At 40.6% G+C, this 143,599-nt stretch overlaps 9 protein-coding genes across 17 annotated transcripts; 6 read left to right on the plus strand and 3 right to left on the minus strand.

The window, feature by feature from the left end:
- Positions 1 to 24,971: 24,971 nt before the first annotated feature.
- On the plus strand, positions 24,972 to 29,578 carry LOC134862327 (kelch-like protein 38). Its single transcript, XM_063880185.1, has 5 exons — positions 24,972 to 25,185; positions 26,169 to 27,383; positions 27,593 to 27,734; positions 28,002 to 28,107; positions 28,290 to 29,578. Exons 2-5 carry the CDS (start codon positions 26,170 to 26,172, stop codon positions 28,577 to 28,579), a joined length of 1,752 nt encoding a protein of 583 aa, XP_063736255.1. The 5' UTR covers positions 24,972 to 25,185; position 26,169; the 3' UTR covers positions 28,580 to 29,578.
- A 4,456-nt stretch (positions 29,579 to 34,034) lies between these two features.
- Positions 34,035 to 40,691, plus strand: fbxo32 (F-box protein 32). Its single transcript, XM_063879340.1, has 9 exons — positions 34,035 to 34,289; positions 34,733 to 34,854; positions 35,147 to 35,196; positions 35,307 to 35,399; positions 37,644 to 37,737; positions 38,261 to 38,445; positions 38,555 to 38,737; positions 39,172 to 39,315; positions 39,430 to 40,691. The coding sequence occupies exons 1-9, from the start codon at positions 34,177 to 34,179 to the stop codon at positions 39,517 to 39,519; spliced, it is 1,074 nt and encodes a 357-aa protein (XP_063735410.1). The 5' UTR covers positions 34,035 to 34,176; the 3' UTR covers positions 39,520 to 40,691.
- A 333-nt stretch (positions 40,692 to 41,024) lies between these two features.
- Positions 41,025 to 44,285, minus strand: prelid3a (PRELI domain containing 3A). Of its 3 annotated transcripts, none has more exons than XM_063879342.1 (7): positions 43,916 to 44,285; positions 43,315 to 43,483; positions 43,103 to 43,192; positions 42,814 to 42,884; positions 42,582 to 42,684; positions 42,269 to 42,345; positions 41,929 to 42,150 (listed from the first exon to the last, which is right to left on the minus strand). In XM_063879342.1, the coding sequence occupies exons 1-6, from the start codon at positions 43,945 to 43,947 to the stop codon at positions 42,274 to 42,276; spliced, it is 537 nt and encodes a 178-aa protein (XP_063735412.1). In that variant the 5' UTR covers positions 43,948 to 44,285; the 3' UTR covers positions 41,929 to 42,150; positions 42,269 to 42,273. The 3 variants fall into 3 exon arrangements, 2 of the variants coding, with proteins under 2 accessions (XP_063735411.1, XP_063735412.1); XR_010165442.1 differs by having other exon boundaries at positions 41,989 to 42,150; positions 42,460 to 42,684; XM_063879341.1 differs by lacking the exon at positions 42,269 to 42,345 and having other exon boundaries at positions 41,025 to 42,150.
- Positions 44,286 to 47,394: 3,109 nt separating this feature from the next.
- Positions 47,395 to 52,914, plus strand: elovl4a (ELOVL fatty acid elongase 4a). 2 transcript variants are annotated; one of them, XM_063879948.1, is made up of 7 exons: positions 47,395 to 47,630; positions 48,590 to 48,672; positions 49,145 to 49,332; positions 49,427 to 49,507; positions 50,128 to 50,299; positions 50,811 to 50,938; positions 51,063 to 52,914. In XM_063879948.1, exons 2-7 carry the CDS (start codon positions 48,606 to 48,608, stop codon positions 51,381 to 51,383), a joined length of 957 nt encoding a protein of 318 aa, XP_063736018.1. In that variant the 5' UTR covers positions 47,395 to 47,630; positions 48,590 to 48,605; the 3' UTR covers positions 51,384 to 52,914. The 2 variants fall into 2 exon arrangements, with proteins under 2 accessions (XP_063736018.1, XP_063736019.1); XM_063879949.1 differs by having other exon boundaries at positions 47,398 to 47,635.
- A 6,345-nt stretch (positions 52,915 to 59,259) lies between these two features.
- On the plus strand, positions 59,260 to 79,816 carry LOC134862417 (microtubule cross-linking factor 3-like). Of its 6 annotated transcripts, XM_063880354.1 has the most exons (12): positions 59,260 to 59,958; positions 60,201 to 60,425; positions 60,536 to 60,694; positions 61,030 to 61,101; positions 61,443 to 61,762; positions 61,983 to 62,142; positions 62,502 to 62,571; positions 62,775 to 63,321; positions 63,433 to 63,562; positions 63,931 to 64,050; positions 67,306 to 67,473; positions 72,830 to 72,845. In XM_063880354.1, exons 1-10 carry the CDS (start codon positions 59,260 to 59,262, stop codon positions 64,003 to 64,005), a joined length of 2,457 nt encoding a protein of 818 aa, XP_063736424.1. In that variant the 3' UTR covers positions 64,006 to 64,050; positions 67,306 to 67,473; positions 72,830 to 72,845. The 6 variants fall into 6 exon arrangements, with proteins under 6 accessions (XP_063736424.1, XP_063736422.1, XP_063736421.1 ...); XM_063880350.1 differs by lacking the exons at positions 59,260 to 59,958; positions 60,201 to 60,425; positions 60,536 to 60,694; ... (5 more) ...; positions 63,433 to 63,562; positions 63,931 to 64,050 and adding exons at positions 66,001 to 67,043; positions 74,862 to 75,413; positions 75,670 to 75,749; ... (1 more) ...; positions 78,468 to 78,503; positions 78,584 to 78,775 and having other exon boundaries at positions 72,830 to 73,117; XM_063880352.1 differs by lacking the exons at positions 59,260 to 59,958; positions 60,201 to 60,425; positions 60,536 to 60,694; ... (4 more) ...; positions 62,775 to 63,321; positions 63,433 to 63,562 and adding exons at positions 74,862 to 75,413; positions 75,670 to 75,749; positions 75,870 to 77,637; positions 78,584 to 79,816 and having other exon boundaries at positions 63,917 to 64,050; positions 72,830 to 73,117.
- Positions 79,817 to 85,396: 5,580 nt separating this feature from the next.
- Positions 85,397 to 88,239, plus strand: echdc1 (enoyl CoA hydratase domain containing 1). The gene is made up of 7 exons (XM_063879592.1): positions 85,397 to 85,436; positions 86,080 to 86,145; positions 86,637 to 86,812; positions 86,942 to 87,084; positions 87,218 to 87,270; positions 87,398 to 87,478; positions 87,565 to 88,239. Exons 2-7 carry the CDS (start codon positions 86,081 to 86,083, stop codon positions 87,968 to 87,970), a joined length of 924 nt encoding a protein of 307 aa, XP_063735662.1. The 5' UTR covers positions 85,397 to 85,436; position 86,080; the 3' UTR covers positions 87,971 to 88,239.
- Positions 88,240 to 89,689: 1,450 nt separating this feature from the next.
- Positions 89,690 to 93,598, minus strand: LOC134861488 (E3 ubiquitin-protein ligase rnf146-like). Its single transcript, XM_063878724.1, has 3 exons — positions 93,404 to 93,598; positions 92,711 to 92,774; positions 89,690 to 92,370 (listed from the first exon to the last, which is right to left on the minus strand). The coding sequence occupies exon 3, from the start codon at positions 92,356 to 92,358 to the stop codon at positions 91,210 to 91,212; it is 1,149 nt and encodes a 382-aa protein (XP_063734794.1). The 5' UTR covers positions 92,359 to 92,370; positions 92,711 to 92,774; positions 93,404 to 93,598; the 3' UTR covers positions 89,690 to 91,209.
- Positions 93,593 to 95,154, plus strand: mdh2 (malate dehydrogenase 2, NAD (mitochondrial)). Its single transcript, XM_063878725.1, has one exon. The coding sequence runs from the start codon at positions 93,715 to 93,717 to the stop codon at positions 94,726 to 94,728; it is 1,014 nt and encodes a 337-aa protein (XP_063734795.1). The 5' UTR covers positions 93,593 to 93,714; the 3' UTR covers positions 94,729 to 95,154.
- A 639-nt stretch (positions 95,155 to 95,793) lies between these two features.
- Positions 95,794 to 109,986, minus strand: rspo3 (R-spondin 3). Its single transcript, XM_063878606.1, has 6 exons — positions 109,092 to 109,986; positions 104,393 to 104,587; positions 103,691 to 103,834; positions 103,342 to 103,488; positions 103,044 to 103,229; positions 95,794 to 96,833 (listed from the first exon to the last, which is right to left on the minus strand). Exons 1-6 carry the CDS (start codon positions 109,189 to 109,191, stop codon positions 96,622 to 96,624), a joined length of 984 nt encoding a protein of 327 aa, XP_063734676.1. The 5' UTR covers positions 109,192 to 109,986; the 3' UTR covers positions 95,794 to 96,621.
- Between the last annotated feature and the right edge of the window lie 33,613 nt (positions 109,987 to 143,599).

The following is a 143,599-nucleotide window of genomic DNA, read 5'->3' on the forward strand; positions in this document are numbered from 1 at the left end:
TATCAGCCTATTCACATAAAGAGGCTGCACCGGAAATTACAGCTGGCTCTGAGGTTGTTTTGAATTGAGACATCTTGTTTTTTTTCCCCTGCATTTCAGAGGAAGCTGATGACTCCCTCATAGCCAGTCAGTCGATCAGTTTCTCTGCCTGTTTGTTTTCCTCTGGTGATATTTGCATGGAGATAATACCGTACTTATTTTGCTGCAGTTAGAGTCCCAATGGACCCAAAGCAGGATCGTCATCAGGTACTAAATAAGAAAGCTGCCGGACACATTAGCATTTCATCAATTCTTCTGTGGTTTACCACAGTGATGGAATCTATGGTGTGTGTGTTTGTGATGCATATTTATGATAATCAGTCATATTTTTTTGCACCAATACAGTGTTAGGCTAAGCATTCAATGTTAAAGCAGCTGCCAGTAGGGTGGCTTAATATTAAATATTAACTCACATTTTTCATTTTGTGACAAAGCTGAAATGGAATTATACTTATGTCATATTAAGTTAAATTTGATTTTCTCTGAGCTATGAAAAGCTGATACACAATGAACACTCGGTTAAGAAAAAGCCTTCAATCTGTCAGCTGAGTTAATATCAATCTAAATATGGTTTTATTGTGCAGTTTTTTTCCTATGAAATCTGGAAAGAGTTGTGTTGTGTTACATAACAAAACATAAAGTGTGTTTCTTTGAGCTCGAACATACCCATTGGTTATTGTTGCAATGCTAAGCTTCTTTGTTAACTGTGGATCAGCAGAATGGTGTGAACTGACCAAACAAAACAGAGATCGACACACCATTACCAATGGTAAAAACTCCACAGGGTAGGTTTCATTTACCTTACACTGAAATTCTCACATTCAGTCCTATTGCCCAAGAAAGCTGAGCCAGTGCATCCATGATTAAACTTGTAATGACTCCAGAAAAGAGGCCAACTGTGTGATCTGTAACCAAACTAGATAAGATGTGACTGGTGAGAGTGTGAGGCAGCCCTTTTTACTATGACACAAAACGAGTGAAACCAGGGGAAACTTTGGGTTTTTGACATATTAGCTCATTCACGTCAGCCTTTTGGCCGGTGAGTCTGTCATGTTTCCTTCAGAGGATTGGAGGAAAGCCCACACCCTTCAGGCAAAACTGGCATCATTACAGAAGCTGGGGACGCGCCAGAGCTCAAATCAAACCCACCCCATGTTTACAAAATGTCATTATCTACAAAAAGTTCTTCCCACACACAAACATGTCTGAATTTATGAGTGTGCTTATGAGGAGATTCTATCTGACAGTACTAAAGGAAGTAGGAGTGTATTTTAAACGTGGCCTCGAGCCACTGCGAGATTGTTATCCATGTGGGACAAACACTGTGAAGCTCAAAGATGGATACTTTCAGGAAAATTGACAATTTCGGGTTACATGCTCAACTTTTTACTGTATGAACCACACCTCAGGGATTGTTTTGGATTGCTAGTTTTATGCCACTTTGGCTGCTCAAACAGCATCTATGCACAGCTAAGGTTTTTGCCAAAATCCTCTTGGAGCAGCAGATTTAAGAATTCCTGCTAGGAGAGAGAGTGTGTTTGTAAAATAAGATAATAAAACAGATTATTAAGATGACATCAGCCCTTCATAAGCAGCGCAATATTAAATGTTTAAATCCAAATTTGTCCTGCAATATTGTGGAGTCTGATGACCAGGCCATTTTCCAGTCATGGTAAAGGGACAGTTCTGTCCAAATTAATAAATTTCCCTCTAAATCTAAGCACTATATATCAATCTAGATTGCTTTGGCGTGAAATGCAGTGATTTGGAGATACCGGTCATAAAGAGGATATCCTTTTTCCTCAAATTAAATTAAACTACATCGCACTTGTGTTGTGGTTCTTACAATGTCAAAAAATACATAAAAAAATGTCCACAGCTCAACATGTTTCTTTCCAGAAATCTCTGACCGGTTACTAAAGATAATCCAGACTTTGTTGTGAGCCGTTTCTTGTAGTAAGTCATTTTTCAGATTTATTTTCTTGGCGCTTTAAGGAAATAAACTATTATATTGAAGAGGAGACCGACATCTCTACAGAAGATATTGATTGATTATCTTGATTGATAAATAGGACAGGAAAATGGAAAGATATGTATTTTTCATGTGGGTCTTAACTTTCCCTTTAATAGTTAACTTTAAAAAATATTAATATGTTCCCTCACCTACAAATACATCTGATATGAGCAGAGTGCTGCAGGCTTTTTGTTTGTCAGGCCACATTCACTGCCCACTCACCTGAATCATGTTTATGCTCTTGTTTGGAGAGACCCTTTCATTTCCTGTGAATTAGTGAGAGAATAGCCTAATGACACTCCAAAATTAACTACACTGCATTCGTTAACGGATATTAAACCAGAGTGCTGCATCTCAGAACCCTTTTTTTTTTTTTACCTTTTCACTCTAAAGCACCATCCCCCAACATTCGGTTAATCATTGAAATGGACTCCAACCGCTTTGACTTTGACTGAACTGCATGTACTGTTCGTTTCAGACTGTGATTCTTTCATGTCCCGGCGTGGGATGACCGTTTGTTTTTTCAGCCGCACAATAACAAAGTCCTTTCCCTTCCAGTTCCATGGATTGCTGGGTTTTCTCTCCTTCTTCAAAGCAACATTTCCCATAACCTAGTTTTACAGTTTGGGCTGCACCTGCTACTTTTTCAACTGCACAACAATTGAGTTTAGATTGTATGCTATACCACAAATACAGACGTGTGAGCAATGTTCCCTTCCTTCCTTTTTTTGCTTTCTTTCACTTTCCTTTACAAATGTGGTTCCATAGAACTGAGCAGTAGGCTGTGAAGGTAAAGCCTCTGTAAACAGCAGGAAAATTGCTGAATTTAGAAAAGATCAGTTTAAAGACATCATGATGGTTCAAAGGAAATAACAAGGAAACACGAATACCAATGTAGTGAGTCGGGGTGGGGGAAGATACAAGGCATCGTGTGTAAGGAAAGCTTCGTACGAAGATGTAAAAGTATCTTTGATTTGATCAGACTAGAGGAAAAAAAGTGTGAGTTCTCAGACAACGGGAGCTGATGAGGGGCTCATCAGAATGGAATCAGGCTCTATTCTAGTTTGAGCTGTCGTATCCGGTCAGCCAAGGCTGGTTTACATAAGCAGAGCCAGGCAACAAGGAAGGGCCCGAGGAGAGCTTCATATAAACTGACCCTGTTTCTGTGGATGGTGATGGATGAATGAGCCATTAAAAGTTAAAAAAAAAAGAGAGAGATGGGAGGCTCCAGAATGGTTGTTAAATCATACTCATACTTGAACAGAGACATGCCTGAGAATTGTTGCCTTCAAGCCCTCCGACCTGTTTGTCACTTCAATTATTTATAGCCGGCTGATTCAATAGTTATCTACATTAATCTTATCCTGGGACATCACTGAGTATCATGCCTCGCAATTTAAGTACAGTTATGACAATTATACCGTTGTATGTTTTCAAAATAAGCAAATCCCTTATTTTTCTAATTCAGTTTTGTTTTCTTTATTTGTTGTATTTCTGCTTCTTCTGTTTCTGACTACAAAGGACTACAGAGGATGTAGCTTGTGTTTTATTACAATCCTTGATATCAAGAGATTAGAGGAAACTTTTAGATTTGTTGTAACCAGGAGGGAATAAAAAAACGTCTTAAAAACTCCATTACGAGTAAGTACAAGTAAAAGGAATTATAAAATGTCACTTATGTAAAAGTACAGAAATATTAGTATAAGTACTCATTATGCAGATTTTTTGTTGTGTTGTATTATAATAGAATATTATAATATCCTGTTTTGATCACTTCAATCTGGAACAAAGTTTGGTAACTTTGTGTACTACTTATTAGATAAGTAGTATGTAAGAGTAATAAAAGTATACAATGTATTTGCCTTTAGGATGTTTTTGAGTAAAAGTATAAAGTGGCAGAATATGTGAGTACCGAAGTAATACAAGTATCTCAGGGTTATTCTGGAGTACAGCACTTGAGCAAATTTACTTTTTTTCTTCCCACCACTGCTTGTATCCCAGCATATATGTACACATTTTACAATTCCCAAATTGCTAATTCTTCACATTAGCTCCACATTGCTCAGTGTTGTGTGAGTGGGCTTCACCTGGAAGCTAGAGTACTAATCCCCTGTCTCACAGTCTCTTTTCTTTGGGCAATTACAGCCATACCCTCACGGCTGTCTTTTAACAACTTCCTCCCAGCGCTCTTACTCTTCTTAAATTAAAATTCCATGTTGCTGCCCTTTCTCTCAGTTTAATTGTAAGGGACAGGACTGGGTTTTTTCATGTCTTCATCTATATAAAGAAATCATGTAACTCATTATTTTATACCTTTCTTCCTTGCGGCTCTCTTTCCTTGTTATCTTCTTGCTTATATCTTGCTCTTGATATTTTGAGTAGTTTCAGTTGACTCACAATGACGTCCATGACTCAGAGTTTTTCACATCTGCTTTCATGGTAACTCTGCCTCATGCTTTCTAATGATTTGCAGATTATAGATGACCGCAGGTGGTAAAATAAGTGCTGTCCCTCCTGCATACCACACAGAAAAAGAAGCAGTGGAGCAAATGCTTAGGATACAAAACACTTGACCCACTACAGAGTCAGGGATCATCATCTGGAGCAGTGGTTTTCAAACTTTTTTTGGCCAAGGCACACCAAAGACCAAACCAAAATCTTAGTCTAAAAGAAGGCTTTTCCTGCAACGAATATGTTTTCCTTTACCTTTTACTTGATCCAGTCTGTTATTGTGTCTAACCATTTTTGCATTAGAAGTCTGTTTCTATAATCAAATGTCCACTGCATCCACAATGTCAGAATCAGCTAACCCTATTCAATTCCTTTAGGTAAGGCAAATCTTCCCTCTGTAAACTCCGACAACACTGCCACTCCTCTCACTAACTCTTATTTCACTCATTTAGACAATTCCCCTGTCTTCCTGCAACGCACATGACAGAATTAACAAACCTTTTCAAGCTAAAGCACATTTTATTTCTTTTTGACCAGCTAACAATATTATTTTCACGCTTTTCTAATACAAATGTGAGCAAAAACACTTTAAGTGGCTGCACAATGACGATGCACAATTGCCCAGTAAAACTGAGCCAGATGCTGCACTGTCGCTAAATATTGGACCTATTTCAAATATCGTTGTCCCCATTAGTCACATACACCCAATAACATGGGAATCCAAGGTGATGAATACACAAGTTTTGCTTGAACATGCATAGTCTTAAGCTTTCATCCTAACATGTGCTTTTGGTTTAAAGTAAAGGTTAGCACCCACTGATCCATTATTTTGTGAGAGTTACATGTGCCGTCAAAACGTCCATGATGTCATCGCTAATGCTGAATAGAAAAAAGGTCTGCTTGTTACACCAAGGCACATGTTCTGAGTTTAGTCAAGTGTGTGTTTTTGTGTACATGAAGTTTGAGCAAACCTTTGCTCTGTGCAAATGAAGATGTAGTGCTTAATACACTATATGTTTGTATGTGGAGGGTGTGTGTGGGGGGGGGGGGGGGGCTGTGATGCAAATGTTAAGTTATATATAATTAATTTCGTCATGATGTCATCACAAAACATCACTCTGTTTTCCAGTTCCATCCTCAGTCGATGATCCTCCCATCATCCTTTGTGGGTGTCTGCAATGTAAGCAGGTGTGCGCAGCAGCAACAGTGAACATCCTGCTGGCTTAATCAAAGACATGAAAATGGAAGTATTAGAGTGTGAGACACAGCAATAAGTTCCCTGTCTGTGTGTGCTCCTTCATACCTGTGTGTTTTCTGTGTTAATGTGTGTGTGTGTGTGTGTGTGTGTGTGTGTGTGTGTGTGTGTGTGTGTGTGTGTGTGTGTGTGTGTGTGTGTGTGTGTGTGTGTGTGTGTGTGTGTGTGTGTGTGTGTGTGTGTGTGTGTGTGTGTGTGTGTGTGTGTGTGTGTGTGTGTGTGAGAGAGAGATGTTGAAATAGTGGGTGGCAGAGTAGCAGAGGTCTGGCCCTGCAGGCTAGATGTTGGCTGCTGATAATGAGGCACTGTTGGAGCTAATGGAAGCAAAGCCAATTTAGACTCAGTCAGAGGCTGTGTGATATCACTACATTGAACAGGTCGATGAGAACTCGAAGACGAGCTGTTGTGCATCAGCATTTCAAGATTGGGAATGCGGTCTAGACAGCCCTTTGGAAAAAAATGATGTGATGGGAAAGAAGTAGCAACAGGAGTGGAATTTGAAATGAAATCAGAGTTACACTGATGTTTTAAAGGAGATTATTAGGTTCAAAGACCATGTCCACTCAAATAAAGATGCAGAGCCATTGTTTCGACAAATTCATACCCCACACACATTTGTAAACACCAAACTGAACTAAGCGTGTGTTCTGCATGTTGTTTTAAGTAGAATAGAGCAAGGCTCCTCTTCTGGAGATTTGTCACAGCACCGCATCTTCGCAGGGTAATTGCAGTATCCCAGAGATGGATCAGTCTCCCATGTGTACTGCAGTTTATTGCCTTATAATTATGAGACTAATTACGAAGATGTATTACAACCCCCCGTGTGTGTGTGTACACACAATTTGAGCACACTCAAACTCAAACGCACACATCAATCAGAAATACTGTAGCCGATGATTAAAATCTCAATGTGAAAACGGGAGGCGGTAATGAGATCAGCAGCGCTGTCTTCCCAAGCGTTTGCTGCAAAGCTAATGCTTCACTTTCAGGTCTGAGTTTGAGATTTATTGTCAACAAAGGTTTTCATTCCGTTTTTTACAAAGTGTGTTGATAACAAAGAAGCAATTAAGCTGTGTTCAAATTTCTACGCCTTGTTATTTCTTTTCATACAAAAGTTTTATAGAGAATTCGCCCACACCATCATCATCATTGCAATTACACCAAACTATATTATTGGTTTTGCAATGTTTCACTTATGAGAGTTTCTTCTTGGAAATTAAGTTCTAGCTAGGTCTTTTTTCTTCCATGCACCTATATTGTCAAGAGAACAGAAGCAAAAATAATTGCAACAAGGCTCTTCTGTGTAACATCAATCAGAATACAACAAGTGTAGTAGATTAAAACAACTTCACATACACGGCTTTTATATTATTTGTTCCTCAGGCATAATACAACAGGTTATACATTCTATGTTTGTTCAGAAGACATAGAAAGAACAGAGAGAGAGACACACACACACACACACACACACACACACACACACACACACACACACACACACACACACACACACACACACACACACACACACACACACACACACACACACACACACACACACACACACACACACACACACACACACACACACACACACACACACACACACACACACACACACACACTGTACAAACACAGACCCTTCCTGATCATCTCAAGGGATCTCTAAGGACAATGGTGGGATAGTGTATACAGGGACAAGGTGTGGCTCTCTGGCACAGCAGGACTTGAATGGTTTTATGTGTATGTGCACAGCGGGATGCCAAGAGTACAGTGGACCGAAGGTTTCAATTCCAAAACAACTTAGATGTACGTCATGTGGGCTTACTGAGTCCACACCCAAATAAGAATAAGTTGGGTATTTCTGTTTTATCCTGATAAAAATCCATGACCCTGTACTTCTATTTCTGATGCATCGACACATATGTGCAGACCAAAAGAGCTCTGCCATGTGTTTAATTTCATACTGCATCTTCTATCTCAAAACAGCCATCCTGTACCAACAGACTGATATACTGCTAAAAGAGCAAGCCAAGGCCCGACCGTGGACGCAAATTTCATTAAACTTTGACTGAAGCTCATCAAAGCGCATTCTGCCCCTTCAGCAAATCCATTTGTGCTCTTGATCTGTAGCAGCGGGCCAGTGATAAGTAGTTAACTCTTTCATGATAAAGACTCCATTAGTGCAATATACACAACTCCGGGAGCGAGGGAGGAGATGATAACTCCATATTACTAAACAACAGGGAGACTTATCTGCCTGTGCCTTCCTGTCCAGGATATCCCATTGGGGCGTCATATCAACATGGAAAAGGTATTTGTAGATTCACAGATTGTGATGATATTCTGCAAACTTTTAACTTCAGCGTTGCATTTTCCAAAAATCATTTTGACACAGAGTCTATCTCATCTTTGGCGTGTTGCCAAAAACAAAGGTTATCTCGGTGTCAAATCCCTGCCGAGGTTGTACAGACAGGCCAGTGGGACTGAGCCTATCCAGGACACGCTTTTGCTTATAAGAGAAAATTCTGCAATTTCCTTTTTATGAAACAAGACACAGCCGTGTGGCCCCTCAAATCACCCCGTACCTGGCATCTGAATGCAGAATTGAGTACCTACACGCATCCTGCCAGCACACCCACATGCACAGCACAATGAGTACTATCTTGTTTTTTTCAGTAGACTCACACAAAAAGGATACAAATATTTAAATACATGTTCGGCATTTTCAACACGACTTCCAGATGAATAATTCAGAGGGTGGTATGGAACCAAACGTACAGCAGTCAACGCCAGCCATCTCTGTCTGGTGTTGGAAGATCAACTCACGGGCAGTTTGCCTCTTTTGCCCGCCTCTCATTGACTTTTAATGTATGTACGTGGAATGTATGATCATTAGAAATCACAGTGGCAACACAGGGGGGTCGGGGCTGAATAAAAGGAAAATGGCCCCCCCTCCAAGCCCTCTGTCTCTCTCTATGTCCATTCATTAATGATATCTATAGCCCTTTAAGCCCTTCATGAGTGTTGGTGGAGTGTCGGGAAGCTCTCTAATCCTCTCGTTGCTCTTTATTCTGCCCATGAGGCTCATCCCCTCTGTGTCAGATCCTGAAACCTCGCTAATCCCCTGGTGGCATTGCACGCGGGGCCCCAGCTGTCTGCTCCCATGCTGCGCTGCCTCTCGCCCGGCTAATTTGTGCCCCTGCTTGGGATGCTATTGATGTCAACCTGCACCCAATAACTTTTTTCATCCCACTCCTTCCTTTCTATTTTACTTTCTCACCCTGCCTTCTCTCTCTCCCGGCTGATGATGAAACTCCCAGCTGGCACAGAGCGAACACTTTTGTTCCCTGTGTTGTATAGAAAGTCAATGTCCTTTCCCTCCATGCCCGCACATTACAAATCTGCCACAGAGCCCTTCCTCCCTTCCACCCAAAGCTGAATGGATGTGCAACGGAGGAGGTGGAGATAAATGCATCACAGAGGGCAATTCGGACTAAGCAGCCGAGAGCACACAGACGAAGCGTTTGAATGATGGCACATTAAGAATCCTCAAGTTCAATTAAGCGCGCTTAACAAAGCATCAGTATGCAGGCTTGCTCTCTCTGACTTATTTTAATGAGAGGAAGGAGGTGGGAAGGAGCAGAGAGGAAAGGGAAGGGCGGTCGGTGAGGGTGTGGGTAATGATTAGCACTGTTTTCTTTCTTCCTAAGCTCCTCTGTGCAGCTCAATGGGCTGCAGAGAGATTTTGGACTCCTTGTTGTCGCCCACCCAGCCTAATGCCACCCGCCTGGCACTCTGTGGGAATGACAGAGTGCAAATGCAGAGAAACAACGCAAATATAGATGATCACCAGTGGTGTGGAAAGTGTTTTCAGAACATAACGCAGAAAACACATCACAAAAAATGTCTGCTTTTAATTGTAATGAGTCTGAGGTCATTCTGTACGGTCCCCAGAATTCCTTTAGCCTTTAGCTCTTTTGGTGCAAAAATGATTGATCTTTAAATTCAACATTTATTTATATTGTTCTCAACGACACACCTGCAAAGTTAAGAGTAACCAAATCAGGCTAGGCAGCGTTAGTTATGGGAGCCCAATTGATCCCCTTGCTCACACCATGAACACAAAATGATGTCCACACACACAGACTCACAAAGTAAAAGTTGCACATCCTTTTATTTAATCCTGGATTGATTACTGCCACACACTTTTCTCAGGGATCAGCCAGGACTCCCTCCACCGTGTCCAGTTGGTACAAAATGCTGCAGCTCGACTCATTACCAGCACAAAGAGGCATGATCACATCACCCTTGTGTTTTTCTCCCTACACTGGCTCCCTGTTAAACATTCCAATTGATTTTAAAATGGTATTGCTCGCTTTTAAGACATTGGATGGCCTTGCTCCTAAGCACATCTCTGAATTATTGACATGGTATTTGTCTTCCCGACCATAAAGATCCACGGATGGAGCCTCGATGGTTACTCCCAGGTCACACTGAGACAAAGGGTTATCGCACTCTTGCTATTAGAGGCACCACACTATGGAACTCTCTGCCTATATGGTGAACTTAGAACTTAGCAACTTAGCTTCTTTGTGGAAGCTAAAGAAAAGCGCTATATAAATAAAGCTTATTATTAATTGTATTAATAATTAAATCCACTTATAGTTCTCACTGTCAAAATACATATTAAGGGAGTTTAAACTACTGATATCCTTTGGAAATATAGTGGAGTAGAAGAATAAAGTTAAATGAAGTAGAAATACCAATATTCAATAATTGTACTCTGCATTCTTGTCTATTTAGCGTTGCATATACTCGGGCTGTTGCGTTAAACATGAAAACCATGTTACATACTTTGTTCTTTGTTTGGATTGCCTCGGATGTGAATACTTAGAAGGTCCCTGTTAAATGCTAAACTGACTGTATTCATATAACACTTTATCCAACACTTTACAAGCCATCATCCACTCATTCATACACAACAATGTGCCACTTAGCTCAAGGAGTATAAACCACCACACACTGAATGAAAGAATATTGCATCAAGGATACCACTGTTTTTTAAAGTCAGCAAACAGCAATACCTTTGTTCAGATTTTTTCCATCTTTGGTGTTGGAGTAAACAAGTTTTATCTCATAAGCTTCCTCTCTGTCACGATCCTTGTTTTGTGTCTGTTTCCTGTTTTATTTTGAAATGTTTTCCCTCTGTTGTGTCATGTGTAGTTTTACTTCCTGTCTTTTGGTTTTCCTTGTGTCTGATTGTTTCATTGTTGTCACCTGTTGCCCTCTGTTTCTCCCTCCCCTCCTCAGCTGTGGCTTTTGTTGTGATTAGTGTCTTTGTATTTAGTCCTGCTTTCCCTTGTGTTCTTTGTCGTTCTTCATGTGTCAAGTCAGGTGTTTTTCAGGTCCTGGAGTTCCCAAACGTTGTATTTTTGGAATAAAGCTCGCCTTTGGTTTAGACCCATACCTGCCTCCCTTTGTTGCTGCACTTGGGTCCTATTTCCCCCACCCTTGACACTCTCAAAAGATTTACTTCTGTTAAGTGTAGATTGCACACAGAAAAAAGGTAAAACTGACTACAGGTCAGAGGCTGTTGTGCTTAAACACAACATGGCATTAAAAATCTAATATTTATTTTGAATACAAAGTGACATCTCAATTATTTGTGTTGCAAAGACAGGACTCTAGGGGCTTTGCTTTTAATTAACATGAGAAAAAGTTCGGAAAGGAGTTTGGAGAGTGTGAAAGAGGAGAGCAACAAAGACAGGGCTGACAGATGAATAAGGTTCACTGTAGAAAGGGCAGAATAGAAGCAAGAACATTCACAGTGAAACAGAGGAAAAGAAATACAGAGACAGAGAATTGGAGCTTCAAGTAGACATTCTTGGAGCAGGGATGTGGAGCTGCTCCCTATACCATCTCTTCTTGGCATGGCTTCATCGATGTGACATGCATTACCATTGCAAGCTCTTGTCCCTGGCCCCGGCGTCCCTTCCCTTAACTGTTGTCTCTCTCCTGCCACTCATGATCACCTCCCACTAACATGCCTAGCCAACACTCTCATCCCCGTCTCTGGACCCAGTGTCACAAAGAGAAATAAGAAAAAATAAGTCAGGGAGAATTTTCCAACAGTCACTCTCTCCCCAGGGATTTTTTCTCCACAGTTTCTCCACTCTTCAGTGAGGCTGCGGGATTATCTCCGAGGGCTGTCTGGCTATTCGAGGTCAGGACGAGTATTTACAGGTCTGGTACGCAGTTACAAAGCAGTGGGGGGGAAAAGAGACACAAATCATATAAGCTTGAGTGGTGTTTGCAAAGAGTGAAACCCTGGCACAGGTGTCAGACCCTATTATGCTGAAAAGACCAGAACTATAGGAGACAAAGAAGGACTCATCAAGTTCAATTCACAGTAGTGAAGTACATTTACAAACCGGTAATGTTCAAGCTATTTAAATGACACATGTATAGAGAAGAGCCTTTGTTTATTTGTATTTACGCTTTTCAGACACGCTACTAAATTCACCCTCTGCTTATGTACACGCCACAATGTATTCCTGTGCATAAAGAGATAAAACCACTCATGGTGTGCGTCTGTGAAACCAGCTCATTGAAGAGTAAATTGCCAAATTATGTCTCCAGTTCTCATTAAACCACGAGACTGTAATTTCAGCCATCACTCTATGACAGATTTCTTTGTTTTCTTTCTTGTCACTTTGTTGGAGGGAAATATACTCTAACCGCCTCCGAGTGGAAAATGGAACGCACTCTGTGTTTGTTGACAAGAGTTCGTAATTTCTATCAGGCGCCGTGCATCTGTTTTTGTTTGACAACCAAAAGCAGCAGTCCTTATGATCACAGTCAGGGAGGATGCAGACAGACAGACGGGCTGAGGGGAGGCGGATAGACTGACAATAGGAAAGAAAATGACTGGGGGATTGACAAAATCTGACACAGGAAAGTAGAATCCCTGTAAGAAAATAACACTTTCAATTCCAATCAAACTCTCAATAAACATGTGGTGCCTCGGCCAAACTGAACAGATTCCAATTTCAACCTACATAAAAAAAAGGCTGGACATGTGTCATTAGAACACTAACGCTTTGCATGTTAACAACGTGTATGGACATTTTTTTAATTGACAAAATGTTTTACTTTTATTTGTGTACATGCCGTTCATTTACATTTACGTTTCTCAAGAAGGTCCATGCCCGAAGAGCCTACTCCCCCCACCTCCACATATTGGGATATTGCTTAAGCTTTTTACTTTCTTTATTTTGCTACAAAAACATTCCTGAAACTCTGCTTTGTTCTGTTGTTCCAAATGCCATTGTTGACTCCTGAGTGAAGGTATTATACGAGCAGAGTTCACACAAAGTTTGCCAGAGAGATTACAGAGGACTCAGAAAGCTGCATTGCAAAAGGTTATACGCTAATTCCTCAAGCCCGATAAGTGTTATTGATGCCATGTAAGAGAGCAGTGTAGATGTGTTTGTTTATTTGCATACTACACACATGCTTGTGGTTCTCAGAATAAGTAAAAATGTACACTTATGGTATTTGGTCTCTCACAGACTCAACTTTCCACATTCCTACAACTTCCTCCTCCAGATCCTGCACTCACTGTATATCATTTCAGCAGATAAATAGCAAAATTTTGCAAGTAAAAAAAGTAATGAATATGTTTATTTTAAGCACTTACAATGTGTCTTGTAAATTGCTCATATGTAAATAGAGCCCTGGAGTAAAACAGTCTATTGTATTAAATATTTGACAAAGCAGCAAATAAGCCCAAAAATCCATAATACACTGTGCGTTTAAACACACCACTAATAACTGGGTTTAAGTGAGGCAACAAATATCATCTCTGGAATTACTTTCATTTATTTATGTGAAAGACAGAGACCTTTCAAACCAGAGCATTAATAACACACAAAGGTGTTGCACCATCACTGGGAGAAAAACCTCGGGGCAGGCTTATGCCCAGTATTTCAATGGAGATCTCCAGTGGGGAGCGATGGGTGATTAGCATCGCCCCCCCCTCCAGGCACTTTCATCCTGACCCGGCAGCACTGTGCACGTGGCGGAACGGTAGCCTGCGCTGTTGCCTGGACAACTGATCGCAGGATTACAGTTTGGAGAAGGGAGAGAGGGAGTTTGTTTGTATCACTCGTCTTCAATGCTGGCCCGCTGGTTTCTCATTTTGGCCGGCTAATGAAGACGGCTTTAGGCCCTTGACACAAAGACAATGTAATTAACTTGCTGGTAGGAAAGAAATGCTCTGTAGAGCACTGAAATTGGGAACCAGAGGCTTTTATTTAGATTGTTCTCTTACTAAACATTTGTGCAGTGGTGGAATGTTACAGATTACATTTATTAAAGTATTGAATCTAAGCACACACTTTCAATTTCAATTTCAGTTCCATGCTGCTTTATACTCTTACTCCACTACATTTTGGGGGCCAATATTTAATGTTCTCCTAGACTTCATTTATTTGGAGTTACTTTACATATTCAGCTTCTACCTGGGATGAACACGTTAATGCCCCAATAGTCATAATGGGTTCATTTAAAATACATTATTCTAAAAGATGCATATTGAGCACTTTTACTTTTGATATTTTGGCTATTTTTTTATGCCAATATTTTTGTACCTCTGCTTAAGTTAGATTTGGAATTTGAATTGTAACAGATCATGTTCAAAATTACTGCTTTTTCTTCATTTAAAGATCTGGGTATTTCCTACATGGCTGCATATACATGCTTTAGTTGGTGTCATACAGTCTTAAACACATACTGTATTGCTAAACAGCATATTGCATCAAGAATTCACTGTAGTTCCTTCTTTTCAGATCAGGCTGTTTTCCTCAGAGTCAAGCTTCTTAATATTTAAATGCAGTTAAACATCGGGCTACTGTTTGGGTGATTTCTCAAAATTAACATTTTACTGTATTCCGTACCTCTCCTCTCCTCTGAGTTTTGTGAATCAGATAGACAGAACAATGAGTTCAGCTAGAAATTACCGTCATACCAAATGTCATCTCAGTTTATAATAAATAGATTATAACTTTCCTATTTAAGTTATTATTCGGTCCTGGCCCTGTGCAGAATGGCTTGGAAAAGCTTACATCTGTTAATATAAGTGATACTTTTGATGCAAAATGAATAGCTAATCATGAGACTTGAAGTGCAATCTAGGATCCAAAGCTTTATTTTTTCTTCTTGCACTCATTATCAGCTGAAAAAACTGGAAAAAAATCCTTTCTAATTTGGCAACTTTAACTTTACAAAGAGTAGTCACGGCTCTGGCTATTTCGTGTTTGGCAACATTCTCCTCTGTTGCTCTGTCTTAAGGTTTGCCTTTAAGTAAAAACACATACAGTGCTCAGCGTAAATGAGTTAGCCCCCTTCGAAAAGTAACATTTTCAACAATATCTCAATAAACACAAAAACAATTTCCAAAATGTTGACAAGACCAAGTTTTATATAACATCTGTTTAACTTATAACATGAAAGTAAGGTTAATAATATAACTTAGATTACACATTTTTCACTTTTACTCAAATAAGGGCGATGAAAAGTACACCCCACTGAAAGTCTCTGGAGCAAAGTGTGTCTACAAATGTCTAATTTAACAATAATCAACCACAGGTGAGTCTAATTATTCATTACACAGGTGTCCAGCAGACAGTTGACTATAAAGGGTGTTACTTAAAGAAAACCCCTTCCCATTTCATGTTGTTACCAATGGCACCACATGGAAGAGAAAGAAAATAATTTATTCACCCCGCAAAGGTGAAGGCTACAAGAAGATCAGCAAAGCTTTACTTATCAGTCAGAATACTGCAGCAAAAGTGGTACAAAAACTTAAAAAAGATGGAACTGCAAGTATCTCACAGAGACGTCCAGGTCGTCCACGGAAGCTAACACCTCGACAGGAGCGTGTTCTGATGAGAAGGGTGGAAGAAAATCAGCATGCAAGTTCACTGCAGTTATCTAAGAGAGTATAAAGCCAAACTGGGGTGACTATTTCCCGGGACACAACACGGCGTACACTGCAGAGGAATGGCCTGCATGGGTGCCGTCCACGAAGGAAGCCTCTCCTAAAGCCCAGGCATGAAAAAGCCCGCCCAGTTTGCCAGGGCCCATGCTGACAAAGATGAAGACTACTGGGACTCTATACTCTGGAGCAGGGGTGGGCAAACTTTTTGGCTCAGGGGCCACATTGACTTTTAAAATTTGACAGACGGGCCGGATCAGCACAAGATGCATACATATCGAACATAAACAGAAAGATACACTTACCTTTTAGTGGGAACAGTGTTGTTGATCACCCATTTTTGCCAGTGCATCGAAGTTTGGTGTTAGTTTTGTTGTGGCAATTCTCAGAACAGATCTGAGGTGTTCATCACTCAACTGGGATCTGTGGGGTGCTTTGTTGGTCTTCAACACACTAAAAGTCTGTTCACACACATACGTAGAGCCAAACAACACCAGCATCGTCTGTGCCATCTTCTGGATGTTTGGAAATTTGGCTGCGCTTAATGAAACCTAAAACTCATCCAGTTTAAGAGAGTTGAACTTCTCCTTTGAGACAGTGTCACATTGGAGAACAATTATTATTTGTTTTTGTGGTCATTGAGATATTGTTTAAAATGTTACTTTTCAAAGGGGGTGTACTCATTTACGCTGAGCACTGTAGTTAGGTTGCTGTAACTGAAAATGTTATAAGACAGCAGAATGAGTGAAAGTATACTTGTCTGCCTCCCTCTGCATAACCTCTCCATCCAGTGAAAAGCCTCTTCTCCTCTCTGTTGGACTCTGTTTCTATGTACTGCAGGCCATTGGACAACAGGATATGGCACAGTCAAATCTAATGCCTTCAGGGGAAAGAAACGTTTCTACTGCTGCTGCATATTAAAGCAGAGCTATTTTCTCTGAGTGTGGCATGTCTTTATTCAATATCAGTAGCTCCACAGAGACACGTACAGCTTTAGGCTGGTGGTAAGAGTGAGCTGCAATCTGACTGACTGATCGTTTTTAATAATGCTCACCCCCCGTGCTCACATTTGTTCATATTTAACTTGGGAGATGTAGAGTGGACCAGTGCTGCTGTGTTTTTCTATTAACCTGAAAGAAGGACATTGGTCATTATTTGTGGCAACAAGGGGGAGGCCTTCCTCTTCCACTGGCTAAATGACCTCTCAATAACCCCACAGTACCAGAGTGTAGGATTGTTAGAGCACAACACTTACTGCATGCCTGTGTAAAATCTGTCTTTAGAAAATGTAAAACCCTATATTGCGCAGGTATGTCCATTTGAAATATTATAGCAGAAAAAAACAGTTTGCTTTACAGAGAAGTGATAGACCTAACTGTTTCTTGAAGTCTTATCATTTTTTGGAGGTGGCTCCATCATTTCTGACATTTTGATTGGGGGAAAGAGGGTTTAAGACTCAGGTGGACCTTTTGACAAGCATCTTCTTTAAATCATGCAGACACCATTAGGTTTGCTGAATATTTTTGCTTATACTAACTCTTATGTTAGCTACAGTATGGTGCCAAAGCGCCTTTAACTTTTATGATACAAGGAACAAACTTTTTGCTGAGTCAAGACTCCTCTGCTGATGGTTTTTAGCTCCCTGGATGTTAAACAACGTGTATTACTTGTTTTAAAATATTTAACATATTTGCACAGAAAGCTGGTCCGTCTGCCTTAAAGAAATGTGAAGAACTTTGACTTTTTTCTTTGTAGGCAATAAACAAAAAGAGATGACTCAAACTTGAATACATGCCACTCTCGTCCACCTGTCACCTACGTAGTATCGACATTGTTTACCACATAAAAATCTCCTCTAGCCCCGTGGATGTTGTGCCAACTCATTATTCAGGGAAGCATTGACCTTATCCTGCGTATGATTATTCTCTGGGTGTTCATCTTGATATTTTAAGTGAGCAGGTGTTTATCATTTTAAAGAAACCAAACATGGAATAACAGCTTAACAACAATGACACGCCAATTTCCTCTTTAAAAAGTGTTTCAATATTACTTCTCATAATTAAGCAAGGTATTCAAAACATTTCAAACCGGTTGTGTTCATTTCAAATGCTTCATTCAAAACTGCTTTGATTTCAGCTGAATGTGTTGCTTTTTGGAACCAATTTTTTAATTAAAATTACCTCGTATGCAGTGTATGGCACAATCCCAGAGAAGAATGCTTCACTTTTATAACCACATCTCACCAAGATCTTCCCCTAAATATAACTTAACTTTTTCTGTTTGCACATGATGTTTTTTCTTGTAAAATTTGCCTTAAAAAGACATTCATTTATTTTTATAAAATAGTTGCCCATAAAGTTGGAATCATTTTGTTTTCAGACACATTCCCTTTTGTTTTCCTATTTACACACACAATCATCACCAACAGTGTATATACCTTTTATAATAAGAGTTTCTTTGCTACAAATGTATTGGATTCAGGGGTGTTATTTTAGGTTACATCTTGTACAGGCTGTTCTTTAGGAAAAAAAAGGAGTAAAAGTATTTCTCCATTTGCCCTCATTTACACATAGGCGAAGAACTGTGACATTGTATAAGAGTTTAAAGTAGAAATCTCAACCCATAAACCTCTTATCTGTGATGCTGTACAAAACATTTGAACAATGTTTCTTCTGTTAGAAATGCATTAGCACAGTCTGGTCGGCTTTAGCGACTAAAAGGAATTGAACAGCAATGCTAACATGTTAGTTATGTAAGCATATCTCCATCAACAAGAGGCCTCTATCCCATGGGGTTCAAGGTTGGGGCTAACTGAACATGTTGATGGAAAAATAAAGCAATGTGTGAGTGTTATTGAAAATGAGCATTTAGCTGAGCGCAAAAAAAAGCCACCCAGATATTCAACATTATGTGCAAACCTTTGTTTACCTGTAATGTTTCCCTTCTTCGATTACACAGTAAAGGTCAGGAGGAAAAATACCCGAATGCAGGTGGGACAAAACTGTAAATGTAGGTCCAATGATACAGTTGACAATAAACAGAAAAGTAACTTGAGAGCAGTTCCTGAGGCCAAGGTTGCTCACACTGAGCATAAGAAATCCCTAACAGTGGTAAGAGGGTCTCTCTTTGAATGGTTTTTTCTTTTCTTATCAACACCATTTCTGCTGCTATCGGATGTAAAGAATGGTATTTGGATGGTGAAATCAAGCCAGCACATTAGCTTTAACAACATGCAGCCATTCCAGGAAAGAGATACGTCCAAAACAAATTTAGGGCTCGAGAGTGCTTTCACAAGGAGGAGGCATTATTCATTCAATGGAATGCTGAATCCAAATAGTCCTGTATCAGTGTTTAGATGATTAGCTCTTGATGGTCCTTTTACGTAAATCCATACACAGCCACGGAATGGGTCTGGTTTGACAAAACACTGCCATCTTAGACAAGGTCAGAACCATCATTATCAGAAAGCTGCATTATCTGCTACTAAAGCACATTCCAGTAATGCGGACACTGTTTAGAAATGTGTGGGAGGTGAATGAAGAAAGAGTTGGGAGTGCGGGAGGAGCGATCGGAGAGCATTGTAACAGGTTTCCAGGATGACATGGGGAGGCAGAGAAGAAGAGGAGGGTGCTGTGAATGCAACACAAATGATAACGTGGTGAAGCCAAGAAGAACTTGGATGATATGAAGGGGGGATAGTTCAGCATAATGAGTGATGAACAGTAAGATCAGAGCAGGTAGGCTTGAGCTGAACACTGCATTTAAAGGTTTTCTTTGAGCAAAATTGTAGTTCAATGAAATGAAATGAGGGGCCCTTGAGCAACGCCCCTCCATCCCCACACTGCTCAGTGGTCAGCTTACACATCACATTCAAATCAGTTATCATTTGTCATAGGGAGCATATTTTTGAGGTGGTATGGTCCTGCTCAGTATGCCATTATCATCTATTGGGAAGCTGTTTCACGCAGGAATGTTGAACATTTTAAGCAGCAACCTCTAGTGGCCAGAGTTATTATGACGGGGAATAAGAAGAAAGTCAGGTAAGAGTAAATGGTAGAGGTCAGGGTTGACCAATGTGTCAAACAAACTCATGTCTTTTAATCACAAGACACACATTTGTGTCCTTGGTGAAATCAAAGTCAACATCCTGACTTAATTAAAGTTACGTTTTTCAATTTATGCAGGTCTCTGGCCTCTTGGTTAATGTAAGTCCGATATTTAGCTGTGTTGTTGGTCTCCACCCAACTAAGGAAAGAACTCTGACTGTAGTGCTTCCCTATGGTCACCTGATAGTTGCTAAATTGCACCTATTAGACAAAAAGTAGTCCACATTGTGTTTAACATTTTTGTTGAAGATTGCCTGGATCAGCCTGGAAATGTTTTTACATTGTTTTTCTATCAACTATCTTTTCCATCAGAAATGTCTTACTTTCTTTTTAGTAAGGGGTGCTATTTGTTTGTGCTGCTCTACAAAAACCTTTTATTCAGCTTTCCAAATAGTATACTTGAGAAAGACTGGAAGAAAAGACTATGTTTATCTGCTGTTTGAAACACAAGGCCAGCACAATATAAAATATAAAATTTCACAAGGTAAGGTATATGATATTTTCCTTATAAAGTCGGAGGCAAGCCCCTATAGGATTGGTTGCAGCAGTTCCGATTGGTGGTCTGTTTAATGGCAGGCCATGCTTTTTCATGAATTATTCTTTTGTGTTATCATGGACTCACTGACCCTGGCTGAACCTTAAAACCCCTCATTTGCTCTGTTTTGAAACCTGACATTTCCTCGGCCTGTCCCTGCATCCACCACTCGCTCTGTGTCCACTTGTTTCTCTATCCATCTGCCTCATAGCCAGAAAACAGAGGGCAAAGACCATCATAGAGGCCTTCAAAGACATCTGAGCAATTTCAATTCCCAAAAGTGCTCTTCCCCTCTCAATATATATTCTCTTTTCCTCTGTATCCGTTTGCAGTGCTTTCCTCTCTCTGTGTTTGTCTTTTCATCTTCTCTGCCTTTGTATATTTTTGCTGTCTGTCTCTTTTCTGCTATATTTCTATCTTGCTCCCTTGTTCCCTTTACTCCATTTCATCGCTCGGTCTCTCTCTTCTGAACCTCTGGCACACACCTGGCTGGCTGCGGAGGGCTGACACTTTAAAGAAATTGGCTTTAGCTTCTGCTGCTAGTGGAATATTAATATCTGCTGCACACACACATGCTCACCCCTCCCTCCTACACATGTAGTAACATATAGCAAATGTAAAGGGCGAACACATATCTCCATCCCCACACTCACCCCCACAGTGTGAGGACTATTAGAGTAGACTTATTGGCTGTATTCTCCATGTGGCACAACAGGCTGAATGACCGCTATACCAACAAGAGAGGAACATTGGGAGAGCTACAGTTGAGGGTACAACGAATAAACACTAAGTGGTCCCTTTTCCACCTCTACGCTTTTTGTTTCTACAAAGCACCTTTTTTCTTTCTCGAAATAAAATGTCCTGCATGTGTTGGTTACATCAGAAGAATTTTAAGCAGCCAACTGTAAGCCTTTAAAGACCTCATCCTGCTTGGGCCTGTGTGAATGTACAGACACACATACAAACCGCCCTACACATCTCACTCTCTCTTTGTCTCTGTAGGCTACTTAAACCTCCCTCTCTCCCTCTCAGTCTTTGTTGATTTACTTGTAGACGTCTCTCCATCAAAGTCAGATGTATCTCAGCGCTGCCTGGCATGGATCTCTTGCACTTTGGAGTAATACCCAACGGCAGACTGACTTAAGAGGTTATGACATTATTCTCACTGTCTGTTTCAATTTTTTCTGCGTCAGAGTAAATAGCCATTTCAGATTTCACATAAGAAGTGCAATGTTTAGATGAGCAGATAAATAGCTTTGTTTTATTTCTGTGTATTTTGAGAAAATAGTATGTTTGGGCTCAGCTAAAAATAGCATTAGGAAACAAATTCTCATCTCAGCAGAGCACAGGTCTGTTGTGTTTACACACTGACTGCGAGCTTAGCCTTGAGAGCTTCTTAGAAGTCACAGGGGAAGTAAAATGCACTTCAATGCTCTGAAATTTGCATAATGTTTGCCTGACACCTAGTGGATACAATAATGTTTTTCTGAAAGGCGAATCAGCAAGACCCTTAAAATAAGATTGGCTCTTTTATAACCATTTTTTTCTCAAAATCAACAAAACCTCACGTTTCAGTTGCGATATGACATCAGAATGTTGTGTCTGTGCATTTCTATTCATAAGAAATCAAAGAACTTACAACGTACAAATGAATGTCAAAGAAAATCCACATTTATAAATAGCTGAGCTCTATAAGAAAAGGCCAGCAAGTTATAATCCCTAAGATTCTTATCATATCAAACCAATTTGTGATACTATTCATTGTTGTTATATGCACTGGATGCATTTACACTCAGTGTTCTCTGTAGTTTGCCTTGTGAGCAGCAGAGTTGGTGGCAGAGAGATTCCCAGGAAATGATGCATCCATACACTGGATGTAATTTGTAAAACAATGTCCAACGCATGCACACATTGCACATCATTGGTTCATATATTTCATGTAATGACATCATCTGAAAAACTAAACTTAATTGTGTTACCAGTTACTACAGGATCACAACTTTCAGGGCTTTACTCGACCCAATGGGGTCTTTAATGGCTACATTTTAAGCCTTTGTAAAGCCTAATATTGATCTTGTGCAATATATATCTGGCGGCCATACTTTTATTTTTGTGTATTTCGCAATTGTGTGATTCTTGTATACATATATATATATTTTTTTTAAGCTGTATTTCTTCTGTAACAATGCAAAATTCCCCTCTGTGGGACTATTAAAGGTATTCTGATTCTGATTCTGATTGTATACCTCAGATAACAGACTATTCCTATTGGCTCAGTGAGAATCTTTTCATGAAGTCGGTGGCACAGATCTAAGTGCTGGCTGTAGTCATTTTTGACTCTGCTGTGGAAGCGAGGCTTGTTTTGACTGAAAGTCTCAGCCAACTTAGTCAAGTGCAGAGTGGGTGCCCTCGGGGGCCAAGGCGATTTATTTAAACTGACAAGACAAATTGACAAACTACTATAGTTCAGAACAAACCAAGAAGAAAGGGAGCCAGGAAGAAGCATACAATTGAGTAATAGAAACAGGTACCTTCCTCATTTAAACAGAAAAGGCAGGTGGTTATTGTGCTGCCTTTTAATTATTCCCTGGTGGAATAGCATTAAGTAGCACTGATGCAAAAGGCTTCATTCACTTTCACAATAATGCAATAAAAAGGCCTTAATTGAACAAACAGAGATGAAAGGAAATTATTATTATTATAGAGATGAGTGCTCTCCTTTTCCCTGTGTTTTCTAGCCTATCATGGAACATTTAAAATGAATACTACTGACAAATTGTAAAAATATAAAAAGGGCTCCACATCCAAGACAAAATAAGTTAGAGAATATAAAAGACTGCCATTCATATGAAGTCAAGCACAGAACAGGAAGTAGACTCAATGTGAACTCACTGTCCATGTTGCTTTCAAATTGTCTTTTATTTGACCATGGAGAGCAGTCTGTCCTTACACACACACACACACACACACACACACACACACACACACACACACACACACACACACACACACACACACACACACACAAAACTAATCAGTGGGATCTAAATCCCCTGGGTATCGGCTCTATTATACCATGTGCTTATGAGAAGATAGTGATTTGGTGATATGAAGACACAGGCGGGCGGCAACAGTAACGTTGCTGCATGTAAATGCTCTGCTGCACACTGTGTGCCAGTGCCTTAACTTTTAATATAAGTTGTTGCCTAAAGGCAGACATTAATGAGTCCTTCCTGCCAAGGTGAAGGAACAGAGATAGCAGACAATGTGCTTAACTTTAAAGGATGCAATCAAGGCTTTGAATATGAGAGTGTGGGCTATAAAATGACACTGCTGTCCTCTGGGCAAACAAGTTAACTGTTTGACCTCCACTAAGCATATCGATGAGATAGTTTGAATGTCAATATCACGCATGAAGGGGTATACTACAGGAGGTCCTGATTGTAAGTAAGCAGAACAACTTACTACCTTACAATTTAGTCTGTTTAGTGTGTATCTAACCTTTAAACAAACCACTGACCACACAATTAACTGGCAGGGAGTAAATTAGAAAAGAAAGCAGGCTTTGCCAAACTAACATTTTTGGACTGAACACTAGATGGTGCTCTTTGTTTTCACGACTGCTGCTAACCTCTGTCACATTTGGAGATATTGTGACTTCACCTGTCTATGGCACACTTACAAAGTTCTCCTAAAAGTGAAATGTATTCCTCATGCATGCCATCCAACAGCCTGATAAGCTGTCCACATAGAAGTAATTTATGGTCTAAGCTGCTGATTTTGTGTTGTGCAATCCACATTAAAGTTTAGTGATCGTCAAAGCTAAGGGAGCTATTTATGTCTGATTTGCCAAGCTCTGTAAACAAGTCTGAGTAAAAGAAAAACATGTCACACTGTGATGACTGAAAATGCATTGTAAATTTGTGGTTTTTGTGTAGCATTGTTATGTGCCTGAAACAATCCACAGGCTTAGAATATTTTCCAGCTTAAACAAACTGGCAATGGTTTGCGCTCCATGAAAATGTGTTTAAAATAAAAATAATAATTCTGTTTCAGGATGCATGAAAAGAACCCAGAAAAGTACAAAGAAAGGACACACCAGCAGCTGTTGTTAATGTAAAGTACATTTCTTTATGCTCAAAGGATCAAAACTAAAATATGTTTTCTTATACATATTTACTGCACTCATGGAGACTTTTTTGTGATTCAGTGGTCATGGCCAGTAGGTGATGTGGTCGCTACGTCTATGTTTCTTCTGCAGTAACCTAATCCTGTTGTTGTATCTGTGAGTCTAACCAGCAGTGTCAGCAGCCAAAGAAAATTGTGTTATCCAGTCATCACTGTTTACTGCTTAAATTACTCGGCAAAAAGAGACATAGAGTATAGAGTGAATAAGAAAGCAAGAAAAAAATAGGAGAGATGTATTATAATAGAGGAAGAGGGAAGAAAAACTGAGATAAATAGAAAGAAGATTAGTGCGGGAGTCAGATATACTGAGTCTGGTCACATGTGAGTCTGCAACCGTGTTTTCCAAAGAGAGGCTCTATTTTTAGGAGAGGAATGTACACAGTGGCCTCGTGGAAAGGATCATAACAAACAACCGGTACGCACCACGCTCCTACAAAGAGACAACCCCCTTTGGATCATACAGACACACAGCAACAACACAAGAGCAAGAAGAAAAAAGTACAGGAAAATGTCAAGGCATCAGATTTTCTGCTGAGATCTTGCTTCGAAAACACAGGGGGACACCCAGAAAAACAAATAAAGACTGAAAAGGAACAGGTAAGAGATGTATTCCAGCAAGGATTCACTACCTGCCATGAATTTTGGATGTGTTTTCTGTGTTATATGATTTTGGCATTGCTCTGAATAAATGTTACGGAAATGAAACAAAGGTTTTTTATACTTAACTTGGAAGTGAAGGTACCATTTTAAAGTGTGTACAATCATCTGTTCAAAATGATAGTTTGAATTATGTTGCTAATAAATTGTGACTCTTTCATTTGAACATTTTGCATTCATTACATTTATAATGCATGTGACAATGCGGACACCTGGATTCAAATTCATCCAGTTTAAAAGCCAAAATAAAATAAAAACTTTTTGGAGGCCTCCTAGAATCATCACTCTTCCCATGACGATGAATGAAAAATCCTGCAACAGAAATAGGTTAGACAATTAGTCTCCAACAGAATCATGGCGACCTGTAGTCCCTATTTGCAAAAAGACTATTTTCTGAATGCAGCAGCAGTGAATTGTGCACATCTGCCCAAAGGCATTACACAACAACACATTATTGGTGTGTTTTCGGTAGAGTTTCCCATGGATATTTGCAGGCTAAATGTTGGCTCATTACACAGGCATGTATTCAATCCAATTACACTAGCCTTGCTCTTTGGTAATTTGTTTGTGGAACTACCTTCTGATTTTTTTTTTAGAGGGGGGGGATAGAATCATTGAACACAATGGTCAATTCTAAAATGTCTTACGAAGGACATTTGTATTGCTGCATTAAAATGTAATCCTAAACAAAATCTAATCCAGAAATTATAATTTTATACAACATTATAAAGTCATGCTACAGTTTATTCATCTGATGGTTGACAATCATTCTTAACAGCAAGCCATCAAATGGCTTCTCAGTGAATAAACATTTAACTAAAATTCTTGAATTAGAAATTGTATTAGCTAATGTGAGAAAAAGAAGGGAAAATAACCCTGAAAACCAACTGATTTGATAATAACAACATGTTTTTTCTCCATAGCATGGACCGACCAGGAGTCAAGGTCTTCCACTACAAAGACAAGGAGCAGTCGTCCAACCTGCTCCTCCAGCTCAACAGACTGAGGCAGGAGAACATCCTGACCGATGTGTCTCTGAGTTCAGATCATGTAGAGATCCCATGTCATCGTAACGTCCTGGCCTCCAGCAGCCCCTACTTCAGGGCCATGTTCTGCCACAACTTCAAAGAGAGAGAGCAGATCAAGATTGACTTGAAAGGCATCACGTCGACCATCCTGAGCAGTATCATTGACTATGTTTACACAGGACTCATTAGTATCAGCATCGATATTGTGCTGCCTCTCATGCAAGCAGCATCCATGCTACAATATGGCCACATTTTTGAGGCTTGCTCAAGCTTCCTTCAGGAGCAACTGAGCCCTGACAACTGTTTGAGCATGATAAGACTCTCTGAGATCTTGAATTGTAACAGTTTGAGAGACAAAGCAAAGGAGATGGCCATGAAGAACTTCTCAGATGTGTCAGTATCTGAGGATCTGTGTGAACTCTCTTTACCAGAGCTCATGGGATATCTTGAAGATGATGGCCTTTGTGCGGAGGAAGAGCAGGTATTTGAGACACTTGTTTCTTGGATCCATCATGATCCCTTATCAAGGCGTGGTGCCATCAGTGACCTTTTCAAGAAAGTTCGCCTTCGCCACATCCATCCCACATACCTCTTCCAATTCATAGCCAACGACCCCCTGATCCAGTCTTCTAGCCTCTGTACTGAGCTCATTGAATCTGTGAGACGCCTGATGTTTTCTGTCAGTTCAAAATGCATTGGGGACACAGACTTCAAACCTCTCTGGGTGGCGCCGAGGCGCTATTCCTACCACGACATGATGGTGGTGGTAGGAGGGAGGAAAAACAGTGAGCAGACCTCGAGGGAGGCACTCACCTTTGATGAGAAGAGTGAGAAATGGCAGTTCCTTGCCAAGCTGCCCATTCGCTTGTACAAAGCATCCTATGTCGCCCTCCACAGTGTCTTGTACGTTATTGGAGGTCTAACCACAGACACAAAGTACAGTCAAGCCAGTACATCCGTCTACACCCTCTCCCTCAAGACCAACCAGTGGCGGACGGTAGAGCCTATGCTGGAGCCGCGCTTTGCCCACCAGAGTGTCTCCTACCTCCACTTCATCTTTGTCCTGGGCGGCCTTGGACCTGACAGTCGACTGACAGGCAGTGTGGAGAGGTGAGGTGGACAATAATTTAGCGTTGTTCCGATACATGCATTACTAATTCTTCCAATACAGCCTAAAACGCTGGATCGGGTATCGGCACATATACAAGTCTATGCACCGATCCAATATCAATTGTTATTGCAAGTTCAGGTTTTGGGACATCTTAACCATAATTATGCTCTATCAAAAACCAAACTAAATGTCTCAATAATACTTTCAGGTACAACAGTATGTTCAACCAATGGGAGTCCATGGCACCCATGCCTGAGGCTGTGTTGTACCCTGCAGTGGCTGCGACTAACCAGAGGATCTACGTGTTTGGAGGGCAGGATGCGATGCAGAACCCCGTCAGAATCATACAGGTGAGAAACAATGCTCTTCATCTATCATCTATCTATCTATCTATCTATCTATCTATCTATCTATCTATCTATCTATCTATCTATCTATCTATCTATCTATCTATCTATCTATCTATCTATCTATCTATCTATCTATCTATCTATCTATCTATCTATCTATCTATCGATAAGTTTAAAGGGACAATTGTTTCAATTCGCAATCAATCCTTGCATTACATATTATATGTAAATATCTCCTTTCGTGCCTGCTCCTCCTCCCTCTCGTAGGTCTATCATATTGCCAGGAACATGTGGTCTAAGATGGAGAACAGGACAGTGAAGAATGTATCTGCTCCTGCTGCCATTGTGGATGATAAAATATACATCATTGGAGGTAAATCATAGCATTGATAAGGAAATCAGCTAGGAAATGAATCTAGGAAAAGACAATATTCATCTGCTGTAATTCATTAGTATTGATTTTTCTTCCTGATGAATCTGGTTGTAGAAATACTTCATGGCTTTGCCTGAGCCACCCGTGCCGCCCCTCTTCAATAAATCTCTCTCTTGCCACAGGATACACTAGGAGAATGATCGCCTATGACACCAAGGCCAACAAGTTCATCAAGTGTGCCAACCTGAAGGAGAGGAGGATGCACCACTCTGCCACCGTTCTAAGCAACAAAATCTACGTTGCCGGTGGACGCCACATCAACGGCCACGATGTCATCGAGGACTTGGACAATTTTGATTGCTATGACCCAAAGACAGACATTTGGACAGCTAAGGGCACGCTTCCATATAAACTGTTTGACCATGGCTCACTGACTCTGACGCATGTCTCACAGACATGGGCAAAATCGTAGCCGTAACTATTCATTTCAAAACAGTCATTTTTAACTGTCAATCATGCAGAAAAAATACCATTTTTAGATGCAGATCTGCACTATTCCTACTTTCATGAGTGATGGACTTATTCAAAAGTCCCTGAGCCTTTAAAACAAAGCATACCTCAAGTAATCAAAAATATATATCTCACATATATATACAAGTTTTTTTTAATGAATGAGTGATTTTTACACCTAGAAATGAACTTTTCTATGACCAAGCCTCAGCCTTTGAAAACAAGCTATCCTGCACCATCAACTTGTCTGGCTTCAGAAATGGGGAAATTGTTATTTCCAGCCTGCTCTAAATCATGAGATTTAACTTGACATGTTTAAATCCAGGGACTGTGTACTGTTGTGGTGCAAGTCAAATCCGTGCTCAGCTGTTAGGTCGGAACCTGCTGCTGGGTCAGATGGATGTTTAAATCACTATTTGTTGCTTCAATGATAAAATGATGGTTAAAATGTAGTGATGTCAATGTGTTTATAATTTAGCTGTAGACTGCAATTACAGAAATGACAATATTCTGTAGTGTTTGTTTTTTTATTACTGCTGTGGAGCCATTATCTTATAATATCATAATATATTTCAACATCATCATATGCATTATCTATTGTATGTTGAAGTAATAACTGAATATGCTAGATAAATCTGTCAAGATTCAAAGGCTTTATTGTCCTATGCATAGATGCTGCAGTGAAGTTATGGCAATTAAAATCTTAGGTTCAAAGCTCCCCAACAATGCAAAATAATATGAAGTATAAAACAAATGTAAAAATAGAAATTGTGCAAAAAGAACAGAGTAGAATAAATTAATGCAGATTATGTTGCAAGACCAATGTGCAAGTAATGCAGATGAAGAAAACTATATACTGTACATGTCAGAAAGTAATAGCAAAAATGAAATGTTATTTTATGTTTTTGTACTGCTTTTGTGGTTTTTATAGATTTTCACAATAATAAAGTAAATCCATACACTTGGCCTCTGTCCATCTTTCAGTGCAGTTTGTCTTCACACTGCTTAGTCAGTTGACAGCAAATGCAATCTGAGCAGCACATTTGTCCTGTGTGTGTCATCAGTTTGACCCCGCTCATACTCCTGTATACACAGGACCTTCACATGCCCAGGCAAGTTCCTGCCATCCACACAGAAGATAATATATTAAATGTATCATTTTACAAAGAACAGCTTTAAATATTAGAAGAATAAACATGTTGAAACAGGCTCCAAAAGTTCTACTGGAAATAAATGCCAGCAGTACCCCAAGATGTCTCTGTTGGCTAACTTCTTTATAAAATCATGGAGATTGACAAGAATTGGGGACAGATTCTGTTGCTATCCAGACAGAATATCACTGATGATTTAAGGTTTATGCATCCACAATTTGAAAGGCTGGGATTCAATGACAGTTCTACAAATGACATGGATAGAAATAAAGCTTTATTTAATGTTAATTGGAAACGATCCAGGTTATTCAGATCTCTTGTAAAGTAAGGATCAACAACAGCTAAAGCAATTTCATTCTTCTATTCATCAATGACTTTAGTAAGCAAAGTCAGCTGTTTCTTATGAAGTAAACATAACGTGAGCAAGAGGTATTACACAGGACTCTGTGTGCATTTCTTTGAAACAAGAAGCGGTCACTGACTTCAGTCACTCAGTGGTAGCGAATAGAGTCTATGGGACAGTGGGTGGAGAGGGTCAGAAAAGGTGGGGGACTGGAAAAACTATAGGTGTTCTGATGTTATTTTGAGAAACAAACAAGAGGGCGAGTGGTAGACCACGTGAGGCATGTGGGGCTTTCGGTTGACACGTAAGCTGGCGGATGAGAGAGGCTTCTAGAGAGAGCAAGAGAAACGGATGAGCAGGGTTTCACAACAGAGAATCTGGGACAGTGATGAAACTTATCTAGGAGAAGCAGCAACAGGTGTGTGTGTGTGTGTGTGTGTGTGTGTGTGTGTGTGTGTGTGTGTGTGTGTGTGTGTGTGTGTGTGTGTGTGTGTGTGTGTGTGTGTGTGTGTGTGTGTGTGTTTGTGTGTGTGTGTGTGTGTGTGTGTGTGTGTGTGTGTGTGTGTGTGTGTGTGTGTGTGTGTGTGTGTGTGTGTGTGTGTTTGAGTGTGTGTGTGTGTGTGTGTGTGTGTGTGTGTGAGAGTGTGTGGGTTTCTGATCAGGATTTGGAGGGTCGAGTAGGACAGCTGTTCTGTCTGTACACAACATCACAACAAAAACAGGGATCATGGACGGAGGACAGAGACATGATTAATTACTAACCTTTTATCATTCTAATTCCATGCCTAATGCATCCTGGTCTCAACTAGAGTTACTTCCTCGTGGTTGTATCCCTTGGCCTACCAGTCAAGTTGCAGTGAAGTTTATATGTCTAATCCAAATATCAACACTTCATCATTTTATATTATTAAACATTTGTGTGAAATTATCATAATTATTATATTAATTCTTGAGGTCTAGACATTAAGGTGTTATGTAACGTCACAATGAACTTGACCTTTTTCCCATGAAAATCTAATCAGTTCATCATTGATTCAAAGTGGATGTTTGTGTCATAGAGACATAAAGATATTTAAATAGAAGTGAACGCAAATCATATTTTTCTAAACTGTTCACCATGACAACACTTACATGATCATTTTTGGCATGTATGGTGTTTATCATGGACATCATCTTGCTTTTCACAACCAAACACAGTTCAGTTGAGTCTGATGGGAAGCCAAATGATACATCGTTTTGAAAACATGAATATCTATATTATGTTTTGTAGCAGATATACATCAGATGATCTGACATTTTATTTGATAAATATAAGTTTGGCCTGATTGAGGCTTTATACTCTGGAAAGCATGAATATATGTATACTACAAACTTTCATGGTGATTCTTCTTATAGTTGTTGATGTATTTCAGTCCACACCAAATCGACATTGCCATCCACAGACGCCACTCAAACTAACATGTCTGATTCATCATTGTTTGTGATTCACAGCATAAAATAAGCTGATACTTTTCAGAGCCCTAGGATAATAGCTTCCTTCTTAGTCACCAACTAACCACACGCTTGCAGGGATTTTCATTTTGTAGTTGACCTACTCCAGGGACTTACAGCACCATATATCACTGTATACCCTCTGCAGTTCACAAAATACTTATTTTATGGGTCTTGTAAATCCACTTTTGACACACAGCAGTGTGGCTTAGCATAGTTTTCCCCAAGGGAATGAAATGCATGCAATTTGTATTCATGATTAGTATATCTAGTCATAGTGTATATGCCCCCAGATCCTTTGACATATTCTAATGGCTCGTTTTGTTGACAGATACAAACATACAGAATGAGTTCAGAGCTGTGACCTTTTACATATATCAGAGTGTTGCATTTAATACTCAGATATGAAGCAACAGATGAACCTGTTGCATAGGCTTTAGCAACATAGGATCTGTAATCAACAGTTCAGTCATGTGTGAGTGAGATCAATAAAACTGAGACTGAATTAGACTTTTGCTTGAGAAGAACCACATTAAGTTATCAACAGAGCCTATGTCAGAAACGAGTTAATTTTGAAGCACTGAATGGAAGTTGTAACTATCAGTTATAAGCTTGAGTTTTAATAACACATCATTTGGCCATCATGATCAGATTACACACACGCCATGTGTCCCAACACAAGCACTGCTTGAGCTGAAACACTGGCCTGCTGGTTCTTGGAAGGAGTGCCTATTCGTTGTGCTGCCATCTACTGACATGTTTTGCAGATTGTATAGTGTGTCGTGAATTATTAGGACCCCCTCTCACTGCCTCAATGCCGACATGTAAACATACACTTGTTCACATACAAGGATTCAGATACACACACATGCACACCGACCAATGTGACTTTTTACTGAGAATGATTACATAAAATTGTTCTTGTGCTGCAGGAATTAAGGAAGGGAACTTAAGCCCTTTAAATAAGCTCTCACATGACATCAGTGATCAATCCAAGGTGTGTTTAAGGTAAGAAATAACCAGCATTTGTATGCCTTTGTTATCATTCTTACTGTATGCTGATGACAAATCCAATAACACAATTCTTGCTGATCCTTTCCAGAGCGTCATAACTGTTTCAATGTGTCATGTGTTTAATTAAGCTGATAAAAGTTGACCCAGTGGCCTCTTTAGGCTTAGTTACACATTATCTATAAAGCCTTCATCCAAAATAAACTAAATACCCTGACCCAGTCCTCACAGATCAGTTGGTGCTGATTTGGGATGATTAAAATACAATGGTAAACCCTTTGCTGACACATGCAACTTCATACTCTAGAGGAATTCTAAGGACATGTTGATCTATTTATAATAATAGCAGGATTGACTAAGAATCAAGGGGACTTTACAGCTGCGTAACTGGGAGGCTTCATATTTACAGTTACTTAAAGGAATAGTGATAAGCCTGGGCAAAACACTTCCTGAACCATAGTTACTTTTATCAACACCTGTGCATTAGCCATTATAACTGTAGTGAGTGTTGATATAATCCTGAGGTTTGCAAATGATATGTTATATCCATACAGTGCATGGTTACATCACATACTTGGCTGAAAGTATAGAAATGTAAGCAAAGAGTAACTACCACAATGCTAAAATACTTTGTAACAACTTGATGTTCTGCATTCAAGTTTCTAGTTTAGTAACAGTACATAATATAATCAGAAAAATGTACTTACAGTATTATTATGCGAAATGACCCTTCGTCCAGGAGGCACAGCAACAGGTTTCATCTTCTTTTATTTTATCATCTACAAAATGCAAAAATGTAAACCTTATAGGAATTTCTCTTATAGTTTTATTGGGGGACATATTACAACTGTATCACTTTAATTAGCATACACAGCCTTGTATAGCTAACACCTGCGCATAGCCACATAACTCAAAGCACCTGTGTGAGTATTCAGGGCCTACCACAAAGGCACACAAAGACGCAAAACCACCAGAATACAGACAAAGTTAAAGAGGTGCAAAATGGGTATTAATATACAAAACAAAGACAACCAAAAATACAAAGTACGACTTATACATTGCTTTGAAATGTAGTGTAGTTGAAGAAAAATGTAACGTTAATGGAAAATACTGAAGTAAATGTTCAAGAAGGCTACCTTACAACTTAGGTACCGTATTTTAGTTGGCATTGATGTAGTTACTACCCATTCCTGTGAAAGTTACACAGGCTAATTGTCTCCTAAGACGTTTGAAATTTCATATTTTTTGCTTCTTATCCTTCCAAATCAATTTTCTAGATGTCGCCTGTCTCTACCCTTCCCATGACATGAGGGTTTTGTTACCTCTGTTGCTCCCCTCGGAGATTTTGCAACGCTGAAGTTGATAAACAAAGCCACGTGTTGCAGGGAAGTTTCCAAAGTGGGCGGGCCTCGTGTATTTCCGGGTTCTCAGTTGAGGATATAAGACGAGCTGCGCAATGAAAACAGTAGAACAGCAAGACACATCGCATACAAGAAAGGATACATATAAACTCAAACAGGGATTGTTTTTAAGATTTATTTTGCTCAAAGTCATCGAAGCAAGATGCCTTTCCTCGGACAGGACTGGAGGTCACCGGGTCAGAGTTGGATAAAAACCGAGGAGGGATGGAAAAAGACAACAGCAGACGAGAAAAACAACAATGTCTCCGTTGAGAGGTTGGTTCTAAAAACAACATGTCTGCTCTCCATCACAAAAGTTTTGAAATTACATAATTCTTAAACGCACCATTGCTTGTTTTAGTTATAGAAATATGGAGGAGGGTAGGAAGTCCAAACAGCATTAAGAACAAAGACAGGGTGACAAACATAGGCCTTCGTTCTGTTTGTATCCCATTAACCTCAGTGTCTTTGTTATTCTGGGCCACTGAGCTATTAATAACCTCACAACAAGTGAGTGGATTAACAAACGTCTGGTTAATGCCTACACTAACACGAAGAACCTGTCTTTAACAGAAGCTACAGTTACATTTGAATCACATGTGATATAATTGTTTTGATTGTTTTGTGTCTTCTGAACTAAAAAATGCAAGTGTTGCATATAAAGAACACTGAGACAAAATTATGCCTTTAATGAAATATGTGCCCTTGTGTTTTTTCAGCTTCTGCAAAGCCGAGGAGGAGGAGTGTTTCAACAAGGAGAACCTGCTGCTCTCTCTCAGCTACGACATGGCTGCCAAGAAGAGGAAAAAAGACCAAATGAACAAGAACACCAAGGTCCCCTGTGAGTCTCAGAGAAAGGGCCCACACTGTCTGTCTAATTGTTTTAAGGATTTTGTAATTTATGTGTAGGGAAAGGTCATGTAATATCATCATAATATACCAAAGATATTAAAAGGAGAAGCTCATGAAGATGTTATGTAACTGATAATAATGTTTATGATTAATGTACATCCTTTTATATACTCCAATTCAATATAATGACTCTGAAGCTGCATGTTATTGGTGCTGTCTGCGTGTGCATGTGTGCTTAATAAGGGAAGGCCTCTAATATAAACATTGTTGATATCTCTCAGATTTCCACAGGGAGAAGTGGATTTATGTTCATAAAGGAAGCACCAAAGAGGTAACAAACCAACTGATTTAAACTTTTCACATCTACATTGCTTGTGTAAATATGCAGATAGCTCCTGCCAAGGTTCACAATCTAATACCCTGTTAATTGAATTTTCTCAGCGCCACGGATATTGTACACTGGGAGAAGCCTTCAACCGCTTAGACTTTTGCAGCGCCATCAAGGACACGAGGAGATTCAATTACGTCGTCAGAGTGAGTCCTCGTTTCTTTTCTTCTGTGTATTTCTGTTTTTTTCCTTTGTGATAGTCATTTGCAGGGAAGATGTTAAGGTTAGGAGGGGGTGTAGGCTTCTGCTGGGCTCTTATCAATGCTCTGCAGACAAGAGTCTCTAATGGGTATGACACCCAGGGAGTGTATATGTGTGTTAGTTGTAGGGCAAAAGTGTGACATAGTATGACATTTGTCTGTAATATGATCACTTAAGCCATTTGGCATCCTTAAATAGAATTAAGGAAACACTTTATTTAGAATGAATCCCTATTTGCATTTAATTTGATCCATTAGAGGTAGGAATGGACATCAACATTCATTATATCATTAACAATAAGGTAATTGCATCATGGGATGTCAATAGAAAAGCCCTTAGAGTTGAATTTGGAGCTTTTCACCTCCACCTCATCAAAGTGTCACCACACTGAACCAAACACCGTCTCTCCCACATGTGGTCCCATGTGAGTGGAGAGCATGTGGTTGTGTTTTCCCCTGCTGGTGGAGGTGGTGTTGGGGGGGGTGATAGCTGTGCAGTGAGGTGCAACCACCCGACAGGGGTTTATGAAACCAGACCCGGTGGTTGTCAGGTGATTCAGACCCACAAACACAGTCGTCCAGATCTAGGCTCCTACGGTTTGTTACTTTCTTCACTTATCAGATGCCACAGCCTTCAGTTCAACTTCTGTCTCTTTTTATATTCAAATTTCTGCTAAATGAATGTGATGGGATGTACCAATTCCAGCTTGTTTGAGGCGAGAAATACCAATTTTCCATTTTGACAGGACAGTGCAAGGGAATCATGTTATCTACAGCCATCAAGTGTAGAGTATCTGCCTTATAACATTCCCAAGATATCAACATATAAAATAAGTTGTCATTCAACAAGGGATCCAAGTTTTTCACAGTAAAGTTTTCCATTAGTTTTTCTGTCTGCTAAAGCTTTGGATTGACCTTTTTGCCGCAGGTTCAGGCTTATAAGAGCAGTGCACTGCCCAAATAACAATACGGCTGTGTAACACTAGCGGCCAGTCTGGACACTGTGTCCTAGGTCACTGCTCTTCACTGGTTGTGTCTGATGGCATTTGTGGGTTCGTTTAACTACGTCTCAGTTACACAGATCAGGTTCTTCCACAAAGATACAATAAGAGCTCTTCTCTTTTCCCAGGAGGTTATTTCAAGGAGAAAGAAACCTTAAAATGATCGTGTTATAGCCGTTATATCAGAAAAGATACTGATGCTGCTGCGTCCTTGGAAAAGTATGAGCCACACGCCAAGCTGTGAAGTGCAGTTCAGTGAACAGCCAGGGCTAAAAGTAGATACGGAAATGCACATTGTTCTGCCCGGCTGCTCTACAAAGAGAGGAGCACTCAATGAACTGCTAAAAGGAGAAGGGCACGGGATTAGGTTTTAGGAATGGGGCTGGAAAGAATGGGGGGGAAAAAAGCGTTAGCGTGAAATGAGCGAAAAAGCTTAAAATTGGTTGAAACTGACAGGTTTGGATGAAGGAACAAAGTAATGTAGTTCCAAGATGGGAATTAAGAAGATTTTAGTTTTGAAAAACGCGATTAGAAAAGTTTGTGCTACCTCTCATTAGCCTGCTAGCACTGCTCCTCTCCATTTCACCCAAAAGCCCCTCACAATATGTTGATGTTGATATGCTGACAAATGTTCCAGTGAGAATTGAGCAAGGGGGAACTTTAGTTTCTCCATGACGTCACATCGTCTGTGACATGCCAGACATGCCACCCTGGAACCCAATATTGTCTGCTAGCCAACAGCAACAAACACACACACACACACACACACACACACACACACACACACACACACACACACACACACACACACACACACACGGGGGTGCAGACACACACTGTCAAATGAATCAGCTAATTCACATGACAGAAGGATCAGGAGTCAAATGATTAAAGCTCGTTTGCTGAGGCTGATGTTGTTGACAGCCCGGGCTGTTGTCCAACACCTTTTCCAGTAGACTCTGATACAAAGTGATCTGAGCCAAGAATCCTGTTGGAGCCTGCTTCACTTGAGAATAATGACCAGGTGGAGCAGCTCCATATTTGTTTTAGACAGCCATTATTGTCACAAGTCCAAGTGCTTTTGTGAGAATGCAGCATAACAAACATTAAGTAATGAGGCAAAGGAACAGAGAGTCTTGCAGCTGACAAGTTGAAATTTATGTTGTGTTTCTTTCTTTCTCTGCTCTAGCTACTGGAGCTTATCGCCAAGTCCAAGCTGCCCTCGCTCAGCGGAGTGGCGCAGAAAAACTACATGAATATTCTGGAGAGAGTGGTTCAGAAAGGTGAGCCTCTACCCTCTTGTGCTTTTTACAATAACTCAACTGTTTTTCTCTTCTTGTTTGTTTTGAGGGGTTTAATTTCCTGCTGTTAAAAATAACAATTCTTCCTACATAAGTCCGCCAGTTTTTTGATCAAATATACACAGAAGGACCTTCTTGCTGTCTTGGTTGAACTCAGAAGTGAGGAAATGAGCATGACGACCTGTAAAGAAGGCAGAGGAGTGAATTTTGTGCCTTAATGGCGGAGTGAAAAACACTGACAGTCACCAGGCGCCTCAGTATAAACTAAAGGTTCCCTCTGCTAAACAGAGATTCAGCTTGTTTAGGTGTCGTTCTGAAAACTTTTGGCCAAATATTATAAACGCCACAAGACAAGAGTGCAACCACTTTCAAAACATTTGCTTTAATGACGTGCTTTTTGATGACTCACAATAAATATTTCATTTCTTGGTAGCTTCTTCTAGCTGTAACACTTGCGTTATTAAGCTAATAAATTAGGTAAAGTATATTCTGATATCCTCCTCAGTTCTGGATGACCAGCAGAACGTCCGTCCCATCAAGGAGCTGCTGCAGATGCTCTACATCTCGCTGTGTGGTCTCGTCCAGGACATGGGCAAATCCGTCCTGGTGGGGAACATCAATACATGGCTGCACCGCATGGAGAAGATCCTGCAGTGGCAGCAGCAGCTCGACAACATCCAGATCAACAGGGTAAAAAATACATGCACAGAAACCCAATTCTCTTATAATAAATTATCAATGGAACTCCAGCCTTAAACTTAAGTATATTCACTTCTTTTGTTCCTCCTGTTTCCTGCAGCCCACATCTACAGGCATGAGTCTGACCGACCTGCCAGTCAGTCTGCAGCTGAACATCATGCAGCGTCTGACGGACGGTAGGGACCTGGTCAGCCTGGGTCAGGTGTGCCCCGAGCTGGGGCCCCTCACAGAGGACCGGCTGCTGTGGAAGAGACTCTGCCAGTACCACTTCACAGACAGACAGGTATGTAAGAATTAATAGGTGCATCTAAATTTAATTAAAATGAGAATGCAGTTTCAGATAACCTCCAGGTTACATACCTGACACTGTAAATCACATTAAAATGACTCAGGCATCCCAAATAATTTGCTGCAGTAAAACAGGAGACTGATCTTGAATACTGACACTGCAGTAACCTTTTAGAAATGACCAAAAGCATGCACAGTCTCAGGCTTTACTCTCAAGTACAGTAGGTTACAGTGAAGCTACTTGAAGTTAGAGTGCTTTAAATTTAACTCTACTGGTGTAAAGCTCCATCTTTGAGCAGTTTCTCTTTGCATTTGCAGTGAATTGGCATTCAAAATACATTCTCAAGAAAGCTGACATTTAAAGCAGATATTTCAAAATATTTTTGTCTCCTTGGGTCGTGTCTTAAAGTGTGTTTACTTCTTCTTTAGATCCGAAAGCGCCTCATGGTGTCGGACAAAGGTCAGCTGGAGTGGAAGAAGATGTACTTTAAGCTGAGCCGCTGCTATCCTCACAGAGAGGAGTACATTGACACCCTGCACTTCTGCTCACACTGCCACATCCTTTTCTGGAAGGTAGTATTTATTTCTATTTTGCATTTGATCAAAGCTGATGTACAACAAAATATCACCTGTGAACTAAATAAATAAACCTGTGTTAGATTGATCGTGTTTTTTTTCTTTTTCTAGGATACAAACCATCCCTGCACTGCCAACAACCCTGAGAGTTGCACCATGGCCCTCTCCCCTCAAGGCTTAATCAACCTTTTCAACTTCTGATCCCTCCCCCCAGAATCCAGATGAACTGACTGTATATACTGCACATAAAAATGTACAATTTTGTTTTTGTTTTATAGAACAATTAATTCCTGGATGTGTATTTTGTTGAGGCATGCTGGAAGGGCCTCAGGCAGTGGGACAGTTTTGCAATGGAGCTTTTTATTTTTTGGAAAGAGTGCAGACCTCTGGGAGAGTTCCAGTTGAAAGCGAATGAATGTGACGGACAGGAATTGAGATGTAACAGTGGGCCTGTGGATGGAGCATAAAGGGAACACTTTGCTGTCAGAGTTTAGTATTAGTTTAATGTGCTTTTTTCAAAGGACACCTCCAAAGTAAACGCACCTCTTGACCTTGGATGTGTGCACTTGTTTTTCCCAACTTTGGGAATTTGTTTTTATTTTATTTTTGGTTTTCAAACCTTGAAATGTTCGAACACAGGGAGTGAGATTATTCAAACCTGTTTTGAAATGTGTTTAATATTTTACCAGTCCTGCTTACATGGGAAGATGCAATGCGTTTGAGGAAGTTTGCAATAATGTTCTGTCTGGCACTGGGACGTAGAGACGTCCAGTAAATCTTGAGTTGTTGCAGTAAGAGATATTAAGCATGGGAGTCCGTTATTGATCATTAGACTGATGATTTTATGATATGTTGACACACCACATTTTCTATTTAAATGCTGTTGTTGTTTTTCACTTTTATAACGATTTGATATGACTTTATTTTTTATTGTGTGTTCATTTTCTCCTGTGAATGCTATAGCAACAGCGCCTGAGTGCAGTAATACCAAGATTATAACCGTAGTCAGTATGACGATGGCATGTGCCTTATCATGAAACTTGAAACCGGTACAGCTATTTTTCACATCCTGATGCTTTTTTTTTTTGTATCCATTAGCAATAAATGTCTCATTTACAGAAGTATTTTAAGTTGGCTGTCTGAAGCAACTTACTTTTCTGTCTCCCGCATGTTTCCTTTTTTCTTAAAAACACTCTTACTTATTGACTTATTAATAGAGATTCTTGCAAGGAATTAGCATGAAGGTGCAATTGTTTTACCCAGACTTTTCCTCACTACTTCCTCATTACTGCTCCAGTGAGGAATAATGTACATGCTATGCAATGTGTTCTCTTTATGTTCTGTTGAATAAATAAAAGAAGAAAATAATCTTACCTCTGCCATCACCTACATTTCACATCTTAACATGATATTTCTGAGCCAACACTAAAGTACTTTTCTGGACAATTTGTTTCTATAATGTAAAATGTACACAAGCTTTTGTATAGAGGTCTGTCTTGTAGCCTGTTGCTGACAGCTAGAATGTGCCCTCTATTGGACAAATGATGAACTGCAAAGTAGTAGTAAAACAAATGATTGTGATCGGATAAACTTATAAAAGATATGTCACTTATTACAAACTACCTTAAAAATCTTACGAATCTCCATTGTCTTTAAGGCAACAAAAAAACATGTCATTTTCTTAAACAACTGTTTTAATTGTTTCATCAGGACAACAGTTGAAGTTAAAACAAAATGTAAAAAGCAAATTAAAACTTTTAGCATGACAGTATAAACAATATAACAATTCAGTGCTTGTTACATGTCTGTTAAGATAAATAGTACATATACAAATATTATGATGATTATTTTTATATAACAAAGAAATAAGGTTTAGCACAAAAGACATTTGTATTAGTGTGCGTTTCCGCAGCATTGCACATACAGTACTGCTCCTCGGAGGGGGTGTAGTTAGGTAGCTTTAAAAGTGTGTCTGACTGGCAAAGGCATACAAAAGACAGCTGGAAAAACAATAATAAAGCTGAACACGTCATGCGCACATTCCTCAATCAAATCTGCTGGTTTAAGGCAATTTGCCCAGAATATTAACAACAAAAAGGTATTGTTGCTTTGACAGCAGATAAAGAAGGCAATGTTAATAATACATTCCTGTATTTTACCCATCACTTCTTAGCTGCATTAGCAGATGTAAAGCTTGCTACCTAGCTAATATCATTCTATCTTTAATAATCCATCTCCTCTTTTAATGCTCCTATCATGCAAACATATCATCTACAGTTTTGCCTCTTGGAACACAAAAAGCTTTCAGATTTGAACTCCATCTATAGTCGCCAGTGTTGGACATAAAGAAGAACATTGTTTCAAATAAAAGTTATGAAGTTTGTTGCATATTGTCAGTGCACTATTACTCTTTTATCTAAAATAAGTCCATCTCTTCTAAAATATGATGAAGATATGACATGAGAGCAAAGAAAATGTGGGGTCAGAATATTATAATCCAACCAATAAAAGTCTAAGTTTAAGAGGCCCTTGAATTTTAAACCTTATGTTTTTTCAGCAGTAAGGAAAATGGTCCTGTATTCCTCTCTTGCCTTGATTTGAATAGCTGTTGATGGTTTTGAGTTTGCATTGAGACACGCCTGCCAGACTTTGACCCACAACCCTTAATTCCAGCTCTAAAAACCATTCATCTTTGGCAACATTACACCTTCTATCTGAGCTCCCACTGCATGGCAGTATAAGTACCAACTGCAGAGGGTCCCGACGTGCTGAGAATCCCCCTGCTTTATGAGGTGTAGCGGGGAAAGTACTCGGCACTGCAGAACTGCTGTCCTGTGTAAGCAAATGGGAGAAATATATGACACTTGTTTATATTTTTGTAGATTTAAGAGAGTATAAAAGAGTGCCATGCTTGTAATAATCTGCTAAGAAAAGCCAGGAGAAGAGTTACCAGAGTTAGTAAATGTCACAGAGAGGCACGTTCTCTCTTTCAGAGTTCTTAATAATCCACTCAATAGCATCCCAACCCTACAGATCCACACAGAGAGACAGCAGGTTAAAGAAGAGACGGATAGACAGATTTCTTTTAAACTTTAAACTGCAAGTTCAGAAAACTTGCATTGGAACTGGAGAAAAACTTACAGAGACAGAAAAGTCCCAGTTAGAAGGCATGCAAAGAAATCACCAGTGATATCTGTTTAACGCATCCAAGTTCAGACATGCAAGATTTAATAAGTGAAAAATGGAAATCTACTTTTTGGTACCTTCATGGCATTAGCTGACATTCTCATTGCCATCATCCCCTCTAGGTAACTACCTAGACTCACTCCCTTGACTGTGATGATGGCCTCCTGGGTCAGGATGGTACTGAGGAGGTGGCAGACAGACAGAGAGTAAGATATTTATTGTAAGACATGAAAGACTGAAATAACACTGTGTACCTGCAAGAACACAATGTCTCTGAAACTAGAAGAGAATAGCTAACTATGTACTTACACGTCAGGGTTGTCTGGGTGTGGGCTGTAAAGAAGCCTCTCATCCACTGAAATCAGGTTGGTGAGAGTAATCTAGAGGATAAGTATATTTCTCTAATTATGGTATATTTACATGGAATAGTATGATGAATAAAAAATGCACACTATTGATTATGAAGTAGCCATTGCAATGTACCACACAGTATCTCTGAGTAATATATGAATAGTAGTGAATCAAACTACAGTGTATTATGATGTACAGTGTGTGATTCCAGTTTTTCCAACATTTTATGCTGCAAGTATAAACTTACATTTGTTGAGCACAGCTCCATCTTCTTCTTCTCTGGGTCCACTATAGAGTGTTCCTGCACATACGTCTGTGTATGGTTGGTTCCCAGTATCTATAAACACAATAATACAAGTCACTTAACATGTCATTGTGTTGTGTACATTTATGCCCCTGTCTGCCTCTGACTGTATGCTTCTATCTAAACATCTCAATGTGTGTGTAGTGGTGACTGACCGCTCGCACGATGCCCGGGAGGCCCCACTCTGTGCTGAGGAGTCTGTGGCTGTGCAGGCGTCCCTCTTTATCCAGACTGCGGTCCAGGACGTCCACCCCCACCACGTTAGGATTCATGGGGTTTGGGTACTTCCTCATGGCAGCCTTGATCACCGTCTCCCAGGGGTAACTGCGCACAAAACAGTACAAATAGCATGAAGAGGGAAAAACTATAGATATTTATACTTTATATAAATGACCCCTATTGGCTGCAAGTTGCTGGCTATCTTTTGATAAACAGACATGGTTGACTATGGTATGTGTTTTATAATCTCATTATTGAATCACTTGTGCAAAAAAAAAAAAAAAAACCTCCAACTCCTGAGCCAAATCACTAGGCTGTGATTTGTGTTGAATCTGACGATAAAAGCTCAAAGTTTGTCAACATCACTCAAAGGCCTATGATGAAGAGCAGGTGGAATGTACTGACCAGGATCATACAGATGTCTGATTAAATTCAGATTAAATATAAAATTGTTAAATATGAATAAAGGTCCCATCAACCTAGCCCACATGACAGACCATCCCATTCGGCTATGAATATTCTGAACAATAAACTAACCTGAAAACATGTTCCGTGCTCCAAATCTTCATCTTTCAAAAGTCTTGGCCTTATTGCTGAGAATCCCTCCGTGGTCCAAAAGTACATTTCACCGGACCATTTTCACATGAAACACTAATGCTTTTCCAGAAATAAGACAGATATAGTAGGGCCTATGAAAAGAGATCCCGACCATCAATGAGGTGAGTCCGGGCTACGCATGTCGGCGTCTCCTCGCATATCAACCTGGCGTAAAGACTGCACACTGCACTGTGCTGATCCCTGAGTTACAGGAGAAACCGGCAGGAAGGGTGTAATTTATAGATTAAAAATAACAGCTAATACCGCAAAGAACAAGAGGAAAGCCGGTGCATCAGACAAGATACCAAATGTCAAGACACACAGAGTGCGATACGGGCTTCTGCTCAGGTATTTCAAAATAAAAGCCCGCACTTTTGTTAAACCAACATCTGTGCATTGCTAGGCAACAGGGTCCTTGTGAACTTCCCTTTCAGTTGATGTCACAAAATCATTGCAACAGTTTGTGAAATGGTACTGTATGAGCAGTGATGGGCAAGTTAGTTCCAAAATGTAATACAGTACATATGACTTATTGCTGTCTTTTTAAAGTAATAAGTTGCATTACGTTACTGTCTCTGAAATGTAATGCGTTACACTACTTTTGCGTTACTTTGAGCAAAAATAACCGCAAAAGTAGGGCTTTAAATGCTTAAATATAGTTTATTGCAGCTAATTAATTAAAGCTATCTATGACAGTATGCTGAAATTAAACGTATGCTCCGTTTACCTTGGCTAAATAATATTTGATACCGGTAACATTACGTCTCTGTGTGTTATCAATAACATGTTAGTGGAGCCTCTGCACGGCCCTGTAACCTGCTGTATATGATCGAGTCTCTTTAGCAATGTTAGCTCACCTGATCAGGTGTGTTGACGGGGATTTGGCTGACAAGCTTTCTAAAAGCCGGCGATTCCACAGAGGACAGAGGCTGCATATCTTCAACGAGTCTCTGAACTTCTCGGGGTTCAACCAGCATAGCAGACCGAGAGAGAAAGTTACCTTCTGTTGCTTTGGCCTGCACACACTGTGTTTTTCTTCTATCTGAGCCTGCAGCTCTGCATTGTGAGCCTGCAGCTCTCCATTCCGAGCCTGCCTGCATTGTGAGCCTGCAGCTCTGCATTGTGAGCCTGCAGCTCTCCATTCCGAGCCTGCAGCTCTCAATCGCGAATCTGTTTCTGCAGCCCTCTTAACCAATAGTAAACAGACGTACTGAGTAACTGTTCTACCCGCACAGTTGGTCCTCTGGTGTCGGAATCTCTCGCGATGTTTGTGATTATTTAAAAACAAAACACCACATCATTTCGGGTTAAAATATGTTGAACTGCGTTACTGAGAATTGTAACGGGTATTATATTACCCACATTTCAGAAGTAATGCCTTATATTACCAGGCTTGGGGAGTAACGGAATACATGAAACAGCGTTACGTAATTAGGATACAAAAAAAGGTAACTGTATTCCCTTACAGTTACAGAAAAAAAGACGTAATCAGATTACCGATACATTTTGAAAAAATAGGGATTGGTAGCAGGATTACAATGGTAAAATATATTAAAGAATAAAGAATGATATGACGATGCACACGCGCGCACATTCACGAGTCTCACAACACCACTCTGGTCATCATGGCAAGTCGTAGGAATGCATTTACTGGTTGGAAATTTCGCGATAACTTTGTTTTCAAAGGAGAAAGGGGAAACAATAGTGCAGTGCAGTGCAAGCTGTGCCTTCCAGCTGTAAATTACTGTCGTTGTCCAAGGAGTCGACATCAAATTTGAAGAAACATTTACAGGTAAGACCAACCGTTAAAGTTAGCTACACAGAAATCCAGTTAGCTAAAGTTAACGTTAGTTAGCTACATTTACTTTATATGTATCATTCCCGATATTAATCTGACAAAAGATAATCGTATCAAAGGAAGGAAAGCTGGACAAACAATTAAACAACTACTATAGAACATTATATTAGGCTAATTCAATTAATGTATTCGCATATTTGGTATTGAGGTAATCCAAAAGTAACGGAAAGTAATCAGGTTACGTTACTTTAATATTATGATACTTAGATTAGGTTACTGACTACATTTTTTAACAGATAATTAGTAATTGTAACGGAATACATTTTTAAGGTAACCCTCCCAACCCTGTATATTACTGCGTTACAGCAAAAAGTAATACATTACTGTAACTCCGCTACTTTTGTAACGCGTTACACCCAACTCTGTGTATGAGACATTAAGTGGCTTTCAGAGGAGGGAGAAGTACTCAGATCTTGTACTCGAGTAAAAGTAGAAGTACCAGAGTGTAGGAATACTCTGTTACAAGTTATATAAGGCATGCATTCAAAATGGTACCCAAGAAAAATTACTCATTGTGCAAATTAGCAAATTTCGGAATAATGCATATTGATGCATTAGAGTGTTTTCAAAGCTGTTAAAGGTGCAGCTGGTTTTAATGAGTTGGAATACTGCATGGTAGATTGTGAATGTACTCCAGGTGTAACTAAAGTCTTTTTTAAGAGTTGATTATATTTCACATCATTAATCAAAATCTGTAAAGTAACTAAAGGTACAAAATAGATGTAGTGGAGTAAAAGTACACGATTTACATCTGAATTGTAGTGAAGTAAAAGTACAAAGTTGCATAACATAGAAAATACTCAAGTAAAATACAAGTACCTCAAAATTGTACTAAATGTAGCCTTACTTCCGGACTCTGGCTTTTAGGTAACCAATGTGCTTTTGCACATAAATGAATCAATTCAGTTCTTGTCTATCAGTTGACTCATCACTTTTTGTTTTATTTTGAAGGCAAAACCAACTCTGTCTTTCTCTCTGGTTGTGTCTCAGTGACTTGACGATGCTGCTTGAGCCCTGCTGTGCTGCTGCATCCGCCTCCATTTGTGCGCATGCGCTTCAGCATCTTCTTTCCATCATCCCGGTCAAGTGGCACAACGGAGCTGCATCAAGCTAGACAGGGACAGCATGAAGAGGGCAGGAAATAGAGTGACATAGCTTTCAAATAAAACAGTCTGGTTTTGAGTTTGAACATGTAATCACTAGAGTTTAACCTCAAACTATAGCCGTAGGCCTAAAGTAATTTGGGGATAACATAATCATTTATTAAATTGTTATCAATCGAGTTTGAGCCATTCAGGTTTCAACTCTTAGGATTTCATTCTCAAGGCAGCGTGTGTTTAAGTTATAAATGCTATTAATAGTTCCATAAGATTATTATTTGTATTGTTGTTTTCAAGTATTGTTATTTTTGTTATTCTTAGAGCCATGAAACTTTTGACTAAATATGTAGCCTATACATTTTTTTCACGTTTTCCACTATCAAAACCTGTATTGATGCGTTTTATTTTGAAAGTTGGATCGGAAGTGTAAGGTGCATTCTCATTCTCTTGTCGCTGGCATTGTCGGGGTTCAGAGGAGGGATCCAGTCAGGCAAAGGCGCAGTGGTGGCTAGTGTAGTCCCTTAAAAATTCATGCCATCGCCGTTTATGCCACGGCCCGTTTATTCCACACTGGATACGGAACACTTTATCATATTATAGAGAACAAGCTCATTCGATCCCATGCTGGAATAACGTACACTGCATGACCTTGCATTGAATGTCATTATAGACGGATTTTTTTTAAAGCACCGACACGGTAAGGTAATAAGCATTTTCATTCGAGTAACAGGCGAGATCAATGTCGATATTTTAGGATAGTATATTGCCTTTGTGCAGTCGTTACAATTGAGATCATACTATCTCGTATGAGCAGGAATTCAGTTATTTTACAGATGCGAGACGGAAAGAGCTTTTGGACAAATTATATTGATGATAGGACTGCTCAGTCAGCCTGGTTGAAGGCCGTACTGCATACTGCAGAATTCAAATACTCGCCACTCCAATCGTTAATAATCCGAGTATTAATCTATCATCTAAACCCGTCAGGAACACACAAAATGCTGTTAAATGTTTATTTCTAACAGTGGTGTATGGTTTATTCTTGCATTTTATGCCGACAGAGCGTGCAGGACTGATGCTGCGGCAGCGCTTGATCCGCTCCAGGCGCGAGAGTGAGAGGGGGTGGGAGAGAGATGGAGAGGGGGCGTCATCTTTTTAGGGATCATTCAATCACACTGAGTCTGCCTGTGCTCCCTGCTACTTATCAGCATATGTGCCAGTATGGCAGATGACCCATTTCAATGTAAAAGTGGGGCACGAGGCTCTCCCCTCCCCTCCTCATTATAAGTGAACACCAGGTTGGCTAGTGGTCGTGCACGCCAAAAATCTGCTGACACATGCGCTCTGCCGGCCGGGGCTCCCAGCCTTTGTGTGCAACGAAGCCTATAGCATAGATCTATCGTGGCTCATGGGGCCAAGGGCTCCTATAGGTTTACACTGGACTTCTGTTGACCTGGGATGGTTTCTTTTTGAGGCTCCATACATGTTATAGTTTAATCTTTTTTATTTATTGCAGCATTATGATGTTCAAGTTAACAAATAAGCATGTTTGGTGTGATATTGTTGATTTAGCAAAAGATGATACCACAATTAATCTGATGTACTTAATGCTGAGATTCCAGATGCTTTCATTAACACACCTCTCTTTAATTTCAGGTCATCGGCTGCAGCCATGGAGATTGTCACACATTTCATAAATGACACCATAGAGTTCTACAAATGGACTCTAACTATTGCAGGTAATTATTATATTATAATTTTTGTTTTTGAGAGAAATTGTGTTTTGCATATGACATGTTCTTGTGTTTGCACTTTTATATACGTTTCGGTATGTTTTTCCTACATTGAGAGTAAATGGGTGGTACTTCAGTGGGAACTTGCAAAACAATCAAGAGTCAAAGTTGCTCTAGTTTATAACTGAACTAGAATATAAAATAATGCACTAAATGTATGTAAAGACATTGTTTCTTTCACCTCAGAATAGAAAATCACACTTATATAATATCTTAAAAGTACAGTAGCACATGCAAATAGTGTGTCTACATCAAACTGACCTCCAGACAGGTGACCTCAGGACTTAATCTGACCTCTGTGCGCCTATTGTGGGGGACCTGCACTCTTAAAATAAACTGACACTGGACCCACGCTGTATCAGTGTAATGCGAACGATAAGGAAAGTTATGTAATGCTATGAGAACATCTTTCCTGCAGACAAGAGAGTGGAGAAATGGCCACTGATGGACAACCCCCTGCCCACGTTGGCCATCAGCACCTCCTACCTGCTATTCCTCTGGCTGGGGCCCAAATACATGAAGAACAGAGAGCCTTTCCAGCTCCGCAAAACACTCATTGTCTACAATTTCAGCATGGTCTTTCTCAATTTCTTCATCTTTAAAGAGGTAAGTTGCTATCACCTACATTCTGCCTTCTATTTAACAGCATTTATATCTTGTCCACGAGGCTTGAGTGGAGATGTTCTGTTTGTGTTTTTAGCTTTTTATGGCAGCGCGTTCGGCGAGCTACAGTTACATTTGTCAACGAGTGGACTATTCAGAGGACCCCAATGAAGTCAGGGTGAGTGTTTGGCGTGGACACACACACACACACACACACACATACACACACACACACACACACACACACACACACACACACACACACACACACACACACACACACACACACACACAAACTTGTGTTAAATAAAAATGTTTACCTCAATGGATTACCCAGTACCTGCCGTTTTATGTAACCTACTATCTTGTTGTTCATGTGTGTGCAGTAATTAGTTTCCATAAGTAATAAGACACTGCTGCTAAATTACTACCGGTTCCATGCTTCCCAGATTAATTTAACTTCACCATAGTGCTCTAGTGTACACCGTACTTACAAAACAGCTTCTGCCAAGTAGAACCTGCTTCTGTTATCAGAAAAAGAACGAGCTGGAAAAAGGATCATGGAAGGTGTTCAGTTTCACCTTCCTTCCCTCTGCTCCATGACGTAGTAACACGTCTGCCATGGTCTCAGGTGACATCCAGGCAAATTCAGCTGTGTCAAATTGATTGTACAACAAGTTAAAGGTGAATAAGTCTTGTTTATATTTTAACTGTCTGTGTTTCTCCTGTGTCTTTTTCTTCCTCCACCTGTGTCTGTCGTCTCCCATCAACCTGTTTCTTATACTGTGTGTGAGACAGGTGGCAGGGGCTCTGTGGTGGTATTTCATCTCTAAGGGCATTGAGTATCTGGACACAGTGTTTTTCATCCTGAGGAAGAAATTCAACCAGGTTACTTTCCTGCACGTTTACCACCACTGCACCATGTTCACACTCTGGTGGATCGGCATCAAATGGGTGGCAGGAGGACAGTGTGAGTAGCTCATGCTGTAATGGAGTTCTACATCATCTTAACTCTCAAGTAATACCATATGTGTTTTACCAAACAATTAAAAGTATGGTCTTTACTTACTCCCCCTTTTCCCTTTAGTTTTAGTTAAAATGAAAAAAAAATTGTTGGAGAGACAAAGGTGCTTGATCACATTTTTGGGTGGTCCTGATCCTGAATTCATTTTATTTTGAGCATTTTGTGGTAGGTTGGAAGAGGGGCCTTTACATGTCTTTGTTCAGAAGCAATGTGTCACAATACATGCTGAGAATATGACAAATACATGATACTTGTTAATCTCTGTGTGTTGATGAAACTGGAAAATTAATCAGTAATGCTGTCAAGTATTCAGTTTGTCGTTATGATAAAGTAAAGCTAATTTCAACCTTAAATGGCTAAAAGTACAATGAAAGGCTTATAGAAACAACATGTGTGTAACAAACTGTATTATAATAGCAACCAAATTAGCATAAACATCGATGTTTTCATTTTGCAGCGTTCTTTGGAGCACACATGAATGCAGCAATCCACGTATTGATGTACCTGTATTATGGCCTGGCCTCCTGTGGACCTAAAATCCAAAAGTATCTATGGTGGAAGAAGTACTTGACCATCGTCCAGATGGTAAGATATTACCTCAACATGTGGCTTTAACTAAAATAGGAAATATGTTCTTTTAACAGATCTGGGAAGGTAATTACCTCTACAACAAATCTCAGCAAAATCTTTGTTTCTCTTTATACATCAGGTCCAGTTCCATGTCACCATCGGCCACACAGCCCTGTCCCTCTATGTCAACTGCGACTTCCCCCACTGGATGCATTACTCCCTCATCTGCTACGCCGTCACCTTCATTGTCCTCTTCGGCAATTTCTACTACCAGACCTACCGGCGCCAGCTGCCCAGGCGCGACGCCTCCTCCTCCAAAGCAGGAAAGGCCCTCTCTAACGGGAGCGTCAACGGGCTCAGCAAGGCTGCCAACGGAGCCGTGGTGTTGGGGAGCAAAGAGGAGAAGCCCCAGGAAAATTCTGGGAGGAGAAAGAGGAAAGGAAGAGCTAAAAGAGATTAGAGGGAGAGGAGCAAGAGAGGTGGAGGTGAGGTAGGGCCTTGCTATGGGTTCTCAGTTGATTGTGCTAAAACATGAGAGACTTAATGTGAGGAAGATTTAGACCGATGGATGCGTTACGATGTGTTTATTTAAGCCATGATCTAAGTTGTTGTAGATAAAATATGAGACATGCTTGTGTTGAAAGAGGATCGTTCTGTTAGTAAGAGGTGTCAAAGGTCATGCCCAAGGTTATAACAAATAACGCAAAATACAGTAGTGTAAGGTAGGGGATAGATCTTAGTATTCCCCCTCTTTATTGTGGTGCCAAGTACTGTAGATCTGGTTCAAAAAGTGACTTTCAGCGACTAAAAACTGAGCCTGGAGAGGAAACACAGTTTACCAGGCCCGCTAGGCATGCTGGGAAAGCTACATCAAATGCATCTGAGCTGCTTGAAAAATCATTGTTATTGTTACTGCTGTATTGAGACAGGAATACGCATCATAACATATGCACCAACTTATATTTAAGCGTATCATTTTAATGTGTTTCACCTTTACATATTTAAAACTGTTGATAATGTACAGTTTCATGTCCTTTATGTCCTCATCTTATTCAAGTTGTTGTTAATGTTACGTGAGAGAGTCTTAAGTTTGCAGTTTACTGAAAACACAATATTTATCTTATTTATTTCACGTTATGGACTCCATCAATCAGTTTTGAGCTGTCACCCATTGGCGCAATGTTACAGAGGAAAAATAAATCCATAACCAGAGGTAATATGTACAATAGAAATGACGGTCTATTTCTGTACACAAGCATAGCAGGTTTTATATATCCCTATTGGGTCATGAAATGAAATGCATATTATCCAGATAAATTATGGATCTGATGATTATCTCAGTGTTGCCTCATTCTGACAGAAAGGTTGGTGGAGTTTTGTCTTTGCAGATGTTTTCTTGTCTTTTTATAATATATCTGATGTTGTTGTTTGTCTTACATGCCGGTGAATATGTTGTGTGCCGAACAGAGAAGGCAAGCTCTCATCAAGCTAACTAAAAGCCTATCTTGAGCGCCATTTTCTTCCAATATCACAACCAATATCTCTTTGTGGTTATACTTTCAGGCTTACGAAGACATTTTGATTCAGCAAGATAAAAGTTTGGATTTACAAACAAAGTGAGCTGGTTAACCTCTACAGTGACTTTGTACGTTAGACTATGAAGAATAACTTTTCTCTGCCTGTACAGAGTATAAATCACCATGTATCTCCAAATCAGCTTCATGTCATCCATTAACAAATGCATTTGAATGTTATTGATTGTTTTTTTATTGATTTATTTTGATGTAAATAACAATTTTCATGTTACTGAGAGTGCTTGTCTGTGTATTTGTGTTCTCTTTGTGTTGCACATATTACATTGTGATATTTTGTACACTGCGCATTTGGGGATGTCCCCAGCCTGTAAGCTTGGACGTTTATATGTCCACATTGCTTCTGTGGGTTTTTTTTTTTAAAGTATCATAACTCTCTTCAAATTCAATTAAACTGAATGCCTGTACAAATGGCTGACTTCCTTTTGCCACTTCATTTAACATTTGAAGGGTTTTTACAGACATTATATTATATTCTTTGTGTTTCCACAAACTATGTTTTGACTTAGAAGAGATAAGCAGAGTCGATTTCCAACACTAGAGGGGGCCATGGTTACAGGAAATTACTTTCACAGATACAGTGTGCTCAATATGTTCCCCAGTTATCAAAAATCCACTGTAATTATGGAAAATACTTCTCCTCAAGATGAAGAACTTTGTCATATTTCGTAACACCAGGAGAACCACATAATATCTCAAAAGTTTTAATGGACAGCATGAATTATGAACTTTAAATCATGGTTATCAGTTTGGTATCGCCTTGGAGTTTTACCAAAACTCTGACCATGTTTGGAATTAAGCTAAGTATATTAAAATGTACTAAGGTACATTTTCAACGTATAATTGACCTCACATAGTGCACACTTTACCTCAGTATCATTTTTCTGATACTTTATACAATAAGATTATCATATACATCCAGTGTATTTAAAGTGTTAAAGAGTTACAATGTGCTTTACTTTGACCAACTTCAACAATACAACACTGCTGTTATGTTAAGGCATCAGCAATAATAATGCGATTGGATACATTTGGCTAAGAATACTAGTCTATTACTTTGGTAACATTTTGAATGCAGGACTTGTAGTGTAGTATTTTATCATTGTGGTATTTCTCTTTTACGAATAACTTTTCCTTCCACTATTGAAGCCAAAACACACACATTGCGTACGATTTGTACAATTGTTGTCACTGGCTTTCCCAAACTTTAGTCTTTGCAATCAATGTATTGAAGAGGTGTAATGCTCTCAAAACGAGTGCAGTAGTCTTGAATGCATCTAAAGGCCTGACTCCTCCCCTGACCACTCCCCTCACTAGGGCTGCTTGCAAAAGGCACCTGTTGGCCTTTGCTTTGGCCCTGTCTGTCAGGGTAGGTGGTACAGGTAGCCTGTCTATTTTAACACATGGATAATTTGGTAATTCTCTGTCATATTGTAAATGCTCACTGGTTCTGCTTCCCTTTGTCCTGCACACTGGTAGTTTGTTTAATCCTCATACCATTGTTGAGTAGCCTACGGCTCAGACGTTTACAATAGTTTGTATGCAGCATGGTGAGCCCCTTTTAACCACCATTTTACCTTTTTGTAGGTTCACCTGCTGCTGGTTTTTGCTTTTGTTTTGCCTTGTTTTGTTTTGCATTTGGCTTAACTTTCGTTTTTGCTTTGCTCATTTTTGTAATCTTACTTTTTATTTAGCTTGTAGCATTTTGCCTTTGTTTTGCCTACAGCTTTGTTCTGGCCTCGGTCACCCCAGTGTTGTATTGAAGAGCACTAGGGGGCACAAGTGAGTTACCTGTTTGCTGTGTGTGGTTTGCTGTGACTGCACCCGGTGAGTATATGGTTGCAATGTTTTACTTCCCGCAACCATATCTTTAGTTTCCTATATTTTATTTAATTCACGAATAATGTATTCATATTTTGAAATGAGTCCCACTGTGCCTTTTATTTAAAGAACCTGTGTATTGATCGCTTGTGAAATTAAGGGCTTTGGAAAAAGTAAAAACATTGCCTTGTGTCTAATTCCTGGGTTGCTAGCTTCCAGTTGGAATTGTTGGTTGTTTATCTTTTAACCATCCTTTGTATGCATAATGAAACTTGAACATATTTTGTTGTTGTATAAACAAACTAGATAACAAGTTTTTTTTCATTTTATAAGTTCCCCTACCCTCTGCCCATATGGGCCATATCCTTAAAGTCTGAAGCAGTATATGTATGCTTCCAATATAGTGTGGGGTTGTGACTGTCGTATCTTAAATCAAAATAAAACCGCTCGATCCCTGGAAACCATTTTGGTAGGCAAAAGATTAAACCCCTTTACATTTCATTTATAAAACAGCTCATCCCACCCCTGAAGTTTAGACAAAGGTTTCCATGGTAACTGTACACAGCAGCTGTCTGACACCTCCTACCCCCTCATCCTCCCAAATACACCCCACCCCCTCTTCCTTCTCCTTGAATCAGCTGTGCTGTGTGTGTGTGTGTGTGTGTGTGTGTGTGTGTGTGTGTGTGTGTGTGTGTGTGTGTGTGTGTGTGTGTGTGTGTGTGTGTGTGTGTGTGTGTGTGTGTGTGTGTGTGTGTGTGTGTGGAGATTAAGAAAGTGTGTGTGTGAGAGAGAGAGAGAGAGAGAGAGAGAGAGGAGGTTTCATGTGTGTGTGGTGGAGAGATTGAGAAACAGTGTGTGTTTGTGTGCACCCCCCCTGCAGATTTTATGGGTGGGAGGCCTCCACCAGCAGAGGAGTATTACATGGTTGATATTTGTTGTTCTTCAAGCCACAGCTATGATTTCATAACTCGGTAACGAAAAACAACCTTACCAAATACATTTCCCTGGATGGTGGCCCCTTTATTTTTCCAACTGTATCAGCCCTTTCATCATGATTCTTCTTGATCACAAACACATCCTTAAAACATGCAAGGGATAGCTCTGTGAATGAGGATCCTGGGCCGATGTTTTATAGCTACTGATTTTTTTTGTATTGGCACTCAAATTCCTTGCATTCCTATTAAAATAGTAACCTATTACACATTTCTTTAATAATGGACAGAAAGGCAGATTTGGCCTGCATGACATCCATAGCCTTAGTTTAAGTGTGCCAGTTTTGTATTAACTCTCATTAGTGTAATCTCATTAATGTGTGGCTTTTCAATTTCACGTCAGTCAAACTAATACCTTTATTCCAACGTTGGTCTTATTAAAACAAAATGACATCACTCTTTATTCATATCCAAGAATAGAGCATGAGTATTGAACAAAGATTGTGTATACATCTACAGTATACTATAAAAAACATTTATAGGTCGGCGTGTCTGTATACGTGCAGGTTTAAGAGAAAAGTAACATTTTTCCTGCCTGTCAGAAGCTCAGTTGATATCTGGAGCACAGCAACTGAGAATCGAGACAGGTCTGTTTTTTTATGCCTCATGCACGTTTTGGACCAATAAAGCATTAGATCACAAATCCCTCCTTTTTACTTGCTAGAAAAAGGGCTGGAAGACTTATGATTCTTTAGTGCCTAATATATGGCATGTCATTATTTTAAGAATATTTCTAAAATTGATTAAGCAATAAAAAATGTATATAAGACTACTTTAAATATAATTGTTTCCCCCCATGTTTGTTATTTTGCATTAAAAGATTTTTGATTACACTTGATTAAAAAAAAAAAAAAAAAAAAGGTTATGTAGCCAATTGGAATATGACACACACAAAAAGGAAACCCAGCACTGAAACCATATCATGACACAATATTCCTGTGTGTGGCAGTGCCTGGCATCCTTGTCAACACGATTTTAGTGTGATGATCCTGGGTTAGGGTGTTGGTGAATAATATAGAGTGAGAACGAGAGACTTGTGAGTGTTAAATGAATGTGGGTGTTATTTTTAGATGGCAGTTCATCAGGGCCTCCCTCTCTCTCACATCTACCCTTCTGCTATCATAAGTGCATGGTGTGGGCTGAGGGAAAGGGAAGTGAATACAGAGAAAAAACTGTGGTATTGACAATAACTGTTGTCATTATCTTTGTAGAAAATGTCCATCTTAATAAGTTCATCTTAACTTGATTCAATCCTAATGTGTAATAACAAAGAGATAGATAATTGAGGATTATTTCCCAGTGATTTAAATAAACTGATTTCTTCTCAGTTCATGGAAGGACACCTTTTTTTTTTGTTTAACTTGAGACAAAGCAGAATAAGTGATCTTGTCTGGCACATGGGCGCCATGATGCAGACATCTGTCACTTTAATGCAAGCAAATGATTGAATAGGCCTGGGGCAGAAGGAGAGGATAGGTGGGGGAAGTGGTGAGTGTCTCAATGGAAGGGGGTGAAAATCCCCTAACATCTGTTATCCCATTCAGAGAAAATGAATCATCATTCTTGGCCAAAGCTGGTTGATTGGCCCTGCAACATAGTTTTTGGTAATTAAACTGTGATTACTACAGAAAGCAGTCTTATTTCTGAATGGATCAATACATAGTTTGTAAAAGCCTGTGACAGAAACAAATGGAGGCACAGGAGGCTAAGAGCAGTGGTTACTGAAGTCTTGACGGAAGCTAAATCCATGCAATAAACTTTCAGAGCAGAGACAATCCTATCCTCCAATTCAATCCCTGCACTTCCTGCCGACTAACCTCTTATTTTGCTCCAACGGGATGGTGCATGCAACACCAGCCTGCCCCCTTTGTTGTGTATCCTTAAAGAACCATGAGTAATCTCAACGGGGTGTGTGTACTTTATCATGACGGCACAGGGCCAAGAGTTAAAAACTCCAAATGACTGGTGAGATGGGTCTGGCCTGCAGCAGTATAATTCAATAAAGTGAAGATGCCCTGAGTGTATGAGGAGCCCAAGTGAGCTGGGCCTCTTAACAGAAAGAATAAATGGTCCTCAGCAAACATTTCTATTGTAAAACCTCACACATGATTTGACATGTTTGCAAACCAAATCCACTGTACATTTATATCCCCTAATACAACTTTCTCTGGAAGAAATGAATGCAGCATTTTAAATAAAATGTAATATTCATCCCTTAACATCATCACCCTTCTCCAAACAGCATTGAACACTGATTTCTGGGCTTTTGCGTGAACACAATTTGCAACAGCTTCATTTGCGGTCTAAAAAAAGACCAAAAAAAAGATGATACTTTTGAGAAATGGGTGAAGATAAACAATACAAAAACAATATTAGGCAAACCATGAGGTTATAGTAATATAGTTACTGTGTGTACAGAAAATCCCACATTCTTGTTAAATGCGCTCTACCTTCAAAGTCTCTTTTCTCTTTGCATAAAAGGCACTGCCCATGGAATATACAACTTTGAAACACCCCCATATTGTCTAGTGTTCAATTTAAATCAATATGCTGAAGGTCAATTCAAATGACAGAATAAAAGGTGAATGTAGAGTTGCGTTTGGCTGCATCCAATGAGAGAGAGAGAGAGAGAGAGAGAGAGAGAGAGAGAGAGAGAGAGAGAGAGAGAGAGAGAGAGAGAGAGAGAGAGAGAGAGAGAGAGAGAGAGAGAGAGAGAGAGAGAGAGAGAGAGAGAGAGAGAGAGAGAGAGAGAGAGAGAGAGAGAATCCTGCCAGCCAGCTCCACTTCTGTGCAGCCTCGGCCCTCCCAGCGATGATGTAATGTCATGAATATTGAAACAGGTTGCTCGATGCTCGGGAGGCGCTCGAGTCAGCTTCCCTTCTGCCTCCCCATCACCACTACCCTTCAGCAGCCGACAAATCAACCAGAAAAGGTAAGAAAATACATCGGTAGCTTCATCATTTCCACGTGATAAACTATTTTCTTCAAAAGCACGTATGTGTTTTAGATAAATGAGACAACAGTAACATGTAATGAAGGGCAAATGTGTGACTGTGGTCCACATTATATTTTGTACTGTCAGGCCTCCAAGGTTGGTTTACTGTTGCTGCTTCCTGTAGTTCATATGTAGAAAAACTCAATGCTTTCATGCTTTTTTGGACACATTTTATTTATCATTTAATCAGCACTGATTGTGTGACGGTCAGCCGATTTGTTGGTGCTTTTAAAGAAACAAGACAGAAGAAAAAAAAAACTCTGCCACTGTGGAACAGGCAATAGAAACGATGTTGCTTCTGATACTTTTATCTTCCATCCATTTGAGTAATGAGTCATCGGGTAGTGGGATATGAGCAGTAACATGATAGCTGACGGGAAATGGCCAAACTCAACAACCTGGATGTGGCTCATCATTTAATATCAAGAAGCTGGACAGTCCTTTGTTTCCTTTGGGTTGTTCGAGGATAAGATCCCACTAGAGGCCATCTGATTCTGTCAACTGAACATAGCATGGTGAATTGAATGGCTTACTGGCTGCTCTAGCTTTAATAGCCAATGACATTGCCGTCTCTTTGCTTTTGTCTCTCTCGCACTGTCGGTAGAAGCGCGAGTGATTGTCTAATTGCCCGAGCTGCAGCTGATCCCACCTTATCAAACAGGGGATGTTTGGCCGGATGCATTATTATTGGTGGTCACGTGTGGGTTGGGTCCAAAACCGCTCAAATCCAGGGCGTTTAATTAACCAAATCATTTCAGTTTACACTCAAGTGTAACAAACTTGGATTACTTGATCGTACTGCTGAGGCTTGATATTTAGCCTTTATCACATCCATCTTCTGTCGCTTTAAGGTGTGAAAAGTCCATTGTTTTCCATCTGCAGCGATACTGGTGTAGGGTATGGATATTGTTGGGGATGAGCTGAACCTTTGACACCATGATGAACTCATCGCAGCCAGACAATAGCAGCCGGAAGCAGCAGCAGCAGCGGTCCTCGTCCCCAGCCGGCTCTAAAGACGGGGGATCTAAAAACATGCAGAAGGGCAGCACCTCGTCAAAACCCATCGCGTCAAAGCAGGGTGGAGGAGGGAGAAGCAGCCGAGGTCATTCCCCGGTTTCAACAGGCAGGGAGCGGCAGGCCGGAGGCGCTTCTGCCGTCAGAGGCGCGGCAGCTGTCCAGGCTGCTGGTGCTGAAAGCCCGACGCTGAGCAGAGGCGTTATCCACACACCGGAAGACTCCCCCCTCCTTGTTGCTGATGCCTCCTCGCCTTCCAGAGCAGATCCAAACCGCGTCGTCTCTGACCAGCCTTGCGCATCTAAATCCCCCAAACTGAGGAGCAAAAACCCGAAGGGAGGGGAGGCGGCGACAAGCAGCAACAAGAAGAGTCCCAAAGGCACAATAGGCTGTGGACCTGGTTTCTGGAAGGAGGGATGCTTGCAGTCCGAGCTAATACAGTTCCATTTGAATAAGAGCTTGGGGAAGAAAGGGACAAAGATGCAGACAAAAACAGCATCACCGCCCGCCTCAGAGCCAGAGCTGTCACCTGAGCCTGAGTGTCCACAACCGGCTCCACAGCCAGACCAGGGACTGCAAGAAGACATAGAGAGGCTGGAGGATGAAAACGAGGATTTAAAGGTATATTTTTTACATATTGCAAGCATAATCACGTTATTACTTTATAGAAAACTGGCATTACTAGCTTGTATCACCTGTTGTATTTGCTGTCAGGCTGTATTATAGGCAACTGCACATATAGCTGAATGCTTTCTGTTTGCAAATGATTTAATGTAAAGGTCAGGACCAATTTTCATTGAGGGAGACAGGTTAGTTCTAACCATATTGAGATGCATTTTAATATTTTCCTCTTGTTATGCTAGACTGAAATCGAGGAGATGCGGGCAGAGATGGATGAGATGCGGGACACCTTTTATGAGGAAGACGCCTGCCAGCTGCAGGACATGCGCAGGGAGCTGGAGAGAGCCAACAAGAACTGCAGGATCCTTCAGTACCGGCTGAAGAAGGCAGAGAGGAAGAGGCTCCGGTTTGCAGACAGTGGCCAGGTGGACGGAGAGCTTCTCAGAAGTCTGGAGCAAGACCTCAAGGTGAGTCTAGCCAGCTGAGCATCATTCTATACATGTTAACCATCTCTATCAATATTACAACTTCTCTCTTTCCATCACATCTGTGTCTTCTCTTTCGGTTCTTCTCCCAGGTGGCTAAAGATGTGTCTGTGCGCTTGCACCACGAGCTGGAGAATGTGGAGGAGAAGAGGACGAGGACAGAGGACGAGAATGAAAAGCTGAGGCAGAAGCTGATAGAGGTGGAGATCACCAAGCAGGCCCTGCAGAATGAACTGGAGAAAGCCAAAGAGGTGAGGAAATACCAAATGTGTTCTTCATCACTTGGTAAGATGAAGAGAGGGTAAACAAAACATGATACTGTTTAACTCGATTCTTTTTAGGATAAGCGAATCACTTACAAATATGATAAAAATGAATAACAAATACTAGTTCTGTTTTTGTGTGTGTTCTGATCTCTGGGAGCACTATGATTAAAATATTTTACCAGAAACGTTCTCGAGGGCGGCTTTCAACAATCCTGTTTTTCAAATACTGAGCCTTCAGTGCTACATAAACCTGGATGATAGCCCTGCCTTCAGTAAGAAAACATTAAACTGATGATGATGTAACTGCTGTTTCCCTGTAGCTTTCACTGAGAAGGAAAGGAAGCAAGGATGGGCCGAAAGCAGATAGAAGGACTCCACAGACTCCTATTGAGGTGAGTCAGCATTTAAAATATATTATAAAATTATAAACTCAACAGAAATGTATAATAATGAGGTTGTTTTGCAATGCAATTCTCAATTAATACCACAATGCAATGCACAAGAGTTATAATGTTTAGGTGAGTGAAAAGAACACAACAACAACAACAACAACAACAACAACAAGTCTATCTTCCCATTATAACATGTGCTGAGGCATTAAAACGGATCCCAGAAATGTAATATCAAGCATGCTACCTAACTCATTAGAACTCTCACTGTTGACTTTGTGAAAGTAAACCCCTAAAAACCAACTGTAATGAGCAAATAAAGAACCTCTGTTCCCACACCACAGGAAGAAAATGAAGATTTGAAATGCCAGCTTGCCTTCATCAAGGAGGAAGCCATCTTGATGAGGAAGAAAATGGCAAAGATTGACAAGGAGAAGGACCGACTGGACCATGAGCTGCAGAAGTACCGCTCCTTCTACGGGGACGTGGACAGCCCTCTGCCTAAAGGTGAGGCTGGAGGGCCCCCCACCACCCGAGAGTCAGAGCTGAAACTCCGCCTGCGCCTGGTGGAGGAGGAAGCTAACATCTTGGGCAGGAAAATTGTGGAGCTTGAGGTGGAGAACAGGGGGCTGAAGGCTGAACTGGATGACATGAGGGAAGACAGGTACTTGGCTTTCATTCAAGATTAAAACAGTAGGAAAGACCACATTTAGTGATAGTTTAAAAACATACTACTCCCAATACAATACATAATTTGTGACAAGAGAATGTTTCAACATGGTTGAGCATAACCAGACTGTATGAGGACACTTCTAAAAATAAAGTTGAAAAGAAGTGTTTGTTTATGAAATGTCACACGCTATGAATGTTTCTTCCTCTCCTAGTCTGGCAGCAGCAGGAGTGGATGGTTCTGGTGTTGGAGGTCAGCAGTGCAGAGAGCAGGGCGAGGCCTTGTCAGAGCTGAGGCAGCAGCTTCAGTTGGTGGAGGATGAGGCAGAACTTCTCCGCAGGAATTTAGCAGATGTAGAAGAAGAGAACAAAAAGGTACAGTATGTGGTACGCTCCAAAAAGGGCCAATTCATACAGTTCCATATGGAAAGACTCACCAATTTCTATCACAGGGTTTGTCTATCTTGAAATGGCAATGTACTGCAAATATCATATGACCTAGGCTATGTTTTGTTATATTACTCAGCAACATAAAACTGCTTTAATTTCAGAGACCTACGATGTAAAGTGTCTCCTCTTTTTTTGTGTATCTCGTGCTATTTTGGGCATCATCAATGACATTGAGGCCTTTTTAAGTATGTCTGTTACGTAAGCCTAAGAAAGGCAAATGTATGAAGTGTTTACACTTGCAGCACTTAAGAGCAATTGGGGATAACATTCAGTTTCATCTCTAGGTGACGAATGAACTCAATAAACTGAAATACAAGGCTGGATCCCATGAAGCTGGATCGAGACATGGAGGAGGTTTGTTTGTATTTCATATTTCAGTAAGTCATTGTTGCAGGGGAAACAAACTGCATTGCCAAGAAGGAGATGACTGCTCCTTTTAGCTTGACACATCTTTAGCCAGTGAAAAACTGTGTTTCACAAAGCCTCCAGGAGCTGCACATTTAAGTCTCATTTGCGGAGGTGTTCTACTTTTCATTGTCGCCTTGTTTCAACCCCAGGAGGAGCTGACCCCGCTAAAATGGAGGTCCTCCAGGAGGAGCTGAAAGCAGCACGTCTGCAGATCAATGAACTGAGTGGCAAAGTCATGCAGCTCCAGTACGAAAACCGTGTGCTGCTCTCCAACATGCAGCGCTACGACCTGGCATCCCACCTGGGCATCCGAGGCAGCCCTCGGGACAGTGACGCAGAAAGTGATGGAGGACGGGACGATGACACCCCCTCTGCATCAGCTTCCTCCCCTCGCCTCCTCCCTCCCCACCGCAAGCGTGAGGGCCCTATAGGAGGGGAGAGTGACTCAGATGAGGTGAGGAACATCCGCTGCCTCACCCCGACACGTTCCCTTTTCTCACCTGTAGACAGTCGTTTTTTATCGAGAAGCCTGAAGGACCGGCAGCAGATGATAGACATCCGCATTGAGGCGGAGAGGCTGGGTCGGACCATCGATAGGCTCATCACGGACACCAGCACTATTATCGCCGAGGCACGGGTATTCGTCACCAACGGGGAGCTGTTTGCCAGGCTGGAAGATGATGAGGAAGGTGGCAGGTATTAGACACATTAAAGTGGTTAGGAATCACCCCATTAAACTCACCCTCACCCTTTCTTTAAGTACAGGCAATATGTCAAGTCCAAACACACTGTACCTGTGCTCCACAGGATCAGAGAGCATGAGCTGCTGTATCGAATCAACGCCCAGCTGAAAGCCTTCAGGAAGGAGTTGCAGAGCTTCATAGACCGGCTGGATGTCCCCAGGCAGGAGGATAAAGAGGCTGAGGAGCCACTGTCTGTAAGATAATGCGAACACTTGATTGAACCCCGCATTTCTGTTTTCTTATACTGTATGCACTTGTTCTAACTACTTGTCAATCTGCCTCTCACTCTCTCTATTTCTATTTTTCCCAACCTTTTTATTTAATGGCCATCCATCCAGATGTTTCAGCCCATTATTTTGCTGATCCTCATTCTTGTTCTGTTTTCCTCACTTTCTTATGCCACCATTTTCAAACTGGTATTCCTTTTCACCCTCTTCTTTGTTTTGTAAAGCAAACCCTCAATATCATGTTATGTTGATTTTTATTATTTTATTATTATTATTATTATTGTTTGTACTTATTTGTTCATCTTAATTCTGTTCTTTTGGGCATGTCACATAAGGTCACTCAAGGTACAGGACATTCATTCTCATTTTCCATGTACGATCCAAGCCACCCAACTACTAGATGCTTTTAACATTTTCTGGATGAAAAACATCTCGGAGCGACATTGCACTGTTAGGTGAGTACGTCATTAAACCTAATGTAATCATGTTATTCCCAGCATTGATCTGTCCAGTTTCAACCTGAGCAGAGCTCTAACCAGCTACAATAATTGAAAACAGTTTGCAGGTACTTTAATTGAATTAAAAAAGTTATGCTGACAGGTGTTTTTTTTCTAGTGGAGCTTTTATTGGGTTAGAAAAATCTCCCTCGACACCGGCTTGAGTTTCAATAATCAGTATGTATGTATTTACTTCTTGCAAGAAAGGAAGTACTCATCATATACAGCAATATGGTACAACTAGTTTCCCGAACAGTGTCCTCCACTCACTTATATACAGAGGGCGTTTTTCAGTCACAAGATGGAGGAAACTGGTTCAAAGCAGTATTCTATGCTTTGTTCAAGATATCTGAGAAATTATCATCCCCCTAGAAGCCAAACATCAGCTTAAACTTCGTCACATAGTTATCATATGCCTGTAACAGTGTGTCATGCTTACCTTCTAGGAGGGCAAACATCCTGTCATATACATTGTCATATACTTGGACCTTTGTTATCACGGGCACTTCTGTATCCTTGAATAAACACATTCAGTCCTTTCTCATCAGTCTGTAAAGCCAAAAGGTCAAAAGCTTTTGTTTAAGAAAACTATACCATATCTACTGCACATGTGTATTTCTGAATTTGTATGAAAGACTACAGCAATAATAAGGTTTATGAGCAGTACATTGCTCTTTCTGAAGTTTATATTAGGGCAATGCACACAGACTACACACTCAATTTCCCACTGAAAAAAATAACATTGTCATACACTCACCCTCTGACTTAAAAAACAAACGTCAGGTTTCAATTTCTTGACAGATAAAATGTCAACATCATCTGTAACAAATCATCATAATGTCAGTGGGGAATAGTTTAGGAGTGTTGGCATTTTACCATTTTGGGGGTTTTATGTGACTTTCAGAGTTGTGTACATTTCACGGGTGGGTCTGAAAATTCTGTTCGGACCTGACCACCAGGACGGGGATGGAACCGCTCCACTTCTTTCATCCCACCGGTGGGATGTTCTACGTCACATATGAGGGCCAGCTGTGTTGAGAGGGAGGGGGAGAGACAGGAAAAGAGAGAGAAAAAGAGGATTTTATTCTCGTTATTGAAAGCATCGTTTCAGCTGTAGGCTTCTCAGTTGTTTTTGACTACTGCATTCCAGTCAAGAGATCAGTTCAGATACTTCGCTGACCAAAACACTATTGGATCTTTTTAAGGAATTAATTGCAACATTCAATACGATATTACAGGAAGAGGTAAGGGTGTTTTTTTAATCCAAACGACACATGGTTCGTATGGCTTCAGACAGTGGAAGATGTGAACAGTTTCAAGTTTGTTTTGGCGCTCGAGGAGAATATTTGAAAATCACACGTATGCAACACCCGCGCTTATAAGTTGCACGTTTCTAGCAACCTACTATGTCAAGAAATACAAACGAGCAACAACATATATTTTTCGTTCCTGACGTTGCAAACGGGCTTCTGTAAATTGTGGCTAACTTCAGCGACTTGTGTTATCTCTATCAAGATGAACAACATATCCTCTGTTCGCTTTCCTCGTGATAGTCATCCACCTTTCGTGCTCAAGTAGCAGAGAAATGGCAGCAGGGTGGGAATTCGCCTGCTACGACGAGAACATGTAGGGAAATTTGCTTTTTACAGGCAAGGTAAGACGCAACCGTTAGTTTTCTAAAAGTGAACTGACATTTGTGTCAACTTTTCTCCCCTCGTGTCTTCTATGGTTTGTAACAAGGTCTGAAATGAGTGACAGTTAGCATACAGATGTTTTGACGGCGTAAGTTGATTGTGTTGCCATTCGCACAGCGCAAGGTGTTTTGCCTCCACTAACTACAGTAACCCGTGCTTCCTCGAGCTATCTGACTAGGAAAATAAACTCATGGTTACAGCGGGTAAAAATACTCCACTGCTCTTACATCAGTGCTGCTCCGTGATATTTTGGGACTTCTCCCATTCGCGTACGAGTGGTTACTGGGTGTCTGTCTGTCTGTCTGTCTGTCTGTCTGTCTGTCTGTCTGTCTGTCTGTCTGTCTGTCTGTCTGTCTGTCTGTCTGTCTGTCTGTCTGTCTGTCTGTGCCAAACCTGGACTGTCGCCCACAACGACTCGGGGGTGAGAGACAACACTTCGCGGCCTCAGATATCGACGTTAACATGTTAAGGGGAAACAGGGGTGCAGCAGTGTGGAAGTACTCGAGATAAAAGAGGAAAAAGAGGACACCATGGGGACTCTGGCACCAGAATGACAGTTTGACCTTGTCTCCGTGAGGACATGGAAGGGACTGAAGCGTCCAGTCCCACCGCCTGTGTGAGCACCGCGTTGGCTGCTGCGGGGCTGACGGGGGATTTGGCTGGCTGTGGATAATTGTTGCTTTCAAATTGGACATGGCAATGTGTGCTGTTAAACTATATCAAGAAACATTTGAACTTGTCTTTTACAAAGCAAAAATGAAGACTTTCAAAATAGCTTGGTGATCAGCATTTAAACATTTATCTCATCAAGTTAATGTATTATTTTAATTCACTGGAGAAATGTGGAGTGCGTTTATGAACGGCTCGGGGATCCACGGTGGGGGCGTCGCAGGCGGGGGCGTCCCGTCTCAGGGATGGGAGTTTGTGCCGTGCTCCAGGATGGACAGGCCAGATAGAGGCAGGGGCAAAAATCGCAGCCCATCGAGGAGGATCTCTTCTCCGCCCACCGTCTTCAGTCACATCTACGACTCGCAGTTCTCTGCTACGGTAGAAGGTGGAGCAGGGACACAGCTTGAGGTCCTCAGGGGACAAATGTGGCCGGGTCCCGATGCCCAGCAGCAGCAGCAGCCGCCGCAGCAAACACAACAAGCGCGGCTTAAAAAGAAATTGGAGGATTTGAAAAAGCGACACGTACAGGATAAGGAAGAATGGATTCGAGAGAAGGAGTCATTGTTGAGAGAAGTTGCTGACATACAAGTGATTGGAAATATTTACTACCCCTTTGAAAGCTAAACATAGCTCTGTGTGTGCCTTTAGTGCTGGTGGTACACATTCTTCTGTATGAGTAATGTATGGGGGGTTGCAGTTTGTCAGTGGTATATAATTAGATATGATAGTATTTATTATCAAGTGTTTCTTTAGATACTCTAATTGAACTGTGCAAAAGGCTAACCTTTCACTATACAAGCTCATATGGCATATTTGGTTGACAAGATCGCTGCAAACTGTTTCCATGCAGGGAGGGGAGAATAGAAGGATTTTGCTGGACCTGAAGACGGTTTTGGATGAAGTGCAGGTGGAGGTGAAGAGAGAGGAGGAGAAGAGGAGCGAGCTCCAGCTGCAATACACCAGAGACAGGTGTGCCTGGGATCTGGAGAAGGCCGAGCTGAAATGCAGGATTGCACAGGTAACTTAGCACAAGTGATTATAATGATGGTTATGATAGGGAGTTGTGGATAGAATAAGTCTTTATTCAAAAGTCAGGTGCAGAGTTGAAGAGAGTGTGTGTGTGTATGTGTGTGTGTTTTCGAGAAATGTATTCAATACTTTATATATTGCTGTGCAGGTGCATGCACTATTTCTGGACAAATAATAAAATAGTAACACTACACTTACCAAGTACTGGTAATATGCATTGTTGCACTTTAATACATATTGTTTGTCGTGTGTTAAGTATTTTCTCATGTGTGTGCATGTGTAGCCAGTTTGGTGTAAATTGGGATGGCCTCGTTTGCCAACCACGTCAGGGTGATAAGTCACTCTGGCATCCATCCAACTTCAGCCTGAGCTTAGACAAAAGATTTGCACATAGGAGGCAAAACTATATCCCCCCTCAGCCAGACACATACACCCGACTTGGCTCTTAACAGCCAACTCTCAATAGATGAAACATTAACCTTTTTTTTTTTATGGAAAGAAAATACTCAGAGGTTAAGATGCATACCAGTGCCACGCTGTGTCAGGCATTGCACGGAACACTTGAAGGACCATGAATGGCTATTCTTCAAAGCACTGTGGCATGAATGGATTTTTTCTGGTTGCATCAGTAGATGGATTTCTTTGGTTGCCTTTTTAGAAGTCTAAACCTGATGAGAAGAAAAGAAAACTTTAGATCCTGCTCAGTGTTAGTTCCCTATACGTGCTGGCAGTCTTTGTGTGTCTCAGCTCTTGCCATACCTCTAGTTTTTTATGATATTGTGACGACAGTGTCTCATTATCTGCCAGTCGAGCCCCATATGATTCCTATCACAGACTTTAAACTGATTGGTCACGCATTCAACCATCACACAGCTCTTCTCTTGTTGGGTCTACAAAGCTTTTTTGAGTGGAGTGATGAAGATCAGAAATATAATGCTGGAAATGAACAAGGTGGTGCAAGACCACTGCTGACACGATGTCACAGGAATGCAACTTAAGCCACTTCTTCACACAATGCACTGCATCCCTGTTACTTATCTAGACACTACCCTGAGGAGGAAAATGTAAGGACTCAAATATCTGATTTAAGTTCCACCAAAAAATAAACAGACTTTACCTTGTCCTTGTACATATTCAGTAGTAACATGGTTTCCCCTGCCATAGTGTATTCTGGTCTGTGTGAGTAGATCCCACAGTGTTGCTGTTGAGCTCCTCTCTTTGTCCTGCTGGCTCTCTGCCTTCTCACAGTGTGGCTGACAGAGAGCCTTATAAAAACAGAGACATTTACTGTCCTTTTTTGTGTTTGCAAAGCCCATAGTGGCAGTGAGAGAAAGAGGCTTAATCTACTGCATGAGTTTATACCACGCTGACACTGATGTTTATACCAAGATGCTGATGTGCATTTAAGGCAATCTCTATTCAAATTGCCTGTCACTCTGGAGAATAATCAGGTTGTTTTGTTTGGGGCAGCAGAGATTTCATGATGTTTTCTTTCTTTATACATTGGCAAAAAACATTTAGACCACAAACGGACCAAGGGAAATGTGACTTGGAGTTACGCCATGCTGGTCGGGGTAAGCCCCGTTGTAAAAGTTGTTTTGTCTTGATGCCACATCCTGCCACAGTTTATTGTTTTTGGTATGCCTTTACCAAGTACTAATCTACGGGTGCTTGTCAAGTTGTCTGACAAACATTCCCAGCTCAATGATTTAAAATAATAATTTACAGACTTTTGCACCTTTTTTTCCCCCTCAAATTTCTAACAGGTCTAAAACCAAAGTCTGCTGGTCTGATTTTAGAATCAAGACATCTAACATGCATCATAAACAAGGATGTTGAAATTACACTCCCTCTATAATTAGGTAAACGTAGTTTTTTTATTTTTATGAATTGTCCTTAGTCTTTTCATATCTGATGGCCTAAACACACCCCCTGACTAGTAATCTTTCCTTTTCAGCAAACCTCTTCTTATTGAAGTTCATATTGTGGAAGCTCACTTCTTTAAGTTACCTGGTTCAAAAGTTACCAGACCTAACACAAACTCTGTGACTTAGGTCTTGCCACAAGGGTACTGGTAAAAGCAATTGTAAGAAGATCAAAGTCTGCTATGGGCTTTCCTCTGGTGAGACTGCTCATAATTATTGCATAATTGAATACATTTATCTTACCCAATTGGGAAAAAGGCAGTAGTCTTTATGGTTGTCTCTCCTTTGACATCTCTTTTGCAACAAAGCCAGCGTGGCCAGCGTGGCTAAGCAGTTAAGAGCAGTCTAAACAAAAGCAACATTTCATCTTCATTTCTAACATGCTTCACCCATTATTTGTTTGCAAAGAAAACAAGCTTTAGGATTACATCACTATCATGTTTCAAATTAAGGACTTTTGCAGGCTCCTGTGTGAAGCGTCTGCACCTGGCGTTGCTTGTCTGGTTGCAGAGGCTGAGGACTGATAGGAAAGAGAGGAGAGCTGCAAGAAAATGGCTGTCATTTTGTAATCATAAGTGTACAGTAGACTAAACACCAACACGAGTCTCTTGATTATCATACCGTAATGCCATTTATTTTATATATGAATTGCTGAGCAACTGACAGAAGGGCATATCAATACCAAGTGTCAGTAGAGCTAAATGGGTGTAACTTCAATTCACTTGGAAGGGAAATGTGAGCAATTTCAGCATGGGTGAAAAACTCCTCTGTCCTTTTTTCCACATGCTGGCTTCACTCTGCCAGCGCAGAGAAGAGTCCACATTAAGCTCAGAAAGAGAGAAAAACAGAGGGTTTAAAGGAGGTAAAGGGTATTTTGAAGTACCATTTGAATGCTGATACTGATCACTTCGATAGCAACCCAGGGCTTGTAGAATTATCATGCATGTCTGAGAAAAGCCTTTTGGTGCAATCAACATACTGTCAAAGAAGGCTCAACTGAAATCCACACTGCAGTTTTCTATGATAAACCTATTATTGCAGTCATAGCTGGAAAGCTATTTTTTGTTCATTAATGCAATTTGTAGAGAGACTTTACAAAAAAGGCGGCCAGAGGAAAGATTATCCAAGCAGCCAAGTGTATTATACAGACCTAAAGTTAGTGAATGGAACAAGTGGTGGATACTTCAGGACCTGGGTCCAATTTGCTGGAATTTTAAGTCTGGAAGTTCATTGTTAGTGAAATTGTAAGGGGAAAAGCATTTGCGAGTTGTCCTTACGAGAGTCTAGACATACATTATTGCCTAATTGATAAAGTTTCATACATAAAATGTCCCTGACATGTTTTGACATATTTCTTTAGCTGTGGTTTTTATCCTGAAACCAAAGTACTGTTTAGACAATCATTATGTACATTTGAATTTGGCTTTGTTCATACTGCAAGTCATTTATCTGCCATACCATAAATTCTAAGTAAGGTAATCAAGCATCAATGCAGTAGCTTATAAACAGTTGTATGCTTGTTCTATATTTGATATTTTAATCACACAGTCTTCTCCATAGTCGGCTTTGGCTGTGAGTGTAAGTACTGTATGTTGTTTCCACATTCTTTTTGGGGCACTTACCGCAGAATACCAAGCAAGCATCCAAGGTCCCAGGCCGAGGTCTTAGGCCGGATATTTCCTGGCATATTTCTGCGCATGCCTCTGATTTATGAAAGATACTGGCAGCTAGGAGACATCTCACTCTGTCTGAGCAGTCAACTCCCCCTCCTCCGTTTACCTCGTCTCCCAACCTCCCCTTGGAATGTGACTTTGTACAAGGCTGTGTGACCGCTATTTATAGTGGTTCACCGTGGTGACACAGTTACCTTTATGTGCTATACAGTAACGGACGGGGTGTTTAATGGTAGCAGGAGAGGGCTCAGTGAGAATGAGAGAGGTGTGTGTGTGTGTGTGTGTGTGTGTGTGTGTGTGTGTGTGTGTGTGTGTGTGTGTGTGTGTGTGTGTGTGTGTGTGTGTGTGTGTGTGTTCCATAACCAGTTTGCAAATTCAGTTTCTCTTGAGTTTGCCTTAAGAAGACAGTTTCATTTTAATCAATAATAAATCATTCAGCTCTCTAATTTTGACTCATATCCTCTTAACTTTTGCACTCTTACTATTTGTTTACTTTTGGATGTTTAAATAGACTGTCGACAGCAACCATCAGCATCCATCTGTAATTGTGGAGATCTTATAGAAGAGCCACAAGCTGACAGAAAGGGTTGGCTTGTTTTTCTCCACCATAATTTCATGACCCCAGGCCACATGCAGAAATAGCACCGTGGCCGAGGCTTGTAAGAAGGCTTTGGTGGCTGTCTGTGACTGAACACTGAAATAACACACTCATGCTTGCTCGTATGCATTCTTTCCCTCTTTCTTACACACACTACATACACACACATATGCTCAGGTGTTGTCTTGGTCTCTTTCCTGTTCAAGCAAACATTTTTTTCTTATTTTTTTACAAGCAATATTAATGTACATATTTACCGGTAGAACGGACCAATCCACCTACTTAAACACACTCTTATTCTCAAAGACTAAACACAAAAAAGCCTATATAACAGATAATACCCTCTTAAAACAATTACTTTATGTAAACATACAAACCAGACCACCAAGATATAACTCTTTGTCACGTTCAATCGTTTTTTCTCACAGTAAACCCTGACTTGTTTGCAACATTTATTATTCATTCTCAGTAAAGTTGTAACATTCTTTGGTTAATTTCTTGGCCCCACTACAGTGACATTCCCAGGGGAAATGCCCAGGGTATTTTGCTTGAAAATGGCATTGAAAAGAGGCAGAGTAATATCATTACAACAAAAATGTCCAATCGTACCTAATAAAATTGGCCTTTCAGCAATGTTTTTAACAGAATCAGAAAGTCTGTTGTATTTGTGTTGAATGATCCTCTTTGTACAAGTAGCTGTTTCCCTAAAAACTGGCACCCGGAGTATCATTTGATTGAGGCCACATGCATCCTCAGCAGACATATTTCCTGCACTGCATCCTGTGTTAGAGAAGTACCATAGAAAAGAGACTTGAACTCTGACCCCTGTGTGTGAGTTCTTACAGGATATTTTCATCTTTCAATCCCTTCTCTTTTTTCTCTCTTCCCTCCCCTAAACCCACTCGTCCCTGTGGTGCATTATCCCCCCCACTTCCTCCACCTTCTCTTCCTGCCACTCCTTCATTCTCTTAATTCCAATTTCTCTCATTCCTGGCTTGCTTGTCTCGTCATCTGGGGCTCTTTTTTTTTCCTAATCCCTTTTCACCACTCACTTCTCCACTGTCTCTCTCCCACTCTATCCCTTTGCATCTCCCGGCTCCATTCTCTCTCCTCCTCTGTTCCCTTTGCACACCCTGTCTATCTCTTCAGTTAGAGGCTAGAGAGGGTGCTGGTTCGATCAGTGGAGGAGGTCCTCGTCCTGTGGCGTCAGGGAGTGTTCGAGAGCAGCACGGCGAGACATCAACGCTCCGCCGGGAGAGGGAAGAGCAGCGGAGGCTCCTGGAGGACACACACTCCACAGCCATGGACCTGCGCTGTCGCCTGGAGCACAACGAGAGGGACTGGGTGAGGGAGAAAGCCGAGCTGCTGGAGAGGTTTGATTTGGAGAGGAGGGAGTGGGAGTGCCAGCTGAAGGATATGCAGAGGAAAATAGAGGAGGTAACTGTCTGATTTTTAATATTTCTGCATTTTGTCCTAGTTTAATTATTTGGTTTGGGGTTAAGGCTGGATTTAGACATTGATAGACCTTACTTTAATTTAGTGTGATTTAAGGTACTTGTATGTTACCAACTTATAATAAGTGTAATATTCAACATTTATATTTTTACTCTACTTAATTATTTTTAATGTTGTGCTTTTTACTCTACCATATTTGACATCTTTAGTTACTTTACAGATTCAGATTATTAAATAAAAAAACAATAAATAAACATTTATAGATAATTGTAAGTTTAAAAATCCAGCAGCAGTAAAACGAATAGCTGTAATAAACAGATGAACGTATCAATAATCATAATCCAGTATTTAATAAATATGATTCTGAAATGGGCAGCACGTATGTGGGTACCAATACTTTGCTTAAGTATGATTTTGAATTCAGAGCTTGTACTTGTACCAGAATATTTGACTACTTTAACTTGAATAATAGATTTGAATACTCTTCCACCACTGGATTTAGGTAAAAGTAAGGCAAGTGGAAAGCTCGATAAAGTAGAACCATTTCCAAACTTGTGAAATACTAAAAAACGGTGTGTAGGATGTATGGCTTCCTATGCACTGAGCAGAGTGTAACACTTCCCTCCTACACATCCTGTTCAGCATCAACATTGTCAAAACAATAACCCTAATCAGTGCAGCTGCGGAGTGTGAGGAAAGGAAGGAGTGGAAGGAGGAGCGCTCTGCTATTTCTCTGATCTCTGTGTACTGAGACAGAGGCAGTGATTGAGACTAGGACCTGGAGCAATGTAGACGGAGAGCCGGCATGAAACACAAAGACTTATAGAATCGGCCAAATCAGAAAAGAGTTTTCAATCGCAATCAAACTTTATTTTCACATCATTTTAACTAGAACAGAACATTTATTCAAAAGGCGCTCTCTACCAATTCTTTTAATTTTTTTATTTTTTATGAATGACTATTTTTGGAACTATGCCTGATCATGTGAGTTGCCCTTATGATATATTTGTTGTGTTGAATGGTGTTTTAAATGGGAAATAATGGATGAGAAAGTATAAAAGGATTAGATTAGTCAGAACGGGATTCAAGAGCAAATTAAAGGCCCATTAAAAGAGGTACAAACATAAAGAAACAAGTGAATCATGGATGGTAACAATGCCTGAAATCTGACATAGCCAGAGGAGCAGATTAGTGTTTTTAATAAGGCAACCCACACTAAAGTATTTGGACATAGTGCAGAGGCACTGTAACAATTTGCTATGAAAAGAACATGTGGCTCACATTCGTCCCTCGAGACCAGAAAATGAGAGGAAAACAGTCGAGGAATAAAACCGGACTAAAAGGCACCATTCCCATCTAGAAATGGCATGATGGGAAGGGAGCCCAGTCAACATGAAATGCTTACTATTTTGGGATCCCATGGTAGGAGGCCAGAGGTTAGCCAATTGTATTTGAAAGACTTCTTTGAAGGTTTTTTTGTAATCCTTTCTGGGCTAAATATGTTCTTATGATTTGATGCAAGGCTGTCTCCCCATTCCAAATCTGTTTGTGAGTGAGTGTGAGCTAAGACAATATTGCACTGTTCATTAAGTTTTACTATGACATTATTTATATTGTGTGATCATTTCGATCTTGACCCAGTGTAGAAATTCCTCCTTAAAAACACATTTTAGATTACAAAAGGACCATTTTGTGAATACCTTCATTCACTCCTCCTGTTTTCCAGCTGTACTGTGACGTTGGGACCAAGCGAGAAGAAACCAGGCTGGATAGTGGGAGGCAGCACGACAATGATGCTGTTCACAGACTCAGCACCCGCTCAACGAGCACCGTCTCCAGTATGCTCAGTGACAGCGAGGCGCTCAGCAGCAGCAGTCAGTCGGAGCCCGTCACACATCCACCTTTACGCAGTTTCAGTAGCAACAGAAACAGTGGCAGTGAAGTTGTTGGCAGAGACGGTCACCACTCCTCCTGCTTAAACGCAGACAGCCTGAATAAATATATTGATGCTCAGTATACTCAGAATGACCACTCGCAACCTAAACTGCTGGAGGAGTTAAGATACAGAAGCAATTGGCACAAAGACTCAGACTATCATAGCAAGAAAGCTGTGGATATAATGGAGCTGGATGCTATGTTTCCTGGCAGCGGAGTGCAACAAAAAAACATCTCAAATGTCACTGAAGGCAAAGTCCATGTTAATCCTGAAGAAAGCCTTCATTGGGCAGAGCTGAGTTATGGAAGTGAGAAGAAGAAGAACACCACTGCTCTCAATGCTGTGAGTGTTTGGAACTATTTATCTATTTGTTCAAAACAGGCTATACAGTTTGGAAACAATGGTCTGGTCGGCATTACTTTGCTCCTCTTTGCTAGTCAAACTTGTTTGATCATCAGTGTGCTGTATACATATTTCTGTATTTCCTTTGCTCTTTGAACATATAATCCCCTTTATCTTCCTCATCTTCAAAGTTGTATTTGTGCAGTTCTTCAACAACACATTATACATCATGTCTGACTGTCCTCCCTGTGCTCAGGCTCTGAAGGAGATAGCCCGTGTCAGCGAGGAGCTTTGCAGCTACCAGGATGAGATCAGGAAGAAGAGTGGGGATAAGAGGTAAATAAATCCTCTCTGCTATGTTCACGTCCTGGCTTCAGAAGGAAACCATGTTAATCACTGTGTCCGTTTTGTTTTGCTGCTCTAGCTTTAAAACCTAATGCTTTTTATTCCCTTCAGGACACAATCTGAATCCCTGACCCTACCTGAGGAAAGTGAGAAGTTGTTCGGTCACGATAAAACCCCACTGGAGGTGGATGATCCTCCCTGCGACCTCGGCCAGATTTATGATGACTTTCGGGCCTTGGAGAAGGAAAACTGGATCACTATGTCACCAGATAACACCTGGCGGGCCGACAGGGGGCCGAGCAAATCCTGGAGAGCAAACTCAGCTGATCCAGACAGCTACAGAGAAACACAAACGAGCCCTGGACTACTCTCTGAGATTGATACGGAGGCTCCACCCATCCCTTCCCGCATCTCCTCCTGGATTCAGAGCTCCCCCACCCACCCAGACACAGCTCACCACCTCTACATCCCAGAATCCCCCATGGCCACAATAGGGAAGTGCCAAAGCCCCTGTGTAATCGTGGATAAAAAATGTAGCAGCCCGTCTATTGTCAGGAAGTTCGAGGCTATGCTGCAAGAAAACGAAGGAAAGGTTTTGAAAGACGGCGTTGTAGAATCCTGCGCTGTGCCTACAAACTCTGAACGTTTTATGGGCTGCTGCCACAACCGCTGGTCCTGTGATGCAAGCAAGTTTACCGGCAACAAGCTGTCCACACAAGGTACTGTCCAGAAGAGCTTCTCTGAAGTCAACATATTGACTGCCGGAAAAGATATATGCCCAGGAAACCATAAAAGCCCAGCACCAGAAATGCCTACGACTGTCAAAGAATTACCTTTAGATCTGCTCTTTTCCTCTCTTGAAATACCACCTGCCGCCCCCAACCTCAAGGGCTCCAGAAGAAACATACTGCTGGAGCAAAAAACTGCTGAGTTCAACAGAACGTTGTTTCAGGCTGAGATGGGCCGTGGCGTAAAGGAACAGCACAGTTTAACAGCAGCAGATGTTGGCAGACAACCAGTCTTTTCACCAACTTGTGCATCCAATGAGATTTTACCTCCCAGGGAGACGCCAGGTCAGCCACATTGCACTGGTGTCACCACAATGGTCATGGGTATGCGTCCCGATGTCATATTATCTCCCTCCACCTCAAATGCAACACCTCAGAACCCCAAGGTCCAGCCAAGGCAAATGAGATGTAGTCCTGAGGGTCAAGAGGACAGAATGAAGCAAGAAATCCCCTCTGAACCTTCATCTGAACAGAGTAAAGTCAGGGAGGCTGCAACAATCCTCTCCCCTGCAACCCGTTCTGAGGTCACGCACAAAGTTCCTACAGCGAACAGTCCTTCCAGGAAAACACATCACAAAGCGGCTACAGAGCCTCTCTTCCCTGAGCCTGCAAATACCCAGCCACGTCAGAATGGGGACACTCACAGCTCCAAGAACGGGAATCCCCATGGAGCAAAGTCTCAGTCTGCCCGAGGTGGTGTCTCACTCCAGACACAGCCAGGGCAGCAGGCACAGCCAAAGCCTGTTCCTCCTTCCCAGTCGGACTCCTCCAGACTCGGGCCTCGAATGATGAACGACCATCCCTGGAAGGCCCTCACTCTGGCTGCATACCCACGGCCTGAGGGATCCAGGTCCAACTACGGGGCGGTGGAAAGGATTCTGAAGAATTACGAGAGCGCCGCCCGGGCTCAGCTGAACCAGAGCCAGCCTAACGTCAAGCAGGACATAGAAGTGGATATGCTGGACATGAACCCTCTGCACTTACCCCCCACTCTGAGACACACGCAGACCTCACACAGCTCACACACCACACACTCACAGCTCAGCAGCCACAGCACCATGTGTGTGGAAGAGGTACATCTAACAGTGCAGGTGGGTAGAGTCTGAAAAAGACACACTGTCACATACACGCATTGCAACTGTGCTATTCACTGTGCAGATGTTAACATTTAGGCAGTACTATTGGAATAACATACGTAAGTTTGCATTTTGTTATGCCCTAATTGAGTCAAATATATTTTTAAGGCCAATTAAACCAGTGAACCTGGTTGAACCCACACGTTCTGTTTTATTTCTTTCTGAAACACTAAGCAATTGCCCTTGACTGAGGACAGCTCCGGTGGGAATGTTGTTTATTTCTGGTATGTGCTAAGAGACAGAAGCGGGCCAGAGCCTCCATTATTATCGGTGCATCTGGGCCATTCCATTGCTTAAAGGCTCCTAACAAAAGGAACTGGCATCTAAAGTACTTGGCAGGAGGTTTCTCACCCTCATCAACACGTCTTTCATCTCCCATTCCTTCCACGGGGCCCCGTAGTAGAAGTGTTTTTCTGGCCTTTGTCTGGTAATTACAGAAGTATCTGCAAGGAGCCAGCTGACTAAATGCCCTTGGCAGAGCACTGAAATGAGAAAGCTGAAGCGATTACGCCACTTAAAAGTCTTGCAAATAGAAAAATTGTGGGGGCAATTATCAAGGCAATTTTATTTGACCTCATGAAAAGAATGTAATCGGAGGAGCGCACTTGGGTTCAACCTCAACCGAGGAGCGCTGTCCAAAATTAAATGCTGAAGAATCTATAGATCTGCAGCCAGGGTTCCAGATATTCCACCTCAGATGCTTTCCTCTCAAATGGGATCTACCTGTGTGACCTTTCCACATGAGCATGTCCCTGTTTGTGAAATATGCCTGTTGTTTCCCCTAGGCGCAAGAAGACTTCAGATGGAACACGTGACAAAATGTAAAGTATCTTAGTGTGTTTTTAATTGTTGATAGAACGGTGTGATAATCCTAAATGGTAATGCATTTGTTTGTCCACAGGACAACGAAGAGACCTCCAACTCCTCCTGTGCTCAGAAGAACTTCTCGAGGCCCGCCCGTCCTGCCAACAGACGCCGCCCCTCCCGATGGGCCAGTCGCTCTCCCACCTCCTCCTCCTCACCCTCCCCCTCTCCCTCCACCACCCCCGTTGTGCCGCCATCCTTCCCCCTCCACAAACACAGTTCCTCTTTTACCTACTCACATGCCTTCCACATAGAGACTGTCATTATCTGATAACCTCTGAACACTTTTCATTACTGATGTACATACCAAACCCTTCTTCACTCCTACAGACTCAGAAGTGCTTTAGTTTTTATTTCACTCTCACTTTTTAGAATGTATGTGGCCTCCAGTGGAGCCTAACTGAGCAAGAACGCGAAGAAAAGGATCTGAAGCAGCATCACGTATTCAGTGGAGTGAACACATCACGCTCATTTATTCGTGCCAACCCTTTGAATGGATGTCCTACGCTCAGGATTCTAGCCTTGACTAGTGTAGCCTTGCAGATGTACCCTCCACTTCGGTCTTATATATACTGTATTAACAAAGTGATGCTTGCTCATAGTCAAAGGATCCAAAAACTTCCAGCCAAAGGAAATCCAGAATGGTGTATTTACTAGTACTTTGTTTTGTAAATTGCGGGCAACATGTTTGTGTGCTTTTTGCACAAAATATGCTGTTACACAAACAATATGCAGCATCATGGTGTAGAGCAGAGATTTCCCTTAAGCATCTCTGTGTGCTGAACCAAGCAGTGTTGGTTTCTGCCTTCTTCAATATTACCCACAGTACATGCCTGGACCGTACCTTGATGTAAACACTTAGCTTTACATTCACGACTGGCTTTATTCTTTTCTCATTACAGGAACAAAAATGTGAATGTGAGGTGTTTTTTTTATAACTTTGTACCAAAGCCTGGTTCCTTATGTGCATTTTCCTGATTTAAAAATGAAATGCATTGTTTGTTATCACATTTGTTTTGCTTTCCTCCCATTGCTGATGTTTTCCAACATCAATCATGAGAGCCTTCTTTTGTGCATAGCAGTGATTACCACGCTTGATGAAAGAAAAAAAGATTAAAAAGCGTTTTTCTACTTTTACTAACTCTGAATAGTCACATATCAGGACATTACTCAGCTGAGCAGTACAGTTTTTGGGTCAAAGTGATGAATCATATCATGATGAAGGTGATGCCTTTGCTGTTCTTTTTGTGTAATAAACATAAGGACTGAATGATTTTTCTTCTTTTTTCACTTTACACATTTGTATTTTATTCGACTGTTACTGACAAAAAGTGATTCATAGGCAGCTCAAACCCATTTATCCAGCGTGACTGTGGAAGCAGCATTACAGAATAACATTATAAAGGGAGCATTATTATAAAGTAGTATTTCAAAAGTTGCTGCAGACAAACTCCCTTAACTATATCCAATTATCTACCATAAATGAGTTTACAAAAGATATGCTAAGCCTTGCCACTGTGCAGTGCCCTGCTTTAGGCCCTTTCAACCCTTAACCTACAATAAGGAATAATGAAATAAATTCTTAACATCAATCAAACATGGCACACGATATTTCTGCATCAAGAGGAGTACTCGGTGACCCTTCCTAAAGATGAAGCACCAGAACTAAAGGACTGTCTGGCTGCTTTAATCTCTTACGCTCTCATGTCTGCTGGTGTCACTGATGTCTGCCTCTGATTAATGGCTGCAGAGGGACCGTCCATCCCTTTGACAGAGTTTTATGTCTGTGTATGTATTCCTCCATGAACGCAGTCCAAATGTATCTTATTTAATTTTTCTCACTGTGTAATGAGGACCATTTCACTTATTTATGTTTCTGTTCGCTTCTATTGAAATACCTGTCTTTCACATTTTTTCTGCGCTGTCTGGAAAACAAATCACATTTCAACACGTACACATTCACTTACATAAACATAGAAAGGCACACACACGCAAGCTTACACATCCTTGGCCCTGAGCGGCACGGACACCTAACCCCTCACCCTGAATCCTGGCACCCACATGTCTGACGGAAATAACAGGTGCGACAATGTTATGGTGCCAGAAACCCTACCCTGGCGCTGATTTAAATATAAATATTGTCATCCTCTCTCTGATTCCTAGCCCAGTGCTGTGTTGGCTGTCTCACTGTTTTCCTGTGTCAAGGCCGGGCGGCAGCGTGGACTCCCTGTACTGGCCTGTGCTCAAGTCTGGAGATTTCCAGATGCTCAAACCATTTATAAAACCAGTACTTACTGTTTTGATTCCAGTGCTGCTGAAAAACACAATAATACTGGAAAGAATTTATGGCGCAATCTGTATTTTAACTTGCAAACATACGACTGTAGTTTCAGCCAGAGACAAGGGGCTGATCAGACTGTTATATTCATCCTCTTACAACCTTGAGTAAAAGATTTTTTAAACCACCATACATTTTATTTTTCAATTTTCACTCACTACACTATGCACAGGAATTCCTGTTAGCAGTTTTAGTGGATAATGTCAAGGCAACATTTATGATACTTCCTTATTGTGTTGCAGTATACAGTGCATCTGGAAAGTATTCACACTCCTTCACTTTTTCCACATTTTGTTATGTTGCAGTCTTATTTCAAAATGGATTAAAAATGTTCTCAACATTCGACACGAAATACCCTATTATGACAAAGTGTAAAAAAATGTTTAGAATATGTTGCAAAGGTATATATATAAAAAAAATGACACATCATTTGCAAATGGAAGAAGTTTGAACCTCCAGGACTCTTCCTAGAACTGGTTGCCCGGCCAACCTGAGCAATCAGGGGAGAAGTTCCTTGATCAGAGAGGTGACCATGTACCCGATCATCACTCTGACAGAACTCCAGTGTACCTCTGTGGAGATGGGAGAACCTTCCAGAAGAACAACCATCTCTGCAGCACTCAGACCAATCAGGCCTTTATGGTAGAGTGGCCAGAAGGAAGCCACTACTCAGTAAAAGGCACCTGAAAGCCTGCATGGAGTCTCAGACCATGAGAAACAAAATTCTCTGGTCTGATGAAACCAAGATTAAACTCTTTGGCCTAAATGCAAAGCCTCATGTCTGGAGGAAACCAGGCACCGCTCATCAGCTGGTCAACACCATCCCTACAGTGAAGCATGGTGGTGGGAGACAAGTCAGGATCAAGGGAGAGATTGATGCAGCAATGTACAGTGCAAAGAGATCCTTGATGAAACCCTGCTCCAGAACACTCTGGACCTCAGACTGGGGTGAAGGTTCACCTTTCAACAGGACAACGACCCTAAGCACAAAGCCAAGATAACAAAGGAGTGGCTTTGGGACAAGTCTGGGAAATGTCCTTGAGTGGCCCAGCCAGAGCCCAGGCCTGAACCCGATCGAACATCTCTGGAGAGATTTGAAAATGGCTGTACACCGACACTCCCCATCCAACCTGATGGAAGTGGAAACAATCTGTAAAGAAGAATGGGAGAAACTGCACAAAGACAGGTGTGCCAAGCTTGTAGCATCATACTCAAGAAGACTTGAGGCTGTAATTGCTGCCAAATGTGCTTCAACAAAGTATTGAGTGAAGGGTGTGAATACTTATGTACATGTGATATATGAGTGTGTTATTTTTAATACCTTTGCAAAAATAAAATAAAAAGCTTTTTCCACTTTGTCATTATGGGGTATTGTGTGTAGAATGTTGAGAAAACATAATAATTTCATCCATTTTGGAATAAGGCTGTACCATAACAAAATGTCGAAAAAGTGAAGGAGTGTGAATACTTTTCCGGATGCACTGTACATTAAAAAATGTGCACAGCCTTAAAGACAGCTCTAAGTCATCATTAGCGCTATGTCATGGTACATGGTCCTGTATTCAATGCTCGGTATGGTTTTAAATGTGCATTTATCTTCTAATGGTTGTGCTTTGTGAGTTTCTGTCAACATGTCCCAGTTGCTGCTGGAAAAGTACTCATTGGCCCTCGAAGTGTCTCCCACTGGCCCTCTGCCCTCCTCTCAGGAAACCTCCAGGACCCTTAGAGTCTCTGGCACCTGCCAACCTGCCATTCTTCCTGCCCTGAAATAGACCCTTACTGGCACTTATCCGCATCTGTGTGTGTGTGTAAGTGTGTGTGTGTGTGTGTGTGTGTGTGTGTGTGTGTGTGTGTGTGTGTGTGTGTGTGTGTGTGTGTGTGTGTGTGTGTGTGTGTGTGTGTGTGTGTGTGTCTGTGTGTGTGTGTGTGTGTGTGTGTGTGTGTGTGTGTGTGTGTGTGTGTGTGTGTGTGTCTGTGTGTGTGTGTGTGTTTGTGTGTGTGTTTTCTTATCTTGGAAGTTGGTATAGTGCCATGCCGACTGCAGCACATTCCCTGACTTCCTTTGGAGCCCCGGACAGCTGTATATCGATCCATACACTTGATGCATCACTTTAGAGGCCTCATACACACACTGTAACACACACATGCTAACAAATACATTTATGCACACATATAGACAAATGTGTCAAATGTGTATCTCTCTCTCTCTTCTTCCTATTAGCCAGTTTGTCATTTCAGACAGGCCTCCATTATCAGCTGGAGTCTGCAGATGGATCGCTGATATCCGGTTTTATTATAAAACAATAAAAACAGAAGGCTCTCTCTCTCTCTCTCTCTCTCTCTCTCTCTCTCTCTCTCTCTCGAAGAAGAAGAAGAAGAAGAAGAAGAAGAAGAAGAAGAAGAAGAAGAAGAAGAAGAAGAAGAAGAAGAAGAAGAAGAAGAAGAAGAAGAAGAAGAAGAAGAAGAAGAAGAAGAAGAAGAAGAAGAAGAAGAATCGGAATGACATTTTATAAAATACTTTGTAGTAAAATAATCCCTTATACACACTTGTGGGTGACTTTAGAAAAAGTTATGTGCAAATCAAGGCCTCTATGTTCTCCAGGTGATATTTGAGACAGGTTGCCGGCTAGCTGACTTGATTTAAGTACTGTACTGAGCATGAAGAAGAGTCAGCGTGTCTGGAATGCCTGCCTGTGATGCATCCCACCGACCTTTTTGAATTCCTTCCCTACTTTTAAATAGACCAGAGAGCGAGGTATGGACTTCTGACAGTCTTGGATACAGTACACTGTATCCTTGACGATGACCTGTTATGTCTGTAGTAAGTCATGAATGGTTCCACAAGGACACCCATGTTGGGAAAAATTGGTTATTACACACACATAATATAGGGTCAAATGTTATGCTTCACTGTCGCTTAACAGCTAGTAAATAATTACACTTTTAAGGGTATGTGCAAAATTATCTAGCATGAGTGATTCATTTGTATATATTTATCAAACCATGTCCTCCCAAAGTAGAATTTGTAAGTGTTTATTCAGCGATGGTTGTTGAAAACTTTACAAGGAGTGGGAGTTTTATATCATATGCAACAGAAATTGGCCCTGATGCAATGATGCTTAGTTTTACTTTTTGTACATTAGGTATATTATGATGCTATGACCTTTGTACTTTACTGAAGATTTTACATGCATGAGTTTTATTTGTATTTCTTCTTTGATTCAAGTAAAAGACCTGTACAAGACAATGTCATTTTTGCTACACTTTTTATTGATAAACTTTCTGGAATTCTCAGTGATTGTATGTTTTCACAAATATGTTCAGGGCTGTGAATACTGTTAGAGGATGTGTGGATAGAGGTGAAGGATTGATATGCTCCAAATTACCATAGATCAGACTACTGGACAGGAAGTGTCTGATCTTCCCTCTGTTTGACTTCCTTTTCCTGAATATCTTTTGGTCTTTATATCGTCCTTATTTTTGAAAGCCTGTTTTTTCTCACAGTCTAAACACCCTTGTATCTTACTTTTCACTCACTGAACATCACACGTACATCATTACACAGATGCATTGGTTATACACAGACTAATTATGTTAATAACACATTCAAGTCTGTGTCAATTTATGTATGTCGGTGTTTGCACAGTACTATGATCTCAGAACAATTCACACTTTTTATTACCTTTCAGAACGATGTAAATCCCTCTTGGGATGATATAACGTGTTTCTAGGGGATAATGGCAAAAGTGCAAAGCTAGAACTCAACTATTGCCCATAGTTCAAAAGTAAGAGTGTATTTGCATGACCCTTAATCGTGACCTCTGTTTTGATATTATTACAACATTTTGTATCTTTGAAAACAATACCTATTATGTTCATTTAAAGACATTTGGTTTGGTTATAGGGCTTGGCTGCACATGAAACAAAATCCTACAGCAGGTTTTTGTTTGACTTTTTATTGACTTGGAGCTGTCCACAGGAATATTAAGTTTAAGTATATGTATTATTACATATTTATTAGTTCATGAGCCAAAGAGAAATGCTACTTTGCTGTTTTACCTTCACACGAAACACAGTATAATTATGAAAACGGTTAATGTTAATATAATTTTCGGCTGCCTTTTGTCAATTCTGTAATATCACTCAGAGACCTGTGTTGTTTTAATCCCAGTGTCAATACAACTGAATAAGGACATCTGTGAGGGCCAGTACACAGTATTCTGTGTTTACACACTTATGACAGACAAAGAGCAGTTCTCTCTTTGCGGTGCATTGCCAATGTTGCTTTCATGCTGAAAAATACCTTCAAGCCTGCAGAGTGTTGTGTAAAATGTGTGTTTGGCCCAGATACAATATGATAAATGAATTAATTTGCCTTAATTCAAGATTTAATACTAGTTTTCAAATGTACCAGTTGTTTTTTGGTATTATTTTGCCCCCCCGTGGCGATCTTGAGGAACTACATTTGTGTTTCAGCGAGCTTCTTCCGAAGAGCTCTAGTTTCCGGTGGGACACATTTCAGGGTGACACCAGGCGAATGTCAATAAGCAAGGTTGGTGTTGGATTATTTTGTTGCTCAGTGGTTTGTTGTCATTAAACTGTGGTGGCATTACGAAATGTATTTCTCTGCTCTTCTTTGTATGAGTTGGCTATTGGCCTACACATTTAAGTTAGAAAGACATACTTTGTATTTCGATAAAAAAACATTGAATAGTTACGACGTTGAAGTTTTATGTTGGATATTATCATTCATTCATCGGTTTCTACATCGGTTTCACAGACAGACCATCAATAAATTGCCGTTTGAATGACACAAAACCAAAGTCATTTTCATTCGCGGAAATTATTCTTTAGAAAATCTAATAAATGTGCCTCATGTGACACCTTTGATAACTGATGTTTCATGAATGTATCTGGTAAAACATTTATTTATGGAAGCTATCTAAGAATAGATGACTGTTAATCCATACCATATACAAATAACTACACTACACTAGACAAATAAGACACATATTTTAGTCCAGCTTTTATTGTATATGAATATTTAAATAAAAAATCATTTCTTTTTCGGATGATGTTCAGCAGACGACCCCTGTCTTTAAACATTGTTCCCACTTATATATAAATTATGTCTTAACAATTTAAGGTAAAATTGAATATTTTACCCCATATTTTCCATCTCCATGCTGTTGTAGGATGGTGCTGTGTGCAGTAAGGCGGCAACTTCTAAGCAGCAGCAGCACCTGTGGAGCCTGGGCTAGGTAAGGGAGTAGGCCTATACAGTAGAGAGCTGAAGCCACATTATTTGTTCACAAAAAAACCACAACCAAAATGCCTGTCATAGGCGCTTAGAAATACCATTCTACAAAAGTAATACATCTTTGATTCTGACTACTGACTACATTAACAATCTGAGATGGTTCCTTCTCATTTGTTACAAGTTTGTTTGTGTGGCTTTGTACCATGACCCTTCAGGCTGATTTACTAAGGGAGTTCATTAATCACGAGCACCACAAGTATGATTTGATTTCCATCAGGCAGTTTTGCATACCACTGGTTTATACTAAAATTACACATAACTCATTTTCAGTTTGATTTGAATTAGTTAATCATTTAACTATAAGCACACATCTGATCATGTACACAACAACAGTTCCTCTTTTCCTATTCCACTGTAAGGGGCTGGATCTGCATATAGATCACCTGCGATTGGTTAGAGTTAAATAAACTTTAAAAATGATGTTCCTACAAGGTTTCTGCAGAGACAGGGCAGGATGTTTGTGTACTCCAGCATACATGGCTTCAACCAGGAGGAGATCCAAGAGAAGCTGCAGGCCTTTCCCGGAGGATCCATTGACCTACTCACACAGGAGTCTGGCCTCGCAGTTCTAACCATCAACTACCCCTCCCGCATGAATGCCTTCTCTGGTAACATGACAGGGCATTTAAAAACTACCAGATTCACTAGTGCAGATTTGGATTAAACTCAATTGTAAACTATCATAAACAGTACATATCATCCCAGTTAAATATTTTCACTTTTTTCTTTCCTCCCAGGCAGTATGATGGTAGATCTGGAGGAGAGGGTGAGTCAGCTGGAGGGCTGGACAGACGGTAAAGGCCTCATAGTCCAGGGTGCTTCGGGTACCTTCTGCTCTGGATCGGACCTCAACGCTGTCAGGGCCATATCCAACCCACAGGTAGCACAGCAACAACAGGATTTAAAGCAGTGATTATAAATCTTACCCTTGTTTATTGATGCAATCAGTCTGTTTGCCTGTGTCTCTTTACGTTTTAAAAAAAAAAAAAATTATGTTTTTCCTCGCCTTGTAGGATGGGATGAAGATGTGTATGTTTATGCAGAATACTCTTACAAGACTACTCAGGTAAGGGCTCTCTTTTTTCTAATGTCTTGCAAATAAAAATGCAGGCTAAATCAGCATCAACCAGTCGGAGTTTAGCTGTAATATAATGTGCATTCAGTACATTTACAGAAAAATGTCCTCAGTGCAGGCTGCCTCTGATCTCTGTTGCTCTGGTGGAGGGGAGAGCTCTGGGAGGAGGTGCAGAACTCAGCACTGCCTGCGATTTCAGGTGAATACGTACATCTTTACATCATCACGTTTCATCCAAACAAACACTGATAATAATCTAACTTGTGTCTGTCATCTCTCTCATAGGTTAATGGCATCTGGCAGTGTGATCCAGTTTGTACATAAACACATGGGCTTGGTCCCAGGCTGGGGCGGTGCCGCTCGACTTGTCCGCATTGTGGGAAGCCAGAATGCGCTTAAGCTGCTAGGTGGTGCTGTAAAAGTGGATCCAGAACTCGCCTTGCAGATTGGACTGGCAGATGACATTTTGCAGGAGGAGGGTACAGGCACTCCCCTACAGCGGGCTGAAAACTGGCTTAGTATCTATACAAAAGGACCTGCCCCAGTGATCCAGGCTGTGAAGAAAGTGGTGCTGTCAGGCAGAGAGCTCCTTCTGTCTGAGGCTCTGAGGACAGAGAAGGATGTATTTGGGACGGTGTGGGGGGGCCCAGCTAACCTGCAGGCTCTGGCCAGCAAGTCCAAACACAGATGAGAGACAGTCAGTGGCTCAGATCAGCCAAGATCTTCAACTCAGACATTTGTGGATATCTCTTTACACATCTGAATTGTTTGGAAGAGAACTGCTACAGAGTGACATCAATAAACTATTTAGTTATTTTGTGTACTATAGACATTTACAAATGCTTCTTATGATTTATGTGTAAAAAATGTGGACTCTGGAAATGTAGAGGCAAAGAAAAAAGGGTTTTACTTTGTTTGAAACTTCATCATTTCAATAAATCAGCTGTCATACACTCATTATTGAAGATCAGTCATTATCGCATGCTTTAATGGTTGTGATGTATTTTATTTTTATCTCTATGTGACATTGTTCCTACTTATCACAAGCAAGGAGTCAACATACAAATATAAACACAAAGATGCTGATAATGGGATTTATTTTGGTAATATTGCAAACAAACTATTGTTTCCAGGTATAAAACTGAATTAAAAGAATAAATAACTCCATTGTTGTTGCATTGGGGTTATATTTTAAATACTGCACGCTACAGCCTTCTTTACAACAAAATATTTGGAGAATCTAATGTCAGTGGACCTTACATTTTTTTGGTTTCGGTAGAACTCCCTATAATGCTGCAGTATACAGAAGTATAGTATTTAACAGTGCTGTATGATTCCATGGGTTTTATGTTTTTAGTTTGGATGAAAGCAAGGACCTTAAAAACTCCTGTTCCCAATCTTCCAAATCACTTCTGTCCATTAGAAAAGCACATGAACTCCAGGTCGCCTGAAAATGTGATTATGTTGATGATTAGATCATGGCAGACAGACAGCAGCAGCATGCAGAGACTGACAAGGTATAACAAGCACAAAGCAGCAGCATCTCTCTGCACGACTTACAGTAATGTTACTTTCCTCTTTACCTCAGGTTTGTAGGTTAGTTCAGATTCCTCTGCAGTCACAGTGTGTCATTGTGTAGTCGCTCATCCTGGTGTTCTCATTCTTTCTATTCTACTAAAAAGCATGTGAAAAAAACTAAAGCACAATGCTGCAAAAACACAACCAATTTGCATACTTTTTCAGTTTTTAATTTGTAGTTTGTTTATTTCACATTCTAAAATATGCCAGTACAGTGAAAGGTTGGAACAGGACGAGCGCTGGAGGATGCCAAGCCTTTATCTCCTGTTCCCCTCCCAGAGGTCATGTTTCCTGGCAGACACCCAGCTGAGGCCTGAAAGCTGCTGTGGTCTGAATACCAAACACCTACAAGGTGAGTGAGAGGAAAGTCATGAGTTGTATTCTTTATGATATAAAGAATATAAATGATATTCAATGACATATAGAGGAGAGGCTGTGTTGCATTTGTGGACATCATAGTAAACAGCGTCTTTCTCCTTGTTACATCTGTTGAGAACATCTATAGCTATGTAGGGAAACCACTGTCACTGTCCCTCATTCTGCAATATGCAGTTTTTTTTTTTTATCTCACTGCCTTTTATATATTTTTCATATGATTAATATATATTAAATATCTCAGCTGTGCATGCAGTAGAAATTATTATATATATATTTTTTAACTTGAGCTGGTAGGAGAAAAAGCTAAAATCTTACTGCATAATGACACCAGTGATAGTCCTACTTATTTAACACTCAATATAAATCTGTTAAATGTTAAATTAATTGGCATGTATTCTTTAACCCAGTTAAAATACCAGAAAATATACTAACAATCAGAGACAAAAGCCCAAGATTTATCATTTTAGGATGATGAACTGACACAATTTATTCTTAAATTACAAACCATGTAACAAAAAAAGTTGCCAAGCGAAAATACGGACACAAACTTTATTCTTCAGAATGAAAAAGCTAAGACTGAGCTGATGATGTAAGCATGAAAGAAATATAAAAGTAACACAAAACTTGAAATCTCTGCAGGATGGCCAATAGCATTAGCATGTTGTTGTTCTCTTACTGCCTTAGACATCGTACAGATTTACAACCATAGGAAACAAAAACAAAAATAAACACAAATGAAAAACATTGACTCAAACAACGCAAAATAAAAGCAATTCTCATCATCCTGCCAACCTGTAGTGTTTAAATAACTCTCTCTTCAAACATGCACTAATCACAAAACTTTAGAAACACACCAATTGAGAATACTTTAGTCGGGACAATACAAATTTTAATGAGGCTGCAGAGGCCTCAACATCTTTAAAAAGGGAAACACTGATACTTTACATTAAAATGCCAATTATTTAAAGTTGCGAAAGGTTATGCAAATGTCAATTTTTCAATGGAAACCATTAGCAGGTAGTTCGATAATCCTGTGGGCTCCTGAATTACAATGTTGTAGCACATTCAGTGTGAAATTTATATACCCAAAATGCGTAACTTCCTTTCCTTTTTTTTCTGGAAAAATAACTTCAAAATGTTCTTCAAACCAAAATGACACACTTTCAAAAGTTAGTTTAAATTTCCAGATTTTTCAAGGAAAAGCATTCATGATCAGTTAAATCTGAAGTAAGGGAGTCATGTAAGGGAACAAGTTATCATGATTGAATTATTTGCATGAGTAGTCAGATGATTGAGCTCCAAGAAGCCCATATCGACGTCTTATGTTAGCTGAGAGAGTTAAAGTGAAGTTGATTAGAATGATAATGATAAGGACACAGTTCCATTTCCAGGAGTAACTACCCCATTATGCTTTCAAATGTCACAGATCTGGCTAAGACTCCCAGCGACCCTCTGGGTATCGTGATAATCAATTTCAACACTTGAATATCTAGGAAAAGCAGAAGCAGGAAGACAAGTCATATTTACCTTTTAAGTCCCACTTTTCTGGATTTTATAAAGAACACTATCTGCCTGCAACAAAATGGCCAAAAGTGACACACAGTTGGTGTGTTACCTCGCATCATGTGCTTGATATAGACAGTTATGAGAAGTCACGGCTCATATCAACCTGCTGTGCATCTGACTCATTACCATTCTGTACCTCCTGTTTCTGTACTAGAACATTAAACCCAACATTATTTGTCCTGGCTAGGTTTGTATTGACTGCCAAATCATACAGACATATCCAGAGCCTTGCGAGCCAAATTCGACTGTTAAAATGTGGTTGTTTACCTAAAAACATGGGAGTTTGTTTTGCCTAATCTCTCTTTCACAGCGCAATCTACCCACATCTGACCTGTGACAGCATACAGCGAGGAATAAATTAATGAAATGGAACATGGCCATTTGGTGGTGATGTTTTAATCGCAGACTTCACACTTCAGTCACTGTACACTGGCCGTCAGGCATTCTGGATCTGCCACTGCTACTGGATGAAGAAGGGGGAGAGGCGGACTCAGCACCTGGAGGGGCTCTGTTCGCTGGATTCAGTCTTTGCCTCCGTGGCCGATCCTCCCAGGGCTCCACTCGCTCTCCATCTCCCCCATCCTCTTCCTCATCCTCCTCTTCATCCTCATCGTCGCTCCAGTCTCCAGAGCCAGACTCGTCCACAGACGTGAGAGGGTCAGAGGACCTTGAGGGTGAGGCCTCCTCTTCCTCGTCTTCTTCCTCTCCTTCCCCTGCCTCAGACCGCTCATGGGAGCGTGTGGGCCTGGGGCTGACTTGCAGCTGGGAGAGAGCATCCTCCAGAGTGGGGCTGCTGCTGCTGCTTGGCTGACCACCAAGGGAGACAGGGGGTCTGGCTGTAACGGTGGAGGGGATACCTGTGACCTGCTGCTGTGCACCAGCCAATGTGGTATCAGCCCCATCAGCAGAGTTTTCTCGACCAGCTGCCCCTATAGCCCCAGAGACAGCCTCAGTGTCCAAACGCAGTCCCGCCACTCCCTTCTTGGGGATATCCAAAACGTCCCTCTTAATCTTGCGTCTACGGCCATGCTCATTGCGTCTGTACTGCACCATGTTCTCCAAATCAGCTACATACAAAAAACCAGCAATCAGCATTTCAGCTGTTTTCTTGCCCTTAGAGAAAGCGTCCTCCAGCTCGCGGCTGGTTCGCTCGTCATACTGCCACCAACCATTACGGCCTTCATAATACCAGGCGTGATCACTTGCCGCCCCAGCCCGGCCTCCCGCTGATGCTTTCAGCTCCTCCGGAGAGAGAAGTGTAGGCCTTTCCAGGAAGTCATCGGGTACCTCCTGTCTGCAGAGGGCACAGCGTTTGCTCTGCCAGGATGCTCCCTTCACACACAGGAAACAGAAGACGTGATGGCATGGTAGCTGGACAGGGTGGACGCAGCTTTGTAGACAGATGGCACACTCTGGTACCGGAAGTGCAGGAGATGAGTTGCTGGAGCCAGCGCATGACGATTCAGCACTGTTCCCACTTCCTCCACCACTGTTGCTGCCTTTCTTACTGGATGGAAGCGAGCTAACAGAGTGGTCTACTTCCCCACAACTAGCCATCCTTAGGAAGTACTGAGGAAAGAGGACAATTGTAAATAAAAATATTATATTGGGCCTGTTAGGATAGTTATATTACTCTTTATTGGAGCTGTTGTTAAAAAAATAAAAATCTGTATTTCAAGATGATTATTATTGTAGTTTTACCCACTGAGGTACTGATAACAAGTTCTATATAGATATATATTACTGGCAATAAGCATTTTAAAGCACATTTAACATTGAATTGCATGTTTCTGAAACTTAAAAGCAAACAGTCCCAAGGTAATGTCCAATTTAGAATCATGAATATCCAAAGATACCCTAGTCGATATGGCATCTGTAATATAAAACAAGGCTGGTATTTGATACTTACTGGAAATACCCTTAATGCTGATGTATCATTAGGAGAGTTGTTGGACCTTCAAGGTTGCCACTGCCTAAAGGAAAGGAGAAGTTGGTGAAAATATATGATTTGTTTCACTGTTCTGAAGATAAGAACAATTGTGATACACATTATCAAACTATTCCTTACGTAAACGTGACTGTGATAAACTGCACTTTTAGCCTAATATTAAAAGGGATTAGCAACAAATAAGTACGGTAATTCACTTAACTATGACTGAAATGTCGGGGTTAACTTAAGTCTGTTGAACAATGGGCTGCTCTGTTAACTGTGACAACAAACACTGCATTGTGTAAGCTACCTCTATGAGCTAACCCAGTTGGTTTATGACAGCTAACGATCTAATATCCACACTAACAGATGACAGTATAACACACACCTATTTAGTTATGCTTACGTTAGATACATTAACTAAGCAGTTCGTTGTCACCGTTACAAAAGTCTAAACTCAGTCAAACAGTACAGAGGGATTTTCTCGACTAGCAAAGCGACCATAACAATAAGACCTGTTGTAGCTATCCGTGGCTAGGCTGATGGCTGTGACTCCAGCAAATAGACGGAGTTCATCTGACGGCGTTAGCTTATATTAGAAGGGCGGCACAAACAGCAAGGATAAGCATTTCCTCACGAAGAGACAATAAAACGACTGCGCAGGAGACGTACCGTTAGATGCTGCTGTGTTGGTCTGGTGTTCGGTTACAATGCGTGTAACGACACAATTTTCTAATGCTAATCTACCGACATCCAATGTTAACTGGCTTTGTTTTCCTCCGAAAAAGGAGATGAGATAAAGACGACGACGTAACAGTACGTGCTGACGTAATATGACGTCAAATGGTACGACCCTTATATTCTACGCATGACAGTTTACTGTGCTTCCTGTTCACTCGTGGCTAGAGGACGTTGGTGTCACAGAGAAGAAGGGCTCGCCAAGTATTTTTATTTTGCACCTAAGTAAGCGAAGAAGTAACAGAATGTTTGCCCGTGCGGTGAGACCGACCGTGAGCCTGGCTCGGAGCCTTTCTACCTCTTCACAGAACAACGCCAAGGTTGCGGTGCTGGGGGCGTCCGGAGGCATAGGCCAGCCGCTGTCTCTGCTGCTCAAAAACAGCCCCTTGGTGAGCCACCTCTCTCTGTTTGATATCGCCCATACCCCCGGTGTGGCTGCAGATCTCAGCCACATCGAGACGAGGGCCAATGTGACCGGCCACATGGGCCCAGACCAGCTGGATGCTGCTCTGCAAGGCTGCGACGTCGTGGTCATCCCTGCCGGTGTGCCCAGGAAACCCGGCATGACCCGTGATGATCTCTTCAACACCAACGCCACCATTGTAGCCACCTTGGCCGATGCCTGTGCCCGCAACTGCCCCGAGGCTATGATCTGCATCATTGCTAACCCTGTCAACTCCACCATCCCCATTGCATCAGAGGTCATGAAGAAACATGGAGTTTACAACCCCAACCGAATGTTTGGTGTCACAACCTTGGACATTGTCAGAGCCAACGCCTTCGTGGCAGAGCTCAAAGGCCTTGACCCAGCTCGTGTCAACGTACCAGTCATTGGAGGTCATGCTGGGAAGACCATCATTCCCCTCATCTCCCAGTGCACACCAAAGGTAGAGTTCCCTGCTGACCAGCTTGCTGCTCTGACAGGCAGGATCCAGGAGGCCGGCACTGAGGTTGTGAAGGCCAAGGCTGGAGCCGGATCTGCTACCCTGTCTATGGCTTATGCTGGAGCCCGCTTCACCTTCTCTGTCCTGGACGCCATGAATGGAAAGGAAGGTGTGGTGGAATGTGGTTATGTCAGGTCTGAGGAGACAGAGTGCAAGTACTTCTCCACACCTCTTCTTCTGGGAAAGAGCGGCATCGAGAAGAACCTTGGACTGGGCAAGCTGTCCGCCTTCGAGGAGCAGCTGGTCGCTGCAGCCATGACTGAGCTGAAGGCTTCTATCAAGAAGGGCGAGGATTTTGTGGCTAACATGAAGTGAACAGGGAGAATTATGTTGTAAAAACAAATAAAGCAGCAGTTGTGATTGATCATTTGTTCCCTCTCACCTAAAGCCATCTGGGTAAAATTGAAAATCTGTCACAGTGTTTCCTCTTTTTGCTTTCATTTTGACAGTAGAATTCTCTTGATTCAGCAATCCTGGTGTTAACCAAGGTCCATTGTATCATTTCTCTTACCTTCTAAACATGGCTTTCTTGCACTATGATTATTGTACCGTGAATTATATTTTGCAAATGTGAAATTTCAACAAAAAACCATATATTTTCATGTACAGCCTGTATTAATGGGGATTTCTCTGCATTATAAATGAGGAGGAAATAATATCATCATGCCTGTTGATGCTACTGGATGTTACTGATGAACAAAATACTTACTCTACATAAATAAACAATTTACCTTTAAAAAATGATTCCTTGTTTTTGTTTTACAAAAGTAGTTGGCTTTACATTGTATAACTGAGAGACTGACCTTAGTTTTGCTTAGAATGTTAGTTTTCATGAGACAAACTCAGTCTAGTCACAGCAATACATGAGGTATGGGTTAAAATGCACTAAACAAATGTAATAAAAAGGAAGTAATTTAAACCAACTAAACACTATAATCATTTTAATGGAAAATATGTATCTTGACATAACATTATAACATGATAGTTGCTTTTCAGAAAATAGGGGGCCTATAGTCTCTGAAAAATAATCACTATTGTTAACTTTGATATAGGTGATAAGTCCTGCATGTAGCCGTATTCACAATATGTGCCCAAGAAACAACCTATAGTTTCTAGAACAGTAAAGCTTAAAATGGGGGAGCTTCGCACTGCAACAAAACCTTATTTATTGTTTGTTTTATATATATTTCCTCTGGCAGATGTCACTATAAACAAGTCAGTGAGGTACTGTCAGGTATCACAGTACGTAACACTATACTACTGCTAAAGCTTTCACCCATAGAGCCAAATATAGCTGCATACTGTACCGAGTTCCCTTTGCATTTACTCTGAGGGTTTAAAGCAAGCTTAAGTGGATTGCACAAGAAGAAAGAACACAGGTACAAACCCATTATAGTTTATTTGACATACAGGTGCTTTCGGTTCCTAGTCAAGGAGTTTTACTGAGAGCACATATTCCATTTACACAAAAAGAAAAACCAATGGTAGATAAGTTTGATCCCTTATCTGGATAAAACTAGCTTTTTATCCAAGACATACAGAACACATGTTAATGTTTGTTTTTTTTTGACCGTACTTTGGTTCACAGCATGCAGGAACTCCTACATCTGACATTTGTTGTGATTATGAAGATGTCACAAAATGGCAATAGCAAACGCACTTTTTTTTGTTTCTTTACAAATTCTGCACCAAATAAAATAAAGTAAAGGGATCTAAAGAACAGGGACAACAATAATAAACAATTGTTCTACATAATGTTGCAAAATCTACATTCAAAAACCAAGACGCGCAATGTTGTACCACGGCCCCATTAAATAACCATATCAACAAGCAAATAGTATAACGTCTTTGTCCGTCTGTCTTTCTCTCTGCCAGTCCTCCACAGTCACAGACATTTCTCACTTTGTCTCAGCAGTGTCTCCTGCACCTTTCAATAGACACTCTCTCAGTGGTGGAAGTGAAGGAGGCTACAGGGTAGAAAAAAACACTTTTTAAAGTCCATAGTGGCCCAAGCCTTGTGGCTGAATGTGCCCCATCCCGCTTGTGCATAAACATTATATTCAAATCATACAGGTAGCAGCAACACCCCTGCAGAGAGGGGTCAAGAGGGGTTAACAGTGGGTGAGGATGGGGAGGTTTTGGAGAAGTTAGAATGGGAGGATGACAGGAGGAGGTTGGGGAGGTGCTAGACTTTGTCTGTCCTTCGCACTACTGCACAAGTCCATCTTCAGGGGTAACTGGGTCTGTTTCATGGCCTCGTCGACGCCTGTGCTCCGTTTTGTTCCTGTTATCAGAGTCCTCACGTTCACCTGTCTCCCTCTCTCTTTCTCTTTTTCTCTCCCGTCGCCCCCCTTGGTTCTCCTTATCTTTACGGTTGTTGCGATTCCTCCGTTCTTTTCGCTCATTCTTCCTCCTTTCACCTGGGAGATAAGGAACATAAACAACAACCTTTTAGTAAAGCAGATTCCCTTATCAGTATTCAGTTGATAAATGTTTTAAATAATCTTTTCCTACTAAAAATGAATTGAACATTGGATTAGGGTTAGGGGTCAAACAATACTGGTCGTTTTACATTTGCCACATTGCACACATTCAGTCTTGTAACATTCAGGCCCAATGTCTGAACACCAGTTCTATTCTGAGAACATTTGTATTATGCTGAGGCTAAAAATAGCAAAGCTGTAACCTTTAAGCCCAACCTAGTTTACTGCTGTTCATTTTTGTGTGGCAAACACAAGTAACTGGGATTCAGAGACTTAGTTTTTCCTTGCATCAGACTGTAAGTTATGAAACCCACTGTATATGTTTAAAAAACGAACTTTAAGCAAAAGTAGCAGAGTGAACTACACACACATAACAGGGTGCAACATCAGTTACTGCAGTGCTCTATTTCCACCACTAGATGCCAGTCTTCATCCACAGAAAGCAGCTCCCTGTCTGTGATGAGCAGACCTTTGTCAAAAATAGAAAACCTTTAAATAAACCCCCCAATTTATCTGCTCTTGCAACACCATCTCATAAACAAAACGGAGCGTTTTGGAATGCTGAAGGTTTATCTCTGCTCGAGCTACAGTTATTAATGATAATAACAAAATCCAGCCCCAGGGAGGTTGGAGACAGGACCTGCAAGTGAAAAGCAGAGGAGGCCCTTTCCTGTTGTTGTACTGCTGCTGTTCATGTGTGAGTGGAACGGAGCACCACAGCCTGCTTGGCTGTTTGGCCGGCCAGTTGGGGATTGTGAAACTGCTGAAGTCGGCAGTAGGCACAGACACAGGGAGAGAGAGAGAAAGACAGATAAAGGGAGGGAGAGAAAGAGATCTCTCTCTGTCTCTCTACTGTTTGGCCCCTATACACTCATCCTCTCCCTCACTGTCTGTCCATTAATCAAGCCGGGACTCTGGGTGGACCAGGGTGCATATCTAACCCACACATTCTCTACCTGCCCACTGTGTCGTTTAATCTCTAAAGAGGATAGGAGATAAGTGCCTAATGTGAACGTGGTTCAATTGAAAGACAGTGAAGGTATGTACAAAGTAATTAAAGCTAGATGGGTGCATGGATGGATGGATGGTTGGATGGATTAATCTGGTGCATTGACTCATACGGGGTCTGCCCTCCGTCCTCTATAAACACAGGAAGTCCCCTTCGCTCTCATTGTTTTCTCTGTCCTGACACCATTTACAACTATTTACAAGTTCAGTGGATTAGTCATACTGTAGCCCCTGTGCTTTTGTCGAGCCAGAGGAGAAACCTAATCCATGCCAGTGTTGAGATGATTAGGAGAGTGTTTATCAAACCCAACCTGCGTTTGGTTAGTTGGAACAGTTTCTGATTTCCGTTTTGTAAACTGTGTAATGACATGTGTGTAATGGTCTCAAAATGAGACACCTTTAGAGGTTTTGAAACATTTTCAACACACATGTAGTACATCTTTAAAAGCCAAGTTTTAATGAATAAGGTCTGACTGGCAGGGTTTGAAAGGTTGTGCTTTGGGGGCAAAACACGGAAATCTTAGAAAACTAAACCCTGGAACCTGTACCAGCAGCGAAATAGCTTCATTTTTTAAAAAAAGAGCAAGGCTCTTTATAGCATTAAGGACGTCACAATGATTAAGTCTTGTTATGGCCGGAAATGGAACAATATGCTATAAGAATGCAAAGCACTACACCATATACATTTGTTTTTCGAAAAGTGCACATGGCATACTCTTCGCCAGTAGATTATTCCGACACATTTTTTAAAATTATCTGTTCATATTGTAGCCAATCACTTACTCTTACTGTAGGCATGCATTTTAGGACATTACATTCGTGCAGTCTTTAAACTGTGTGATGAAAGGTAATTCAGTTTGAGGAGATGCATTCATACTGTAAAGTTGTACCAAACTAAATATGGGATTCATTAAGTAATATTATTGTTTTGGATATTACTTAGATGTTGTGTATCCTATTGCTGGTACAGGTCGAATTATTCTCAATGCAGTGAAAGGGATATAATGCTACATCCCTCATACTCATGAAACCTACACAGTTGTGTAAATTAAGGTTGAGTACAAAAATGGCTGTGGTCTGAACAAGGTAGACAAAGTTGCAATGGTCTTTAGTTTGTCATATTTTAGCCAAGTATAAGACTGAATACAGGGGGAACAAATTCAATAATGGTTCATTCCAAAATAACAATCCTGTAATATTTTCTTTGCTACCTGCCTATCTCCACCAACATCTCATTTCCAAAGTCCCCTAATTAGCCAAATGTGGCTATTATGTTTACAAAAACTGAAATATATTGTGTTTATAAGTGCGCTTTGAAAGAAAGATGATACATATACATGTTTCTAAAATGACAAACTATTCCTTTAATGCAGTTTCACTTTTAACTATTAACAACTCTTTAACCCTTGAACACTGTCTATTTTGTTTTCTGGCAGAAGCTCATAAAAGTGAGTACAAATAAACAACACAAATAATAGGCTTGTGTGAGCACTTCAAATCTGAGGTCACTCTAACCCGTTGCTCATGTAAACATTCGAGATGTTCCACTTAAGATTTTGTCATTTGTACCAAGATTGCTAAAGATTTATTATGACCGATAGGTCAACATATAATCACTGCCTCATTCAGTACACAGATATTTAATAATATTTTTCATCTTTACAAGTGGAAAACATTTAGCTAAAATGTTTTGTTAAGGCAAGGAAATGTGTACAAAACATGTTCTCTTTTTCATGTTCTTCCCCAGTAAACTGCACAGTGTAAATACGGCCTCAAGTAGGACCTGTTCAATTGTATGTGGCTGCAATGTAACTGCTGGATATCTGTTGCAATGTATTAACAAAGGACAGGAGCCAGTAAACTGTACTGAGAGCGCAGAGAGGGGCTTCACTGGGTGTGACACTGCATGCTGTGTGTGTATGTGTGTGTGTTTGTGTGTTTGTATGTTTGTGTGCTGCCACAATGATCGAGTGAAAGAGATATGGAGAGAGAAAGAGAGCAGTAGAAGAGATGAATAACAATCCAGGGAGAGTATTAAACGAACAATGTGCGAGTAGGAAATCAAATTAGAGAGCGGATGGACACTAAGGGTAAGAGGAAGTGTGTGTGTGCACGTGTGTGTGTGGTTGGAGGAGCACTGTGTGTTTTAGAGTGGCACATCCTCCGTGGCAGGCGTTCTGTCGTCCGGGGAGCTTTTGGCGGGAGCCAGGCTGGGATTAAAGGCTATGGGCTGTCCCACAAGTGGAATGCCTACCGCATGGCCGCCAGGATGTCATGGGGGTGGGATGACCCCCCCAATATTAACTTGCTTGCCTAACTGTATAAATCTGTATGTCTGATAGGTCTGTGTGTGGGAGTTAAAGGGGGCTAAGGTTTGCAGAGGGCATCCAGTCTATCCGACCACAGAGATAGAGAGGTGAACAGGGGTGATCGAAGCACAAATTAGCCAGCGTTAACTTGACGGCGGCGCAGATGAGGATGTGTGTGTAAACATTCGTAATCTCTGGACGTCGATAGCATAGGAGCAGAGCCAAGTTTCTCTGACTCTCAGCCTGAATATGTCAGTGTGTTTCCAACAGTTTTACAACTTTTCTGAAGTGTTATTTGCAATGTAATTAATCATCAACAACAGGCCAGCTGTTTGTTCCTTCTTCAAGTCGTTCTGCTAAACTAAGATAATCCCTTAGCTGGCTCAAGTTTCCTAATTAATACAGAGACAGATTTAACAGACATGAATCATCAGTCTTATAACTATTGAAAAAAAAAAACGTTTGTGTTTCCCACAATGTCAAACTGAACATCATTTAAGAAACATTGACTTAATTAGTTGGGGGCAGACACATTGGTAAAGACTTCGCAGATGTACCTCAGGAGGAGTAAGTGCCAGGAGGCAGGACAGAGGGGGAGGAGAAGGCAAAAGGAGAAAGTGCAGAAGAGGAGCAAAGGAAAAGGAAGAGGAGGATGTATAAGTGACTAAGGGCTGCTGGAGGATTATGGGGGGTCGGACCACTGACCCCCTAGCGTGTGCAGAACGTAAACACTGAGGAGAGGACGCGCCGAAGCAGATAATTAGCTCTCATTCACTGAGGATGCTCTTGGAGCAAGGGCAACTGGGTAATCAGAAGCATGGGCAACATTGATATTTATAATAATGTGCAAGACACATTACTTTCTTTCTTTCTTTCTTTCTTTCTTTCCTTCTTTCTTTCTTTCCTTCTTTCTTTCTTTCAATTAACCTCCCTTCTCTCTGCACCCCCTCCTCTCCCCATGCTCGGGCTAGATCAACAGAGCTGTCGACTCCACACTAAAGTCTCGGCCCCGACCCGGCTGACTGGGAGCGCCAACAGAGAGCTTATATGGGGGTCTGTGTTGTCTTTGGTGTGGTAGGGAGTGTGTGTGTGTGTGTGTGTGTGTGTGTGTGTGTGTGTGTGTGTGTGTGTGTGTGTGTGTGTGTGTGTGTGTGTGTGTGTGTGTGTGTGTGTGTGTGTGTGGGGAGGATGAGGGAATGGATCAGCAGAGAGATACAGAAAGAAAGTGAGAGAGAGGGACAGCGAGGGTGACAGAGGGCACATTTTGCAGTCTGCATTAGAGATCACCTCTACCCAGTTGACTCTCTTCACAAATTTCCACCAAGTGCAACGGCTCTGTAGTTATTTTAGTGACACGGAGATGGTATGTGTGTGTATCTGTGTGTGTGTGTGTGTGTGTGTGTGTGTGTGTGTGTGTGTGTGTGTGTGTGTGTGTGTGTGTGTGTGTGTGTGTGTGTGCGTGCGTGCGTGTGTGTGTGTGTGTGTGTGTGTGTGTGTGTGTGTGTGTGTGTGTGTGTGTGTGTGTGTGTGTATTGGCAGCTGTGGGGATAAACCAATACTGATCCCCTGGTCGCCGTGTGAGGATGTTGATGTTGAGCTGGCTGTTTCTGCTCCAGAGTCAACTGCTTTTCTGCTGCATCACACATACACACACATGCACAGAAACATGCACATACCCACACAATGTTTGTTCTGTAAGTGTGAGGCCCAAGGGGGCTGGATGTCAGCCTCCTAGCATGGCTGCAATCTGTCATTTAACACTGAAGAGCCCGGGCTAAAAAACAACCAGCAATGGTCTCCATCCAGCCCAGTAACCACACACATGCAGCACACACATAACACAAAGTGGTTTTAAATGTGCCACAAAATCGAGGTTTATAAAGAAATGCGCCCGTCTGAAGCAGTTTTCACCCTCTTCATTAGAAATGATCACGCCATTCGCTGTTTACTAGGAGCAGGAATAGGGGATTGACTGTTTAAAAATCCAAAGAGGCCTTGTGGGAAAACACACAACATACCCATTGCAACATCACACATGTGTGTTCCCCCACTGTCCTCACTCTAACCACAATGGCAATCCTCTGAGTAAACACTCGTAGTCCTGAGCGGAAGACCGACCAGCTCTGATTGTACAAGCTGAAGCAGCGAGGTCTGGAATTCATCGAAATCGTGCCATGTGTCACAAATACAATGTTGGCAGCCAGTGTGATGGTTCAACAGCAGCTACAATAGACAATGACTGTGGTCGAATTGTAAAAAAAGAAACAAGTCCTGTTAGTTTTCCTAACCACTTTTCCTTGGTGACCTCCATGGAAAATGTTATGAGGTCAAGGAAAGATGTGAAGGAGAAGGAGAGCAGAAAGGCAGCAATGGTGCCAAGAGAATCTGACTGTAGATTCTTTCTGACAGGCCGACTTGTTAAAAGGGTTAAAGCATCCAACCAAACACTTCCCAATTCAAGTAAGTTTTCATTGTCTAAAACTGAAGTACACCTCCTCAGAAGGATGTTTTTGTGATCTATGTACAGTTATCTGATGTAATTGGCGGCCAAACCATTTATTGCTTTAAATGTTGCTTTAGAAAGGAATTGTTGGATGTCATTACATCCGGACCTTTGTTAGTTAGTTTCTGAAGTGTTTCCTTAGCTATAGGAGATGAGAAAGATTCTCCTTTTCTTAGCATTTTGAGAATTTGAACAGCTCTTATCATGGCTGCCACCTTGATACTTCCAGTTCATCTCACTTAATTAGAAAGCTTAAAAAGTATATTAAACCTTTCTAGAATGTGTCCATTAAAAATATCCATGTTTTTGTAATTGTTTTTTTCTTACCTGGGCATTTCCTCCTCTTGAGCAGGCACTCGTTGATCTCAGAGATCTCAGGGCAGGGATTGCCAAAGGGCGATGGGTACTGGAGTACCTGCCGTGTGCGGGTCTCCTGGCCCCGCTTGAACCCACAGGTTCTTCCGGAGCGAGAGCAGGGGCTCCACTCACTCCACTCACCCACCTCACAGTGCACTGACAGGGGAAGAAATGAAGATAGAGAAGTGAGGGTGAGGAGGTATTTCTCAGTAGACATAAACATGGCATCTTAGGTGAGTCCATCCATACACACACAACCTGGGCTCACCTTGTAGTGTGCACTCCATGAGTTTGTCATTGGGCTCGTAGTCCTCTGGACAGACATGGTGGCACATCCCGCTGAGCTGGTACAGGCCAGGTCGGCACCGTGTGCATGTGTCACTGTTCACACACACCTCACACTCTGCAGGGCATCCTACAAACACAAAAGCACAGTAATCTATCTGTGAACATAGCGGCCAATTATAACGCATAACATGGTTTACGTGGTCTTGATTCCAAAGTCAGAATTGTTTAGTAAACTCTGCATGGCTAATGTAGGATAGCCACAAGTTAAATAAGAATACATAAAAGGCAAAACCCTGTTTTTTATCCCTGTCTCTGATATATGCACTCACTGTAAACACACTCCCTCTGTGCTTCGTTGCGCTCCATCCCCTCGGGGCAGTTCTCCTGGCACTTGCCCTGGTGAAGGTAGAATCCTGCTCGGCAGTGTGTGCAGAAGGTTTTGTGGAAGCAGGAGTCGCAGTCCGATCTGCACTCTGACAGAGAAACACAGACCCACCGCCAGCGTTTATTTAAACTGTACAAGTTATCATGTGTGTCCTGCTTGTTAAATATACAGGTCGCCAGTGTGTGTGTGTTTGTCTCACTGGGAATACAGTCGGGAATATAGGCCACTGCAGTCATATTAATATTTTACAGGCTTGTTACATGAAGTAAAGCAACACTTGGAAACATACTTAGCAGGTATTAAGTTATCCGAGTACATTCTCTATTTATACATATTGATACATTTTATAAACATGACATTAAACTGCTGCTTGTGAAGAAGTAAAGGGCGACTAGACTTCTTGTCACATGTAAGTAAAATAGCTTTTAAAACGCCACATTTTACAGACAAGCTTTAGCTACTTTTCTGTGTGTGTTTGTGATGATACATGAATAATCTGAATGCCTTTCCATTCAGAGGACATTTATTGTGCTTCGATCTACTTATACCACACCTACAAACTTCGTTCATTTAATTTGGGAACATGCAATGGCAGTATTTACAATAACATTCTGCTACACAAATACAATTACTCATCATGGCTTACTTGTGCAGGTGTTTCTTTCTGGGGATCGTGTGCCGTAAAAGCCCGGAGGACAGGAAGTCATGCATACGCCGATCTGCTTCATCCCAATCCTCTCCAAATGCATGAAGAAGCGTGGCTTGCAGGACAGGCAGCCATTGTAGTCAGAGCAGGTCAGACAGCCACCCTGCTGGCACCCCGAGCTCACACCAGAGATCTCTGTTGACAGGAGCAGGGAGATGTTTAAGTATGACTTTCACATGGTTACTTTGGGGGAATCTCAGACTAGAATTTACTCTGATGGTTAGCTTGCCAGATATGCACATCACAACATTTGAGAAGCCACAATGCCCCAGTTCAATGCAGGGCACTTTATTAGTAATACCAGCCTCCCTCTTATTCAAAGCTCATAGCAGGAATGTATCTTTCTTTTGGTGTGAAGAATGAAAACAGTTACCTCCAGGTAGCCTCTCCATACATCTGTTATTCATTTGGCACTAAAGCATTCAAGAAATAAATATATTCACTGTCGTCATATTTTCAGCTAAATGAATTCAAAAGAGACCCATTTAAGGCCCTAGACAATAAAACACCAAATTGTAAAAGTTACAACCTTGTTGAGTTTGACTAGATTCAGTTTTTTCTAACTTTTTCTAACATTAAACTAGACATTTGTTCTACAAAACCAAAACATTAACTATTAGTGTTTGCATTTTAAAGACAATGTTACATTCAATTGTCTATGTATTTTACATTTCATCTCACTCATCCAGGGTTTGGAATATTCTGTAGGCTTTTTCCGGCATAACCAAGTTCATTATTCCAAAAGGTAAAAAAAAAAACTTTTTGATGTTGTATTTCGGACACTATCGGGAAATCCTTTTCGAACAAGGAAACTGTGAGGTGTTCTTAACATCCTATTAAAACCTAAGTAGGTTAAAGTTGCTAGGTCATGCTTTTCCCAAAAATGAGAACAAAGGTGAATCAGAAAGTAAACTGTATCCTGAATACATGGTATAATTACAGTATCATCTAGGACTAATCACCTACTGTATACTGTGTTAGCACATTGCAAATGACAGCTATTTATACCTTGTTTACAACCCTGTTTATGTACTCAAGTACTGTAGTGTTTAGTTGATGTTGATATATTTCACAGTACGTTTTTTTTCCCCCCCATTCTACACTCATTTGTGGGGGTAACTTACCAGTATTTGTCATCCACGGATGAAAGCTCTGGTTGTATGTTTAAATCATTTTAATTGCATGTTGACAATTTGTCACGTAACATTTTTGATTTCTTGCAGTCAGTATCCTGGAAAAGCTTGTATATCACGCTTTTCAGTATCTGATTGCACTTAGTGGATAAAAACTGTAACAAAGAGGGATTGGGCACTCGGATGGATATGTATAAAATTAAAACCACAGAATACATGTCAGGTTTGACAATGTTTGGTAGTTCAGGGTGGACGTTGTTAACTTTGCTGTTTCCATATAACTGTTCATATGAAGAAACTAATAGTGTACACGGCATTCACAGACCTCCGCTGAGGCCGATTGCCTTATTTCGCAGTGTTGATAAATGTGGAAAAAATGTGTGTCTCCAACACGTGATATGGATCTGCTCCAAAATGTAATGGGTTCTTCCTTGGCAAATGTTATACTTTTCCACCATTTCTTTATGAAAATGTGGCCAGTAGTTTTACCATAAACCTGCTGAAAGCAAACAAACGTAACCTACCTGATTGAGGTAATGGGTTTAACACATCATTGTGAAGTTTTGGGGAAATATCCTTTTTAACCTTTTTCATGGGACAAGCATGTTTGAATCTACATCTGCATTTGTTCTCCATCCCGAAAGGCATTGATTGGGAAATGTTGCAGTAGTAACCATGTTAGGAAAACCAAACGCAACCCCTGGAAGCGTCTAAAGAATTGGTTTTCCTCTCCAGCTTTGGCATCTCCTGCCACTGCCTTTACGCTGGCCCTCTCCCTTCTCTTCTAAGTTTGGGGATTTGGCTGCCAGTTTACCATAGATCATGGATACTTTGTTTGAAATATCTCGACAATCTTTACAACTGCTGTCCATTTGCCCACATGTGTTCCTGCCAACCTCTCCTGATTCACAGAAGTCTTAAGACACAGGAATTTGGCCTTGCCCTCGCACTTACACCAACAAAACCTCAGATGGACTTGCACAACATACCAACAAAGTCACATATGAATAAACACATTCGCATGCCTGCACACACACAAACACAGATGGTTCATGGAGAAAATAGAACTGTGTAACAAAATAGAACTGACATGAATTTCTTTGAATGTGTACCTCTTTATAGGGGTGCATCATGTGGCCCACTTTCCTTGACTTAATATTCCTATGTTTAGCTTTAAATCAGTGCATCTTCATCCCCCACTGAAGTAATTTGATAAGCTATAAATTAAAGTTCATTTCCACTGATGCCTTCATGTTTGGATGCATCATCACAGACAGGAAGCTGGGTGCACGGGTTGAGTCTCTGATTGGTAGTTTTGGCCCGTTGACTCAATGGTCATTGACTCTCAAACTCACTCTTACCCCCTTCTTTCCCTCTGAAGCGTGTGCTCATTCACCCCTTACCAACTAATCCTTCCATCTTCCCTGATATCTGGGAGTGTTACATATCTGCATGGATGGATATCTGCCTCGGAGGAAGTTTGGATTATTTGTAACATTACATTTGTAAATTAATGGCTACTGAGTGAGGCTGCGGAAGCAGAACTTTCCTACTTACTACTGTGACAAAACAGAAATGAATTAATGCTGCCATCTCACAAACTGAGCAGAATCCTTCTTCTGTCCATGAAACACATTTTCACAATCTGATTTTGTCCAAAAACTAATTAATACAAACTTTTAAGATGTCAGTTTCACAAATTGACACTGTTGACACTGTTTTTGGTTTGAGGACATTATTCAAGAAACTGAGCGCTCGGGTACTTTCAGTAGACCCTCCCGTCCCCTCTCACTCACACTGTGTTGAGAAGCTGTTTAATGTTGTTTAGGGGAAAATAAACATTTAAAAGGGATATTTTGTGTATTCTGATGCACTGTAGGGTATACAGCAGACTCTACAACATTTACATATTACATTGGGATGGCAAAACACACATTTAAGTGAGAATAATTCCAACAAGAAAGGTCCGCTGTCTTTTATCAATAAAACTGATGTCTGGTGTCATTATCTGTCATCTTGCTGCAGTTTAAAAAATAATCTATAATGGATTTTTTTATCTGTTGAACAATAAGTCTTTAGGTGTGACCTAAACTACATTGAACTGATCTGCCAAGAGCAAAAGTAACCCCAGTACCCCTTTAAAACAACACAGTTAACCCCCGACCCTCCTTTAAAAAAAATGTCCACTTTGGTGGTCATGAAAAAAGAAATTAAAACTCACACCGTCTTGGTCTAGAATACAGATCTGAACTCTGTGATAAAATGTAAAGGGATTTAGAGGGAGGATTCAGCCCCAGGTGGAAGGCATAACAACATCACTTCGAAGGTCTATTATTGTAGATCACTGACAGTCTTCAGGACGCTGGCAAGCGATACATGGAATATTCCAGTAGTCACTGCTCTTCTCTAACAGACTTAGTCACTGAGCACATCTGGAGACCCTCAGTGATAACGTTTGCACAGGACGGATAGAAAAATATACTTTATTATTACTTATTTCATCTTGTATGGAAAAAGGCTGGCAATAGCTCAAGGGATGAGACATAATGTTGGACCTCATAGGAGATGAAATACCACTAGACTTGAGAGTGTTTTCAGCATGGAACATCTCTGCTGTTTTTAGAGAGCCTACTGACAAATTTGCAACAACTCATACATTAAAAAGTCATAAGAACAAGATTTTTAAATTGTGATTTTCTGACTGGAATAAATTTCACGTGTTGTCCAACATCAGAACAAACAGCCCCTCCAATATATTTAACGGGGGAATTTCACTAAAGATATGGAGAATGGGAGTGAATATCTATTTGAACAGTGATCAGGTCCAACACCCGGGTCATGCAGCTCCTTATACCGGCCTGAAGTCTGCTATTCTGGCCGCTAGAGAGCGACGGGAACCAGGAGACTGTGCGCAAAGAGCAGCGGCCACAGACTTCAGGTGACAGGCAACACCATTAATTAATTAAATCGAGGTTTCAAGCAAACATAGTAGAGTGGACAAAGAAATCGTGAAACAACCCAAGGTGTTTTGGAAGAACAAGAAAATTAAAGAGCCAATCGGCTGGATTTTCAACCAATTTGAGAATAACTCCCACAAAATCTATGTCGTATAAATTGAGGGCATGAACTTCATAATGCAGAAATGTAGGTTTGGGAGTGTGGAAATGGGTGTTAATATGTGTTCTGTATTAAACTGACTATTTTAATATAATAATGATTAATTATAACATTGGAACTGTTACAAGCAGTCTGGTAAAATGAGTTTAAAAGTGACATTAGTTTTTTTTATTCGATAATGGGGAAAGAAATGAACAACTACAGAAACTTCAAATGTACTGCTTACAGATATTAAAAAGAAAGAAAGAAGAAGATTGGATTCACTTCTTCTTTAGCTAAATATGTGGAATACAGTGCCTTGACAGCTGTTCGAGTAGAATAGACTGATACATTCCTTAATAAACTCAAACGAGTAAAGGGCAGCACCTTCTTTACTTTGCCGTACTCACGTTTATGTTGCCGGTGCCTGGAGCTGCTGTGCTGCTGACATCCAATGTAATCCATGCAGTGCAAGATGATCAAAACAAAGGAGATCAGTTGTAATTGCATAGTAGCCCAGAGATGAGACTCGTAAAGCCAATGTTAATGTTCATCAAGTCACTTATTGGATAATTTTCCGTTTTCTTCCCGCTGACGGAGGCAGAGGTCGGAGGATAGGTAATTCCTAGAAACAGCAGGACCCCCAGCTATGTGCTGGTGATATGTGGTGATGGTAGTGTACGGCCCAAAGATGCCTGGGCCGCTTAGACTGTAACATCCTGGAGAGTATCTTCATATGTGCAGAGAAAGCCAGACTGAGTCAGGGATCCGTTACCCGTGCTGTGGTAAAGAACATGCCTTCCCAAAAACAAAAAACAAACAAGCCAAAATTCTCATCCGGTGCACGCAGGAGTAAAGCAAAACCAATCATTAGTTAAGGTCGAAAAGATTAACTAAATGATAATTTATGATAATCATGACCCTCAAAAAGTTCAAGATATCATATCCATGTGCAGAACTCCAAATTCTTCAAATCTTCCCCGTCTCTCTGAGGGGAGATGCGCCGTGCGTCCCGGTGTGTGTGGATACCTTTATGTGCCAAGCGCGCTCAGGCTCTCGGCTTCATCCCAGCATCATAAGCAAAAAAGTAAAAGCCACAACCGGACTTAAATGAGTAATAAAAACACGCGTAAGTTGAATGATTTCGTAGTTTTTCGGGATGTCAAACACACAACTCCTCTCGCGCTCGGTGGACTGCAGGCAACGGAACCAAAGTAAATCTCCGCAGTTTCAGCGCTTTTCTGCTTTGCGTGCAAGACCCATTCACTCCCCTCCTGCCGGCCGGCTGATGACTTCAGCCCTCTGCTGTCTCTCTGTCTCTCTCCCCCCCCCCCCCCCCCCCCCCCACCCATGAGCTCCAAAGTTTATTTAGAGGGCAAGCCCCCCCGCGTCAGAGACAGACACAGAGAGGGAGAGAGCGAGAGAAAGAGAGAGAGAGAGAGAGAGAGAGAGAGAGAGAGAGAGAGAGAGAGAGAGAGAGAGAGAGAGAGAGAGAGAGAGCGCGCGCGAGGGTAATGCAGCTTCTCTATGATTCCTGTCTGGCTGTCCTTGTGATGCTGTAAATGCGCATTCATGAACTTAATGTAATATGATGTAGCTCCTCTTATTCAAATGAACAGAGTAATCATTTATAACACATTTATGTTTCAAAAATACCATAATGAGGTTAATGTAAGAACATGATATTACTAATCAAAAAAATGAAAATTAATATTATTTTTTTTACGTTAACTCATTATGGATATCCATGAGCCAAATTACGTGAGTATTGAATGGGGAAAAGAAGAGCAGGTTCAGATGCCATTTTGTGCCTTGCGATCATTGACCCTGTGTATGAATTTGTGTTCAAAAATAATTGACACCTTCATATGTATACACCTTGAGAATGGGAGATTTCCTCAAATAGTATAGACTTTACAGCATTCATAGTAATTCAGGGTATTTTTGGGATATGTTGAAAGAATCACTTCAGGAAAGATGTTTCTTTTGGTAAGTTACTTTAATTGATAGTTTGAATAATGCAGCCATAATATCTGGAGGGTGTCTAATATTACATTTTCAATTATGAAATTTGAAATTGATCTGCAAAAATTTACTTGAGATATTTATTCATTATACACTTTGTGATTTTACCACTTTCTGTCCATGCAATGATGATTTTACTTTCAATCCCAGCTGCAGTGATGGTTTGGTAGAGGGACAACATCCATTCAGTTGACACCAGCTAAAGATGCAGAAACATCTCTTCCTATCACCTCTAGAGGGAGCTAATTCCATTAAAGCTTGAGGCAAATTGTCATAACAGACATGCACGTATCAGTGAGTTATGGTAAAAGTTTTGACCTGAGGCAAATGTAATATTGTTTGTATTTTTACAATATAGAGGACCAAAAAATAAACAGATCAATGGTTCATTTAGAACTTTTCTATAAATATTTCTTCACATTAAGCAAGTTATATTTTGTCCATAATCACTCATTGTTCCAGATTATTTGTCATCGTGTCCTCAGTTGGTAGATTTAGGAACCTTGGTGGGAGTTTGTCCTAAATGAATGTAGACCTTTAGTGAATTGTGGCCCCTTGAGATTGGAGCAGGGCAGTGTAAAGGGGGTGGGGGGCTGAAGCCTCATTTGTCTAACGGGTGTGTTGATGTTTAGGGGGGAACAGTATGCACGAGTCTAGTGCTTCTCTTCGCTGTGGCTTCTGGTCTTTCATCAGTCACTGTGCTGAGGAAAGCAATGCAAACACAGTGGGGGCTCCTTCTTTATGGGGATACTTCCTTGTTTGCCCTGTGCTAGCTCAGAACCAGGGCATGGAGACATAACACAGATTGATACATTGTTTTAAACCCTTTCACCTCCAACGGGGCAGACTGCTGAATCCAAACTTAAAAGTATGTGCATGTGACCATGCACATTTAAAATGTCAAGCCATGTTTTTCACAAATGTATGTTTGCACCAAATTTTATTAAATGTAATATCACATCCAAGCTTATGTGCGTTAAATAAACATATTTTTCAAAAAGAAGGAGAAATTGTAAAAAATTAGAATGAAATCTCCCTCCTCCCTCTTCTCCGTCCCGTCAGTTTGGTGTAAGGGATGTCGAGGAATAATGCGCGTCTTTGTGTCCCGGACTGAACTAGCCCCACTATCCCTTGGGGGAAGGAGCATATGTGTGTGTGTGTGTGTGTGTGTGTGTGTGTGTGTGTGTGTGTGTGTGTGTGTGTGTGTGTGTGCGTGCGTGCGTGCGTGTGTGCGTGTGTGTGTGTGTGTGTGTGTGGGTATGTGTGTCTGTGTGTTTGTGTGTATGTAGCATTGGGGTGTGCAAGGTTAAGGTCACTTGGTCAGTCCCTGTGACCGTCCAGTGAGAGAATCAGTCGACACCTGTAAATGAAGCCAGGCAGGTGCATAAACCCTCCGACCAAGGATGGATGCACACTACACGTCTTTTTTAATAATACCACATTTAGTCCTATTTTGGCCCGACTCTAATTTAGGCCTTCAGCTAAGAGGGCTGTGAGAGTTTATTTTATCATACTTGTTAGTATAAAGTCTGGCTTAGCAGTCAAGCCTCTATCAGATCTCAAAATATCTAGAAATCCTTTTGTTCTCCACTAACTTCTGAACAGCATCATCTGACTCTTTAGCAGCTAACTACTCTACAACTACAATATTTTCACCTCAAAGTTTATACATATGTGTCAGTTCTCAGACAAAAACATAGACAACACCTAGACCTGACATCAATGTGGTAAATGAACATCATGCTCTATTAAAGACAACCTGAAACTAGTACTTGCAAGTATACAAACAGGTTTAAATTGTTCACTGAGTTATTAAAACTAAGTGAGAAGTAAGGTCATTTTCTATACTTCTATACAATCATGTTGTATGGATTTATTTTTGTCAACCCACTTATTGGATTTGAAAGAGTTCTCGGTTTAAGGCACTTCTACATGTCTGGGGTGTCCCCCTGGTTACACCCCAAGGTCACAGAGAATGGGTTTTGGTGAGTAATATTAATTTGAGGTACACTTCCAGGCTTCTTTAGAGGGAATGTCAGGGCTGTCAGAAGTGAATAAAAATCTAATTACACTTATCATTCCCTATTCTAAGCTACAATCAAAGGGTTACAATCATAGGCTAATCTTTTCAGATTTCAAGATGCCACTTTTTTATACTCATATGACATTGCACAAATCCATTTACGCTCGTAAGCCTTACGTGCATCAGAGAAGCAAACATACCACTACACCACAAAGCTCATGCCTGTGATCTTGGCAAACTGTTCATTCCCTGGCCTATGACTCATAAAATTCCTAGATGACAGGGACAATGTTGATCCGCTGTCCTGTCATCAGTTAATGAATTAGGCCGGGTTCTCTGTGCAATGCAATTGATAGAGTATGTCTCGCTGGGGTCTGTGAAAATATCGCGCTGCAGTCTGTGGCCTTTCATGCAGGTTGCATCTATTAACGCTGCAAATAGCCCAGTGGCAATCCTGTGCATTCTCTCAGCATGAAGCAAGTACAAAGAGGCACTGACACGTGTTGAATGTTATGAAAATAGACATGCACACACACACACACACACACACACACACACACACACACACACACACACACACACACACACACACACACACACACACACACACACACACACACACACACACACACACACACACACACACACACACATAAATACAGGATCTACAAGTTCTAATAAATAATTATTGATACTCAAAATTCTATTAGACATAGAGTCTGGGAGGATTAGGTAAACAAAGATAAGACAGGTGCATGTGTTATGGGGTGGCAGGTGGGCTATACTTATCTAACAGTAAATAAGTGTGCACATGTTTGTGTGGCTGCATTTGTGTGTATATACTGGGGTGATTCAGGGGATCATTTCATAGTAAGAGGGATTGAGGAGGTAGTGGAGGACACATAATCACTGTGAACAAGGGCTGTCAGCTGTACACACAGAGGGAGCCCGGGTCAGAGTTTTGTATAAGGAAGGTCAAAAGAGAAGGGTACCATGTGAGTGTCTCAGTGTGTGTGTGTGTGTGTGTGTGTGTGTGTTTGTGGTCGTTGGGTGCAATTATGACATGTTTCACATAGTCCAATTGCAATTCCTCAACATTTTGGGATCTGCTTTTTTGCTTCCTTTTTAAAAGTTAGATTAGAAGATACATGTGTTCATTGAATAAGAAACTGCAGCTGGTGGACGTTTCTGTAACTTAGCTTAGCTCAAAAGCTTGAAACAGGTCAAAACTGCTAGCTTTCTAAATGTAAGAAAATGCACATTTAAAGTTCACAAATAAACATTTTATATCTTTTCATACGAAAACAGACAAAAGCAACAGATTCTGTGGTCTTGTTTCCATCGTGGTTTTTTTTTTATTTTCAACCTGCATTGAAGCAAGGAAGTTTGGTACACTGCCTTGACTTAAAATTTTTCTGTGAACACAAACCTTGTTTTCTCTTGAGACATCTAGTTCCTGGATGTTTGATCTAGGTTAGATTTTTTATGAACATGTATTTACACATGTACGTATGGAAATATCCGGTTTGCGTAGATGTGATGTGCCAAAGTGTGTTGCTGTGCTTTACTGTGGAAGTGACCCCAGGCAGAATCCCCTCAGCAGGCCTGACTAATTTGGCCATGAGCGTGGCATTAACTTCACATTCCTTCCGAAGCGGTGTCTCCACTTCCCTCTCCCCCTCGACAGCAGCACTTTAAATAAACTGAACGCAGGACTGTTAAGAAAGGACACCGCTTTCTGTGTCTGACCTTTTGTATGACCTCATTTGATATATTTCCTCTTCGTTTTAGCTTATTTTTGAAAAACGTGACTGACCAGTGAAGTGTCAAAGTGACTAGTATGACAGGAGGGGCGGGGGGGGGGGGGGGGGGGAGTTAAGAAAGTTCTGAGTTCACTTGAGTCAGGGAGGAGGGGGGGCTTCTTTATACTCCAAAAAATTAGAGGAAAAGTCAGTGAGCAAAGCCAGCCACCTCTTGACAAGAGTGAGAAAGTTTATATTCTCTTCCTTCTTACTACCCCTGTGCCGGTCTCTTATGAAGCTGTGGAGAGACAATGACAGCGTACTGGGGATCAAACACTGCTACCCAGGAAATGTTAATCATCCGAGCACAACCAGCTTTTTTTCCCATCAGTTGTTACCAGGCAACAGGTGAGGCTGACCCCAGAAATTCTGTATTTGTGTGTGGTATTTCTGGTGCGGGGGTGCAGATCAGGCTGTCTGTATAGAAGAACCTAGGGGTTATTTTATTAATCTGCATGGGGAGTCTTTTTCTCTTTCTCCTTGATGAAACCCTTTCAGCTCTTTCTTTATGGTCTGCGGCCCGTCTGCACTCGACTTTTGTCCTGTGATTGTTCGGCTCCGCAGGGACCCGTGTTAGGCATCCCCCCTTAAAGAGAGCCTTTGTGAGGGTAGGTGTGTGCATGGACAAGGGAGAGACACACAACACTGTTATCATTATGGATAGATTGCAAAACAGAAAAAAAAGTGTTTGTCATACAATACCGTAAATCATTTTTGTTGACTTTTTCAGAACATGTGGTCCAGGAACAGCCCTCGAGAAACGTTGAGATTATTCGCAAAAGAAAGTTGAAAGAAGGCAGATGACTTGAGCTTTATTTTTCTTGCGAACAATTTCCTCTCAATCTAAGGGGTTCTAATGGAAAGGCCCTGAATTAAAACATGTGTGAAAGTACAACTCACCCCTTCCTTTCTCACCCAGGCAGAACAACCCCAGTGAACCACACTGACAAAATAATTTGTCTTTCTGTGACCTTAATTAATGCAGACATTTTTTCCATCTAGTCCAAATATTAGGACTCTTAACTTTTTCCAGCAAAGCTGAGTGTTGGCTACTACTGTTGTGTTGGAGTTACCAGTGGCTAATGTTGGGTTGTTGATTTCAGGAACTGTGGAGAGTGTGGTTTTAACGTTCAACAAATAGTATCTCAGATGTTCCAAACATAAGGGCTGGAGTGATGCCTCTCCTTTCTCAAACACACCACATAATATCATGCTGGAGTACTTGGAACGCTTATAACTAATGTTGCCTCTTGCCACAGTATTTTGAGCTGATTTAAGTATCCCGTTCCAAAGAAAATATAATTTCAGTATTTCAAAATTGGATATACAGAAACTAAATATTTAGTATTTAGTCATGGGACAGCTCTTGCTTAATAGAAAGAAATGTAGCCTTATTCTTCTTCTTGAGAAGGTTAAGAGTCTACACGATCATAGCTCTGTTAAGGCTGTACTTAAGCACACTGATGCCAAATGCTAATGTCAGCATGCTAATAATGAGGCCAACACACTCATCATAACAGCCACAGAGCTAGCATAGCTCAAAAATCAACATAGCGTTTCATGTTTTCTTCTGTATGGTGTTGTAAGACATTACACAATACATGTGAAAATCAGAAACGCAAATATAAGTAGGTTGTGATGTTTATGAAGAAAATAACATCAATTATCTGTCAGGGCTGATTCTGTTTAATCTTAGTCACACATTGTTATGGTAACCAACACAAGGGAAAGAATCTCCACTACCAGAGGCCAGAGGCTCTAAAAATTAACAAGTGTTGATTATTCGCACACAACCAATCCATTTCATGTTTGAAAACCAGTCATATAAAAATACCCAGGACCCATAAAACAGCAGGACTCAAGGGCTGGTGTTTTATAATTCAAGCCAAAGCTCATTCCTGCTAATGATCAGAGTGGGAGAGTAAAAGCAGGGACAGTACATGTGCGCTCCACACAGAGTGAACCCAGCGGATGGGATCTGCAGCGACTGTAATAAAGTAAGATAAACTAAGAAAAACAACAACTGGGAGGAGAAAGATGAGCAAGAGGGAGGGTACAGAGTTTCTTAATGTCCCTGTTGTTTGGCGGAGACTGAAAGTGCAGAGCTGCTCTTATTATAAAACCAGTTTTCAAGCAAATTTATTAAAAAAAAGTGCCATACATATAATCATACAGTAAATCAATGGACAAACATGCATGTATGATATAATGTATTTTAAGTTATATGCTTCACTGTTATCTACAAAAAGTGTATTAGTAATTTTTGAGTAACTAAGAATGGCAGCCTCGATCAAATTAAGTTTATGACATTATCTAAATCTGAAACTGTTTTAATTAAACATGATATAAAGTTACCAAGTTGGAAAATCCTTTTGAATCCAAAGGCAAACATGTTTCGGTTCAATGATAATATAAAAATGAAAAATCACCAATGTTTGCAATTTGTTTTTACATAAAGTATCAACAACACGAACCACAGCAATTATGGTGGAGTAAAAATCTGTTGTTTGTGTTGTTTCCCAGAAGAAAAAATCCTCATCATAATCAGTGGCCGCTTTGTGGATCATATTCCTCCTAAATTTGAGTCGCTGTGAAATGTACCTACAGCATTTATCCACAGAGAGCTGGAGGGGAGCTGGGCAGCACACATGCTCGACGTATGTGAAGCACATGAGGCCAGTTAAACACGACTGATCCTGCATCTGACCAAAAGAGAGGGGGACTGACTACAGTGGCTGTTTATAGCCAGTGATAATGGCCTCCATATAAAAGCAACAGTAGGCTAATTATGCTGGTGAGTTTGTGACATAGGGCGGTTGTTTCGTAAACTGAGAGGCATGTTTCAAACTGTATTTTCTTTTTTATTCAGACAAAAACAATTATTATAGGTCAACATATCAGCAGAATACTTTAAAACATTTTCCTGATAAGAACCACACATAGAAACTAAAGCACGAGTTAGGGTTGTGTGTAGGGAGCCAAAACCACATGTATAATGATAAGAGCATGGTCGTGATTACATTTTTTTCCCTGTGCACATGAAAGTATGCGTTTAAAATCTCATCTAGAATCTTTAGAATGAACATTTATATAGATGGGACCAGTGGTCATAAAGTAAAAGCACTGCAAGGATTGTGCTCAGATATATAGATTTTGATATTATTACAGGAACATGTTATTGTAAATGACCTGGCACAATAACTCATCTGTCAAAGAAAGGGAAAAATGACCAGACCTAAAAAAAGCTTGTAAGAAATTCAACACCATTCTCAAATAAGTAAAAACACGGACATTGATACAAAAGGAGGAACAAATTGTCAGCTATGGGGTCCAGGGGATTAACATATTGACATATTTTGACCACAATATTTAAAGGTTTTCTTAATAAATAAAATGATTAGTCCCTGACTGCATAGGTCAAAGGGCAAACCTTGCTGGACACAGATCGCACATACTATGTGGGATTGACTTTAGGGAAGGGCTAATACAGCACAGATTTGGGGGCGCTGAGGGACTGTCCTTGGATGTAACTGAAATGGGCAAATTTGTTGTACTTGGATGAGTTGTTTGGCATTAGATATTCCCATCTTTGATCGTGACTGAAATGGGTTTTGCTCTGATGGCTCACGACAGGAAAACACTCTGAATATCATTCATCAAAATTATCTTGGTAAATGTAACCTGAAAATATGCAATAAGTTACTAAAACACTTGAGAGAGGAGTCACACACACACACACACACACACACACACACACACACACACACACACACACACACACACACACACACACACACACACACACACACACACACACACACACACACACACACACACACACACACACACACACACACACACACACAGGATGTGGTGGACATTACCATTCATCATAATAAATGATTCATTGTCATTAAATGTGGAATTTACTGGAATTTTAAATGATCAACAGGTGGCAAGGACACAGAAAAATATGTGTGTGTGTCATATGTTATTTAAACCCACACAAAAAACAACACCACAGATAAACATTTGACAGATCTGAGATATATTAATGCTTTTCTTTTCTCTGTATATTCAGTAGTCGTGGTGAACAGCAGCTCACTCTCAGAAGGATTATAGTTGCTGTACAGTATGTTAAACCATAACAAAATTCTTGTAGTCTTTGTCACATGAATCGTTGTTTTCCTTTTGTAGTACTGCCTTCTATATTTGCCATCAACACCTTTCCAAGCCTTAAGCCCAACCAGTGGTAAATAGCATTTTTTGGCGTAAAAATCTATCATTGAACAAAAACAAACAATGGAACAAATAGCTGCCAGCAGCTGTGGCTCTAGAGTGAATTAGAAGATTGATGTGTTTCTTATTTGGTGTTAAATCAAAGTTATTAGACTATAATAGTTTTTTACAACATGCTACACTCGCAGCTCAATTCCCTGCTGGTGTACTCTGTGTTTAGTTCTGGGAAATAAAATCATTTTCTCCATCTGTAATTTATGTTCTCTGTGGTCTTTTGCCTTCACTCTGGCTTCAAAACTGCTTTACAGCAATGCTCAATGTGAATAATTTACATTAGGATGAATGACTAGTTTACTGCAGAGATGGTAAGCGAATGATTTGGCGATAATGAAATATACTCTTAATGCAATGTTATTTGAGATGTGAAAACCTCCAAATTGGACTGTTATATTGTTGAAGACCCATTTTGAACATTTTGTACGTCATAAAACGCAAGCGCTGTTTTCCTCCTGTTTACATAACAGTTTCTGTATCACTTCACAGCCGCAACTTAACAATTATTGAAGACACAAGCAAAAGAAAGAGAAAGAGAAAGAGTGAGAGACACAGAAAGCTGACAAAGAGAAAAGGAATGCAAAAAAGAAACAGAGAGGGGAAAGATGAAATGCATGTGTCTGCAAATAAATCATCACCCACAAAACCCCTCTTGAGTGATGACAACATAGGGAAGTTACATTGAAACAAATTTAAAGAGACAGATCTAATTTTTCTAAATGGGATATGATGTACTTATCCATTGTCAGTGTATTTCCTACAGTAGAGAGTGGTCCACACACAACACGTTGGGAGAAACTGCTTGGTTGTGAATGTACTGCTTTGGATGGGGGCAAAAGTATATAAAAAATATATATATGCTTGACTATTTTCACAGACAGACAGCAATTTTCTACGTGAAACCGAAGTTGTAATTTGTATCTACTCTCTCTCTCTTTTCATAAAACAGTAACTTAACACTGCAGAACACAATAGTTTCTCTTCTACTACTGCCTCAATGGCTAAGTTTTTTTCTATGTTTGCGTGTTCATTTTTCATGTTGGCCTTTTTTTAGCTGGCTAAACTACATTTTTCTGCTACGCCCTGTTCAGAGCAGTACATTGCTTATCCCCTAGCTAGCAGCAGCTAATACGACTAGCAGCTAGTACTGGATATGTACCTCATACCACCATTTACACTATCCAAACTTTCCCTTTAAGTCGAGTTGTAAAAAAGCAAACATATTGAGAAGAATACACTTTTAGCAACTGCAGATCAAATCCCCCAAAAAGCATGACCCACCTGGATAAGAATCTGAGAGGACACATGGCCATAAAGACTTCTTGCTCAGTCTGCAGTATAAGGAATTGTCTTCCTGCTATTTAATCAGAGATGTTTTAGTGCTGCTAGTTATGTAAAGGAGAGTTATGGGTGTGTAGAGAGGTGTTGCATGAGAACGGAAAAACATAGCCTTGCTGAACCCAGCAGAAAGCAGAGCGTTGCGGATGAGAATGACAGGTTTGGGTCAAGCTTTACCTCACTGGATCTCATTCTCCCTAAGCTACTGCCTCCATCCTGTTTCTGTATTTGTATGTATTTTTCATCCGTCTTCTTCTTTACAGCTCGACTCGAACAAGAACATTAACCCATAAATTGAATTACTGTACACCTTAAGGCTACGCAGAAAAGTCTACGAGTGTACACAAGAACACACACAGAGATTGGTCACACTCTTGGAGAAATACCTACTGCAGTAAATATGTCGTTACACAGCAACACATCCCAGTAGTGTTTTCATCAGCAACTGGGTAAACAAACTTACTGAACCAAATGGAATAAGTGCATAACAGGTGCCAGGGCATCTTGGAAAAACTATGCAAGGCTTTTATTTAGCATGAACGCCACTGTAGTGATGACACATGCAAACAAACTAGACACCTAATTTATAGGCTTAACGGCAAATAGACACACACATAAAACTATCAAACTTTAAGACCTCCAAAGACGTAATATGATTAAACTTCATTCCTAAAATAAATAAGAAGAGTACAGAAATGGCAGGTTTAGGAGTTAGCAAGCCTTTTGCAATAAGCAACTGTAAAGAAATGACAAAGTCAGGGGTTTGGTGCCGGTTAGGATGAGATTTAATTAATACAGCAACTACATTTCTGTTATAACCTAATTCGATGATAACAGTTTTTGGGTTCAAATATTATCTCGTATTTCACACATTTTCTAGGTCCAAGATGAGGAATTTCAATGATTTTCCTTAAAGTCAAAATGACGTAAATGCTCTTTCCACGTATCATACTCCTATCATGTTTAAGTAAATGTGTTTACATGATCAGATCTTTTTTTAAAGTCAGCATTCCTGTGTGCTCTGTGCATGCGCGCGTGTGAGGGTGTGTGTGTGGGTTTAATAGGTTTGAAATGAGATTGCCCTCTGGGTGCAAAGGGAATCTCCACTCTCAGGACTTATAAACACCTCAGCACGGGGCAGTGAATGTGTTTGTGTGTGTTTCTGCACGCCATGCTCTGTTTACACACTCCTTCTCTGCCCTGTATATGCCCTAAGAGAAACATGCGCGCGCACACACACACACACACACACACACACACACACACACACACACACACACACACACACACACACACACACACACACACACACACACACACACACACACACACACACACACACACACACACACACACACACACTTTATGAGCCATCTAGAAAACAAATAAACAAACTCCATAATACCACTGAGCAATGGCACACACTCCAACAGTGGCAAGCACTTTCTCCCCTTCCTGGTGTCTGTGTGTCTCTCTGTTGATTTCTCTCACTCACTACCAGATAAATAAAGAAACATTAAAATAAATACAATCGAGGAATTTAGTAATCAGGGAAAATAAAGTCAGGCACATAAAATCTCATTTTTAAATTGATACCTTTTCACCTACCCCCACCCTGTCAATGAAGATGCTGTGGCACTATCCGTTAATCTCCCTCCCTTCATCTCTTCTCACCCTCCTCTCCTCTCTCATCCCACTCTCCCCTCCTCTTTCTCTCAGAGTCACGGCTCATTGGAAGACAAACATCCTGACCTTCCACACACCCCCACCACTCCCCCAGGCCCATCTATAAACTATGCCTCCCTCTATTCCTCCCTCTTATCCCCTCATCCCTTTCTGCCTCCCTCCCAGCTAAGCTTGTAACCGTATCCTACCTGCAGCGTATCCTTTACATGCATTCATCAACGTCAGCCATTTGGACAAGCTCTTAGAAGGGCAAGAAAAAAACAAAACACAACATCAAATTAGGGAGAGTTTTGGTGTGGTTGCTGGTGTGATGTGAAAAGGAGGTGTCCTGGAGAGAAGGCATGCATGGAATCAGCAGTATGGCCTCTTGCTGAGCCTGAATATCACTGATTCACCCGGGGACAGAGGATCCATAAGCTGAACACACAACTGTAGTTTTGGATTATATTGCAGGTTACCGAGGGACTGTATGATGCTGGAGCACATCATGTTGTGCAGTAGTGTCCCGATGTTGATTCAGTTTTTTATTTGCAAAAACAATATAAATTCAAATTGACCCCCAGATTGGCCCCAAATTTCAGCCTATTGAGAAGACACCTAAGAACCAGAACCACAAATATCTCCTTAATAATTAACAAGTGTCTCTTTGATTATGAAAAAATGCACACATGCTTCAACAATAAACAAATGCCTTTGTTATAATTAGGAAAGGCATAACTTACAGCAAAGAGTTCTCAAAAGCTTGTTAACACCAGCGTTTCTGGCTGACAGCATGTGCTGAAATGATGCATTATGTTTAGGAAGGATCAGAATGCCATGGGTGGGAAATGCTTTACCTCTCCTTACCCCCTAAAGAAAGGGAGTTGTCACACACTGATTGGTCAAGAGGGAAAATGCACCAAGCTGCTCTCAATTCTTAATTAGGACTCAACAGGAGATCTGTATCCTCCAATCAACTCAGGGGAATTTTCACATTCAGCGAACATGAATTGGTTGACAGAGAAATCATTACCAAAACATGAGGGATGGCTACAGCTCTGTCTGCATCGCGCAAAAGTGGAAAGAAACAAAAAATAAATGGGAGCGCCTTGAGATGAGGCAGAGCAAGGCAAGGTGTTGCTAAGTCAAAGATTACTGCTATAGTCTGAACTCAAAACTACTACAATACTATTTCATTTCAAACAAAGTCAACTAAATAATTCACACTGATAAAATGGGAGAAAAACGTTACCAACTTTTGATAGAAGTAGATGAAAGAGAATGAGAGCAGGTAAAGACTATTTTATGTTTATTTTAATATTCAGCATTAGGTTTGAGGTGGTTGAGGTTGATTAAGGTTATTGTTGGCAGACATATGACCCATGAGCTCTTTCAGAAGTGTGACGCCGCCACCAGCCAACCACCATGTCTCTGCTTCCTGAGTCAATTCCACATTTAGGAAGTTGAGCAAACCACCAGAAAGGATCCTCCATGCTGGCTGGTGGGCAGCTTTTTTCGCTTTGTAGAGAAATGACAATCAAACTGAAGGAGATAATGCAGAGGAAATACTCACCTGAACACTGTCTATGTGTGATGTGGTTTGGCTTTATCACTGAGTTTGATTTTTGAATTTGAAGCTGATAAGAAGCCAGGGGATAGTAAGAATTAGACTAATGTTATTAGACTTCGGTGAATAATAGATAGGTTGTTCTTGTCTGGGAGGAAATGGTAATCCTGTCTGTACTGTTTTCTCCACTGCCGATGCACAACATCTCTATTTATTCATGTTGGACTTTGATTAAAGTACGCTTAATAGTACTTTCCCTGCAGACAAGAGGTATGACATGAACATACACTGACATGAAGTGCAACCACAAAATGTAGAAATAAGCTCCTGTTACGGAAGAAGTGAACATTAAAATACATTTTGCTAAATAGCTGACAGACTTTGTGTTTTTAAGAAGACATTTTTAAAGAAGCATGTCCAAAGAGTGTTTTATTTGACAGCAACTGATTTGTGTCGGTTGTTAAACGCAACCATTGTAAAGCTGTTGTTGGGTGACTCACAGAGGATCCAAAGTCCGGAGTGGTGTTTTGTTTTCCTTGGTGTCTTTCTCTGGCTGGACTGCAACTGTTTGAAGTCAAAGCCCTTCTTTGATGAGCACAGTGCATTGCAGAGCAAAGGGAAACCCTCTGGAGTGTCGTGTCACGCTTTCTTTTCTGTTGTTTCATGTTCATATGTTCATATGAGCTAGAAACCGTCTGAGTCACTGAATGAAAGCCAGTGTGGAAGTTGTGGGAATGTCTTTGAGGTCATGTTGAACAATGAGATGTTACTAGGAGAAATAACTTTGTGGGAGAAGAGGGTGTGTTTTGGGTTTTGATTGTGTGCTTGCATTGAGTTCTCCCTGCATATATCCTGCAATAAGGATTGGTGAAAACAACTTCTAAATCAACCACATTTTTGTGGGAATTTCTGGGCAATTTGCTCCATAAAGTTTGCAGAATTTGCAGAGCTGACCAATAGTTAGCTTTCTAATGAACTGAATATTACATAATGAATGGAACTATGTGAGCCTATTGTACAGTGAGCAACCAAGCAAGCTCCTGAATACAATGTTGTGGTTCCCTTACTACCAAGCAAAAGCAACACTTGTATCAACAGCAAGACAAACAACAACCCCCCTCCATGTGCAATCTATCAAACATGGCTGACTTTGTGAGTGGGAGGCCAGTGTTGCATCATGACCTTGCACTATCTGTTGTGTACTGCACTGATGAGTCCTATAGACACTCGCCCATTTGCTGACAAAAGTAAAGGAGTTGGTGTCTGCATGCATCACGGGGGGGAAATTATTGTGTATATCATCCCCTTTCAGAATAAGTAGTGACTGGGACTGTAGGAAATTGGCCAGATTGGGTATAAAGTGTTAAGGGTAAGAAGAAAACACAGAAAAAACAACCACCAACACCACCAACCTACAATAAATATTACATTTGTTTTAAAACCTCTGCAATAATATTTATCAACCTGTGTGTGTGTGTGTGTGTGTGTGTGTGTGTGTGTGTGTGTGTGTGTGTGTGTGTGTGTGTGTGTGTGTGTGTGTGTGTGTGTTCTACAAAATGGCAATAAAATCTGTATCCATGTGCAATCACATACCAGACAGTGACACATTTAAAATAAAAAGCTGCTGTGACCATACTGTAACTAATCTGAAGCAGTGTTATTTTTCTGTACGTTTGGTTTGTAAGTATTTGATGTTTTTTCAAAATTGATATATACAATATCGATTTTCATGTTTGAATGTGTTTTTGTAGCTGTCATTACATTTGCCCGGAAACTAAAATAGAAAAGGTCTGAAATGAAGCTTTTGGGGCCCTGTCTTTAACTTTAAACTGCAAGTCCAGAAATAATTTAACAAAACTTGTTGATTTAAACAAAGTCCCAAGCAGCTGTAGAGTAACTCCCTTGCATCAACCCAGTGCATGCTTCACTGATGATTTGGAGAATTCCCCTATAACTGATGGAAAGCGAGGGAGTGGGAGAGGAGGGGGGAGTAAAGATTGGAGGGGGGATGGAAGTATGCTTGGGCTCTTTAGCCTGTTTGTTTCCGTTCAGTGTTGAAAAACCATCCTTTCATCTCCACTCATATACTGGTGTCTGTCGTCACACAGAGGGAAGCTAGCACAGCTTTATCTTGCAGAAATGTACAGAGAAATGATGAGCAGACCCAGTGTTCCCAAGTGTTTAAGTGGCCCGACTGATAACGCCCTCAGAGATCTCTGTCTGCCACGAGATGTGTGGAGACCCGTGTACAGCAACTCATGTCAGAGAGGAGATGGTTGAAAAACGCCATGTAGTGCGTCACGTCAGATTTCAGATAGAATTGTACAAGCCAGTGACTTACTCAATATATTAAGTTTAATATAAGTTAACAGCCCTTCAGAAAATCTAAAACATATTTTGATACGCAACTTTTTTGAATACTCTTTCCTGATTGATCAGTGATCGCATCCTATGCTATTAATAAGCAAAAGAGTGCACAGAATACATTCATTATGTTAGCATTGTTGACTTTGCAATAATTGAAACCATGCTTAACAGACCCTGAATGTAATACTGTATCAATGAAGTATAATTATCCTTTAAAAAAGTAGTTTCATATGTGTTTGTATATTTTAAAAGTGCAACAAATGTGCTTTACTTTAAACTCAATTAAGATTGTTTATTAGATCTGTATGCATTGTCATTCGCTGTCCAGGGTGCTGAATAATGTTCAAATAGATCTTACTGTATATACCTGATATTTGTGCCACCATCACTGACATTGTGTGAATGCAATTGGTGGCTTTTAATAGGGTATTGTTTGGTGTCCTTGAACCACAATGAATGTTTTCTTCATGAAACTTGTGTGATCCTTGGCTGATGACACACTGCTTCTACTGCTCACTTTTCTTGCCGTTCAAACTATTATACCTAAGCATCAGAATAAATGAACACTCTCCTCGTTTACCTGATGGTCCAGCAGCTCTCGATTTTTATTAAAGAGGAACATATACCACCGAATAATTCAATGAAAAAGGAATGCATAAATAGTCCTATATGGTTTGTTTTCATAGTTCCTTAAGGCTGGATGTGTGCATATCTCACGGCTCCTTAGTCAGCCTGCTGAGCCTTACAGTTCATACATAATTGGAAGCATTGTTCTAGGAGCTTCTTCTTATCAGTTAAAGTTAGGCTGCTGCAGGTCATGCTCCAGCTCCAGAGAAATGTACACTAAGTGCAAGCACCATGATCGCTTTGCACATAATTCACCACGTGGATGGTGGATGATCTGCTTCTAGGTGGAGATGAGATCTGTACGTGTGTGCTTGTGTCTGACAGCTGTGTTTGTGTTTTTCAATGTATTAATGCATCAGTGAATTCAGATGTTTGTGTACCAGCATTGGGAGGAAAAGCAAGGCTGTTGGGTCATGAGGCTTGGATAAACATGGTAATAAGTCAGCATATGCACCATTTTGTTCTACATCTTCCTAACTCTATTATGTTTCCTAGTGCCATTTAGCATTGTTAGTGTTTTCTATCTCAGCGACGCAGTTATGTGTTTTTAATGCATCAGTGAATTTAAATGACTAATATGAAACTTGGAGGAAGGGTGTTGCTAGTATTGCTAAACTTGCCAAAAACACATTATTTAAAAAATCATAAAATGTTCATGTTAACATTTATTTTCTGTTTCTTCATGAAACCAAGTCCCTGTAAATGCATTGTCAATGTAAAATAATAAAATAAAAGAATATATATATTTTTGAATAATGTTTGATAATTCAGTTACATTCATCAGTCTGAAAAGTCTTCCTCCCTTGTCTAAGAGTACTTTAGTCCTTTCGATTGTCAAATCAAGACCGGATGCTTCCCCAAATGTCATCTGTCATCGTCCCTCTTTACTGCAGAGATGGAGAGAGGAACCCGGGGTTTGAAGAGCTGCATGGCTTGCCTTTGATATCTCCTGTCTTGATGAGGCCAGAGATTCAGAAGACAGCCTGAGACAGAGACAGTACAGACCCAGAAATCCACATCAGACAAATCAAAACTACTTTTCAAATATGACCAGATGGGAATGTTGATAATTTAATATGAGAATCTAATAGTCACTTTTATGGTTTTATTGGTTGAATAAATGCAGTTGATATCATTTATCACCCTTTCATGTGAAGACATAACAGGTATGTTTCAGAACATTGTACAAATAATTTCTTTAACTTTAGTGTAAAAATCATTCATGGACAATGCATTCTTAATGTTTAGACTTGACAGGATTTACTGTCCCAATGGGATCATTAAATAATTCTTTATTGTGGGGAACTGCCAAAAGAACAAGTCACCCCACCCATTTTAAATCCCATCAAACCCTTTAACAGCTGAACAGTGGCATAGACAGCTTGTCTTCCTTTGATATTTTATGACACCAAGCTTTGCCTGGAATGTACATATGGAGCAGTTGAATTTCCATGAATGCGAAAGTTGGTAGACCTACTGTACTGTATATCACAATTCCCTGCTTTAGAGTAGCCATACCTATAAGGGCCTTTGGCCATGAAACACAATGTCAACACTTGGCCAGTTCTGCAGGGAAGCTGGCTTTTATGGAGGCTTAATATTGGATTGATCTGAAAAACAATGGCGTGATCAAATGCATGCCAGCCATCTGAGCCCAGATTGAATGTTTTTTTCCTCTTTTCTGTTAAATTGCAAGCAGGTGTTTGCCCCGACTTTTCTCTCCTCCATCTACCCATTACATCTCCATGCACCCCCCAACTCGTGCATGTAAAAGAGTAACATTAGCTGAGAATGTACCAAAACCTCCCAGGTTATACTCATTTTCAAAACCACAGGTATCATTAACATGTTGACCTGAGCATGCAAAAGCAGGAAATTACATTAGGAAAAATCTGGTTCTATGTCAATACCTCAGCACTTACTCTTAAATAGTCACATGAATATCATCACAGACATATTATTTCTTAACTAAGCAAAGCACATGAGAAGGGTCATAAAGTAAGCAAAATCAATCAGTAATGTCTATACAGAGTAATATCTAGAATAGTAATTAGCCATCATATTCTACTGGTCATACCCAACAATATAAGGCAATGGCAGTGCATTGAATTAGGCAAGGGTACATCTTAATGCCATCATTCTCAACTTTTATTTCCATGAGTAAGATTGTTATATATTTCTCTGTAGGTAATCAAACATTTTTAAAGCTTAACTTTAAAAATGGCTTTGGATTAGTTTGAAAAGAAAGTGTTGACATCAAGTTCATAATTTGGATTCCCCTGTGATGCTCAGAAGCAATTTTAGCATCACTGAACCTGTGTGTGTACTTTAATGTTCCATATCATACATTAATCAACTGTACTTGTTTTTGCCATGTAAAGGATTTTATCCCATGCTTGGCGAGGTAATATTTGTGTGTGTTAAACCTTGACGAAAAAAAAAATGTCTTCGCTGTAATGAGCGCTGTTGGAAAAACACGGTGTGCTCTCTGTGTTGTCAACAACAGGAGAAGTGGAAAGATGGTGCTAGGATTCAAGTAAATATAAAATGTCCTTTTGGAAACTTTGCATGTCTCTTCTAATTTCCTCCTTCAAACTTTTGCCCCTTCTTTCCTCCTGCCTGTCCCCAATCTACCTTTTTCACTGTGACTGTACCCCTGAACTCAGTAGCACAGGGAGGGAATCTATTTCAAAATCCAGCTTGCTCTCACCGTCTTGAATTCACATCTCTTATTCCCCCCACCACCTCCTCCTCCATTTCACCTCCCCTTCCTCTTCGTCTTCGTCCTTTGTGTCTTGGCATATTCTCCCACCCCAAAAAACTCCATTTGTCTTGTTGAATCTGGGAAAAGCTCAATTAAAGATGTAGCCAAATTCCCTGGATAAGGTGAAGGTGCTTGTCTTTTTTCGCCCCTAGCAGGTCGAGATTGATGCGACTCGTAAGTGGTCTTACAGTGGTCTCGTTCTCTCCAGCTAGCAAACGCATCCATCAACGTTCCTCTCAATAATAAAGATGAGATAAACAGCAAGGGGGAGTCTAAGTGCTGGATTGCATGGTTGCTGCTGTTGCTAAAAGTGATTAAATAGCATTTAAGAGGTTTGGGCTCCTCACCCATCTCCTCCCTTTATATGTCATTCTGACTGAAGCTAGATTTCACAGTAGAGGCCATCAGGGTGTTTGTGTGTCTTAGCATCGAGCCCAAATGTCATTCTATGTTGAAATACTGTTGTTGAGCTGAGCTGCGTGGTGATGAATTGCCGAGCAGATTGAGGCTGCAAGAGAAATAATGTAGTGCGCTGTCCGACCCATTTCCTTTGACTTAAATCGCCCCAGCAAAGTGTTCCCCTGCGATGTGAGACTGAATTCTGTTTCAGCGGCATATTGAACTTACTGACACCTGCAATGTTTCAGCAACACACAGCCTTTCTGTCTTATGGCACTAAAATCAGTTACCTAATTTGTTCTGTGGCTCTGCAGAGAGCTATAATTTTAAAAAGAGTAACCCTAAAGATGTCAGGATGCATTATGGGAATGGTAGTTCCTGCCTTTTTGGAGGTTTACCAATGCACTAAAATCAGGACCAATGTGCATCTGCTGCGCCATTTTTGACCATTCCTTTTAAAAGCAGTCCCTAAAGAGAAATACGAAATGACTGTAGTAAACTGGAGTTAATGTGGCCTTGATATGCAATACTTTGACAAAAGAGAACAACATATATTAACGATGAATGAGGATCTGGTTCCTAAAGCTCCTAGTCTGCAGTTGTTTTTTACACAGTGCCTAATGTATGTAAACATACTGTATGTAACACCTACAATCAGTGTATGCCTTACAATGGTTTGGCAGCATTATAAAGAGTTTATGATTTGTATAGTAAAAGTGTTAAACATAGACCCAACAAACAATTAGTGTGGAAAACAAACTTTTATTGAGTGAACTGCTGCCAATAAGATTATTTTCCGGTTTCCTCACTGAGGTGAATAAAGGCAGTTAAAACATCAACCTTGAAACGTTGATGTACTATGTAATCACTTTAACCGCAGCCTACGTTAAAAAACATTGTAAATTTGGAACTGTTGGTATGCCAATACAGTTGCACTTTACTCTTCACTCGTACTGCGTTAATAATGCTTTTGTTCCTACACTGTTTTCATCTACGGTAATGATTTACTCCTCACACTTGGCTTGAGTTTTGCAATTTATTGGACATTTTTGGTGGTAATTGTTAAACAATGATGAGGAAAACAACATTGTCTTCCTCATCATGAATTTAAAATATTCTTGACAATTTGTAAGGAGCAAATATTTATCTTTAAAAGCATTAATGATAATGTTTAGTTATTTCCTCTCACGCATCTTCTAGATGTATTTATTTTTTCAAGTAAACACTGGTGTTGTGTTTTATCTAAACATTGAGTCTGGTTTATTTACTTTGGCTCATTAAGCATACACATGTGCCAAGATTGAGTGAGCACACACACACACACACACACACACACACACACACACACACACACACACACACACACACACACACACACACACACACACACACACACACACACACACACACACACACACACACACACACACACACACTCACTCTTGGTCTCTGTGTCTTTAGTAGGTGGTTTTCATTTGCTTCCTGTGGCCTGCTCACCATACATTGCACCGCAGCATTCCAACAGAAAAAATTATGGATTTTATTAGATTCCTACGGATGTATGCTTTAAGCATTGTGTGTAGGATGAGGTTTGTTGAAGGTGCAAACACACACACACACACACACACACACACACACACACACACACACACACACACACACACACACACACACACACACACACACACACACACACACACACACACATACTGTATATCAGTTCCATCTGCCTCTCCTGCTATCGAGGCCAGCAGCAGTCAGTCTAATTGGACTGCAGTCCCCTCAGCTTTCTGCGGGGTAACCATATCTACAGCTCCACTGTCCCACCAGGAAATTCAGAGGGACAAGTCCCTTCCAAGCTATGCCAGCAGGAATATCTGCTTTTTAACCATTTCTTAAAATATGTGAAACATGCACAAAACTTCACATATTTCTCTGGTAAGGACTGCCATGTGTTGTTGCTGTTGACTAAAATCTTGGGTGCAAGTGTAACTTTCCACAGGGTCAACGTGTTTGGTTTCAGTCCCTCAGTCTGATACAGTTTAACTTTTTTTCTTGTCTCTCTTCTTTACATCCTTCTCTTTGTTGATTTTGTCAGGTATTTGTGGGTGAAATTTGATGATGATATAATAATATATAAATAAACTCTCGGCCCCAATGGTCCTAGTATGGAGGTGTTTTACTTTTGACCTTGGGTCTCCATATATTTTCTCATTTCTCAACACCCACTGGCACGAGGTGCCAAACTTCCTAACTGACTGCAACTGTGTGCAACCTGTCTTTTGAAAATTGTGCACTGCCAAAGTGTTCCCAGTGACTGAGCTACATATGAGAGAATATCTGCATGTGTTGCATTTTACGTAATGGACATGGATGAGTAAATCACTTTAGTGCCACAACGAAAACAGGCTTAAATCATTCTAAGTGGCACTGAAGTCAAAAGGTTATTCAAGGTAACATGTGCCAGAAAGATGGGTGGAGTGACAGATGTGTGGGAATATTTGTTCTACTTTAAATATGTCCGGCAAAATGAACTACAGACTTTCTTTATTTCTCACTTCACTGTTTATACAGTAATGGTCCTCCTCTTCTGCATGTTCATGATCCCAGTGTCATTTCAAAGAGGAGGCTCGAGCATGGCAACATTGTTGAGTGTTTGTTCAGAGCCAACTGGGCCGTCACCCTGTTAAACCACAATCACTGACACATGTAGAGGTTTAAAGGTATTAACCTCAGTGTGTAGGCCTGAAAACCACTTCCTCTGTCAGAGTTATGCCCCTCAGCAGCGTTCTATCAGGAAAGGTACATTCTGCATTGGATAACTCTTTTTCAAAACTGATAATCTGGAACTTTTTACAGTAAATGCTCTTTGTCATTCATCTGTTTTTTCCTTACAATCAGCACAAACTTGCCTCTGATAAGATGTAACTATTGCCAGGCTTACTCATCATTCTAACAGGAAATGTTGGAGCCAATTTGAGTTTCTAATCATTACATGGTGCAACATTAAGATGGGTTTGTCTCAGTGGGCAGGACATATTGTAACCAGTCTGCAACACTTCCTCAAAGGGTAAACTTCTTCTCTCAGACATTTTATCAGTTTGCGTTTGTTTGACAGAGCAATCGCAGCTCACTGTATAGCTAGCCTCAAAGGATTGTATACAATAGACTTGTAAGAGAAACGGAGTGTGTGAGCTTTCCTTTTTTCCAATGTCGGCGATCTGCACACATGTTGAAGACTCAGGCTGCTCCAGCCAAACTTTGTGTCTCTTTTCTCTCTGTCAGTCCTTCAATTGGTCACAAGAAGGTTTTACCACCACAGAATACATTTCAGAGAACAATGGATTCCAACAAAGGACAAAGGAGTGTAACCCTGACAAGACATCATAAGATGTGAAACAACAAAGAAGCATGGGAAGAACCACATGTTGATAAACAAGCATTCTTTTGTCGAATAAGAATTAACTTCAGGTTGTTTTGAAAGCACCACAGTGGAACATATTTCCATATTGTCGTGTAAAAATCCACTATAATCTGTTTATTGTGGGTTTTCTGTAAACCATGGCAGGTTTCTCCTCAAAGTAGGTTAGATGCACTAACATGCCACAGTACAGTTTCTTTCATGGAAGCAGGGCATTGGGGTCACAATTCAAGGATTAACTTTTTTTTATTTGTATAAATGTATACATTTTGAACCCTCACTTCCCCATGGGGATTTTGCTGGGAACAGATGTAAAATTTCACCAAGCTACAGAAACTGACAAGAGAATTTTCCCAGCCAAAAGCGATCAAAATTAATTTTCTTATTTTGGTTCTCATAGCAACAGTTTTAATTATCCTTCAAATAAATGCACAATGTCAAACAGATTCTATCAATCACAGAAAAGACAACAGAAGGGCATCATCATTATTCCTGCCTCCAAGTTAAAGTATGAAGTGAATCATCAGTGAAAAGTTTAGACAGACATCATTCTCCTGGCGTGGCGTAAATGATTGAATTGAATTAATAAACAACACATTATTTAACAATATGTTCAGCACTCATTAAGCCCTGGAATAAGGAGAGGAGAAGTGATGATGGAGACAGGCTAATTGATGTTAAGCAGGAAACTGTTTTATAACTTCCATATAATATGCCAGAATCCTATACATACAGTACTTTGTTTATCTTTGTGGGGAAAAATTCCTGGGGCTTTCCCTGGCTTTCATAATTCAAGCAGGGCTGACAGAGTTTTTGGATATGTATAAATTCTTCTAAAACATTGTTTTCCCTCTCATTTGTCTTGTTACTGAATATTCTCTGTGTACACATTTATCCACTGCAGCAGATACATTCTGACATTTGATCCTGTGTGTTACAGAAATCCATAAAAACTCCAACTCCTTTCAAATGATCAGCCATAGATTCATACACGGAGAATACAGATTTTTGTCAACTTTACTCCTTTAAAGAGAACACCAATATAGTAAGGGTATTTGTGAATGAAAGTGTTTTGTTTGCTTTCTCAGGAACGTTAAATAGCCCTTAAAGATTGTTATCAATGAACAGAGAAAGATTTGAAAAACATGGGAACTATATCTAATATGTTATTTCACCTTGAATGCAAAACATTTTTCTAGGGTCTAATTTGATATATCTGGCTTCAATCATGGATAATTCAAGCAAACACAAATGGTTCCATTTCCTAAGATTCAAGATAAACAGCTCTTTGGTGTGGAAGGTCAGCCAACAAACTATTTTTTATTTTGTAATCCTTGGTTGGTTGTTTTTCAGGACTCTCAGCTTGAGTCCTTCTGTGTTTTTTCGTTTTCTTAATAAATTATAAACAGTTGCATTCTAATCAATATCATTTAGGTCCCAGACAAAACAAAGCATAGCAGCTGAACGCAGTCCAGAGCTGATATGCCTGCCTTTATACCACATGAGACGTTTCATTTTGAATAAATATTAAGCGATTTGTATCTCGAGCTGTACATGTGGGGTACTGTTGCGTTTTAAAACACATTTGTCCCTAACAGTATACCACATCTTCTTCCCCTCTCTGTATTTGCATGCAACTGCAGAGGACAAAACAGTAGTTTATCTACAATCAGAAACCACAGTTATATTTAGGAGAGAACAAAATCTTTGTTTGTGATCAGATGCAATCAGCACATCATTTGTCTTAAGCTAATAAACTGCCTTATTTTTTACATGAATGGTTTGAAATACTTGGTTTGGTTTACAGATCTCAAATTACCCTGTAAGTTCTCTGATTTCTGTTTCCGAAGTTGTATTTATATTTGGGTCTGAAAGGCCCAATATTGTAAGAAAATACATGTATACACACTACATTGATTAATTCTGTGCCTCATATCCCACATTACATACAACCTGAACAATTAGAAGTATGAGATCTGTATCCTTCACCAAAACATATTGAGGGTCTAATTCTGTACAGCTGCAAACAATGAAAGAGTGTAGAGGAGCAAGAGGTTTTCATAACCCTTGCCCCCCACATTTCTCCAGTTGGAGTACAACTTTGCAGCACTGGCATGTGATGTGGAGTATGGGTTGGTGGTGCCAGGATAGGCTGTTGCTGTTATTACTTCCACCAGACAGCACGGCTGTGCAAACAGCTGCTACAGCAAATTTAATTTCCTTTAAAAAATATGAACTTGTGGAATAAAGCAAAGGCCAATAATTAGAGCCAGAGTAAATCATCAGAATGATTACTCAGATTTCCGAGGTTTGTACTTTTAAGAGGTGGACAAGGCTTTAACCTTACATTTAATTTGGTCACTGTCAAGGTTTTTTTACCACCCAGTCTTTCTGCGTGTGTGAGTGACTTCTAGCAGGCTAATTCAGGCATTTAGAGAACTTGCTGCAAAACGTAAAAGAACCACACCTTTTGCACAAGAATATTTTAAAATAGAGATGGTGGAAGAGGTTGATCTGCATTGTAACTGCAGTTGAATTGCAGGACTTGGATGTATGAAACATTGAGCAGGGCCAGATTGCAGATACAAGCATCTGAAAGGTTTAACCTCTGAAGAGGATTAAAGAATGGAGAATTAATCATAGGCTCAGTTGAGTCCTAGCTCTTTTATCTTGAATAGATATTTCATTTCCTTAGGATGTCAATTGAATGGACACCAAGTTTTGACTCACACATTTCTGGAAGAATAATGCAGGTACAGTGCAGCAGGTCAATGCAGTATACAGCAGTGAAAATGTCAACAAGTAGAGCTGTAAAAAATGTTATCGTCCAAATGAACTGTGGGTTTAACAGTTATGTTGCCACCAATATAGTAAAACGCAAATGGAGAGAATGCAGAGTAGAGTTCAGCAGATGAACGTCATCAATCAGAGGAATAAACAAGGAGACAAGCTTAAACCCAGTTAGAAAGACTCCTCCATCTTTGAGATAAGAGAGACGGGAGGTGGGATGCCTACTATCATCAGCCACTCAAAAATCAACTCCCTGTTCAAAAAGAGAAGCTGAGACGGGGATTTGGTACTGGTGATTTGATAAGGATGCATGCAGTGTGTTATGCAACTCTTTTCAGAGATTTCAGATGTTCACTTGATCAGTCATTATGACAAAACACTGAGCACACTGTTTCTGAACAGAAGCGCACAGGACGTAAAGATACTGGTCCATTTAGTCCACAAGCTTACGCTAGAAAATAAACTAGGTAATGTTGGTAGATCTTTGGTTTAGTTTTTCCAAATAAATGAAATAGAAGGTTACAGTGATTTGACAAAGGCTTCATTATTACTAATAAAGCTAGCTATCCATCAGTAACTGTCAAAGAGCATTAATGATAATGAAGAATGCTTTGGTTATTCTCTGAGTGTGACAAAGAAGGGGGAGCGAGGCCTTTACTATCAGTGGTTTACTAGAATGCCAAACTGGCATATGCACTTAAAGATGTAAATAATGCTATGTAGAGGCATCTTATTTTAATCATATTTTAAGAACCTTCATCAGCTTGACTCAACTTCATACAGTGATGCAACAGCAGTACATGCACATACATTTCTTGTTTTTACGAAGAAAGTAAGCTATATTTAATTGTGATTTATCACATGTATTGACAGTGTTTTTATCAACTCCGAGGAGATGATCTGGTAAAAGCTAGGTATTTGAGCATTCTGGAGTTAATCAAGAAGACAAAATGTTTCAGTTGGATGTTGTTTTGATAACCCTAACCGCAACCCTTGCCCTACGTCCATCACATTCTAAACTCCAAGAAATCAAAAAGCTTATCCTTAAGTGAACAGGTTATGTGATGCTTGTAAATGAAATGCATATTAGCTGACAGATATATGTTTAATGCAGCTGTTGGAGCAGTGAAGACAGAAGTTAGGCATCCTCAGCAAAACAAGGATGAGCAGACAGGTTATCTCTATTTCATCAGGGAAGTCATCCATGCTACCAGATAAACATCCCCTCCACGCTGGAGAAAGTCTGTGGCATGTCTAGGTTCAGGACTGTGCTGATTGGACTAACACTTTGCAGGTTTTAAAGTGTTAACTGATAAAGAGTATCCTGTATGAAGTTTAGATCATTGCCAAAAAGCTCTACAGTGTATGATTATACACTTATGAGAAGCCCAACATGTTTGAGAAACACAAGCATAAAGAATAGAAGAAGAAATAAGTTGTTATAGATATTCTATGTATCGAACAGATAGAGAACATGTGAAATTGTCATCAGTGTCTTTCATCGTGGGAATCAGATTACTGTTTTTTTAAATCTACGTGTCACAAAGGGAGTGTTCAACAGAAAGGAAAAAAAAAGTTGAACTTTCATGCCGGGGTGGCACCTTGTTGTTTGCCTTTGGATTAAGCATCAAGTCTTTAAGGGCTGGGTCAACACTGCCCCACTTCTTCATCAATCACTCTATGCCATCCATCCATCGCTCCATCCATCCACGGCTCTGGAAAAACACTCACACTCCTCAGGTTCTGGGGTTGCAGTCATATGTGTAACAACAACATGATGCTGCAGGAACGGACACATTCCCAACATTCCTCCAAATCTGTGTGTGTGTAAAAGTTTGTGTCAGGAGAGGGGAGAGGACAGAAAACAAGCAAATGAGGTGGGGAAGGACAGTTTGTCAAAGGGGAGAAGAATGAAAAGAGATAAACTGGTATTTTAGAAATGCGTAGAGAGGACCCGCGAAGCTGCTCCACTGAGGGGAAAACGGGCGGTTGAGAGGATGTGAAGAAAGCAGAGAAGGGGTGAAAAGGGAAAAAAAGTGGGAGGGAGGTAGAGAACTGTGAGAGGAGACGTGCGAGGGAGTTAATTCCTTCCAAGCAAACAAACCTCTCTCCCCACCTGTGGCCACGCACTGTGTGTGTGTGTGTGTGTGTGTGTGTGTGTGTGTGTGTGTGTGTGTGTGTGTGTGTGTGTGTGTGTGTGTTGTGTGTGTGTGTGTGTGTGTGTGTGTGTGTGTGTGATGTGTCAGCACAGATGCTGTCATGCAAATGGACACTTGAAACCACAAGGGGGTACACTGTATATATACTGTATGTCAGACTTGACTTTCAACACTTACTCATCATAATCACATCTCCTGTCAGGACTTCTATCTTTAGTTGTCCATTTGAATGCCAACAGCAATATTTGTGTGTGTGTGTGTGTGTGTGTGTGTGTGTGTGTGTGTGTGTGTGTGTGTGTGTGTGTGTGTGTGTGTGTGTGTGTGTTTGTGTGTGTGGGGGGGTGTGGGGGGGTGTGCGTGTGCACTTACCCTCTGCTCAACTCAAACAGCAACAGCTGGGCCTTTTTTTCATTTGTTGTATCATCAAAAGTCTGTAAAAACAAGAAGAAGAAAGTGTATTGTATTGTTTCAGTCTTTATAATATTATTATTATCCCTTTCTGTTGCTTTACCTTCATCAATGTAAACATCATTCAGCCAAATCGAAATACTTAAACTTATAAGATCCAGACTGATAGTGTATTCAAGCTTAAACTGGCTTTATTAAATGTCAGGTCGTTAGCAGGAAAGACATTTTTAATCAATAATTTTATCACCAAGCACTATCTGGATTTTATGTTTTTAACTTAAACTTGGAACGACCAAAATAACAGCACAGCTGTTCTTGTCGAATCAACCCCTCCCAACTTTAGTTTTATGAGTCAGGCAAGAATGCATAAGAAAGGGGTTGGAGTTGCTATTTTGTTTAATGATTCCCTTCAATGCAAGCACACATCTTATGGAAACTTTGCATCTTTTGAATATGTTGCCCTTCAGCTGAAATGCTCCTCTCGAGCTATGTTCCTAAACATCTATAGACCCCCCCAAATACTGTGCAAGCTTTTTTGATGACTTTACTGAACTGCTGTCTACAATGTGTATTGACTTTGACCATCTAGTCATTGTTAGTGATTTTAACATCCAAGTTGACAAGCCCGAGGACAGAGGGGCTAAAGGACTGTTCTGTGTTCTTGATAACTATGGACTGACTCAGCATGTAACAGTTCCGACGCACAACAAGGGGCACACTCTAGACTTAATCATCTCAAAGGGTCTGAACATCTCTGAGGTTGCGGTGACTGATGTTACACTCTAATCATTCCTGTGTTTTCTTTCAGAGCTCCATTTCTGTTCACAAAACATTTCAAAAATATATTTATCTGAAAACACAAGGGAAATGTTTGTTCAGAATTTTTCTTCCCACACTAGCCCTTGCTGACATCTCAGTAAATGAACTAGTAGATCATTTTAATTCAAAAGTTAAAAATGTTTTAGATGCCATTGCTCTCACTAAGGTAAAGGAGGTAGGTGGCAAGAAAATACCTCCATGGAGAAAAGCCATGAGCGTGAGAACAGAAAAAAGAGAGTTTAGAAAAGCTGAATGCAGGTGTAGAAAAAACAATCCTCAGGTTCATTTTGAAATCTATAAAGAAAGACTTGGCTTTTATAATTTTTATATAGTGTTTCTTCTCTGGCATCATTGCCAAAAACACAAACAACTCATGTGCCTTGTTTGGTACCGTTGAGAGACTAACTAACCCCCCAGTGTCAGTAGCCTCTGAATTTCTATCACCCAGGGCCTGCAATGACTTTGTTTCCTTCTTCACTGACAAAATTCAGAAAATCAGACAGGCATTCGGTGGTGCTGTATCAGGTACAGCAAATGTGTTGGCCGTGTGTCCACTTAAAATCAATTCAAACACCATGACACAATTCCATCAGATTAATGATAAAGACCTAGAGGACATTATTCAACATCCGAAGTCCTCCTCCTGCTGCCTTGATATTATACCTACAAGCTTTTTCAAAAATGTTTTTCATGGCATGTCCTCAGAGCTACTTCATATAATAAACAGGTGTCTTCACTCAGGTGTATTTCCACAGGCCCTGAAAACTGCAGTAATTAAACCGCTCTTAAATAATAATAATCTAAATGCTTCAGTAATGAACAATTACAGGCCCATATCAAACCTCCCATTTCTAGGTAAAAGTATTGAAAAAGTAGATTTTAAACAACTGAGTAATTTCTTGGAAGCAAATAACTGTTTTTATGTGTTCCAGACAGGCTTTCGACCACACCACAGCACTAAGACTGCTCTTGTTAAGGTCTTCAATGACATCCACTTAAATACAGACAGCTGCAGAATCTCAGTGTTAGTATTATTAGATCTCAACGCTGCATTCGACACTGTTGACCACAACATATTACTAGACCGTCTAGAAAACTGGTTGGGACTTTCGGCAACAGTTCTAAATAGGTTTGAATCTTACTTAAAGGACAGGAAACACTTTGTTTCTATAGGCAGCTACACATCAGAGCTGACAAATATGACATGTGGGGTTCCTCAAGGCTCCATCTTGGGGCCTCTTCTCTTTAACATCTACATGCTTCCACTGGCTCAGATAATGAAAAGTAACAACACAAGTTACCATAGCTATGCAGATATTACACAAATGTACATTACCATTTCACCAGCAGACTATGCTCCAATTCAAACACTGAGTAAGTGCATTGAACAAATCAATGACTGGATGAGTCAGAACCTTCTCCAATTAAACAAAGACAACATTGAGGTAATTGTTTTTGGGAATAAAGGAGGAACGACAAAAAGGAGGAACGACAAAAACTCTGACCTGAATTTCAACAGTCACATTAAAATCATCACTAAGTTCGCCTACTATCACCTGAAGAACATATCTAGGATTAAAGGACTAATGTCGCAGCAGGATCTAGAAAAACTTGTCCATGCTTTTATTTTCAGTAGACTGTAATGGTGTCTTTACAGGTCACTAAGAAATCCATTAGAAAACTGCAGCTGATTCAGAATGCTGCTGCCACACTAACACTAAGAGAGTGGATCACATCAGTCCAGTTCTGAGGTCTTTACACTGGCTTCCTGTCTGTCAAAGAATTGATTTCAAAGTTCTGCTGCTGGTTTATAAAGCATTGAATGGTTTAGGCCCTAAATACATTTGTGATCTCCTGCTACATTATGAACCATCTAGAACTCTCAGGTCTTCTGGGACGGGTCAGCTTTCTGTCCCCAGAGTCAGAACTAAACAAGGTGAAGCAGCGTTCAGTTATTATGCTCCAAATATCTGGAACAAACTCCCAGAACCCTGCAGGTCCGCTGCTACTCTTACTACTTTTAAATCCAGGCTGAAAACATTTCTTTTTGCCGCTGCTTTTAATTGAACTGTTCTTATCTAACATTGCACTGTAACTTTTATTCTGCACTATAACTTTTATTCATGTATTGTATACCTGTTGTGTTTATTTCATTATCTTTCCTTTAAATTACTGTTTTATAATGCCTTTTTATAATGTGTTTCTGCTGCACTACTTCTAAATGCTCTTAATGTCTTTCATTTTTATAAAACAGTTTGAATTGCCTTGTGTTGAAAGGTACTATATAAATAAACTTGCCTTGCCATACATAAATCCCAAAATTGAATTGAATGGTAATAAATATTTGAAAAGGCATTCTCTCTTTGAATGTAATGCATGGCCCTTCTGGAAGTATATTCCTGTGGGGGCAGCACTTGCTGGGTATGACAAAGGGTAGAGAAAGGGGAAAGTATTTTTCCCCTAAATGTCCGGATCTGATGTGTAAACCTCAATGTGTTCCAGCCGCACTGAACGAGGCCGAGATGTCTTGATGTTTCCACTCTCAGGGAAATCCTATCCATCTGTGTTAAAGCATGCGTGTGTGCACATGTTCACGGTCATACAAACTGGTCATTTTTTTTCTCCTTTCACGACCCTTCATCAAATCTTTGTTCATCCCAATCGCTCCTCTTCGTCTCTTCGCCTTTGCCCCTTTCAGCCAATCACTTGATCTCCTTGCTCTCGACCCTGAGGATGGAGGAGAATGAAGCCAATTATTTTTTACTGCAGCCACTATTTTTTCCTTTATGTTCAATCCGCAAACAAAACAACAAGTAAAAACAGATGTAATGGTTTGTTTTAGACATGCAAAGCAGCTGAAACCAAGCCCAAGGAGTGGGTGTGACATCCATCGAGTCTCTGAGGCCATGCTCATTTTTTGGCTCACCTCAGATACCAACACTCACCTTCAATTAAGCTCTCTGACTAAGTGCAGCTCCTCTGTAAACATACAGTTTTTTTTCTCCAAGATAAATCAAACATAAGGCGGGCTATCATGTGGTCCGTTATAGAAACAAAGCAGCAAAAGAGAAGATGTGTGTTAGATAAAAAAAGAGAGTATGAATGCTATGTCAAAGCAGTCCGCAGCAGCTGTCAGAGCTGTACGTGGGTATCCAGCCAACCTCAGTAAGTGCCCTGTCCACTAAACCACAGCTAGCCTACAAAAACACATTGCATGACCATAGACGGTATTTATATCAGATTGCTCTTTATGACATTGTTAGCCTCGGTGGTTTTATTAACCTTGTGATTATGGAAACGGTGGGTCTCACGAAACAAAATCTAAATTAAGATATTTTGGAAAAGCTAATTTAAATCAAGGTTAACTTAATTGAGTCAAAACAAACAATCATATTTATTCTATTTCAAGCCATTTGGGAATGTATGTTTTTACTTTACTTGAACATCATTTAAAAGGTTAAGAAGGTTCCTTCCCATAAAGGAATGATGATAGAGGTAGAGACAGGAAGTGTACTTTATACCATGTATGATCACCAAACATTTACAGGAACACATCACCAACAGGAAAACAAGATTTTGGTGGCGATGACAGTCATTTTTGAAGTTGTTGTCACACAATGGCGGATATGTCTGAGTCATCAACCGAAGAAAGATAACTATTTACAAAGGTTTGCACCACTGCAGGTCAACTTTAACTTACTAAGCACTTTAAGAGCCACTAAGGGGAAAACCTCTCTTGAAAGCAATTGAAAAATGTATTCATAAATGAAATTCCCAGAATAAAGGTTTGAGATGTGTTGTACATTTTGACATTGACACCCTTAATTCAAAACATTTTTTTATTTGCCTTGGAAGAAATCATGTGTCACAGATGAGGAAAATAGTGAATATAATAGTATAATTATTGATTGCATTGTGTGACACACATAGCAAGACATGCTAAAATGGGCGGACAAATGGAAAAAACACATTATTAAGATATGTTGGTGCACTTCCAAGCAACAACCACACCAAGCAGTCCCAATGATAAACAAATAATCTAAGGAGCCTTCTCTTTGTCTAAATGAACAATTCCACAATGACATAAAGTTTTCAAGCTATACTTCAAATTCACGAATTTTGGAAAACACTTTTTGCCTCACTGAATTTGAACAAATTCAATAAGTTGACAACTTCAGCTAATATTAGAAACAATCTTTTAACATCATACATGTATTTCCTTTCCCGTCCAACAAGGTTATTTATTTTACTTCATACACATCACATCATATCTCTGTGTTGTATCCGTGTCTGTCTAATCTCTTACACTGGATATCTCGTTTAAGGCTCGTACAGACTGATTGAATGCACGTTAAACTTCAAAAACCTCCATTCCGACAGCTATATTCGTTTCATAAACCTTGTTCCATCACTACCCAGAGCAAGAAAGACAGATCTCAGGCAAAAAGCAC

Source organism: Eleginops maclovinus, chromosome 3 (genome assembly GCF_036324505.1).
Source record: "Eleginops maclovinus isolate JMC-PN-2008 ecotype Puerto Natales chromosome 3, JC_Emac_rtc_rv5, whole genome shotgun sequence".
NCBI classification, from domain to species: Eukaryota; Metazoa; Chordata; class Actinopteri; order Perciformes; family Eleginopidae; genus Eleginops; species Eleginops maclovinus.

Coding starts and splice junctions, on each gene's coding strand:
- LOC134862327 (XM_063880185.1), top strand. CDS start 26,170: ATGGACCGACCAGGAGTCAAGGTCTTCCACTACAAAGACAAGGAGCAG. Junction 27,735..28,001: donor ACCCCGTCAGAATCATACAG/GTGAGAAACAAT, acceptor TCCCTCTCGTAG/GTCTATCATATTGCCAGGAA. Junction 28,108..28,289: donor TAAAATATACATCATTGGAG/GTAAATCATAGC, acceptor CTCTTGCCACAG/GATACACTAGGAGAATGATC.
- fbxo32 (XM_063879340.1), top strand. CDS start 34,177: ATGCCTTTCCTCGGACAGGACTGGAGGTCACCGGGTCAGAGTTGGATA. Junction 35,197..35,306: donor ATAAAGGAAGCACCAAAGAG/GTAACAAACCAA, acceptor GAATTTTCTCAG/CGCCACGGATATTGTACACT. Junction 35,400..37,643: donor GATTCAATTACGTCGTCAGA/GTGAGTCCTCGT, acceptor TCTCTGCTCTAG/CTACTGGAGCTTATCGCCAA.
- prelid3a (XM_063879341.1), bottom strand. CDS start 43,947: ATGAAGATTTGGAGCACGGAACATGTTTTCAG. Junction 43,484..43,915: donor AGCACGGAACATGTTTTCAG/GTTAGTTTATTG, acceptor TTTTGTGCGCAG/TTACCCCTGGGAGACGGTGA. Junction 42,685..42,813: donor CACCCAGACAACCCTGACGT/GTAAGTACATAG, acceptor CCACCTCCTCAG/TACCATCCTGACCCAGGAGG.
- elovl4a (XM_063879948.1), top strand. CDS start 48,606: ATGGAGATTGTCACACATTTCATAAATGACACCATAGAGTTCTACAAA. Junction 49,333..49,426: donor ATTTCTTCATCTTTAAAGAG/GTAAGTTGCTAT, acceptor TTGTGTTTTTAG/CTTTTTATGGCAGCGCGTTC. Junction 50,939..51,062: donor ACTTGACCATCGTCCAGATG/GTAAGATATTAC, acceptor TTTATACATCAG/GTCCAGTTCCATGTCACCAT.
- LOC134862417 (XM_063880349.1), top strand. CDS start 66,627: ATGTGGAGTGCGTTTATGAACGGCTCGGGGATCCACGGTGGGGGCGTC. Junction 73,118..74,861: donor TGCAGAGGAAAATAGAGGAG/GTAACTGTCTGA, acceptor CCTGTTTTCCAG/CTGTACTGTGACGTTGGGAC. Junction 75,750..75,869: donor AAGAAGAGTGGGGATAAGAG/GTAAATAAATCC, acceptor TATTCCCTTCAG/GACACAATCTGAATCCCTGA.
- echdc1 (XM_063879592.1), top strand. CDS start 86,081: ATGGTGCTGTGTGCAGTAAGGCGGCAACTTCTAAGCAGCAGCAGCACC. Junction 86,146..86,636: donor ACCTGTGGAGCCTGGGCTAG/GTAAGGGAGTAG, acceptor TGTTCCTACAAG/GTTTCTGCAGAGACAGGGCA. Junction 87,271..87,397: donor ACTCTTACAAGACTACTCAG/GTAAGGGCTCTC, acceptor TCCTCAGTGCAG/GCTGCCTCTGATCTCTGTTG.
- LOC134861488 (XM_063878724.1), bottom strand. CDS start 92,358: ATGGCTAGTTGTGGGGAAGTAGACCACTCTGTTAGCTCGCTTCCATCC.
- mdh2 (XM_063878725.1), top strand. CDS start 93,715: ATGTTTGCCCGTGCGGTGAGACCGACCGTGAGCCTGGCTCGGAGCCTT.
- rspo3 (XM_063878606.1), bottom strand. CDS start 109,191: ATGCAATTACAACTGATCTCCTTTGTTTTGATCATCTTGCACTGCATG. Junction 103,489..103,690: donor ACAGAGGGAGTGTGTTTACA/GTGAGTGCATAT, acceptor TTGTGTTTGTAG/GATGCCCTGCAGAGTGTGAG. Junction 103,230..103,341: donor CATGGAGTGCACACTACAAG/GTGAGCCCAGGT, acceptor TTCCCCTGTCAG/TGCACTGTGAGGTGGGTGAG.